The 119,383-nt window shown below is 44.1% G+C and overlaps 1 protein-coding gene across 1 annotated transcript; it reads right to left on the bottom strand.

Annotated features, from left to right (window-relative positions):
• Window positions 1-28,905: 28,905 nt before the first annotated feature.
• On the bottom strand, window positions 28,906-115,636 carry LOC124717190. The gene is made up of 7 exons (XM_047243968.1): window positions 115,466-115,636; window positions 97,534-97,771; window positions 70,998-71,170; window positions 60,516-60,643; window positions 53,476-53,651; window positions 41,310-41,560; window positions 28,906-30,515 (listed from the first exon to the last, which is right to left on the bottom strand). Exons 1-7 carry the CDS (start codon window positions 115,614-115,616, stop codon window positions 29,029-29,031), a joined length of 2,604 nt encoding a protein of 867 aa, XP_047099924.1. The 5' UTR covers window positions 115,617-115,636; the 3' UTR covers window positions 28,906-29,028.
• Window positions 115,637-119,383: the final 3,747 nt, after the last annotated feature.

Below are 119,383 nucleotides of genomic sequence, written 5' to 3'. Positions count from 1 at the left end.
ATTAGTCCCCTAGAACTGGAACTACACTCCTGGAAATGGAAAAAAGAACACATTGACACCGGTGTGTCAGACCCACCATACTTGCTCCGGACACTGCGAGAGGGCTGTACAAGCAATGATCACACGCACGGCACAGCGGACACACCAGGAACCGCGGTGTTGGCCGTCGAATGGCGCTAGCTGCGCAGCATTTGTGCACCGCCGCCGTCAGTGTCAGCCAGTTTGCCGTGGCATACGGAGCTCCATCGCAGTTTTTAACACTGGTAGCATGCCGCGACAGCGTGGACGTGAACCGTATGTGCAGTTGACGGACTTTGAGCGAGGGCGTATAGTGGGCATGCGGGAGGCCGGATGGACGTACCGCCGAATTGCACAACACGTGGGGCGTGAGGTCTCCACAGTACATCGATGTTGTCGCCAGTGGTCGGCGGAAGGTGCACGTGCCCGTCGACCTGGGACCGGACCGCAGCGATGCACGGATGCACGCCAAGACCGTAGGATCCTACGCAGTGCCGTAGGGGACCGCACCGCCACTTCCCAGCAAATTAGGGACACTGTTGCTCCTGGGGTATCAGCGAGGACCATTCGCAACCGTCTCCATGAAGCTGGGCTACGGTCCCGCACACCGTTAGGCCGTCTTCCGCTCACGCCCCAACATCGTGCAGCCCGCCTCCAGTGGTGTCGCGACAGGCGTGAATGGAGGGACGAATGGAGACGTGTCGTCTTCAGCGATGAGAGTCGCTTCTGCCTTGGTGCCAATGATGGTCGTATGCGTGTTTGGCGCCGTGCAGGTGAGCGCCACAATCAGGACTGCATACGACCGAGGCACACAGGGCCAACACCTGGCATCATGGTGTGGGGAGCGATCTCCTACACTGGCCGTACACCACTGGTGATCGTCGAGGGGACGCTGAATAGTGCACGGTACATCCAAACCGTCATCGAACCCATCGTTCTACCATTCCTAGACCGGCAAGGGAACTTGCTGTTCCAACAGGACAATGCACGTCCGCATGTATCCCGTGCCACCCAACGTGCTCTAGAAGTTGTAAGTCAACTACCCTGGCCAGCAAGATCTCCGGATCTGTCCCCCATTGAGCATGTTTGGGACTGGATGAAGCGTCGTCTCACGCGGTCAGCACGTCCAGCACGAACGCTGGTCCAACTGAGGCGCCAGGTGGAAATGGCATGGCAAGCCGTTCCACAGGACTACATCCAGCATATCTACGATCGTCTCCATGGGAGAATAGCAGCCTGCATTGCTGCGAAAGGTGGATATACACTGTACTAGTGGCGACATTGTGCATGCTCTGTTGCCTGTGTCTATGTGCCTGTGGTTCTGTCAGTGTGATCATGTGATGTATCTGACCCCAGGAATGTGTCAATGAAGTTTCCCCTTCCTGGGACAATGAATTCACGGTGTTCTTATTTCAATTTCCAGGCGTGTATTTAAACCTAACTAACCTAAGGACATCACACACATCCATGCACGAGGCAGGATTCGAACCTGCGGCTGTTTAAATTTACTTTTTTTATTTTCTAGCGCTCTCCGTTAAAACTAAGACTATAGAATAGTACTTCACTCTGAACCTTTTATTTGATACTTTTACTTTGTACATTTTCTGAGCTACGAGTATCTTAATCGCGTAGCCCTTAAAAAACTCGAACTTACTTGTTGGTCACAGCTACGAGAATGCAAAAGATATTAACTTAACATACACTTTAGACGACAGAAGATTCACCCCCTAAAGAAAATGCAAGGTTTCCTGCTGTCTGGAATGGCACTGAGCACTATGCGACTTAACTTCTGAGGTCATCAGTTGCCTAGAACTTAGAACTAATTAAACCTAACTAACCTAAGGACATCACACACATCCATGACCGAGGCAGGATTCGAACCTGCGGCCGTAGCGCCTGCTGTCTGAAGTGAAGTGGAGCAGCTCGCATTCTAGGCTAACGTATCTTCAAAGAATTAGAACTTCTAGTGAATGTTGATTCTGTATTTAAACACATGCGGCGCAAGTATTAATGGTTCAAATGGCTGTGAGCACTATGGGACTTAACTTCTGAGGTCATCAGTCGCCTAGAACTTAGCACTAATAAAACCTAACTAACCATGCCCGAGGCAGGACTCGAACCTGCGACCGTAGCGGTCGCGTGGTTCCAGACTGTAGCGTTTAGAACCACTCGGCCACCCCGGACAGAGCAATTGTTAAGTGGAAGGAGGGCCGTTTGTGAGCGGTGCAAGGGTGGAAGATATGTTCACGCAGTACTTGCCTACACCGACACAGCACTTCCCGTCGTAACCTCCAGTAAACTGTTTTCACCAGAACTGTAAAAGGGCGTGGCCAAATGTCGATTTTATGCAAGTTTTTTTGTGAAATATTGACACAACTTACGTGTGATCCACTCTATCGCTGATACAAGTCACGTCTGCTAGCATCCTAGCCCGAAACATAAAATCTACGTAAGTCTTATATCTGTTATTAAAGGCGCTACGGTCGCAGGTTCGAATCCTGCCTCGGGCATGGACGTTTGTGATGTCCTTAGGTTAGTTAGGTTTAACTAGTTCCAAGTTCTAGGGGACTAATGACCTCAGCAGTTGAGTCCCATAGTGCTCAGAGCCATTTGAACCATTTTGTTATTAAAGGAAGTGTAATTTATTCTAGCATAGATTGTCACAGATGAGTGAAGTTTGTTCGTTTGCTTCAGAAATAATTTACGGATTGAACGTAGCAAAAATGTTTAAATTTTATTTATCATTCCACTGTGTCATGTGAGTTTCAGAACCATCCAGATAGTTTTGACAATCTTTAGTGTGAGAAGAAATAAAAACTTTAAGGTTCGCCGATGACGTTGTGATTCTGTCAGAGACAGCAAAGGACTTGGAAGAGCGGTTGAACGGAATGGACGTGTCTTGAAGGGAGGATATCAGATGACCATCAACAAAAGCAAAACGAGGATAATGGAATGTAGTCGAATTAAGTCGAATGATGCTGAGGGAATTAGATCAGGAAATGAGACACTTAAAGTAGTAAAGGAGTTTTGCGATTTGGGGAGCAAAATAACTGATGATGGTCGAAGTAGAGAGGATATAAAACGCAGACTGGCAATGGCAAGTAAAGCGTTTCTGAAGAAGAGAAATTTGTTAACATCGAGTACAGATTTAAGTGTCAGGAAGTCGTTTCTGAAAGTATTTGTATGGGGTGTATGCATGTATGGAAGTGAAACATGGACGATAAATAGTTTGGACAAGAAGAGAATAGAAGCTTTCGAAATGTGGTGCTACAGAAGAATGCTGAAGATTAGATGGTTAGATCTCATAACTAATGAGGAGGTATTGAACAAGGTTGGGGAGAAGAGGAGTTTGTGGCACAACTTGACTAGAAGAAGGGATCGGTTGGTAGGACATGTTCTGAGGCATCAAGGGATCACCAATTTAGTATTGGAGGGCAACGTGGAGGGTAAAAATCGTAGAGGGAGACCAAAAGATGAATACACTAAGCAGATTCAGAAGGTTGTGGGCTGCAGTACGTACTGGGAGATGAAGAAGCTTGCACAGGATAGAGTAGCATGGAGAGCTGCATCAAACCAGTCTCAGGACTGAAGACCACAAGAACAACAACAGTGTAAGGATCTGATTTTCCTGTCAGTTAGTATTCCTTAGCCGGCCCCTGTGGCCAAGCGGTTCTGGGAGCTTCAGTCCGGAACCACGCGGCTGCTACGGTCGCAGGTTCGAATCCTGCCTCGGGCATGGATGTGTGTGATGTCCTTAGGTTAGTTAGGTTTAATTAGTTCTAAGTCTAGGGGACTGATGAACTCAGATGTTAAGTCCCATAGTGCTTAGAGCCATTTGAAGTATTCCATGATAAAGATCAAAGTTAATACTGAAGGTGAAAGTCTTAAACCTTCTAAGTTTTTCGACATCTCTGCTGGGATCATCTCGATTACCTGGTGTCCCCTGTCAGCGTTCACTTATAAAAACGGATTTCCTCGTCGCTCTTGCCGAAGAAGTGGTTTTAGTGGGTAAAATTCTTCCGGTTACAATTATTCGGTTATCGTCATTAGGTAGAGAGCGTAAAAGGTGAACAGAGAGAGTGGAAGTGTTGACCGAAATATTGTCGTGCTGCAGATGTGACTTCCTGCTCGTTCTTTGTGTTCCTCGCGCACCGTAGCTGGGCGTTTACTTCCCTGATGGCGGGAAACCACGAAGCCGGAAGCCAGTATCCGTCTTCTCTATTGAAGTTACATTCCTTTTTGGAAATCTGAATCTCTTCTCGGACTTTCCTTCTGGCAGAAGTAAAGCTGTGAGTAGCGTGCGTGAGTCGTGCTTCGGTAGCTCAGATGGTAGAGCACTTGCCCGCGAAAGGCAAAGGTCCCGAGTTCGAGTCTCGGTCGGGCACACAGTTTTAATCTGCCAGGAAGTTTCATATCAGCGCACACTCCGCTGCAGAATGAAAATCTCAATCTGAAAACATCCCCCAGGCTGTGGCTAAGCCATGTCTCCGCAGTATCCTTTCTTTCAGGAGTGCTAGTTCTGCAAGGATTGCAGGAGAGCTTCTGTAAAGTTTGGTAGAAGACGAGATACTGGCAGAAGTAAAGCTGTGAGTACCGGGCGTGAGTCGTGCTTCGGTAGCTCAGATGGTAGAGCACTTGCCCGCGAAAGGCAAAGGTCCCGAGTTCGAGTCTCGGTCGGGCACACAGTTTTAATCTGCCAGGAAGTTCCATTGTTTGAATTATTCTGCACAACATTTTGCATTCTATTTGTTAAGTATGAATCAAACCAGCTGTGTGTAAGGGCACCATTTCCATTGTAGTGGCAAGGCAAGATTGGAAGCAAAAGTTATGCTTGATATGCAGCAAACTGAAATTAGAGGTAAAGAAATTGGTTGATTAAATGTTTCATGTGGAGTGTTTTTCTGTACGGCTGTTAAAGCTGGGCATTGAAAATGATAAGAAAAGGAGAAAATTGAAGCATTAGAGATGCAATTTTGGAGTAGAATAGAGAAAATAAAATGCGTGGATAAACTGCAGAACACTGAAGGACTGGGAATGGTAAAGGAGTCAAGAACTCTCTTAAATATATTTAGGAAAAGGAAAGCTGAATGGGTAGGACATACTGGGAGGAAACAGCCTGTCAAACGTACAGTGGCAGGACAGAAGAAAATAGGAAGAAGCTTGAAGAAGAATGAAGGATGAGGAAGGATGAAGCGAAAAGAGGAAGATACCATGATACGAAGAAGTTGGCTTGGAACGGGCCACATGGGGAAAGCAGCGGTGTTAGGAACCTTCCAATGGGCAGAACATCTTATGGTGACGATGAAATTAGGTAGGTCATCTTCGCTTCAAACATTTGTGTTGTAATCTACAGAAAAATCTAATTAACTAAAATGCAATCATATTTGTTACAAATAAAGTTTTCACTGAGGGTATTTCGGTAGGTAGGGCGCAGCACGTTATCTCGGACGGGGAGTCATCGGCAGAAGTAACTGCAGGCGTGTGCCAGGGAAGTGTGTTGCTACCTTTTCTGTTAACGCATATGACATACGGAAGTTGTGTCTGGCCCAAAGTAGTGCGCGGGTAGCCTAATGGTAAGGCGAATGCTCGCAATAAGTGGAAAATCCATGTTCGAGTCACCGGTCCGGCACAAATTTTTACTGTCGTCATTCCATTATACAGATGGGAATACGTTTCATGTCCTCCTGTTAATGTTGTTGGCCGTAAAAGCGTAGGGGTGTTTTGTGGTGTCACCGCCAGACACCACACTTGCTAGGTGGTAGTTTAAATCGGCCGCGGTCCATGTAGTACATGTCGGACCCGCGTGTCGCCACTGTGATCGCAGACCTAGCGCCACCACCAAGGCAGGTCTCGTGATACGAGAGTGGACTCGACCCCAGTTGTACGAGAACCAAGCTACCGCCCAGTTGTACGCGAACCTAGCTATCGCCCAGTTGTACGAAGCCTTTCTCTCTCATTAGCCGAGAGACAGAATAGCCATCAGAAGTTAATGGCTACGAATAGCAAGGAGCCATTTGTATCAGTGCCTATAGCTTACGAGTATTCAAGAGAGATGTATTCCAAGGAATAAATAAAAGTTAAGTAAAAGCATCTACATACTTTTCTTCGTATTCATTTATAAGTTCTCATGTTCCAGACTTCACGCCCGTCTGCTGTATGCCGTGCACTATCGGCTACCGCGTAGTCAAGCTTTCTTTTTCAGCAATCCACATCACGGTGTCGGTCCAGCTACCGACACTACAATTATTGGCGACGAGATAAAGAGTTTGTATTAATTCATTTGCACCATTGGCCGATTTCAAGTGTTCTGATTGCTTACATTTAATTGTGTCATGACTTCGCCACAATCTCCAGATGTACTGTCCGAATTTTATCGCTTGCAGAATCAGCAGACGCAGGCGTTACTGGATGCCCTTGGACAGCTCGTCCAGGGTCAACGTGCGCTGCACACCGATGCGGCCGCCGCCGCTTCTTCGCTACCGCTGCCACTGAACGCAGTTGCACCTCCCTTTCGACCATACGTGGCAGCCGATGAGACGTGGCAAGAGTGGTCTCGGCAGTTCGCCTTCCACCTTGCTGCCTACAGAATTCAAGGTAATGAGCGGCAGCCGTTTTTGCTTTCTTGTGTCGGTGTGTCCACATACCGTGTGATAGTGAAATTGTTTCCCCGACGAGAAGTAGCAACTTTGTCATACGAGGAAATTTTGTCTGCATTAGATGTCTATTTCAAAGAAACAGTTAATGTGGTTGCAAAACGGTATACGTTTTTTCGTACAAAACGTACGGCCGGTCAAACTAATAGGGAGTGGGTAGCAACATTGCAAGGACTTACTAGGGACTGTGCCTTTGAATGTGACTGTGGTCTTTCTTATTCAGATACAATGGTGCGTGATGCAATTGCACAGAACGTTTCTGATGTTCGCATACGGGAGCAAATTTTGAAACTAGTTAATCCCTCCCTTCAACAAGTGATAGACATATTGGATAGACAGGACACTCTGGACTGTGCTCAGGAATCTTTTGAAACTTCGCCAACCGTGTGTAACATTAACCGGCCCGCTGGACGCGCTGCGCGGCCCGGTCACCGGGCCTCGCGCACGGGCGCCCAGCTGCCGCCGCGTGCTAAGCCAGGTGTGCCGCGCCAGCACACAAATGCAGTGAAATCATGCCCGCGGTGTGCTACTAGACATTCGCGTGAACATTGCCCGTCACGCCAAGCTATTTGCTTTTTCTGCAATAAGAAAGGACATGTTCAAAGTGTTTGCCAGAAAAAGCTCAGATCAGACAATCACAATCATTCCAGGCCCTTTGCTTCGCGCCGGAATCGAACCAAGGACACTCAGGCTCGTGGACCTTCGCCTATGGACATTCATGTCGTTAATTCCACTTCGTCCAGTGACACTTTCTCTAACAGTGACAGTGATCGTCCCACAAAAACTGTGCGTCGACGTCGCCGGAAATCACGTCAATTAGCAAGTGATTTTGTACCAGTGTCTGTTCCAATTGCACAAAACAGTCGCTCTTGTCGTCAGCAGGACAATAAACTTTTTGTGGACTTAGACTTTGAAGGCAAAGTGATACCATTCCAGCTCGATACCGGAGCTGCAGTTTCATTGCTCAATCACGACACATACAAACAACTGGGCGCACCTCCGTTGCGTGCCGCAAATGTTAAGCTAACTACATATTCCGGACAGAAAATTCCTGTGTTAGGACAGTGCAGCCTTCTTGCAACATACAGGGGACAAACAAAACTTGTGTCGTTTTACGTTCTTCGTTCTTCTTCTGCAGTGAACTTGTTTGGTCTAGATTTATTTAAGTTGTTTAACATGTCTATTGTAAATCAGGTCCTATCTGTGAATCAGACTGTGCCTCCAGACAGTGTTTCCCGGCTGTGTGACGAATTTGCAGACATTTTTGCGCCGGGCTTAGGTTGCGCTAAAAACTGTGCAGCACAATTGGAACTGAAGGTCAACGCGCAACCGAAATTTTTCAGGGCGCGCAATGTTCCCCACGCATTGCGTGATGAGGTCGCAAGAACGTTACACGATCTCGAATCACAGGGTGTCATTGAACGTGTGCAAGCTTCTCTCTGGGCCTCACCCTTAGTAATTTTGCCAAAACCTTCCGGAAAATTGAGACTTTGCGTGGACTTCAAGGCCACAGTGAATCCACAGCTAGTGACTGCTACTTTTCCTTTGCCCCGCCCGGAAGATCTTTTTGCTAAACTGTGCCCGGGAAAATATTTTTCAAAGTTGGACCTAGCCGATGCGTACTTGCAAATACCGGTGGACGACGAATCCCAGCGCGTATTGGTGGTTAACACGCATCTTGGATTGTACCGCTTCAAAAGACTGCCATTCGGGTGTGCATCCGCCCCTGCCTTGTTTCAGCAATATTTACAAACTATTTGTGCGTCGGTCCCTACTGCAGCAAACTATCTGGACGATATAGTGATCTCCGGACAGACAGAAGAAGATCATCTTGCGAATTTACGAACATTATTTCAGGTCTTGCGGCAAAATGGTCTTCGCTTGAGGAAGGACAAATGTGTGTTTTTTGCTCGTGACTTACCATACCTGGGACATGTCATTAATGCCCAAGGCATACATCCGAGTCCAGAGCACCTCCGTGCCATACAAGATTTGCCTTCCCCTCAAAATCTGAAACAGCTACAGAGTGTGTTGGGTAAACTTAACTATTATCATAAATATGTGCGCAATGCCTCTTCCATTTCAGCTCCGCTTCATCGCTTACGCCGTAAAGGTGTTCCGTTCGTCTGGACGACGGAATGTGAACGCGCCTTTCGCCAGTTGAAATCGGCGTTGCTTTCTAATACTTGCCTTACGCCATTCGATCCCCAGAAACCCCTTTTGTTGATGGTAGATGCATCGGATTTCGGGATCGGTGCTGTACTTGCGCACAAAGTTGGCTCCCATGATCGCCCTATTGCCTTTGCGTCCAAATTGCTCTCGTCTGCGCAAAGAAATTATTCACAGATAGAGAAAGAAGCTTTGGCTCTCGTGTTTGGTGTTACTAAGTTCCATGATTTCTTGTATGGTCGTCACTTTACCATCATCACAGACCACAAACCTTTGACGTCGCTTTTTCATCCGAACAAGCCTGTACCTCCACGTACAGCGCAGAAATTCATTCGCTGGTCTATTTTCCTCTCGCAGTACCGCTACGATATCTTGTATCGGTCCACTGCTAAGCACGGAAACGCCGATGCGTTGTCCCGTTTGCCTGTTGCTGAGGATAAAGCATTCGATTCTTCCGAACTTGCTTGCATGTTCATTGATTCGGAAACCGATGAAGTGATCGAATCGTTTCCGATTGATTTTCGTCGTGTCGCTACAGCCACAGCTGCTGACCCTGTCCTTGCTACTGTTTTACGTTTTGTTGCTACGCAATGGCCTTTGTCAAAGTCTCGGATCGAGGATCCGTTGGTTCGCCGATTTTTTGCTCACAAGGAGAGACTTTTTGTTCGACGTGGTGTTTTGTTGTTGCGTTCTGATAATGATCAGTCCAGAGTCGTGGTCCCACGTTCGTTACAGTCCTCTGTTTTACGGCTTCTTCATCAAGGACATTGGGGTATAGTGCGAACGAAACAACTTGCTCGTCAGCACTGTACTTGGTTCGGAATCGATGCTGCGATTACGAATATGTGTTCTTCGTGCCCGGCGTGTGCCGAACAACAGTCCGCACCGCCGCGGAAAGTCTTTGCGTGGCCAAAAGCCACTTCCCCTTGGCAACGCTTGCACATTGATTTTGCTGGTCCATTCTGGAATGCTCGATGGTTGGTTCTGGTCGACGCCTTCAGTAATTTTCCTTTTGTTGTCCGGATGTCTTCCACGACGTCCTCCGCCACCATCCAAGCGTTGTCTGCTATCTTTTGCATTGAAGGTCTTCCGCAGACTATTGTTTCCGACAATGGCCCACAATTCATGTCCGCAGAATTTCAGTCATTCTGCCAGGCCAATGGTATTCAACATCTGACATCCGCGCCGTTTTCGCCTCAGTCCAACGGTGCCGCTGAACGATTGGTCCGGACTTTCAAGTCGCAGATGTTGAAATTGAAAGAGTCGCATTCTCGGGAGGACGCATTGTTGCTCTTTTTGTCTTCGTATCGCTCTCAGCCCCGAGATGGGCGCTCGCCGGCTGAGTTGCTCCACGGTCGTCCTCATCGCACCTTGATGTCTTTGCTGCATCCGCCGCATCAGGTTCCTGTGCAGCGGCAGACTCCTGCTTTTGCTCCAGGCGACGTTGTATTTTATCGCAACTATCGAGGTTCACGGCGTTGGCTCGCAGGGCGCATTCTTCGCTGCCTCGGCCGCGCGATGTATTTGGTTTTGGGGGCCTCTGGTGAGGTGCGTCGGCATCTCAATCAGCTGCGCCTCTGTCGTCGCTCGGGTTCTGCCGCTCCCCGTCTGCTTTCAGCGACGGTGCCGTCCGGTCAGCGCCCTGGGGACCCATCTCCTGGCTCGCCTCATCCCCAGGTGTTACCGACGATGCCTTCCATTTTGCCCCATGGCGACGCGCCGCCGCCGCCGCAGCAGCAGCAGCAGCAGCAGCCGCCGCCGCCGCCGACCGCATTCGACGCTTCGTTGCAGCCGCCAAGCGCCTCCCAGGGTCACGCGCCGCCGATCGCTTCCCGTGACCAGCTGTCCTCCGCCATGGAACTCCAGCCCGCTCCGGACCACATGACGTCATCGCGCGTCGGCTACCCCGACGCCATGGCAATAGACCCTTCGGTCCCTCATGTCTTCTCACGGGCGCCTACACCGCATGTTGACGTGCACCCTGGACTAGTTTTGCAGGCGTTTCCTAGCTCCCCTCGGACCGGATGGCCGGGTGCGGGTGGCACAGCCTCGCCTGTTGTTAGGCTCCCCACCTCATCGCATACGTCAACATGTGGTCCTCCCCACGGCGGGCGGAAGCCTTATTACACGACCGTTCGCCGATTTGCGGGGGAGGAATGTGGTGTCACCGCCAGACACCACACTTGCTAGGTGGTAGTTTAAATCGGCCGCGGTCCATGTAGTACATGTCGGACCCGCGTGTCGCCACTGTGATCGCAGACCTAGCGCCACCACCCAGGCAGGTCTCGTGATACGAGAGTGGACTCGACCCCAGTTGTACGAGAACCAAGCTACCGCCCAGTTGTACGCGAACCTAGCTATCGCCCAGTTGTACGAAGCCTTTCTCTCTCATTAGCCGAGAGACAGAATAGCCATCAGAAGTTAATGGCTACGAATAGCAAGGAGCCATTTGTATCAGTGCCTATAGCTTACGAGTATTCAAGAGAGATGTATTCCAAGGAATAAATAAAAGTTAAGTAAAAGCATCTACATACTTTTCTTCGTATTCATTTATAAGTTCTCATGTTCCAGACTTCACGCCCGTCTGCTGTATGCCGTGCACTATCGGCTACCGCGTAGTCAAGCTTTCTTTTTCAGCAATCCACATCACGGTGTCGGTCCAGCTACCGACACTACATGTTTGAAACTGCCGAAGCTTTTGAGAAACAAAAGAGGAGACAGCGAAGAGGAAATAAATAGCGCAGCCAGTAGGAGGCAGAGCCGGGTCGAGGAAGTAATCCGATCTGCAAACCTTCAAAGCTTATCACTTACTGAGTAATGTCAGGGTCGTCCTTAGTGTGTCAGAGGAAAACGTTCCGAGTGTATCAGCAGCGTTACGCTGTCAGTATCTGGAGCGGTGCTTCCCCACGAGGATAATATCAAACACTGGTGACCTCTGCCAAGGACAGAGAGGGCCTTTTCTTTGTATTTGTCCAAGAGAAATGGAAAATATCAGTGACGACCAATACCAACGCCTCCAGTTCGAGCAGTGCTTGACACATAGCCAACATGGGTCTAGGAAACATCGTTCCTGTGAAACACAACTATCTCTTTATTCACATGAAGCGTTGAGCGCTATTGACAAGGGATTTCAGATAGATTCCGTACTTCTGGGTCTCCGGAAGGCTTTTGACACTGTACCACACAAGCGGCTCTTAGTTAAATTGCGTGCTTACGGAATATCGTCTCAGTTATGTGACTGGATTTGTGATTTCCTGTCAGAGAGGTCACAGTTCGTAGTAATTGACGGAAAGTCATCGAGCAAAACGGAAGTGATTTCTGGCGTTCCACAAGGTAGTGTTATAGGCCCCTTGCTGTTCCTTATCTGTATAAACGATTTTGGAGACAATCTGAGCAGCCGTCTTCGGTTCTTTGCAGATGACGCTGTCGTTTATCGACTAATAAAATCATCAGAAGTTAAAAACAAACTGCAAAACGATTTAGAAGAAATATCGAAATGGTGCGAAAAGTGACAGTTGACCTTAAATAACGAAAAGTGTGAGGTCATCCACATGAGTACTAGAAGAAACTTGTTAAACTTCGGTTACACGATAAATCAGTGTAATCTAAAAGCCGTAAATTCAACTAAGTACCTAGGTATTACAATTACCAACAGCTTAAATTGGATGGATTGGATTAGGGAAGGACGGGGAAGGCAGTCGAGCGTGCCCTTTCAAAGGAACCATCCCGGCATTTGCCTGGAGCGATTTAGGGAAATCACGGTAAGCCTAAATCAGGATGGCCGGAAGCGGGATAAAAACGTAAATTGGAAGGAATACATAGAAAATGTTGTGGGGAAGGCTAACCAAAGACTGTGTTTTATTGGCAGGACACTTAGAAAATGTAACAGATCTACTAAGGAGACTGCATACCCTACGCTTGTCCGTCCTCTTTTAGAATACCGCTGCGCGGTATAGAGTCCTTACCAGATAGGACTGACGGAATACGTCGAAAAAGTTCAAAGAAAGGCAGCATGTTTTGTATTATCGCGAAATATGGGAGAAAGTGTCAGAGAAATGATACAGGATCTGGGTTGGACATCATTAAAAGAAAGGCGTTTTCCGTTGCGACGGAATCTTTTCACGAAATTCCAATCACCAACTTTCACCTAAGAACGCGAAAATATTTTTTTGACACCGACCTACATAGGGAGGAACGATCACCACGATAAAATAAGGGAAATCAGAGCTCGTACGGAAAGATATAGGTGCTCATTCTTTCCGCGTGCTATACGAGATTGGAATAATAGAGAATTGTGAAGGTGGTTCGATGAACCCTCTGCCAGGAGCTTAAATGTGATTAGCAGAGTATCCGTGTAGATGTAGATGTAGACTCACAAGTATGAGCAAAAAGTTTTCTTAAGCACTAAAAATTGTGATATTCATGCGTCCAGTAATTGGTTCTAAACGTTCTTTTCAGTCATATCAGCCCGTGGTAAAAGTTGGTATTGGTGCATTACGTGAATCATTCCTCGCATGCTAGAAAATGTGGCAAGCGTAGTAGAATTACAGCTGAGCAATAAAGCTAAATAATTTGTGGCATTCACGTCGCAAGGTTTTGACTCCGTTAGTGTCGTCTAGGTATCACATATTTATATATTTCTTCGATCAAAGATGTTAAAGTAAATAATCCACGAATTGAATCAAGAGCAATTGCGAAGATGAATACTAGTAATTTAAAAGCAGATCCCCTTCGATTATTTTATACAGGACTGTCTTTTGCTCTAGACTGTACAACAATTAGGTTGCTTTCCGAAATAATATGAGGAAATGTCTCCATTTTTAGCAGTCGTATAAAAACTTCCTCTCAACGAAAGACACATATGTTAAGATCGGAAAGTTATGTAGAAAACTTTAACAAACAAGCAATCCGCAAAATTATAAACCTATCTCATTAAAATCTATTTATTGTAGGATTTTGGAACGTATGGTCATAGATACCTTGAAGAAAAGTCTGTTGACACACATCTGACAAGAATTAAGAAAAGGCGTTCTTCAAATGGTTCAAATGGCTCTGAGCACTATGGAACTTAACTTCTGAGGTCATCAGTCCCCTAGAACTTAGAACTACTTAAACCTAACTAACCTAAGGACATCACACACATGACCGAGGCAGGATTCGAACCTGCGACCATAGCGGTCGCGCGGTTCCAGACTTTAGCGTCTAGAACCTCTCGGCCACTCCGGCCGGCCAAAAGCATTCAGGTGAAACGCAACTGTCTATTCACCCCAACTAGTGAATGTTTCTGACATAGTGCACCGGAATAATTCCTTCAGTAACTTACAGAATCGAGCAACATTTCTATAAAGACATGGCAGTTCGCAAAGAGCGACCGTGTTAATATCCTGTGAAACTGCCTTAATATCACGAGCTGTTGCCACCACTTGTTTGTCGAAAACATAGTATTCAAGGACATTGTGTGATGATTTTAGTAACTTCCAGGAATGATGGAGAAGAGGACATGTTTCAGTCTTTGAGGTAAAAGACCCTGGTCCCAAAACGATTGGGTCAAGGGTTATAAGTGAAAATCGTTCTGGTACCTCTGACAGTGGAATACATATACTTCTACTATTATAAAAAAGATTTTAGGGTAAATATCTTGTTAAGGTACTTATCAGCTCGTAAATAGTTTATAAAATCCATGACACACCAATTCTGGTTTTATTTATATTTTACTCTGACAGGTTTCCGACATAAACCGTATTCACAGCACCGTATGAAACAAAACAAAAATCGTGTCAATTACAAGAAGAAATGGCCAAGAGGTCACAAGATTATTTCGAATGGTCATACTTTGCTACTGATCCTCATGTGATATTCTCTGATTGCCTTAGCTGTAGGTATTTGACTTTTTGTTTAAGTGACAAATACGTTTATTGAAGGTACTTAAATTTTATTGCTCTATGTGTAGGTCTTCTAATTTCTAGATTTTCATGTCAGCATGAAATAATTAATTACACTCTATGTTATCCTAAGCTAGTATTTTTATACTTTACACTTATCCTTGAAAGTTGTCACATATGATTTTGTGAACGTATACTCTCTGTTGATTTGGTATGCTGTTAGTATATCACTTCTGAAGGATTTGATCCTAATTATGCCACGGGATAGCCCACTAATGGGTCTCATCTGTTCTGATCGTTTTTCATGAATTTGCTGTGTCAGTTTCTGATTACCTTTGCCGCAGATGTATCAGATATTGGGTTTAATAACTACTGTGTTCCTAGATGGTACTTTTTTCCATAAAAACATGTAAACTGAAGTAATACCTTTTAGATATATATGTCAGCACGAATTGGATATTTGCAGTATGTTATTTACCCAATTCTGATAAGTTTATATTATATTGTAAAGATGTGATCCTTTAGTCTTTACGAAAAAGAATGTTGTTATCGTGTGTAAAAAAAACACTTATGTAATATAATTTAAATTTTAATTAATTTGTTTTGTTGAAAATGTTTGTCTGGGTACAGTTTTGTTGCGAGATGTATGATTAGTGTTATCTTCATCCTGGCTACAAATGTATTACCTTTGTAGTCCTTAATCTTCGTGTTGTTTACTATAAGTTTTGGCCCTGTACTGTCTCGTTTTGGTTCTCTTCAGTTTGTTGCTCTTCACACTGTCCAAAACATGAAAATAAGTTTGTTAAACAGGGGCTCTGAAATATCTACCTGATGAGCTATGTCGTTCATCTTGAACTGAACAAGTGTTCATAGCTCTTAGGGTATGCATTTTAGAGTCCTTGTTTTTTCAGACGTTTGGATATGCTGTCAATTATTTTGCAGTTCGTTTTGATCTTGTGTAGACTTCAACAAATTTTGAAAGAAGGAGTTTAGTGTAAGAAATCTGAGAGCGTTGCTCAGATGTTTCTAAATTATTTATAAACATCAAAAATTGGAAAGGGTCAGTCATATGTCATTGGGGAATGTCAAATATTAAATTCCGCTTGATGAGATTCCATTTGTTAATACATAGTGTGACCCTTCTGACAAGAAATCACGTTTTCAGTCAGTGCTGCGAAAAAACGTATGGGGTGAATGAAGGTCTTTCCTGCACTACTTTAAAAAATATGTATAACTGGAATGATGAGTCATGTGGCTGTTGTAATGTTTGTTATTGCGTAGCTCAGTGGAGGATTTGCTAATGAGCTTAGGTTCGAAACTAGTCACCAGGTAATGAATTAAATGAATACTGCAACTTCGAAGGCCCTCTCCAATTTATTGCATAATTTGGTACTTTTGTGTTATCGCTACATAGGGAAGAGAGAGTCACGGATATAGTAAGTGTACTGGCATGGTAGTCATAAAAGTGAAGGCGTGTTTCTTTGCCTATAAATCTTTGTACCAAATTTCAGTCAACGACTTTCTTTTCCCAATGTCAAAATATTTTTCCGCCAAACACTTATGCAGCATGGAAGGACGATAATAGCGTAATAAGAGAAATCAGAGTTCGCACGGAATGATTTAGGTATTCACTCCTGCCACACCCTTTTCGACACTGGAATGGTATAGATATAACTCCCACACCTACAAGCAAGTGCGATTTGCAGAGCAGTCATGTAGCTATAATTATATCAGAGGTGAACTTGTGACATAAAAATCATTAGACATTGTGCAAGATGAAATATGGCTGAATTGCATTCATAATGCAACAAGAAAAACTATGTTAACATTACGCATATTCCACTTTATTTCTTTTCTAGGACAACAGTCTCTATAAACCATGAATTTTATTTTCAAATCCATGACTGATGCACACCTCACACAGCAGTTCGCACTGTAACGCCTTGAGGAATGTATAACACGATATTCCATATTGCTGTTCACTTCATAACTCCTTGAGGGATGTATGGCATATTCCAGGAATACAATACATTACCTCACACTTTAGTTTCCGCCACAGCACCTCGACGAATATATGGCACATTATAGAAGTATATCGCAGTAATGTACACTGCAGTTGGCACCACATCGCCTTGTTGAATATAGAGCATAATCCAGCACTATAATGCAGTAACTCACACTGCAGTTCGTGCCACACTGCCTTGTGGAATATAGGGAATATTCCAGCACTATAACGCAATAGCCCAAACTGCGGTTCGCACCACGCCGCCTCATGGAATGTGTGGCATAATCCAGCAGTATAATGCAGTTACCCATAATGCAGTTCGCACCATACCACCTTGTACAATGTTGAAAATTCCAGCAGTATAGCATAATAGACCACACTGCAGTCCACACCACAACGCCTTTTGAATTGCATGGCATATACCAGCATTATAACACAATACCTCGCACTGAGTTCGCGATCCCACCACCTTGTGGAAAGTAAGTGCTCTGAAATGCTTATCTTTTCATCTTACCATCTTATTTATTTATTTCGCCATGTTCCATTATATTGTAATATCAGATCTGTGAATTTTAGATTAACAAAAATAAGACAACTCAGCTCATGCAAATACAAAATAAGATTACATCAAGACTTAACAGTTTACTGAAATGTCAAATTATATTTGCTTGTACAGATCTTCATCTTGACTTATGACTCGCAATCTGTTAGCCATCTAGCATACATTCGGGTGTTCGGTCGATAGAACTGGGAAGTAATCTACCGTCCGGACTTAAGTCCTTGTGACTTTGATTTGATTCCGAAGTAACCACTTCGTGGTATTCGCGTCAGAACTGTTCCAGATATTCAACAGGCTGTAGACCACACCGTTCGCACCGTCAACAGAATAGGCTCTGCTAACCGTGTACTACGCCTTCCACATCGCTGGCAACGGGTTCTACACAACGCTGGTGACTACATTGAAGGACACTAACAGGAGCAAACATGTAACTCTTTTGCATCCGTTGTGAAAAAATAGTTGCCACTGTTTATGTTCCAACCCTCGCATTTTGCTTTAATATGGTGATGTATGGACCAGTTTGTTACAATTTTTCTGGGACATGGTGTTGTATGGGATGATTTGTTTTGGTTTGGCTGTAACATTTCGATGTACAGAGCACTTTTTTAGAATTTTGCTGTGAGATGGTGACGTACATGTAGTCTACACTGCATTATCAGCAGAAGATGAAACATTGTGTACTGAAAGGTAATGTCAGTAATCCAAGATAGGCTCACTATAAATTTTAGGGGACTATGGCATCAGTTATAGGCAACGTAAGACGAGTTTTTGACCAATAATACATACAGTTTAGACCTGAGAATAACATTGTTTATGCAATAGTGCTACATGTATTTCGTAGTGTTATAGGATAAGCCATTACATATTTTGATGAATAATACAAACAACTTTGGATTCTTTAATGTGTGGTACAAAGAACAAACTAGCTCATTGATATGTTCACGTGCTACTTAAGCCCTTATTTAGATCAACAGTGTTACTATGCCTCTATCCTTGCCTTATATACTTTTAGTGCTACAGAACAGTAACTTACAGCTGTAGCGAATGTGTGTCATGTGTGTTCTATATTCGTAATCTTTGCATATTTTGATAAGTAATTTCATTTTGGTGTAAAGATACAAGTTTCATTTATAATAAGAACTCTGTAATTACACCTATCTACTACAATACACAACCTATATGTGTTTTGTACTTGAAATCTTTATGAATTTTGATAAATAGTTCTATTTTGGTGCAAAGATAATATATTCAACATATACAATGTTCCTATCTGTGAGGAAGCTTGTTCCATCATTGTCTTTGGATATGTTCTGTTGTGTCTACAATCATGTTTCATGTATTATGAAGTTATCCTTGCTTATTATGAAAATATGTAGTTTAAGTGACACAATCCATTAAACATTACACCAAAACAGCTTTTTTAATTTGGGTTATCGTTATAAAATGTTTTAAAATGTGACATCGGTGTACAGAGCACATGTTGTATGTAAGCACAATTGTGTTAAAGATCAAAACATAATTAAAGAAGCTATATTATCCAGTTAGTATGTTTTCCTATAGTAGAACGTGATCTATTTTCTTCTTCCCCCATAAAATAGTACTTGGTAAGAGGAAACATTACTGAAAAACTTCTAAGAATATCAGGTGACGATAGTTTGATCAATGTACATGCAGTAAAACATAGTCTCAAGTAAGCCAATGATCGAAATGCCAGCACATTTTACACACTGGGACACATATTTTAGACACTAACTGAAGCCTCTCTACAAAAAAGGGGACACCACAGATGTCAGTAACTACTGGCCTGTATCCTTGCTTACAGAATTTTAAAAATCGTTGAGAAAGTAATGTACTCAAGCGTGGTTAGCCATCTCAACAGAAATAGGATATTTAGTAAATCACAGTTCGGATTTCAAAAATGCTGTTCTACTGAAACAGATACATACAATTTCACTGCCCACATAGCAGAGTTTTTAAATAATTAAATGTCAGCAATAGGAATTTTATGTTAATTATCCAAAGCATTTGGTTATCAGAACCATGAGATTATGTTACAGAAATTACGATTCTATGGTATAAATGGAACAGCAAATGAGTGTTTTAAGTCATATCCACAGAGCAGGAACCAAAAAGTTTCTTTATATGGCTTAAGTGATTTAAGGAAATTTCCCACTTCATCTAATTGGGGTGAAATTACAGTAGCTGTGCCACACAGTTCGATCATGGGTCCCCATCTGTTCTTGATATATGTGAATGGCCTCCCTTCTTATCTGAAACAAGAAGCTAAAAGCTAAACTGTCACTGTCTGCTGATGATTCAAGCATCATTATTAATCGAGTAAAAGAAACTCCACAAGGAAATGATACACATAATATCTTTGGAAAAGTTGTTAATTGGTTTTCTGTGAATGGGCTTGCTCTCAACATCGAAAAACACAGCACATCCAATTTTCTTCTGCGAGGAGTACAGTTTCTTCAGTAAATATAACACATCAACAGAAGTCAGTAGCCAGGGTAGAGCATACTAAGTTTTTTGGTGTGCATATAGATGAGAGCCTTAAATGGCAAATTAATATTTTGGGTCTCCTAATGCGACTATTTTCAGCAACTTTTGCAATCAGAGTAATTGCTAATTTTGAGGGCATAGGAATTAGTAAGCTAAGATATTTTGCATACTTTCACTCTGTGATATGAAATGGAATAATATTTTGGAGCAACTCAACACTTAGGCAAAAAGTATTCACTGCTCAATAGAAAGTGCTTTGAATAATGTTTGGGGCTCATAGTTGCACATCTTGTAGGCATCTGTTTAAAAGATTAGGAATTATTACAATAGACTCACAGAACATTTACTCAGTAATGAAATTTGTTATCAGTAACATGAACCAGTTTAAAAACAACAGTGACATTCATGATTATAATACCAGAAGAAAGAAGATTTACACTGTCCTCTACTTAACCTATCTTTGACACGAAAAAGGTAAAAATATGCTTTACCATAAATTACCAGATGAAATAAAATATCTGATAGACAGCAGTAATGGTTTCAAAAATCTTGTCTCTTTGACAACTCCTCCTATACCATAGATGAATTCTTGAACAGGAATAAATAAATCTATAGGTATAATATACGCATTTTGTGCCTGTCAACAGAATGGAGTAGGTAATAAAAGTTTTAAGCTTAAAAAAAAAGAAACTTGATTCATGTGTGCATTTCTTATGCACTTGACACATTCCGCATCATAACAGTTACTGTGAGATTGCTCACTGAAACTTGACATAAACATTGTGTGCGTTATTAATGTAGTTTCTTATACATATTTTAGGCATGGAAATACTGATAGTTACACTGTTTACATTTTTGATGGACATTTTAAATGTGAAAATAACACTTTGACGCTTGACATAGGCGTTGTGTGTGTTTTTATCTTCTTTACTGCTAAAATTATTTATGAACTTGTTTACTTTTGTGCGTAGTGCCATTTAGGCATAAGATGAAACATCAGCTGTGTGCTTAGTATCTTATTTAAGTAAAACACCTGGGTTTTGTACACTTGTACATACATGCACAGGTGGAAATAATGTAACTTAGACACTACATGTTATCAGAGATATTTTAGACACAAAAGTTACACATTGTGTCCCTGACATAAATATTGTGTTGCTGATGGATTCTTCACATATGTCTTCGACGTGGAATTATTGTACGTTACGCCCTTTATGTATTTTAGATGTGAAAAAAACAGTGTGAGACCTGACTGACGCATACACTGCGTATGTGTGTTGCTGTCATATATTTTGACATACACTTTAGATGTGGAATGAAAATTATGAATATATTTAATCTGAGGGCTCCATTACACCTTACATCAAGTGTGGTACAAAGGATTGAAATAAGCTTGTTGACAGGTGGTGATTAACTTTAAAGTTAGATCACTAGCGCCAAAATGCAGATGTATTGTCAATATCTTTACAATGTTTCTGATAATTAATCGAATGCTTTTGAACATGGGACAAAATGCCACTTGTTTGGATACTTTTAATCATTGCACTAAAAGCTGTTCCAATATTTTTCAGCATGACGCCATTGTACACAATTCAGGTGAAATTTACATATTTTAGATGCATAATTTGGATGAAATATTATTAAGTAACACCCTTTACATATTTTCAGTAAATAATTCAGATCGTTTATATACTTTTGAGCATGTAATCATAATGACTGGCAGACAAGTTGTTGTTTTCACCACCTTAAATTTTTTCAATTTCCCACAAGCACAATTGAGCTAATTCTGCCATATTGCAATTTTTTTGAATTTCCCATCTCACCATCATCTGTTTTTTAATTACCTGCCATGCCGTATTGCAATCTTATTAAATTTCCCATAGTGCCACTTAATATTTTTGAATTTCCTACTACTGCCATCTCATATGTTTTTGGCGATTTCGCTATTGGCTATTGGTGGTTGCTTGAACTGTTGAACAGCTTTGCTACAGCCATTCTACTATCAGTGCTTGGTTAAATGGTTAAACGATATGAAGATTGGTTATGAACTATAATGGGTGATTCATGTTAATGAATATCATGGAAGCAATGTTTTGTCACACAGATTCTTTGAAGTTCTTATGTTTACTCATCATGGTTGAATTCTCCAGGCTGTAGTGTGTAATTACTTGTAAACTGTTTAGAAGTGAGCTCTCTGATACTTTGGTTGCCTTCAGATGGCTGCTGTTGCAGAGTAATTTTCTTGTTATGGTTGTAATTGATGAAGTGGGGCACTTGTCAAAGAAAAGGTTAACCAACACTTAAATTTATTCTGATTAGCAAGGCATTCTTCTTCAACATTACAAGGTTCGTTTCTTTGGTGTTTCGTCCGTATGTGACATTTTAATAACGTAGTAGCGCTATTGCACTCGAAATCACTTTCATGTCAAGTACCTTACGTTAGAGATAATGACCACTGACGACGGTGCTGGCACAAATATGCATAGCATGCGATCTTTTAATGCAGCGATGATGATGTATCCACGTCTGTAACTTAGTTAACTACTGTGTTTGTTTAAGACTACATCTGATGTCGTTGTAGTACATTCATGTAGCTCTCTTACCTTAGTATGGTGTGTTGTTATATTTTTAGATGCAGTTGAGAATTGGCAGTGCGTGAAAATAGTGGTGGAAATAACATCCTTCTTCGAATAGTATGGGATTGTTTGATGTGAGGGAGCACCATGTTACCTGAGGACCTGTTTATATGGATATCACTGAAATGAAGTCATTGACGATGGTTATGAGGACATTGCGATTTCCCAGTTTCTAGAAAAAGAGCACCGAGCCATTAGATGAGGTATTGTGATTTGATGATGGGTGAGAGTGGGCCCACATTTGGTTAATTGGGATCAGTAAAAGGAAAGACACTGATAGCCTAATAATGATAAACAAAATACATTCCCTAACACTGGTCATGATGAGATATTTACATCATGTAATCCAGTATGAGTGGAAACATATTATTTAACTTTCAAAATGTTAGGAGGTGCACTATAAATTGATTGTTTTGAAGTCGAAAGGCACATGAATTAGTTGAGATTAAACGAGCCTAGCGAGAATTTTAGTGATCAGTATTGTGTTTGAAGACAAGCAAAAGGCAGAAGCTGGAGCACTGAGAAAATGTATAAATTATAAAGAGTCCTTCCTCTGTGAGTTAGATAACTGATCACCCACTGTGAGCCACCACTTTAAAGTACCAACATGTGGGTAGAAGACAAGTGAAGGTGTGCAATGTTTTGATGAGTGCAGTATTGTGGTAAATTGCTTGGACTAAGTTTGCTTCTTCGTTGAATATGAGCTAGTTTACTGAAATTTCGAGTGTTTAATTAATGATTTGAAATCAAAGGTGATGATAGATATTTTGCAGATCTTTATTAGTTTGAAATCCAAGGTGATGATAGATATTTTGCAGATCTTCATTAGTTTCCTGATACTTATCTTCACAGTGATGTCAAATTGCGTTCCTCCATTTACCAGCTATATAATAATCGGGTGTACTGAAATGATAATGCTACAATTTTGTAGGTTTATGTGTAAGTAATAATTTTTTTAGCAGTGTAGTTTGTTTTCTATGGCTATCAAAATATAGATGATACATGTGTCACCTATGTATGGTGTTATATAAATTATTTTGTTGCTAAGAACACATTTTGTTGACATACCCAGCGAGTACTAAGGTACTCTGATATCGCTTGACACTCTCTTATTACGACTAAGAGTCATAGATAGATGGTGGCATTTTTTATGTATACTATGTGCTCAATGATTGTTTTCTTCCCGACAGGTCGAGGAATGACTCGTTTAATTTGTTCTACTTTACTATACCAGATACAGATTTTTCTTTACAGGCCCTGATCGTTCTAGTGGCTACAGTGAAGGGTGAACAATGATACTGAAATTGTTTTGTGTAAATAATTATGTAGTTAGCTGTGCTCCACCATTCGTTAGTTTGAATATGTTGAATCACCTCAGATTTCTCTGGGTAACTGCCTCTTGTTAGCTGTGTTGTAAGCATGTTTACAATAAGTGGCACGTAATGCTCGTTCCACGTGTAATATTTAAGCTGTTATTACCTTCCAGTTTTTATTTGGGTACAACAGGAACGAATCATTACAGTGAAACTTGTGAGACAGTTGGCACGTGCACGTTCAGTGATAGTGCCAGGAACAGTCCTACCTTCACTTGTATTTTGCTTTATTTCTATTGAACATTTATTAAAATATACTAGTGTGAAGTATTGGGACAACATTATTATTACTAGAACTGAGTATCTGCTCTTAATACGTTCTGTTTCTTTGTTGCATGATATGTGGAAGAGGAGAACGAAGGGAAATGAAGAAATGAGAACGAACAAACGCACAACCAGAAGGTACGTTGACGACAACAAACTGAGAACAGTAAATAGCTGATGGACAGGTATTCCTTAGCGAAGCTCCATTCCAGGTATAAGAATGATAACAGGTAGATTGCCTGATGGCGAGTCGAGATACAAGTCCACTCCCAGGCGATCATCAGGCTGTGTCACTGGAACTTGACTTCACAGAGTTACATGTCTTCAGTCTATGGCATTATGCACAGCCTAGTCTGGATAACAAGTTGCCTCTCTAGTGACATCCCCAGCCATTTAGGAGTCAGAGATGAACCAGTTACACCCTTGTGATGAACAGCCTGGAACTGTCAAAACAAGACATCAGCTAGGAACAGAGACTCCTATGCCATTGGCACATTTGCATCCATCTAACTTCAAGTAGTTGGCTGACGGACTGTCATACGATTCGATTCATCTCCAAGTTACTCCTTCAACCTACATCCTCCTGAATCTGCTTAGTGTATTCATCTCTTGGTCTCCCTGTTTGCATGCTACTGACATGTCATCTCCTGTAAATCATTCAATGTTCCACCTAACGCCATTCTCCAGATCCATAATTGGTGGTGTGGTGTCACCGCCAGACACCACACTTGCTAGGTGGTAGCTTTTAAATCGGCCGCGGTCCGCTAGTATATGACGGACCCGCGTGTCGCCACTGTCAGTAATTGCAGACCGAGCGCCGCCACACGGCAGGTCTAGAGAGACTTTCTAGCACTCGACCCAGTTGTACAGCCGACTTAGCCAGAGATGGATCACTGACAACTACGCTCTCATTTGCCGAGACATTAGTTGGCATAGCCTTCAGCTACGTCATTTGCTACGACCTAGCAAGGCGCCATAGCATTTGATATTGAGATTATAACATGTACCGTCAAGAGCGATGTACACCAATTCTGGATTAAAGTTAAGTATTACATCAATTACGTACTTTATTTGCTACTATTAATTCCCTTAACTGTTCCAGACCTCACGCCAGTCAGCGTGTAATTAAACGCGTGCATTTCGGCCTCCTCTAGCAACACATTGTTGGCTCTTCTGCCAACACTTCAGGTGGCACCTTCTGTCATCATAATCCCTAAAGTGCCTGTCAGTGCGTATGATGACCCAGTGTGTGTTGAGAGTGCAAGGTAAGAATCCCGCTCGTTCTTAGAAAACCATTTTGATGCTAGGATGCTATATTTTAGATATACCACTTTAAACGGAATTATATAAAACAGTTTTTTCCATCAGGTTATCGTATCTCAAACACTGACTTAAAATTATCAACGTAGCTTCCGTTTTATTTAAAACTCCTGTTTGTCGTTCCTATCTTAAGGTTGTTCCTAGGTTATTTCAAGCACTGACTTGGAAATTAGCAGCAGATTCTTTTGCTTTATTATATCCGACGTACCTTGATCCTTTAAAAGATAAGAATGGCGCTTGCCAAGTTATTGGAATGTCGTACACAACATAAAAAAGTAAAAGGTTTCACACAATTTCTTTTTAAATGAGAGAGGAAGGGACGAAGTGCGTCTGCTTTTCGAATCGAACCATTAACCAGCTCAAGCAGGTCAAGCTTTTACACCTTTCTCAACACACTACTGACTAATTGTCTCCGCTTCCCTGTACCTCTCATTTTGCAATGACATTAATTTCTACCGAGCGAGGTGGCGCAGTGGTTAGACACTGGACTCGCATTCGGAAGGACGACGGTTCAATCCCGCGTCCGGCCATCCTGATTTAGGTTTTCCGTGATTTCCCTAAATCACTCCAGGCAAATGCCGGGATGGTTCCTCTGAAAGGGCACGGCCGACTTCCTTCCCCATCCTTCCCTAATCCGATGAGACCGATGACCACGCTGTCTGGTCTCCTTCCCCAAACCAACCAACCAACCAACCATTAATTTCTCTGGACTCAGCATTTAAAATGAAAAACATCCACAGGTACAACTTCTTCAGACATGTGTAAAATGCACCTGTTTCAGATAGAAAGAAGAAACACTCCCCCTTCAGACCACGGGTGGCCTACCGGGACCATCCGACCGCCGTGTCATCCGCCAAGGAGGATGCGGATAGAGGGGCGTGGGGTCAGCACATCGCTCTCCCGGTCGTTAGGATGGTATTCTTGACCGGAGCCGCTACTATTCGGTCGAGTAGCTCCTCAGCTGGCATCACGAGGCTGAGTGCACCCCGAAAAATGGCAACAGCGCATGGCGGCTGAATGGTCACCCATCCAAGTGCCGTCCACGCCCAACAGCGCTTAACTTCGGAGATCTCACGGGAACCGGTGTATCCACTGCGGTAAGGCCATTGCTCCTTTCGGATAACATCAGTAAATTAAATTAAAAAAATACTTACGTACACTAAGATGACAAACGTCATGCGGTAGAAATATGCACATATACATTTGGCTGTAGTACAGCGTTCACGAGGTATAAAAGGACAGGGTACTGGCGGAGCTATCATGTGTACTAAGGCGATTCGTATCGTTTCCGACGTGATTAGGGCGCGTGACGGTTATTAACAGACTCTGAAAGCCAAATGTCTTCTCTTAACGAGCTAGAGCAGCGGCGATTGCGTAGAGTTGTCACTACTAACACACAACCAGGGCTGCGTGACATAACCTCAGAAATCAATGTGAGATCTGCGACGAATAGACCAGTTACGATAGCGTGGCTAAAAGTGTTAATGGGCTATGGCAGCAGACGGCCAACCCACGTGCCTTTGGTAATAGCACGCTTCTACTGGGCTTTTGGGTATATCGGTTGGATCCTAGCCGACTAGAAAACTGTGGCCTGGTCAGATTAATTCCTAGGCGACTAGAAAACTGTGGCCTGGCCAGATGAGTCCCAATTTCAGTTGGTAAGAGCTGATGGTGGGATTACAATGTGGCGCAATTCTCACGAACCCATGGACACAAGTTGTCAACAAGGCACTAGACAAGGTGGTGGTGCCCCCAAAATGGTGTGAGCTATGTTTGCATGGAATGAACTGGGTCCTCTAGTCTAACTGAACCCATCATTAACTGGAAATGTTCATGTTCGGCTACTTGCAGACGACGTACAACCGTACTTGGACCTCATGTCCCCAAACAATGATGCACAGTGTCACCGGGCCACAAATGTTTGCGATTGGTTTGAAGAACATTTTGGACAATTCGAGCCTATGATTTGGCCATCTAGATCGCCCGACACGAATCCCATTGAACATTTGTTGGACATAATTGAAAGGTCAGTGCGTGCACAAAATCCTGCAGCGGTAATACTCTCGCAAATATGCACTGTTATAGAGACAGTTGTTGTTGTTTTGGTCTTCAGTCCAGAAACTGGTTTGATTCAGCTCTCCATGCTACTCTATTCTGTGCAACCATCTCCCATCATTCTTATGAATCTGCTAAGTGTATTCATCTCTTGGTCTCCCTCCACGCTGCCGTCCAATACTAACTGGTGATCCCTTGATGCCTCAGAGCATGTCCTACCTACCAATCCTTTCATCTAGTCAAGTTGTGCCACAAATTCCTCTCCGCAATTCCGTTCAGTACTTCCTCATTAGTTACGTGATCTATCCCTTTAATCTTCAACATTCTTCTATAGCACCACATTTGGAAAACTTCTATTCTCTTCTTGTCTAAACTATTTATCATCCATGTTTCATTTTCATGGCAGCACTCCATACAAATACTACCAGAAAAGACTTCCTCACACGTAAAACTGTACTCGATGTTAAGAAACTTCTTTTCTTCAGGAACGCTTTCCTAGTCATTGCCAGTCAACATTTTATATTCTCTCAACGTCGACCATCATCAGCGGTTATTTTGCTTCCCAAATAGCAAAACTCATTTATTCCTTTAAGTGTCCCATTTCCTAATGTCATTCCCTCAGCATCGCCTGATTTAATTCAACTACATTCCATTATCCTCGATTTGCTTTTGTTGATGTTCATATTATATCCTCCAATCAAGACACTGTTCAGTTCAACTGCTCTTCCACGTCCTTTGCTCTCTCCAACAGAATTACAATGTCATCGGCAGACTTATGGCGGTATGGCTCAGTATTCCTGCGGGGACTTCAAACGACTTGTTGAGTCCATGTCAGGTCGTTTGGCTGCATTATATCGAGCAAAAGGAGGTCCGATACGGTGTTAGAAGGTATCCCATGATTTTTTTTCACATCAGTGTAAGCAGGCACGCAAAGAATAATTTCGTTTCAAGTTGGATTTTCATGTCACACAACATTTATAAGAAACTGACAGAAAAGGGTAATTTCTAGACAGTCGAAGACAGAATCTCAGGTTTCTCCATATACCGTGAGAGAAATCAGATGAGCCATGACTGGGCAATCAGTTATTTACAAAGCCTCAATGTAATTTTAAACATAAGATAAAAATAGGCTTGCGTTAAAAGCTTCGCAAGAATCTGCAGAAAGGACGAAGTTCTTGTAAGTGTATACTAAGAGTAGATTCTGTTGCCTTCACTTTATAGAACGGCACTTAAAGTAATTCGCGGTTAACATTAAGTTCTTGTACTATCTTCGTCTTTGACATAGTCTAATATCACAAAATTTATCTTGTTTAATTTGTGAAGTGCACGTTAATAAGGTATATATGTGTAAATCTTTAACCTGTTGGGTAGAAGAAATAGAGACTTACATCTTATTTTCATATAGATATAATTTTATTTATTAATTATTTAAAGTCATTGCAGAAATGAAGATCATATTAGAAAATAGGGAAGCAGTTTTACATGAATCACAGTAATTTTGTCAAACCAGCTAGCATCTACATTGATAACTTATGACAGGGTTTAGCACAACGAAGACAATCCTTGGAAAAAAAAACCACTCGTGGAGATTACAATGTGGATTCAGCAGCCGCGGCCTGTACATTGACTCTCTTTGCGAGATTTCTCTCGGCAGATGAACACAATTCTTGTCCTGGACCAATGACATCGGGGTTCCACCATGCTAATAGTCTCTCCCTGAGCAGAGGGAGAGTTGCATTGTTGCAAACGAATAAAACGAAAAGCAGTGGACCCTGTACCATCGTAGCTATATGGACATAGTATACGTACTGCGCTATGCCTTGTGCCTGGTGGAAGCCAATTCTAACAATCGTGCCTATGCCACTTAAAGCGACAGTCTTAGCTGACATGTAAAGAATTAGTGTCTTTGAGCCAAACGCCTCTTTACTATAAATTTTGAGCTGCCGCATGGAATTACGAGTACGTCGGTACATGTATCCCACCAGCCCAAGACAAACTATATTGTAAGTTACTGACAGAGAAATTGCGACGATGAATATTATACGACTGTGCAACAGGTAATATTCGCTCGTTCTTTCCAAAGCAATGGTTGCCACCAGTACTACGCTCCAGGGTATTAGCGAACACAACAGCTGACGGCGGAATACCTTCCTCGCTTCAGCACGATCTAGGTCGCTAGGAAGCCTGAGGTGACGAACGCATGCGTACATTTGGTAGCAGAATGAGTTGAGCCAGATACAGTTCAGAAGAGTTAGTGCGCTATCAATCTGCACCGTCGCTGATAAGTCAGGTACACCTGCCATACGATACAAGACCTCAGAAAACAAGATCTGGACCATACCTGTTATCTGAAAGGACAAGAATATCTTTCCGGGCAAGTTACGTAAATTGGGAAGGTACACGTACACTGCGGCAGTCAAAAATCGGAACAGAATATTCACTGCTACAAATGTTATTTCTAAAGGTTCTAAGCCGTCGATTTTAAAATCCCTGTACTTCAAGGTGCCACTGTTTAGACTGTCTTTGTAGCTCAGTATTCTGTTTGTCGGCTTGTCTTTGTTCTGTATATTATATACACAATATGGTGAGTAAAATCCACGGTGGTCCATGAGGGAGCGACATGCCTCGAGATAACTTGTGGAAGCAAAATCGCGACACTTGAGCAGGAGAATAGCCCTGCAAACAGAGCAGACGGCGTCGGTTGCATTGAGTTGCGAACAGGGTTGGTCGTCAGGACCACCGAAAACGCAGCGAGCATCGCGCACAGACTGTATCATACTAAAGGGGACATCCTGGCAAATGCTGACCGAGTTGACAGTCATCCAGGCGAAGAGGCAGAGGTTGACGTTGGCCCTCTGCGTGTAGGCCAGGTAGCTGGTGACGGGTATGTGGGGCGACCCCTGTGACAGGTCGTGCCACAGCTGCACACGGCACTGCTTGCGCCGCTTAGTGGTTTCCGGAGGCAGGTCTTCCAGTGGGCACGTGGGGTGGTCCAGGGCGTTGGCCAACAGCTGCATGCAGCCAGTGTCCACGGACAGTGTAGCGTTGCTTTTGTCCTCCAGTTGCCACTCCTCGCCTGCAAGATCAATGACAGCAGTTGGGTGGTGGTTGTCGTCGTATGCTGAATGTGCCACAAATGCGGGCAACTTTCCACCATAAACGGTTATCGTATTATGCATGTCGCTACCAAACAATCCCATATATGAGTATCTCAACAAAGCACGTCATTCTTACACTGCCAGCTGGTGTGAATTGAATAAGTGTTCTTCAGTATTCTGAGACACTTACGATGATTATATGAAGCTGGCATCTGTTCCCGAAAGAACATTTACCACTAATGACCGTGCAGCTTCTCTATAATAAATTGATAATTAAATCTAAACCCTTAGCTGTCGATAGGTGTTGTTGATATACATCAATGGGGACACCTGAAGATATGTGCTCCAACCAGGAGTCAAACCCGGGATGTCCTGCTTACATTGCAGATGCTCTATCCGTTTGAGCCACCGAGGGCACAGAGGATAGTGCGAATGCAGGGACGTATTCCTTGCACGCTTCCCGTGAGACCCATATTCCCAACTGTCCACAACCTACATTCGTAGTGTTCCTAATATGAGGGTCACTCCAAAAGAAATGCACACTACTTTTTTTTAAATCCATCTTTTATTCTACATGTCTGAAAGTTCCACAGTCTGTAGATACATTCTTTAGGAACAATATTTTCATTTCTCTACATAATTTACATCCCTCTCAACTGCCTTACGTCATCTTGGAACCAGCGCCTATGTACCTGCACGGTAAAATTCTGGACCAACCTGTTGGAGCCACTGTTTGACAGCGTGCACAAGGGAGTCATCATCTTCAAACCTTGTTCTACGAAGAGAGTCTTTCAGTTTCCCAAAGAGATGATAGTCACATGGAGCCAGGTCAGGACTGTAGGGCGGGTGTTTCAGTGTTGTCCACCCGAGGTTTGTGATCGCTTCCATGGTGTTTTGACTGATATGTGGCCGTGCTTTGTCGTGTAACAGCTTTAGCAGATGTGGTCGAACACGACTCAGTCGAGCTTGAAGTTTCTGCTGTGTCGTCACATGCATCAGAATTTATGGTGCTTCCTCTTTGCATCATGTCCACAAGCAAGAGTCCTTCGGAATCGAAAAGCACCGTAGCCAAAATTTTCTAGAAGAAGGTGTCGTTTTAAATTTATTTTTCATGGGTGAATTTACATCATGCCACTCCAATGATTGCCTCTTGGTCTCTGGTGAAAAATGAGGGAGCCATTTTTCATCACCTGTCACAATTCTTCCAAGAAATTCATCTCCACCACTCTCGTACTGTTCCAAAAGTTCGCTGCATAGCGTTTTTCTTGTTTCCTTGTGAGCCACTGTCAACATCCTGGGAACCCACGTGGCACAAATCTTTTTTAACGGCAACACTTTCAGTATTGTGCAAACACTTCCTTCCCTTATCCCAACGTAGCGTGACAATTCGTTCACTGTGATGGGTCTGTCAGCAGTCACCAATTCGTTAACTCTCTGCACATTGTCTGGAGCGTGTGCAGTACGAGGCCTGCCGCTGCGAGGACAATCCTCAATGTTGCCGCGCCGGCTTTCATCACCTAACCTGCTTGCCCACTGACTAACTGTACTGCGATCGACAGCAGCATCTCCGTACACCTTTTTCAACCGCTTGTGGATGTTTCCCACTGTCTCGTTTTCACAGCACAGGAATTCTGTGGCAGTACGTCGCTTCTGACGAACGTCAAGTGTAGCAGCCATCTTGAAGACATGCTGTGACGGCGCCACTCACGGGAACAGGTTGAACCAAGTTTGAAAACAAGCGGGAAGGATGTATCTACACACTGTAAAACTTTCACACATGCAGAATGAAAACTGTATTTTTACAAAAATAGTGTGCATTTCTTTTGGAGTGACCCTCGTAGATATTTGCCCATCCAGTGGTATCTGTTCTTTCGGGAACAGATACCATCTTCATACAGTTAAAGGCTACCTGGCCATTTACCTCCTTCTGTGCGAATGCGCACACTTTGCCCGAACTCTTACTTGACTCGTCAGCTTAGGCTGGCGCGAGTAATGAGTGAATGGGCAAATACCTATTAGGAACACTACGAATGTAGGTTGTGAACTATTGGGACTGTGGGTCTCACAGGAAGCGTGCAAGGGATAAGTCCCTGCAGTCGCACTATCCCCTGTGCCCTCGGTGGCTCAGATGGACAGAGCGTCTTCCATGTAAGCCGGAGATCACGGGTTCGAATGCTGGTCGGGCCACACATTTTCAGCTCTCCTCATTGATGTATATCAACAACACCCGGCGGCAGCTAAGGGTTTCGATTTATTTGTCATTTCACTTAGGTTGAAGTTGTTGTTTGTCGTATTATGTTACTATCCTGAAACTTTCTATGCTGACAGTGAAAAGGTGACCAGTATTAAATTAATTTTAATTACGGTATGGGTGTATAAATGTAGACTAAAGAATCAACTTGCTTAAAATAATGAAGGGTAATCATTCAATCACTAGAAAGAAGGAAACTCATCGTCCACATACTATGAGCTATAATTTTGTACCGCCATTTTTGCTCTATTCTTCACAGCTGCAACTGCTAGTTTCAACAATCAATTCTAATTACGCTGCAGTCCTCTTCTAAACTTTACAGGACTTATTAATTCGTACTCTTTCAATATTAATATTTGTTAACATGTCATTTAATGTTTGGAATAAATCATAATTAATTATTCATGTTTTGTAGTAATAAGCAACATCTGTTGTTACGTAAATCGCCTCAAAAACTGTACTTGATAAGAAAATTACAAGCACAATTGGTGCACGTTCATATTCAAATACTATCACAGAAAAGCTTGCAGAAACTCTTGAACTGATAAGGGCTGTCGAAATCACGTGTTGTTGTTGTTGTGCTCTTCAGTCCAGAGACTGGTTTGATGCAGCTCTCCATGCTACTCTATCCTGTGCAAGCTTCTTCATCTCCCAGTACCTACTGCAACTTACATCCTTCTGAATCTGTTTAGTGTATTCATCTCTTGGTCTCCCTCTACGATTTTTACCCTCCACGCTTCCCTCCAATACTAAATTGGTCATCCCTTGATGTCTCAGAATATGTCCTACCAACCGATCCCTTCTTCTAGTCATGTTGTGCCACAATCTCCTCTTCTCTCCAATTCTATTCAGTACCTCCTCATTGGTTATGTGATCTACCCATCGAACTTTCAGCATTCTTCTGTAGCACCACATTTTGAAAGCTTCTATTCTCTTATTGTGTAAACTATTTATCGTCCACGTTTCACTTCCATACATGGCTACACTAAATACAAATATTTTCAGAAAATGCCTGCTGACACTTAAATCTATACTCGATGTTAACAAATTTCTCTTCTTCAGGAACGCTTTCCTTGCCATTGCCAGTCTACATTTTATATTCTCCCTATTTCGACCATCATCAGTTATTTTGCTCCCCAAATAGCAAAACTCATTTACTCCTTTAAGTGTCTCATTTCCTAATGTAATTCCCTCAGCATCACCCGATTTAATTTGACTACATTCCATTATCCTCGTTTTCCTTTTGTTGATGTTCATCTTATATCCTCCTTTCAAGACACTGTTCAGTTCAACTGCTCTTCCAGGTCCTTTGCTTTCTCTGACAGAATTACAACGTCATCGGCCAACCTCAATGTTTTTATTTCTTCTCCATGGATTTTAATTCCTACTCCGAACTTTTCTTTTGTTTCCTTTACTGCTTGCTCAATATACAGATTGAATAAAGTCGGGGACAGGCTACAACCGTCTCCCCCCATTTCTAACCACTGATTCCCTTTCATGCCCCTCGACCCTTTTAACTGCCATCTGATTTCTGTACAAATTGTAAATAGCCTTTCGCTCAATGTATTTGACCCCTGACATATTCAGATTTGGAAGAGAGTATTCCAGTTAACATTGTCAAAAGCTTTCTCTTAGTCTACAAATGCTAGAAACGTAGGTTTGCCTTTTCCTAATCTATTTTCTACGATAAGTCGTATGGTCAGTATTGCCTCACGTGTTCCAACATTTCTACGGAATCCAAACTGATCTTCCTCGAGGTCGACTTCTACCGGTTTTTCCATTCATCTGTAAAGAATTCGTGTTAGTATATTGCAGCTGTGGCTTATTAAACTGATAGTTCGGTAATTTTCACATCTGTCAATACCTGCTTTCTTTGGGATTGGAATTATTATATTCTTCGTGAAGTCTGAGGGTATTTCGCCTGTCTCATACATCTTCTTCAATAAATGGTAGAGTTCTGTTACTCCAGAATCCCATAGGGAATTGTAAATGCACAGAGTGGTCTAATAGGGCACAGGTTAAATTATAAATTATTCGTAAAAGCGCTGCACACGAAAAAGTATGGTCGCCCTACAGTGTCCTCAGTACAAGATGAGCTTGCGTTTTTACACCACACTGAAGCTGTCAGCCATTTCGCATTTCCTATCGATATATGATTTGAGGTCCATTCTTAAGAACTACGAGGGTTGGAACTTTAATAGAGGCAAATATTTATTTACAACTTACACAAAGCAGACACATGTTTCCAAGTTTTCCTGTCCTTGTGTATAACCGCTTGCCAGCAATGTGGAAGTCGTAGGGCACATGCAGCAGCGCCAGATGTGTTGATACACCGAGTGGAGCGGTCTACTTCCTGACGAATCTCTGTGACAGTTCTGAAACGAATGCCATAAAGAGGTTCCTTCATCTCAGGAATCAAGCCCCATCGATCGACCAAATCAGTCGCAAGCTGTGCCACACGAGACCGGACATCCTCCTGCAAAATGATGGGCGGATCTGTGCAGAAAGTGTAGCCACTTCTTTGTCTAAGCTGTTCATTTTTGAGACACAGCCTGCAAGCCACCACAGTCCCAGGACTTAAGCCCTTGTGATTTCAACTTGATTCCTAACATGAAGGAAGCACTACTTGGCAATCGTTTCAGACCTGTTACAGAGATTCGGGAAATAGACCGCTCCTCTCGATCTATCAACACAACTGGCGCTGCTAAAACTATCCTACAAGTTCCACATCACTGACAACTGGTTACACACAATTCTGGTGACTACTCTGAAGGACCGTAAAGCTTTGAAGTATTTAACAAGTTTGTTTGTGTGTACACCCTGCGTAGAAAGCATATAAATACTTATTTTGTAAATAAAACTGCCTTTTCCTGCTGCTAGTTACTTAATTTATCCCATGCGCGTTTCGCCTTCTCCTGTTCTAAGGCGTCTTCAGTGGTATCTATGACGACACAGTTTTGTAAGTTTTAGATTATTAAACAGATCACTTCGTGATTTATTGTAAAAAAAAGTAATTACTTGCGATTTGCTGATCTGCGTTTCCTCACATCTGGTCTGAAGGTCGCACTACCACTTTTATCACTGCCATATAATCACATCTTTGTGTTCTCGCCTTCCACATACTGTTCAAAGTGTTTCTCACTCTATTTTGTGGTGGAATATTATTCTTTTGCCACTCTATACAACTACTTCGTCGTCCACTGTTTTTCACAACGTAAATATTGCGACTCCATTACGTGTTTCATCTTCTTTGGTATGTTTACCTATTTGTTGCCAACCTAACGAAGTATATGTTCGAGACTAACTTCTATTTACGATGTTTATACCGTGTGTGTGTGTGTATGAGTGAGAGAGACTTTAGTCACATACAGTCGCTGAGTGCATCCACTTTCCGAATGGAAGGTAACCTGAGAATTGAGGTAATTACTTCTACGGCAAGGGATCGTGACAGAAAGACAAAACTCTCAATTAAAGCCGGAAAATTTCGACAGAGAAAATAAATGACCATCAAGAGAGACGGCAGAAACAGAAGTAACAAATGAAACTGGCAGAAGAGATCAGAGCGATTCTAGGCGCTTCGGTCTGGAACCGCGCTACCGCTACGGTGGCAGGTTCGAATCTTGCCTCGGGCATGGATTGTGTGGTGTCCTTAGGTTAGTTAGGTTTTAGTAGTTCTAAATTCTAGGGGACTGATGACCTCAGATGTTAAGTCCCATAGTGCTCGGAGCCATTTGAACCATTTGAAAAGAGGTCAGAGGAATTAACAACCAAGAAGTGACATCACATAGCGATGTCGATTTTAAAATAGTACTAGGTGACGAAACCAAAGTCAGTATTGTGTCATCAGGGACTGGAAGTCGTTCAGGCTGGCACAGAAACCAAAGTGCATGATCTAAACAAATGTTAATAGGGGTGATTATTTGTCAACTACGATGAATTATACCTTAGCGATGCCGGTTTAAAAATGGTACTCGATGACGAAACCAGAGTCACTATTGTGTCGTCAGCAACTCGCTATCGACCAGGTTGGCTAAAGAAACAAAGGTGTGTGATCTATAAATTGTTAATAGGGATGATTATTTATCAACTAGTCTTAATGATAGCTTCCGCTCTCGCAGGCATACGTTCAGTCAGGTGCTGCAAGGTTTCTTGGGGAATGACAACCATTCTTCACGGAATGCTACACTGAGGAGAGGTATCGATGCCCGTCGGTGAGGCCTGGCACGAAGTCGGCGCCGGCCGGTGCGGCCGAGCTGTTCCAGGCGATTCAGTCTGGAACCGCGCGACCGCTACGGTCGCAGGTTCGAATCCTGCCTCGGGCATAGATATGTGTGATGTCCTTAGGTTAGTTAGGTTTAAGTAGCTCTAAGTTCTAGGGGACTGATGACCTCAGATGTTCAGTCCCATAGTGCTCAGAGCCATTTGAACCATTTTGAACCAAGTCGGCGTTCCAAAACATTCCAAAGGTGTTCTATAGCAATCAGGTCAGGACTCTGTGCAGGCCAGTCCATTACAGGGATGTTATTGCCTTGTAACTACTCCGTCACAGTTCATGCATTATGAACAGGTATTCGATCGTGTTGAAAGATGTAATCGCCATCCTCGAATTGCTCTTCAACAATGGGAACGAAGAAGATGCTCGAAACATAAGTGTAGACCTTTGCTGTAATAGTGCCACGCAAAACAAAAAGGGGTGCAAGTCCTTTCATCAAAAACTCGACCACACCATAACACCACCGCTTCCGACTTTTTACTGTTGGCACTACACATGCTGCCAGATGACGTTCACCGGGCGTTCGCCATACCCACACCCTGCCATCGGATCGCCGCATTGTGTACCGTGATTCGTCACTCCACACGCTTTTCCACTGTTCAATCGTCAATGTTTACGCTCCTTACACCAAGCGAGGCGTCGTTTGGCATTTACCAACGTGATGTGTGGCTTATGAGCAGCCGCCCGACCATGAAATCCAAGTTTTCTCACCTCCCACTCGCTTCCCACGCCCGGGTCCCCGGGTTCGATTCCCGGCGGGGTCAGGGATTTTCTCTACCTCGTGATGATTGGGTGTTGTGTGATGTCCTTAGGTTAGTTAGGTTTAAGTAGTTATAAGTTCTAGGGGGCTGATGTCCTCAGATGTTAAGTCCCATAGTGCTCAGAGCCATTTGAACCAATTCACCTCCCACCTAACGGTCATAGTACTTGCAGTGGGCCCTGATGCAGTTTGGAATTTGTATGTGATGGTCTGGATAGATGTCTGCCTATTACACGTTACGACCCTCTTCAACTGTCGGCAGTCTCTGTCAGTCAATAGACGAGGTCGGCCTATACGCTTTCCACTTCACTATCATATCGGGAACAGCGGACCTAGGGATGTTTAGGAGTGTGGAAATCTCGCGTACAGACGTATGACACAAGTGACACCCAATCACCTGACCAAGTTCAAAGTCCGTGAGTTCTGCGGAGCGCCCCGTTCTGCTCTCTCACGATGTCTGATGATTACTGAAGTCGCTGATATGGAGTACCTGACAGTAGGTGGCAGCACAATGCACCTAATATGATAAACTTATGTTTTTGGGGATGTCCGGATTCTTTTGATCACACAGTGTACTTCATGTCAAAGTTTTATGAAAAGTTAATTTTATTTACTTTCCTTTTTTTTAAAAGTTGTGTTAAGGTCTTATGGGACCAAACTGCTAAGGTCATCGGTCCCTAAGCTTACACACTACTTAATCGAACTTAAAATAACTTATGCTGAGGACGACACACACACCCATGCCCGAGGGAGGACTCGAACCTCCGACGGGGGGAGCCTCGCGGATCATGACAAGACGCCCTAGACCACGCGGCTACCGGTGCCACCAAAAGTTAATTAAAATATTTTTAAAATCCTTCCTGCCTACCGTCCATAATGAAACCTGGAACACTTGGTCGTGGGCAGTGGAGATCGGGTTGACAACCACTGAAGCACTAATGATGTTCACAGATGGTGTTCATACTGCTGTGTGATGAAAATAGTTTTATAGATGCTGCCGAACTCCTATGGATTTGTTTTGTTAGGGGTAGATAAAGCATTTGGAATACAAGACTGGAATAGGCATTCCAGAAGAGATGGTTACTAGTTTGGCTGAGGCTACAACCATTATGCATGGTGCATGTGGTTGTTCTGAGTATGTTAGACAGTCGTTAGTAAAACCTTCATGGACCCCTAGCCGTCAAACGGTGCAACTGCGACATTTTTGTCACATAGAAAAAGTGTTTCTTTGCTAATATAAAAACACTAAAATTTTGTGAGTTGTGAATATGCTCATATTAATACCTCTGCTTGCAGAACGCCTTTGGGTTTCCTTATGCAGTAGGTACTAGGAGATGAAGAAACTTACGCAGGATAGAGTAGCATGGAGAGCTGCATCAAACCGGTCTCTGGACTGTAGACCACAACAACAACAACAACAACAACGACACAAAGCTACAATTTTTTTTTCCTGTCCTGTCGGTAGGTGGCACGCTCAGTTTTCCACGACCGGGGATTTATCTGCGTGTGCATCTGACGCATGTGTTTTTCTGGGGGTTGTCTGTCTGGGACGCAGAGTCTCTGGATCTGAGCCCGAGCTCGCTATGGTGGAGTCGGCATGAATCGATCCCTGACAGCATCAGTGGGCTGTGTGCGACAACTTTGCTGGCTGGCGTCAGCCAATAACGTAATGCAATTTTGTAAACGTCTCTATGGGAACGCCTCACTGTTGACACAGCTGTGTAGACGTCTTCTGTTTTCTCAAGCAGCCAATGGCGCTTCGCGGCTGAAATCTGGCAACGGGCGCTAGAGCTGCCAGCTACTCCCTTACACTGTCTCAGCTACAGCTGTGGAGGTCTGCTCGCCACATATGGATGGCGGATGTTTACTTTGGAAAGCATGTCTGCAGTTACTGGAGAGTCGCCACTTCCCAAACACTATGGAGTTTGGCTAGGCCTGTTTCCTGCTACCTCGGTTGGTGGTCGTGGCAAAAATAAACGGGGCGTTATTTCTTAAGAGCGTTACCAAAGTGTCCACCACGGTTCGTGAAAACCCCTGTGTTTTGCTATTGAGCATTGTGACCGAGCGGCTCTAGGCGCTTCAGTCTGGAACCGCGCTGCTGCTACGGTCGCAGGTTCGAATCCCGCCTCGGGCATGATGTGTAAGATGTCCTTAGGTTAGTTAGGTTTACGTAGTTTTAAGTCCAGGGGACTGTCGACCTCAGATGTTAAGTCCCATAGTGCTTAAAGCCGTTTGAACCATTTCAGTTTTGCTATTGAGTTCCCTTAGCGCACTTTCCATAAGATAGCCTAGTTTATACTGCTGCTTGCTATTTGTTGAAACCCTTTAAGTTGATCAGCATCGCAGTAATACGAAGTTAGCCACGCAGTATAGTGGTTGGCACATTGTACTATATATATGGATCCGAGCACTATGGGACTTAACATCTGAGGTCATCAGTCCCCTAGAACTTGGAACTACTTAAACTTAACTAACCTAAGGACATCACACACATCCATGTCCGAGGCAGGATTCGATCCTGCGACCGTAGCGGTCGCGCGGTTCCAGACTGAAGCGCCTAGAACCACTCGGCCTCACCGGTCGGCGCAAATTGTACTCTCATTCAAATCCACAACGAACATCCCGGCTTAGGTTCTCCGAATCACTCCAGGCAACTGCCGGGTTGGTTCCTTTGAAAGGACACGGCCGATTTGTCTCCACATCTTGACACAGCTCAACCTCGTACTCTGGTTCTAATGATCTCGATGTCGACGAGGCATTAAAACCAAATCTTCTTTTTTCCAGTAATAAGAACATTGCTGAGTTAGAAATAAACTCAGTAATAATTGGGACAGAATTTTGTGTATTTCCGTTTGTGAGAGATTTGCGTAAATGGTGTGTGTATTTTCTAGGTTTGCGCATCTTTAATATTTGTCATTATCAGTTAACACTGAGTGCTGAGGATATGCTTTACACTTAGTTAACAAACAGTCTCGAGCAAGTGATATGCAGACATACAGATTTAGTGAATTCAGTGTTCCTGGATACACAGTACCATAAGTGTGCCGAGAATACCCGATTTCAGACATTGCCCTTCACCACAGACGACGCAGTGGTCGACTACCTTCACTTAACGACCGAGAGCAGCGGCGTTTGCATAGAGTTGTCAGTGCTAACAGACAAGCAACACACAGAAATCATTGTGGGACTTACGACGAACGGTCCGTTAGAGCAGTGCGGCGAAATATGGCGGTAATGGCCTATGGCTGCAGACGACCGACGCGAGTACTTTTTCTAAGGGCACGACATCGCTTTCAGCTCCTCTCCTGGTCTTTTGACCATATAGGTTCGATCCTAGTCGCAATTATCTTACGTGGTGTAGAAAATCACGGAAGATCTAAAAGTGAATATCTACAGGAGCTTTTTGTACCTGATTCCTCGAATGACAGTAGAGTCAACAGCCTTCAGTGCATAAACGTGAAGCACGTGTATCCCAGAATCAAACTTACCTTTGATGTCGATAGGAGGTTTATTTGATGGTCCTCCATAGCTGGTCGTAACGTAATGAATTTCGTAAAGCGGCAGGAAAATAGCAGCTTCGTTGAACCAGACGCTGTAGTAGAAGCCGTAGAGCACGTCGGCGAGAGCGAACATTGACGACGCCTCTGGCTGTTGCTTCTCACACTGCGCGCTGAAGTCGTCGCGAAAGGCGGGGTACTGCTCGTGATACGACAGCAGGCGATCATTCAACAGCGGCAGCCTGTTGACGCACGAGCGGCGAGGTTGAACGTTAAAAGCAAATAAAACAAACACGCCAAATCATGTACAGTGCAAGCAAGAACGTAAAAATGAGCATGATGGAATTTTCGTTCTGCAGCGGAACGTGTGCGCTTATTTGAAACTCCCTGGCAGATTAAAACTGCTTACTGGACTGCGACTAGAGTCGTCGTGTATTTTTTTTTTTTTTTTAAGTAAAGGTCTTTCCTTGTGATGAGCTACAGTGATAAACATGATCGTCCATTCATCGTGACCGGACCAAATATCTCACGAAATAAGCGTCAAACGAAAAAAACTACAAAGAACGAAATTTGTCTAGATTGAAGGGGGAAACTAGATGGCGCTATGGTTGACCCGCTAGATCGCGCTGCCATAGGTCAAACGGATATCAGCTGCGTTTTTTAAAGTAGCAATCCCCACTTTTTATTACATATTCGCTTAGTACGTAAAGAAATATGAATGTTTTAGATGGATCACTCTTTTCGGTTTGTGATAGATGGCGCTGTAATAGTCACAAGCATATGGCTCACAATCGTAGACGAACAGTTGGTAACAGTTCGGTTTTTTAAATTAAAATACAGAACTTGAACATTTTATTTCGGTTGTTCCAATGTGATACATGTACCTTTGTGAACTTATCATTTCTGAGAACGCATGCTGTTACAACGTGATTACCTGTAAATACCCCATTAATGCAATCAATGCTCAAAATTATGTCCGTCAACCTCAATGCATTTGGCAATACGTGTAACGACATTCCTCTCAACAACGAGTAGTTCGCCTTCCGTAATGTTCGCACATGCATTGTCAATGCGCTGAGGCATGTTGTCAGGCGTTGTCGGTGGATCACGGTAGCAAATATCCTTCAACTTTCCCCAAAGCAAGAAATCCGGGGACGTCAGATCCGGTGAACGTGCGGGCCATGGTATGGTGCTTCGACGACTAATCCACCTGTTATGAAATATGCTATTCAATACCGCTTCAACCGCACGCGAGCTATGTGCCGGACATCCATCATGTTGGAAGTACACTCCTGGAAATGGAAAAAAGAACACATTGATACCGGTGTGTCAGACCCACCATACTTGCTCCGGACACTGCGAGAGGGCTGTACAAGCAATGATCACACGCACGGCACAGCGGACACACCAGGAACCGCGGTGTTGGCCGTCGAATGGCGCTAGCTGCGCAGCATTTGTGCACCGCCGCCGTCAGTGTCAGCCAGTTTGCCGTGGCATACGGAGCTCCATCGCAGTCTTTAACACTGGTAGCATGCCGCGACAGCGTGGACGTGAACCGTATGTGCAGTTGACGGACTTTGAGCGAGGGCGTATAGTGGGCATGCGGGAGGCCGGGTGGACGTACCGCCGAATTGCTCAACACGTGGGGCGTGAGGTCTCCACAGTACATCGATGTTGTCGCCAGCGGTCGGCGGAAGGTGCACGTGCCCGTCGACCTGGGACCGGACCGCAGCGACGCACGGATGCACGCCAAGACCGTAGGATCCTTCGCAGTGCCGTAGGGGACCGCACCACCACTTCCCAGCAAATTAGGGACACTGTTGCTCCTGGGGTATCGGCGAGGACCATTCGCAACCGTCTCCATGAAGCTGGGCTACGGTCCCGCACACCGTTAGGCCGTCTTCCGCTCACGCCCCAACATCGTGCAGCCCGCCTCCAGTGGTGTCGCGACAGGCGTGAATGGAGGGACGAATGGAGACGTGTCGTCTTCAGCGATGAGAGTCGCTTCTGCCTTGGTGCCAATGATGGTCGTATGCGTGTTTGGCGCCGTGCAGGTGAGCGCCACAATCAGGACTGCATACGACCGAGGCACACAGGGCCAACACCCGGCATCATGGTGTGGGGAGCGATCTCCTACACTGGCCGTACACCACTGGTGATCGTCGAGGGGACACTGAATAGTGCACGGTACATCCAAACCGTCATCGAACCCATCGTTCTACCATTCCTAGACCGGCAAGGGAACTTGCTGTTCCAACAGGACAATGCACGTCCGCATGTATCCCGTGCCACCCACCGTGCTCTAGAAGGTGTAAGTCAACTACCCTGGCCAGCAAGATCTCCGGATCTGTCCCCCATTGAGCATGTTTGGGACTGGATGAAGCGTCGTCTCACGCGGTCTGCACGTCCAGCACGAACGCTGGTCCAACTGAGGCGCCAGGTGGAAATGGCATGGCAAGCCGTTCCACAGGACTACATCCAGCATCTCTACGATCGTATCCATGGGAGAATAGCAGCCTGCATTGCTGCGTAAGGTGGATATACACTGTACTAGTGCCGACATTGTGCATGCTCTGTTGCCTGTGTCTATGTGCCTGTGGTTCTGTCAGTGTGATCATGTGATGTATCTGACCCCAGGAATGTGTCAATAAAGTTTCCCCTTCCTGGGACAATGAATTCACGGTGTTCTTATTTCAATTTCCAGGAGTGTACATCGGGATTCTGTCATGCAGTGAAACATCGTGTAGCAACATTGGTAGAACATTACGTAGGAAATCAGCATACATTGTACCATTTAGATTGCCATCGATAAAATGGGGGCCAATTATCCTTGCTCCCATAATGCCGCACCATACATTAACCCACCAAGGTCCCTGATATTTCACTTGTCGAAGCCATCGTGGATTTTCCGGTTGCCCAATAGTGCATATTATGCCTGTTTACGTTACCGCTGTTGGTGAATGATGCTTCGTCGCTAAATAGAACGCGTGCAAAAAATCTGTAATGGTCCCGTCATTTCTCTTGTTCCCAGTGGTAGAATTGTACACGACGTTCAAAGTCGTCGCCATACAAATCCTGGTGCATAGAAATATGGTACGGGTGCAATTGATGTGGATGTTGCATTCTCAACACCGACGTTTTGATTCCCCATTCTCGCGCAATTTGACTGCTACTGATGTGCGGATTAGCCGCGACTGCAGCTTTAACACCTACTTGGGCATTATCATTTGTTACACGTCATGGTTGACGTATCACATGTGACTGAATGCTTCCTGTTTCCTTAAATAACGTAACTATCCGGACACTTAGATGATGTCGTGCAGGGTACCGAGCCGCATACATAGCACACGCCCGTTGGGCATTTTGATTACAATAGCCATACATCAACACGGTATCGACCTTTTCTGCAGTTTGTAAACGTTCCATTTTAACACGGGTAATGTATCACGAAGCAAATGCCTTCCGCACTGGCGGAATGTTACGTGATACCACGTACTTATACGTTTGTGACTATTACAGCGCCATCTATCACAAAGCGAAAAAAGTGGTCCAACTAAAACATTCATATTTCTTTACGTACTACACGAATATGTAATAATAAATGGGGGTTCCTGTTTTAAGAAATGCAGTTGATATCCGATGGACCTATGGCAGAGCCATCTAGCGGGCCAACCATAGCGCCACCTGTTTCCCACTTCAAGCGACAAGTTTCGTTCTTTGTAGTTTTTTCGTTTGACGCTTATTTTGTGAGATATTTGGCCCAGTCATTATCAATGGAGCACCCTGTATAACATTAAACAAATGTTGATGTAATTTTTTATTATTGCCAACAGGTTCCGCTATTTATCTACATAAAGCATTGAACTTTAACGTACGACAATAGCAGTGTACATTTTTATCCGCAGAAGACGTACACGAATGTCTATGTTCTGTGTTGTTCCCCCCATCTCCAGACAATCCAAGCCAAGGCACGCTCCCGACTCCGGCTCCTCAAGCTCCTTTCCGGCCGTACGTGGGTCTGGACCCCTTCACCATACTCCACACCTATAAATCCCTCATCAGCCCTATCCTCTGTTACACCCATCCGGCCTGGATCTCCGCCCCCCCCCCTACCTTCACATCCTTGAACGCCATGCCCTCCGCCTCGGCTATCACATCCGTCTCCCCTCCTCCACATGGATCCTGTACGACCTAATTCCGTTCCCCCACCTCCTACTTTTCCTCGAGCAGATACAGATCCTCTACACCTCCCGTAAACTCGATCCTGCTCACCCGCTTGTCTTACCTATCCTCTCCCACCCCTGTCCGCTGCCGCACCTATATTCCCACGTCCCACCTGCTCTCCATCTCTCCACCCTCCTTACCCTCTCCCAAGGTGGCTTCCGCCAGCTCCCCTCCTACCACATTTGATCCTCCCTCCCTCTTACTGTGTTTCTTCGTTTGGGCACCCTCCTTCCCTTCTCTCCTCCTTCCCTCCCTCCTCCCTTTCTCCCCACTCCTCCCCCGGGCTTCCCCTACCCCCGTCCCTTTACTCCTCGTCCCATCTCCTCTGCCATTGGCATCTTTGCTCTCCCATCTCCCTCCCCCTCACCCTTCTCACCATCTTGGCAGGTCCCTGGACTCACACACGTTACGTGAACATTCGCGCGCCGGAGATCATCGCCATCCGTTTCTCGTGTGTGCCGTCGTGTTTTGTGTTCAGTGTTCACCGTCACACTCCATCGTTCACATCTGCCATCGACATCAACAGTGTTAGTGCCTCGTGTCAACAGTTTGTAGTGTGGATTATCGTCGAGTGTGAACGGCTCCGTGGTTTTGTATTTATGTGTCTACTGTTTTATTACCCGCCATTATGTAAATTATGTGTATTCCTTCTGTTTTTTCCCCATTGTCTTTTCTACGGCTGAAGAGCAGCGTAGAATGCTGCTGCCAGGCAATCGCAATAAAGGAAAAAAAATTCTGTGTTATTACACAGGGTGGTCAGAAATAGTCTGAAAAGTTTGTGATGGTGTTGCAACGTATATTGTCATGAGAAATAATTCTTTAAAAAAATTCGATACCTAGCGCCGTTTCCGAGATAATAGCACTGAATTTAACCAATCAGACAGTTACGTGATGAAATTTCAAGCTCGCCGCCAGATATAATTATCGTCAGTTGGTGTCAGCGTCGATGGACGCACACGAAACTGCTCAACCTTTGAGTCGGTTCGATGCTTACCACTATCACATGTCCCATTTTTATATCTTTTTTTGGTTTCCGGGAAAGCAAACCAAGAACACGTTCGGCAACCCCGTTTCTTGAAGCTGCACACTCAGTAACTTGACTGGATAACTTCAGTGCTAATTAACTCAGAAACAGCGCAATGTGTCTAATTTTCTTTGTGACATATATTTCTGAGTGCAACCTGCCCTGTAACACCCTTAGACGCTTTTCAGACTTTTCCTGGCCACACTGTGTACAGGGTGAGTCACTAAGTGCTGCCAGCTAGAATAAATCCGAAAGTATGATAGTAGTTGAAAAGTTTGTGGGACATATGTTGCATGGAACAACAGGGGTCATAATATGACGTTGGTTTTCTGTTGCTCGGTGGGGTCGCTTCAGAGATATGAAGCGCACCTTCGTTTTTTAAATGGGATGCTATAGTTTGGTTCTTGTTTTCTGACGGCGGCTATCGAGACGAGTCCAATGATGTGTAACAGTAAGGTCTTTGAAGGTCAACGAAGGTCAAAAATGTGGTTGTTGTTGTTGTCGTCTTCAGTCCTGAGACTGGTTTGATGCAGCTCTCAATGCTACTCTATCCTGCTCAAGCCCCTTCATCTCCCAGTACCTACTGCAGCCTACATCCTTCTGAATCTGCTTAGTCTATTTATCTCTTGGTCTCGCTCTAAGATTTTTACCCTCCCCGCTGCCCTCCAGTACTAAATTGGTGATCCCTTGATGCCTCAGAACATGTCCTACCAACCGGTCCCTTCTTCTTGTCAAGTTGTGCCACAAACTCTTCTCCCCAATTCTATTCAATACCTCCTCATTAGTTATGTGACCTACGCATCTAATCTTCAGCATTCTTCTGTAGCTCCACATTTCGAAAGCTTCTATTCTCTGCTTGTCTAAACTATTTATCGTCCATGTTTCACTTCCATACATGGCTACACTCCATACAAATACTTTCAGAAACGACTTCCTGACACTTAAATTAATACTCGATGTTAACAAATTTCTCTTATTCAGAAACGCTTTCCTTGCCATTGCCAGTCTACATTTTATATCCTCTCTACTTCGACTATCGTCAATTATTTTACTCCCCAAATAGCAAAACTCCTTTACTACTTTAAGAGTCTCATTTCCTAATCTAATTACCTCAGCATCACCCGATTTAATTCGACTACATTCCAGGATCCTCGTTTTGCTTTTGTTGATGTTCATCTTATATCCTCCTTTCAAAACACTGTCCATTCCGTTTAACTGCTCTTCCAAGTCCTTTGCTGTCTCTGACAGAATTACAATGTCATCGGCGAACCTCAAAGTTTTTATTTCTTCTCCATGGATTTTAATACCTACTCCGAACTTTTCTTTTGTTTCCTTTACTGCTTGCTCAGTATACAGATTGAATAACATCGGGGATAGGCTACAACCCTGTCTCACTCCCTTCCCAACCATTGTTTCCCTTTCATGTCCCTCGACTCTTATAACTGCCATCTGGTTTCTGTACAAAATAGCCTTTCGCTCCCTGTATTTTACCCCTGCCACGTTCACAATTTGAAAGAGAGCATTCCAGTCAACATTGTCAAAAGCTTTCTGTAAGTCTTTTTTTTTTTTTTTTTTTTTTTTTTTTTTTTTTTGTCATCAGTTTACTGACTGATTGATGCGGCCCGCCACGAATTCCTTTCCTGTGCTAACCTCTTCATCTCAGAGTAGCACTCGCAACCTACGTCCTCAATTATTTGCTTGACGTATTCCAATCTCTGTCTTCCTCTACAGTTTGTGCCCTCTACAGCTCCTTCTAGTACCATGGAAGTCATTCCCTCATGTCTTAGCGGATGTCCTATCATCCTGTCCCTTCTCCTTATCAGTGTTTTCCACATATTCCTTTCCTCTCCGATTCTGCGTAGCACCTCCTCATTCCTAACCTTATCAGTCCACCTAATTTTCAACATTCGTTTATAGCACCACATCTCAAATGCTTCGATTCTCTTCTGTTCCGGTTTTCCCACAGTCCATGTTTCACTGTACTCCAGACGTACATCCTGAGAAATTTCTTCCTCAAATTAAGGCCGGTATTTGATATTAGTAGACTTCTCTTGGCCAGAAATGCCTTTTTTGCCATAGCGAGTCTACTTTTGATGTCCTTCTTGCTCCGTCCGTCCGTCATTGGTCATTTTACTGCCTAGGTAGCAGAATTCCTTAACTTCATTGACTTCGTGACCATCAATCCTGATGTTAAGTTTCTCACTCTTCTCATTTCTACTACTTCTCATTACCTTCGCCTTTCTCCGATTTACTCTCAAACCATACTGTGTACTCATTAGACTGTTCATTCCGTTCAGCAGAGCATTCAAATCCTCTTCACTTTCACTCAGGATAGCAATGTCATCAGCGAATCGTATCATTGATATCCTTTCACCTTGTATTTTAATTCCACTCATGAACCTTTCTTTTATTTCCATCATTGCTTCCTCGATGTACAGATTGAAGAGTAGGGGCGAAAGGCTTACACCCTTCATAATACGTTCAAATGGTTCAAATGGCTCTGAGCACTATGGGACTTAACATCTTTGGTCATCAGTCCCCTAGAAAGAACTAATTAAACCTAACTAACCTAAGGACAGCACACAACACCCAGTCATCACGAGGCAGAGAAAATCCCTGACCCCGCCGGGAATCGAACCCGGGAACCCGGGTGTGGGAAGCGAGAACGCTACCGCACGACCACGAGCTGCGGACTCATAATACGAGCACCTCCTTCTTGATCGACCACTCTTATTATTCCCTCTTGGTTGTTGTACGGGTTGTATATGACTCGTCTGTCCCATAGCTTACCCCTACTTTTTTCAGAATCTCGAACAGCTTGAACCATTTGATATTGTCGAACACTTTTTCCAGGTCGACAAATCCTATGAAAGTGTCTTGATTTTTCTTTAGCCTTGCTTCCTTCATTAGCCGTAACGTCAGAATTGCCTCTCTCGTCCCTTTACTTTTCCTAAAGCCAAACTGATCGTCACCTAGCGAATTCTCAGTTTTCTTTTCCATTCTTCTGTATATTATTCTTGTAAGCAGCTTCGATGCATGAGCTGTTAAGCTGATTGTGCGATAATTCTCGCACTTGTCAGCTCTTGCCGTCTTCGGAATTGTGTGGATGATGCTTTTCCGAAAGTCAGATGGTATGTCGCCAGACTCATATATTCTACACACCAACGTGAATAGTCGTTTTGTTGCCACTTCCCCCAATGATTTAAGAAATTATGATGGAATGTTATCTATCCCTTCTGCCTTACCGTAAGTCCTCCAAAGCTCTTTTAAATTCCGATTCTAATACTTGATCCCCTATCTCTTCTACATCGACTCCTGTTTCTTCTTCTATCACATCAGACAAATCTTCACCCTCATAGAGGCTTTCAACGTATTCTTTCCACCTATCTGCTCTCTTCTCTGCATTTAACAGTGGAATTCCCGTTGCACTCTTAATGTTACCACCGTTGCTTTTAATGTCACCAAAGGTTGTTTTTACTTTCCTGTATGCTGAGTCTGTGCTTCCGATAATCATATCTTTTTCGATGTCTTCACATTTTTCCTGCAGCCATTTCGTCTTAGCTTCCCTGCACTTCCCATTTATTTCATTCCTCAGCGACTTGTATTTCTGTATTCCTGATTTTCCCGGAACATGTTTGTACTTCCTCCTTTCATCAATCAACTGAAGTATTTCTTCTGTTACCCATGGTTTCTTCGCAGCTACCTTCTTTGTACCTATATTTTCCTTCCCAACTTCTGTTATGGCCCTTTTTAGAGATGTCCATTCCTCTTCAACTGTACTGCCTACTGCGCTATTCCTTATTGCTGTATCTCTAAGTCTACAAATGCTAGAAACGTAGGTTTGCCTTTCCTTAATCTTTCTTCTAAGATAAGTCGTAGGGTCAGTATTGCATCACGTGTATGTGGTATGAGCGACCATTTACAGAAGATGTTCGAAGTGATGACCATTGGTAACTATGCAGTGCTGCAATCTTCTTATCATGTATGATTGATATTCCTTATCACTTCGGCACTTATCGAAACGCATGCTCTGAGCATTCCCTCTCGTATATCGTGCAAATAGTAAATATTCGCCGAATATGGCGTATCCATCTAACGTGCCATCGATATGTAAACACCATTCGACGGTTTCACAATACATCGCTAATGGGAACGACATGAATAGTATCGTCGAATAAAGCGAATGTGAAAGACGTATTCCTTCGAAGAATTCGTCGATATGCTTCTCATTTACAGAGACTGCCAACTAAATTCAGTGAGATCTAGAGAGTTATTCGCTGAATTATATGCCCAACGTACTCACCCTACACGTGTGTATGATAAATTGAGAATAACTGGATCAAAAATGGATCTGAGCACTATGGGACGTAACATCTGAGGACGTCAGTCCCCTAGAACTTACAACTACTTAAACCTAACTAACCTAAGGACATCAGACACATCCATGCCCGAGTCAGGATTCGAACCTGCGACCGTAGTGGTGCCGCGGTTCCAGACTGAAGCGCCTAGAACCGCTCGGTCACATGTAACTGGTTCTTCAACGCATCAGGAACATATCCGGCAAAGGGTAGTTACTAACGAGGGAACGGAAATTGGTACTCTTGCAACTGTGGTTTCCAGGTCCTTGTGTTAGTTCGCGTCAAATCGCAAGGGAATATGGCATGAGCCAGAGTAGTGTTGTTCATGTTCTGCATCGCCATAAATATCAACCTTACCATATCAGTCTCCACCAAGAATTAACTGGTACAGATTGTATGCGTCACATTGAATTCTGCCGATGGACTCAACTTCACATTTAGAGGGATGACACATTTATTAAACTGCTTTTATTTACTCGCGAGGCTACATTCACGAACCTTAGAAATGATAATTTGCATAACATGCCTTATTGGGAAACTGAAAATCCATGTTGGCTGCGACAAGCTGCACACCAAAAACCATGGTCGGTGAATGCATGGCGTGGGATTCTGGACGACAGACTTATTTCAACGAAGGTAATCTTAATGGTAGGAAGTACACCACATTCCTGCTAGAAGTGTTACGTCTGTTATTGGAAGAAATACCTTTAGGAACAGAAAGTTGTATCAACACGATGGGTGTCCGGCACATTTTCGCTGATGGCTAGAAATGATTTGCAGAGAGAATTCCGAAACGTTTGGATAGCACGCGGAGGAGATGTGTCGTGGCCGACTCGTTCGCCATACTTGACGCCTCTGGATTTCTTCTTGTGGGGAATCGTAAAAGACATTGTTTATAAATACGTTCCAACTACAGATGAAGATATGCGAGAGAGAATTGTCAGAGCATGTGCTTCGGTAAGTCCCAATGTGATAAGGAATACCACTCAATCCATGAAAAGAAGATTGCAGCACTGCACTGATACCAATGGTCATCACTTCGAACACCTCCTGTAAATGGAGGATCATGCCCTCTTTGTGACCTTCGTTGACTTTCAAGAACCTTACTGTTACACATCACTGGATTCGTCCCGATAGCCGCTGTCAGAAAATAAGTACCAGACTATGGCATCCAATAAAAAAAAAAAAAAACAGTGGATTTTCATACCTCCATAGCAGCCGCACCTAGCTACAAAAAACTAATGTCACAGTATGGCCCCCAGTTGTCCCATGCAACATTTGTCCCACAAAGTTTCCAGCTCGTATCATACTTTCGGAGTTATTCTTGGTGGCAACAGTTAGCGACACACTGTATAGTCTGAACTGATTTTAAATGTATACAGAGGGGTCCAGAAAAATGTAGACACTCGTCGATAGTATTAACAGAACAAAATGACATTCCGTTACAATTCTTGCACGAGTGGAGGGTTATTTTACGTGTTTAAAATGACCCCCATTAGCAGCCAAGCAACATCGATGCCGCTGAACTGTTGACCTAACTACGACTGCCAGTGTAGCCAGAGGTTTGCCCAAGACATCATTGTTTAGATGAATTATAAAAACATAGGTAGTACACGAAAGCAACAGTACTCCCTCTGGTAAAAGTAGTAGCACCGTTCATTATAATAGTTTGCTCTGCTCATCTGTTGCATATCATGTGACCCATTTGAAGACAAAATACAATATAAAAAATTTAAGACCAAGCTGAATCCCGTAATGACCAGTTGCTGTAACCATCTCCTTCAATATCGTCCATTACTAACGTTTGTTTGCTCTATCCTGAATTAAATAACCTCAGCAGTTTGTGTAACAGTTAAGCAAAAATTGATTCAAGAGTCATAATGAGTATGATAAAATAGTTTAGAAAGTTTGATAAAATAGTTTGGATAAGTAGTTTAGACATGAAGAGAATAGAAGCATTCGAAATATGGCGCTAAGGAAGAATGCTGAAGATCAGATGGGTAGATCACGTAATTAATGAGGAGGTACTGAATAGAATTGTGGCACAACTTGACTGGAAGGGATTGGTTGGTAGGACACGTTCTGAGTCATCAAGGGATCTCCAATTTAGTACTGCAGGGAAGCGCGGAGGGTAAAATTCATAGAGGGAGACGAAGAGATGAATACACTAAGCAGATTCAAAGGGATATAGGTTGCATTAGTTATTCGGAGATGAAGAAGCTTGCACAGGATTGAGTTACTTGGAGAGCTGCATCAAACCAGTCTCTGGACTGAACACCACACTACAAAAAAAAAAAAAAAAAAAAAAAAGAAGTGGCTCTGTGCACTTTGAGACTTAACTTCTGAGGTAATCAGTACCCTAGAACTTAGAACTACTTAAACCTAACTAACCTAAGGACATCACACACAACCATGCCCGAGGCAGGATTCCAACCTGCGACCGTAGCGGTCGCGCGGTTCCAGACTGTAGCGCCTAGAACCTCTCGGCCACGCCGGCCGGCACAACACAACATTGAGTCTAACATAGGTTTCAATGTACACTGGTTTATACCTTATTATATACTTCCCAGGCGACATCTTGTCTTCTTCCACCTTGTAATTCGCTGTCTGCTCGCTGACGTATTGCATATCCTGTACCCAACCCCTTAATTTCGTGTGTAGCATGTCCCTCATATGCTCCACGTGATTAATCCAGGTACTGAGTAGCTCATCATTCGGGTGCGTATCCTGAGAAACACAGAGAATAATTCAAATTACTGGCATAATATTCGCAACCAGCAGCCAGTCTTAACTTAGACTTATAGATAGCGCTACTACGTAACATTGAAATTGTGGCCGGCACATGGACTAACACTCAGTTTTCTACAGCCATTGCAACTTGAATCCAAAATAAGTGTCTAGTGATGTCTTATTAAGTACTGACAATTTTCAGCCTATAACAACAGATAAGAGAGTTCCAATTATTTCTAGGTAGCAACAGTATGTGAAGATAACACGATCTAGATTTTCTTTTTTCCTTTTTGCTGTGCTTTCTTTTTCCTTGTTTTCCACTTTACTTTCTTTATAAATCGAAAAAGTTATTTCAGGATGAGTACTGTACATTTATTTTTTCCTACAGCTATGTTCCTGCTTGCATCATGTCATCACCATCACAAATCGGTGTGCTGATTGCTGAGCGTCGTGACCCGACTACCCATATGTCTCCACCATGGCCAGTAACCAGCTTCTCTCAGAACCTTCTGGGGAGGCAGACCAGAGATGTCCTTTATTTGATCTCTGCACCTGGTCGTTGCTCCTCCCTCCGGTCTTTTGCCCTAGACCTTTCATGGTTATTTTCTCGAGACTTTCTCCATCTCTTCTCACATTTGGCCATAGAACTGGAGAATTTTTTGGTTGACAAAAGAAAAAGGCGCCTGGAGATACTGAGTTGGTCTATGATGTACTCATCTGTTCTTCTTTCGGTCTGTTTTATGTGCAGCATCGTGCGCCGACACCAAAGCTCAAACGCTTCGATGCGCTCTTAGTCTCTCGCTTTAAGAGAGCGTGTCTCGCAACTAGGAGTGTTGATATTTTCAAAAATATCGGAAAACCGATATATTGATATTAAAAAAATATCGTTACAGGCCACCGACTTATCGAAAAATGTGTCGATATATCGACGGAAAACGTGGATACGTACGAGCCTATAAATATATCGGGTGCATATTGTAAAAATACTGCCGGTTTTAGATCTATATATTTAAGTATTGATTTGTAATTTGATACTCTGTACATCAACAAGCTAGCTACCAGCTTTTCACCCTTATAGCGAGAATTGAAAAGAAAACGATGCACGTTCACGCTTGGTGATAACCACTTTGCTAACTGAATGTAAGAGGCACAATAAAAGGTGCTACGCAGTTGAGCGCCCCACAAACCAAACATCATCATCACAATAAAAGGTGACCGATGGCTCCGTCGTTGGGTTTCGTCGCATATCGGATTTGCCCAGAACACTCCTTGTCGACTTCCCTGTTTTTTCCCATTTCTGCAAACGCCAGCGCCCTGGCAGCTGTAGTGTCAAATTTGCGTGATGAAGTTAAACGTTGCAGTTTCTGTTGGTAGCGCCGATTACGTCAGCATACCCATCCCTCCCCCCCCCCCCCCCACACACACACACACACACACGTCTCCGCCGAATCGCGTCAATTACATTGTGATCATCTGTTTCAAACTGTTTTTAAGAATGCCGATATGAATAAATAGCACACAGCTGGTGTGCTATCTCTCAACATCGGAAATCTTGTTGTTTAATTGACCCAACCATCAGCTAGTGCATTCGGACTTCTTCTTTGTGCCACCTATACTTCGGTGAAGGGAGTCAAAGAGAAATACTGCAGGTGATGGGAGCTCGAAAAGTAGTAAGACCCCTTCACACAGTGAAAGTAAAATTATGTTTTACTACAATTTGGAAACAACAGCTTCATACACTACTGGCCATTAAAATTGCTACACCACGAAGATGACGTGCTACGCACGCGAAATTTAACTGACAGGAAGAAGATGCTGTGATATGCAAATTATTAGCTTTTCAGACCATTCGCACAAGGTTGGCAGCGGTGGTGACACCTACAACGTGCTGCCATGAGAAAACCGATTTCTCATACACAAACAGCAGATGACCGGCGTTGCCTGGTGAAACGTTGTTGTGATGCCTCGTGTAAGGAGGAAAAATGCGTACCATCACGTTTCCGACTGTGATAAAGGTCGGGTTGTAGACTATCGCGATTGCGGTTTATCGTACCGCGACATTGCTGCTCGCGTTGGTCGAGATCCAATATGGAATTGGTAGGTTCAGGAGGGTAATACGGAACGCCGTGCTGCATCCCAACGGCCTAGTATCACTAACAGTCGAGATGACAGGCATCTTATCCGCATGGCTGTAACGGATCGTGCAGCCACGTCTCGATCCCTCAGCCAACAGATGGGGACGTTTGCAAGACAACAACCATCTGCACGAACAGTTCGACGACGTTTTCAGCAGCATAGACTATCAGCTTGGAGACCATGGCTGCGGTTACCCTTGACGCTGTATCACAGACAGGAGCGCCTGTGATGGTGTACTCAGCGACGAACCTGGGTACACGAATGGTAAAACGTCATTTTTTCGGATGAATCCAGATTCCGTTTACAGCATCACGATGGTCGCATCCGTGTTTGGCGACATTGCGGTGAACGCACATTGGAAGCGTGTATTCGTCATCGCCATACTGGCGTACCACACGGCGTGATGGTATGGAGTTCCATTGGTTACACGTCTCGGTGACCTCTTGTTCGTATTGACGGCACTTTGAACAGTGGGCGTTACGTTTCAGATAATGTTACGACCCGTGCATCTACCCTTCATTCGATCCCTGCGAAACCCTACATTTCAGCAGGATAATGCACGACCGCAAGTTGCAGGTCCTGCAAAATGTTCGACTGCTGCCCTGGCCAGCACATTCTCCTGATGTCTCACCAATTGAAAGCGTCTGGTCAATGTTGGCCGTGCTACTGTGTCGTCATAATACGCCAGTCACTACTCTTGATGAACTGTGGTATCGGGTTGAAGCTGCATGAGCAGCTGTAAATATACACGCCATTCAAGCTCTGACTCAATGCCCAAGCGTATCACGGCCGTTATTACGGCCAGAGGTGATTGGTGATTGTTCTGGGTACTGATTTCTCAGGATCTATGCTCCCAAACTGCGTGAAAATGTAATCACATGTCGTTTTTAGTATCATATATTTGTCCAATGAATATCCGTTTATCATCTGCATTTCTTCTTGGTGTAGCCATTTTAATGGCCAGTAGTGTATAGATAAAAATATCACCACTCCATATTGTCATAGCGATATCGAAACAGCTGGGAAAGATATGTCACCGATATATATCGAAACATTTTGGGAGGTATATCGATATTTGGGCTTATCAATATTCGGCCAACAACGCTACTTGCAACCATAAAACTAAAGGGAAAACACGAGTCTTCCAACAAGTCGCAAGTTTGAGATATTCGTTATTGTTCTGTTCTGCGAAATCACGGTTATTTCCTTCATAGTCACTCGCTCTAGCGTGATCCGTCTGCTTATCTCATCTTCACACCTTGCCGTGTCACAGATGTTTGACACAAGATAGATGAAAGACTTCCAGTTCCTTTAATCGACCTGTGAGCTGTACCTATACTCCTCGTTCACTTATTATGAATTTCGTCTTCTTGAGATTGAGGTCCAACCCATATGATAGACTAATGTCCTTTGCTGTTGTTAACAGCTCAGAAACTTCATTTTCGCTGCTGTGTACAGGTAGGGTGTCCACAGAAAATTGGAGCTTGTTAAAAATTCTACCAGCAATTGAGATGGCTTTAGTCCAGCCATCACCACCATTCCTTATAAAATTTTCTGTATAAATATTGTACAGTTGGGGGCATAGAACTCAAGCCTCTCTGACTCTTTTTGATACGCTGAAGAAATCAGATGTACCAGCACTTGTCTTCGAATCTGCGAGGTGATTATTGTGTGAACCTCTGATCAGTACTGTCAAGTACGGTGAGACACCAAACTCTGAAGTACCTGTCACAACTTTTCCCAGACAATGCAGTCAAAGACTTTCCTATAGTCACGGAAGCAGACAAGACAAGAACACAAAGGTTTCGCAATTCCTTGTCGTACGTTGAGAAACTGTTCACGAGCTCCTTTTCCTTGAATATAACCTGTTTGTTATGCGGATAAGCGAGGCTGGATACATGGTTTCAAACATTGGCTCGAGATGTCGTCGTCGTGAGTGTAATTTCTATTTTCATTTTTTCTGGTGCTGTGTACTTGCACGTTTATTAACACGTTATTTAAAAATTTTCAATTGAACAGAATAATGTGAGGTTGCAATTTTGTGTTACAATATAAATCGATGTATTCGTCAAGTTTTGAAAGTGTAATTTTAAGCGAGATACGTTGAGCTGTAGAAACATACCGATAGATCGACAGAGAAAAAACATCAACAAAGAGTCTGGACTGAGAACGAGAGTGTGTTTGTCGTGCCACGGGAATGAGGGTGTACTGCGTGCCGTGGTCGGTGTGAAACAGTTGTTTCCCTCAGTATTACGTGCACCGCGGAAGAGCAACTAATTAACATATGGTTCGCGTTGCTTCTTACATGGGAAACTCCCCATCGCATCCGCCTCAGAACTAGTGGTAAGGGGGCCCAGTGTACAGACTGTCAAAAGCTGAACATAGATCAAGCACGAAAACAGGAAGAAGGTGTACTGTACAGTGAAATAAAAAGCAAAATAGAAACTGTGAACGGTCCAAGCTCGAGAAGTAGTGAGGTAACGGGCGAGTTGTGGCGACCTCGAGTGCCAAAGATGGCGGACTTTGTGAAACCTTAATGGCAGACATTTCACAGTTCGTACAGAAATTAATAGTAGCCACATGAACTATGATTTCTCAAAAAGAAACATGTAGATTACCATTATTTGCGCTAAGATTCGGATGTTGTAATCAGTTTTTCAATATCTTTGTTAGTTTAAAGTTTAGTATCTGACGCTCAATTATACAAGTAACACCCAGCAACGAATTTCCAAAGTATAAAAGCTTCATCCGATTTTCTCGATCGCCATGTTTTTAGAAAGCTATTAGTGTAAACCTAAATTGGTACGAATTACAGGCATGTAACGTAAATAGTACATGAGTTATTGGAGGTCAAAGTGGCTGATTGCTATCGATGGCATCAGACCATAAGTACTCCACAGTTACACGAAAAAACGGTTGCAGCGCGCTTATAAATATATTTATTCATCTATGTCTTTGTTAATATCCGACATTTGCTGTTCATAAAGAAACTGGTGAATTATTTACTGTGTTTTAGAAAGAACAGAGACATTAGGCTTCGGGCATACCTTTTGCTTCTTCTTTTTTATATATGTGTGTGTGGTCTTCAGTCCAGAGCCTGGTTTAATGCAGCTCTCCATGCTACTCTATCCTGTCCAAGTTTCTTCATCTCCCAGTTCCTACTGCACCCTACATCCTTCTGAATCTGTTTAGTGTATTCATCTCTTGGTCTCCCTCTACGATTTTTACCCTCCCCACACTGCCCCCCAATACTAAATTGGTGATCCCTTGATGCCTCAGAATATGCCCTACCAACCGATCCCTTCTTCTAGTCAAGTTGTGCCACAAATTTCTCTTTTCTCCAATTCTATTCAATACCTCGTCGTCAGTTATGGGATCTACCCATCTAATCTTCAGCATTCTTCTGTAGCACCACATTTCGAAAGCTTCTATTCTCTTATTGTCTAAACTATTTATCGTCCACGTTTCACTTCCATGCATGGCTACACTAAATACAAATATTTTCAGAAAAGACTTGCTGACAAATCTATACTCGATGTTGACAAATTTCTCTTCTTCAGAAGCGCTTTCCTTGCCATTGCCAGTCTACATTTTATATTCTCTCTATTTCGACCATCATCAGTTATTTTGCTCCCCAAATAGCAAAACTCATTTACTGCTTTAAGTGTCTCATTTCCTAATCTAATTCCCTCAGCATCACCCAATTTAATTTGATTACATTCCATTATCCTCGTTTTCCTTTTGTTGATGTTCATCTTATATCCTCCTTTCAAGACACTGTTCAGATCAACTGCTCTTCCAGGTCCTTTGCTGCCTCTGACAGAATTACAATGTCATCGGCCAACCTCAAAGTTTTTATTTCTTTTCCATGGATTTTAATTCCTACTTTGAATTTTTCTTTTGTTTCCTTTTCTGCTTGCTCAATAAACAGATTGAATAACATCGGGGATAGGCTACAACCCTGTTTCACTCCCTTCCCAACCCCTGCTTCCCTTTCATGCCCCTCGACTCTTATAACTGTCATCTGCTTTCTGTACAAATTGTAAATAGCCTTTCGCTCCCTGTATTTTACCCCTGCCACGTTCACAATTTGAAAGAGAGTATTCCAGTCAATATTCTCAAAAGCCTTCTCTAAGTCTACAAATGCTAGAAACGTAGGTTTGCCTTTGCTTAATCTATTATCTAAGATAAGTCGTAGGGTCAGTATAGCCTCACGTGTTCCAACATTTCTACGGAATCCAAACTGATCTTCCCCGAGGTCGGCTTCTACCAGTTTTTCCGTTCGCCTGTAATAAATTCGTGTTATGATTTTGCAGCCGTGGCTTATTAAACTGATAGTTCGGTAATTTTCACGTCTGTCAACACCTGCTTTCTTTGGGATTGGATTTATTATATTCTTCGTGAAGTCTGCACTAGTAATTCAATTTCTGACTCAGCAGACTGCTAACACATTACGAAGAAGACGAAAGGGTCGAATTTTTTCACCGTCCTTATCCGTTTTCAGCTTGCATTCTCTCTCTCTAACAACGCTACAAGTATCGTAGACGTACGGGAGAGTCAGAACTTTTGCAGATGATTAACGTCACAATCGGACACGCAAAGATAACGACAGTGTGAATCAGACATAGGAAGCAGACTCTCAGAACTGACCACTTACGCGGCTGTGTGTGTCATTTTCTCACCCATCCTACGTGTAACAAACTGAGTAAGGGGAACGTCACTTACCAGGTTGTCGAATGCTAACGGAACCAAAGCTGCTGATATATGCCTCACGCCATGTGAGAGCAACTGGGCAACATTCCGTGAGTAGTTGGAGACGTGTTCCAGGTAGACGGGCACCTCGGCCTCCAGTTCTGGACAAGACAGAAGACATTCTAATGAACTACACAACTGACCAGATTTCTGTCAGAAACACAGCTTTTACTTCCTGGCTTCACCTGTTAATATGCTACATGTAGGCAAAGCTGCAGTGGTACTTGTCAGCAAAGCAAAATCCAGGAAATATACACCAAATTTTTTTTAAAAAAAACTTAGAATACAATAGCTCCATATTTAGCAATTATATACAACCACTCGCTCACAGAAAGATCCGTACCTAAAGACTGAAAAATTTCTCAAGTCACACCAATACCCAAAAAGGTATTTAGGAGTAATCGGCTGAATTACAGGCCCATATGGCTAATGTCGATTTGCACTATGGTTTTCGAACATTATGAAGTACCTCGAAGAAAACGATTTATTGACACATAGAACGATTGGCTTCAAATGGCTCTGAGCACTATGGGACTTAACAGCTATGGTCATCAGTCCCCTAGAACTTAGAACTATTTAAACCTAACTAACCTAAGGACAGCACACAACCCCCAGCCATCACGAGGCAGAGAAAATCCCTGACACATAGAACGGATTCAGAAACTATCGTTCTTGTGAAACACAACTAGCTCTTTATACCCATGAAGTAATGAGTGCTATCGACAGGGGATGTCAGACTGATACCATATTTTTAGATTTCCAGAAGGCTTTCGATACCGTTCCTCACAAGCGTCTTCTAACCAAACTGCGTGCCTACGGAGTATCGCCTTAGTTGTGCGACTGGATTCGTGATTTCCTGTCAGAAAGGTCACGGTTCGTAGTTCTAGAAGAAAAACAGAAGTAATATCCGGCGTTCCAAAAGGAAGTGTTATAGGCCCTCTATTGTCCCTGATCTAGATCAACGATATAGGAGACAATCTGAGTAGCCGTCTTAGATTGTTTGCAGGTGATGCTGTCATTTACCGTCTTGTAAAGTCATCAGAAGACCAAAACGAATTGCAAAATTATTTAGATAAGAAATCTACATGGTGCGAAAAGTGGCAATTGAACCTGAAGTTATTCACATGAGTGCTAAAAGAAATCAGCTAAATTTCGATTACGCGATGTCACACAAATGAGGGCTGTAAATTCGACTAAATACTTAGGGGTTACAATTACAAATAAAATAAATTGGAACGATCACATAGATAATGTTGTGGATAGAAAAAACCAAAGTCTGCGATTCTTTGGCAGAACACTTGGAAGGTGCTACGGGTGTACTAAAGAGACTGCTTACACCACGCTTGTCCGCCCTATTCTGGAGTATTGCTGTGCAGTGTGGGATCCGCATCAGGTGGGACTGACGGATGACATCGAAAAAGTACAAAGAAGGGCAGTATTATCGCGAAATTGGGTAGATAGTGCAACAGACATGATTGGAGTGGCAATAATTAAAACAAAGGTGTGTTTCGTTCCGATCGGGATCTTCTCATAAAATTTCAATCACCAGTTTTCTCCTCCGGTTGCGAAAACGTTCTGTTGCCACCCACCTACATAGAGAGAAATGATTAACATGATAAAATAAGAGAAATCAGGGCTCGCACAGAAAAACTGAAGCGCTCGTTTTTCCCGCGCGCCGTTGGAGAGTGGAACGGTAGAGAGACAGCTTGAAGGTGGTTCACTCAACCCTCTTCCAGGCACTTTATTGTGAATAGCAGAGTAATCATGTAGATGTAAATGTAGGTGTCCACATTGTAACGTTCCTTAAAAAGTTGAATGAATGTCTGATCCGTGGAATGACTACTGAACTCGAATTGTCGTGTGGCGTGTTGTAAGTGCAAGTAGTGTTCTTAGTCTGTGTAATTGTTAGCAAAACTTAACACGAATCGATTGGGTAATGCAACTCTCAATACCAATAAAGCAACAGTCACTGCAAAATACATTCACCCCCTTTACCACTCAATGCTAAAGCCCTGTTAAAAAACCAATAAGTTTGGTCCCTGTACACGTAACAATTAAATTAAATTGTCTTATCTCTAAAGCAGCAACGGTGGAACACGTATGTTCTGGTTTCTCATAAAGAAAAATAAATATACTAACTACAGGCTCAGCAGAGTGCAATGCTGGCCATAATACTTGAAATGCACATGAAATTCATTTGGCTGATAAACTAGAACATTTAAGAAATTCCAAATTCTTTGAAAAATATATGACCTGGACCGGGAGGCGTTGCTGATTATGATGGATTACTAGCACTCACTGTATCAGCAGAATTATGTTGCAAATTAAGTTTGCCTCTTCAAACAGATCTGGAAATTGAAGTTACATTACTCACAATTGATTCACAAACAATGAGATTTAAACAGCAAGTATTATCTAACTTCACTAATCCAACGTAAATGCAAATCATCAAATTACACATAGCTCTGTTAACAAATCTTAAAATCATTACAAAAATGAAATACCTAACTAGACTTTCTGTGAAAACCGTTTACGTACATCGTGGGGTTACTCAACAATAACAAATTGTCAGCCAACTCACCTATACTAACGCTCTGGCAAAAACAGAAATCGTAATTATTGAGAATTTTTACCTCGCATACATGAAGACTTCTGCTTCCATGTTCAACAATATCGACATACCTGCATTGATCTGACTCTTGGTGACTTCACACAGCACACCACAGAAGCCGCCCACCCCACCGTCTTTCCCTCACACGCAGCTGCCTACAAGTGTGCGCCCAGCTCTCTCCAACACTGCATTCTCAGACCAGAAACAGTGTCTCTGGCTCTACGGTCGCGCACAGTCAGCAATCCACATTATCGAGCCTATCAGAGACATTTGTCGTTTATAATATACTAGTTTCATTTTAATTTATTGATATTCTTATCTTATTCTGGTGCCACATACAAGTGCGACCCATTGTACTCCTTTCAGCATTGTTGGCCGTATTAGCAGTTAAAATTGTTGGAAGTGAGGTCCTTCAGTTATGCAAAACACCATTTTCTCTCAGTACCCAAACATGTTACGGGACCCCTGTGCCACCATCAGTGGGTTTTCGTTTTTTTAATTCTTCAATGTGAACATTTCTGTTAAATGATTATAAAATTATGTGCATTTTTAGTTCAAACAACAGATCGTTTCTTTTTGTAAATACTCACACGCGCACATACGCACACACACACACACAGCCACACATCTACACACACAAGAAGAGAGGCGCGTTTCGTTACAGGGTTATTTGGTAACCGTGATAGCGTTACGGAGATGTTTAACAAACTCAAGTGGCGGACTCTGCAAGAGAGGCGCTCTGCATCGCAGGGCAGCTTGCTCGCCAGGTTTCGAGAGGGTGCGTTTCTGGATGAGGTATCGAATATATTGCTTCCCCCTACTTATACCTCCCGAGGAGATCACGAATGTAAAATTAGAGAGATTAGAGCGCGCACAGAGGCTTTCGGACAGTCGTTCTTCCCGCGAACCATACGCGACTGGAACAGGAAAGGGAGGTAATGACAGTGGCACGTAAAGTGCCCTCCGCCACACACCGTTGGGTGGCTTGCGGAGTATAAATGTAGATGTAGATGTAGACACACACACGCGCGCGCGCGCGCTAAAAAATGAGACACTAAAATCTGCAAAGACGCACCATTTACACACAAAATCAATACCATATAAAAGAGAACACACACAGCTAAGAAGCGCACAGAAAACACATACACACACAGACGCACACGTACACATACAAAGATAAAATGGAAACAAAATTCAAATTTGACGCCGAACTCTCTGGTGAACAAATGAACAGTGACTGCGCTGGGACACACAACAAACCACAATCACACTGTGTTTTGCTGAAGTGAAGAGTGTTTTACTACGTTATTTGTGGAAAATACTTGTTATAGTTGCGTGTGCATCACAACACCTCAGCATCATGCGGAGAATGCAAGTGCTTCGCACACGAAAAGGTAAGTAAAAACGAATATAGGGGCGGAAACGGTGCGACAAACTAAATTACGTTCTAGAAGATAGGTTAACTTCCAGCAGAAAACTTTCTCATTAACATCGTTTGGTTGCAGATTGCAAGCTACCTCTAGTAATTAACACACAATTGATCCAGAAAATTCATGCACACCAAACGTAAAGGTATTTACAAAAAGGAACTATATGTTGTTTGAACTAAAGATGCACATAATTTTATAATCATTTAACAAAAATGCTCACATTCCAGAATAAATAAAAACGAAAATCCAACGATGATGGCACAGTGGTGCAGCAACGTGTTTGGATACTGAGAAAAAACGGTGTTTTGCATAACTGACGGACCTCACATCCAAGAATTAAAGACGAGATTCAATCTTTAGAAAAAAGTGGAATGTATACTGCTTCATGTTACTTTTTTTGTGACAATGTATATGAAGACCAATCAGAAAAGGATAGAACTGCTACACTGACTTAACACGAAAACATGTGGAGACTGAAAAAGAGAGATTCCATTTTTGGTGAACATGCTCTGAATGAATATCGTTCTGGTGATATTGAAAGTTGTAGTATCATTGCCACAGATACTACTGCAACGCCGCGCCAACGCAAGGTCGGCAGCCCCTCGTCTGCCGAGCACAGCGCACTCCAGCGGGCTGTGCAGATCGGCGGAACTGGAGTGTGCCTCGTGCACTTCTTAGCTAGACTTCAACCCACGCAGACGCACTTTCATAATCGGCCCTCAGCCAGTTCTGCAACGTTTGCACTGATTCTCTGAGGAGGGCGTATCAGGCTTAGTCCCTGGGAATATGTTGTATTAGTTCACGGTATTCCATGTTATAAGACAGTCAGTTCATAGCCGCAGCTGCAGTCCTACAAACTACTGAAGATAAGTAATTTCATTGTACTACGTGTTTCCTGAATAGTAATCCTTCTCTCTAACAGTGTGCCGAACCGCATATTATTGCAACCTGGACTCCTTCAGCTCCTATCGACTCGGCCTCCTACTTATTTGCATTTAGTAAAGAGCTGAAAACACCCACGCGTTTTGTGCCTCTAAACAGTGAGACACAATAAAAGTGATCTCCTCTATAGAGCGAGTAAACGTATAAAACTACCGTTACTTGAAATCTGTCTGTCAAAAACACCACTCACATAATCCTTACGATAAATTACAGTTCCTCTACTCAAACTTGCTAACGTAGCAGTGACCAGTTATTATTGTCCTCCCCATCAGATATAAGGGTGGGGGGGGGACAGTCAGACGGCCGCCGTACTGTCCAGAATCGGTATGCCAGTCAGAAAAAATCGCCGTGAGCAATGAGGCTGTCATTCCACCGACGGCACTTGAGCTGGCATAACTTCTGCGCTACGACATTCGCGATATGGGGACGTGCGCTGTCATGAAGCAGTAAGATTGTCTGTCGAAGTTTCCCCGGCGGTTTCGCCTTAACCGCACACATTCCTCATTCTCCAATGGATGCCTCCCGGTATTCGTCCTTCGGCATCCAAGAGAAGAATAACAGCACGTTGGTACTGCTCTGACACAGTTGGTAATAACGTCTCCATAGTACACGCACGGAGGGAAGACGCGAATGCCATACTAATCCCTTGCCTACATGTCGGTGCTTATATACCTGCATAGGAGCCTCGCTACGTTGCGTACACGCTGCGGCAACGCAGTCGCCCATATCGGAATCCGTGCGGGAAGCATGCGCTACCTGATATATTAAAAAACGTCGCACATGAAAACGGGATTCTTCCGGGGCTTATACCTCGGGTTCTATTGCTGTCAGAAATGTAGGGTCAAGTGTTTTGGATAGTCCTTGGGCTGGGGACCATTTGTATACCCCACAGAACGCCCTTCTTAGTGTCACTATCCAACAGTATGGGGCCAAAGTATCAATGTTACAAATTTCCTCCTGCTTAGGCAATCGGAGCGACTCAGTTGAGTCTTTTTGCATTTGATGCCTACGGTGAGTCTTAAGTGCCTTTTGGAAACACAATTACTTCATGGGCGTTCCCTTAGGAACCACCCCCCATCCCCCGAAATAAACCTTTTCCTATCCCATTCCTTCGTACCAAAACCGAGCCGCGGATTCCAAGTAAATGGCTGAAATTCTTGCGATGTATTCCTAAGATCCCGATCTCCGAAAATTTTACTGATTTCTTTATCCTTTTACGAGATACTGAGGTTCATAGTTACCTCTCATGTACGTGTCAAATATGTACTTAAAATCCGGTTAGAGGTGAAAATGTAGATTATAAAGTGACGAACCACAGAGAAATAAGCTGTAAAGTATCCATAGAACCGAAAAAAGACGTAAAATATCTTGGACTAACATTTGATTCCACCGTGATGACAAGCTATTACAGAACCAATAATGAAAGAAAGAAAACGATCAGGACTTTTAAAATTGATAAAAAAAATGTTCTGGACCAACAGCCCCACATCTACTTTATGTCTACCGCAGTTTTATTATACCAACCCTGGAACATGCTGCACCGATATGGATGATATGAAACGTTCAAGCCGTCCGTTGTGACCGAGCGGTTCTAGGCGCTTCAGTCTGGAACCGCGCTGCTGCTGCTGTCGCAGGTTCGAATGCTGCCTCGGGCATGGATCTGTGTGATGTCCTTAGGTTAGTTAGGTTTAAGTAGTTCTAAGTTCTAGGGGACTGATGACCTCAGATGTTAAGTCCCATAGTGCTTGGAGCCCTTTTTTTTTCAAACGTTCACACACCAAAAATATTTAACATAATGATACGAACAGCGATAAATACTAGTCCAAGAGCCAATAGGAGATATCTATACCATGTAGCATATGTACAGATACTAGAGCAGAGACTGATATGACAACAAAATACGGAGAATCTAGATTAACACTACTGAACAACTATGACAGAACCCAGCAAGTACAAGTTATGCCGCAGGAATTACAGGATCAAAATTTGCAAGAAGATTAATATAGATTAGTTTAACATACAAATAACCCTACTGAAGGTTTTAGGGAGGTTTTTTCCTCAGTATGGACACAAATTCCACCTCACAGCCAAAAGAACGGGAACTAAAATTAATATAAGGTAAAAAGCTCAAACCCTAACAAAAATAAAGAACGCAACCACAGTATAAGAAAGGAATTACCCTTGGTACAAACGAATCCATCGCCTGATCGAAAATGGGTCCGCCATTCCCTTCAAGAATATACACTACTGACCATTAAAATTGCTACACCACGAAGATGACGTGCTACAGACGCGAAATTTAACCGACGGGAAGAAGATGCTGTGATATGCAAATGATTAGCTACTCAGAGTTTTCACACAACTTTGGCGCCAGTGGCAACACTTACAACGTACTGACATGAGGAAAGTTTCCAACCGATTTCTCATACACAAACAGCAGTTGACCGGCAGTGGCCGAGCAACTGGTTCGTCACAATACGCCAGTCACTACTCTTCATGAACTGTGGTATCGTGTTGAAGCTGCATGGGCAGCTGTACCTGTCTGTACACGCCATCCAAGCTCTGTTTGACTCAATGCCCAGGCGTATCAAGGCCGTTATTACGGCCAGAGGTGGTTGTTCTGGGTACTGACTTCTCAGGATCTATACACCCAAATTGCGTGAAAATGTAATCACATGTCAGTTCTTGTATAATATATTTGTCCAATGAATACCCGTTTATCATCTGCATTTTTTCTTGGTATAGCAATTTTAATGGCCAGTAGTGTATCAGTGACACCTGACGAGGAATGACTGCTAGTTAGACACATGCTTGGTGCCTGTACTTACTATCAGTGAGCCTGTGTCTGTGTGTTCAATGGGGAAGGTGCCCGATCTATTTCAGTTTGACAGAGGCCACATGGTGATGTGCAGGAGTCTCTGTAGGAGCATTTCGGAAATTGCACGACTTGTATGCTTTTCGAGCAGTTCTGTAGGGAGTGTCTTCAATACGTGTGGAAACCAAGATGAAACCACGTCCAGACGTCGTCGGGTTAGGCTACCATACCTCACTACAGATGTCGGCTGTCGTGGGATGGGCGGACTGGTAAAACAGAACAGTCGGCAAACTGTGACGGAACTAACATCAGACTTTCATGCTGGGCAGAGTACAGTGCAGCGACCACTTCCATCGTTGGCCGTCCGCAGACGGCGACCCATGCACGTGCCAATGTTAACAACACGACGTAGACAACTACGGCTGAAGTGGGCTCGTGACCATCGGCACTGTTCGTTAGCACAGTGGCAGAGCTTTGCATGGGCTGATGAACACCGATACCTCCTTCAAATGGTTCAAGGAGCACTATGCGCCTTAACTTCTGAGGTCATCAGTCACCTAGAACTTAGAACTACTTAAACCTAACTAACCTAAGGACATCACACACATCCATGCCCGAGGCAGGATTCGAACCTGCGACCGTAGCGGTCGCTTGGTAGCAGACTGTAGCGCCTAGAACCGCACGGCCACTCCGGCCGGCATACCTCCTTCATCATGCCGACAGGAGGGCGCGAATCCGTCGTCTACCAGGGCAACAGCTTCCTGACACCTGTACTGCTGGGCAGAGACAAGTTGGTGGCCATTCCATTACGCTCTCGGGAACATTGACATGGGCATCCATGATTCCAGTGGTGCTCGTGCAAGGCACCATGGTGTCCAAGAAGTATCGTAGGCTGGTTCAATACTGTACCGTCTGCCATCGGGTTCCCCTACATGGCAGGCAGCACCGCATAGCAACCACGCTATGAGGGAAACAAACCAACAGCCAAACAGGCGAAGACATCAGGAAACACGCCGAAGATTCCAGTCGATTAATAGGAACCTTTCCTTGCAGAGGTCGCCGCGACATATCCGGCCACGGATTTCTAAACCGGGTTTCTATTGGCTCCAGCTCACTATATAGGCCCGGCCGGTCGAAGGCAGACCAGTCTCCGTCCGCTGCTAATGGAGTCTCCGCTACAGCGGAGTCTCCGAGAAGATATCACCGAAGCCGCAGTACTGCACCGCCGATCGAAGTACCAGCCGACCGAGAGGAACCACATCTCCGGCTAGATCGACGGACGCCTACATCTATTGTACAGCCAGCTATTGTATTGTAGAAGAAGTTACGTTCAATAAACTGTTGGAGAATACAACAAATACCATGTACACCCCTTCATGACGCCAGTGACATTTTTCAGCAAGACAATGCGCCATGTCACAAGACGAGGAGTGTGATGGAGTGGTTTGAGGAATACAGTGGCGAGTTATAATTGATGTGCTGTCCCCCAGCTCACCAGATCTCAACCCAATGGAACACATCTGGCATATGACTGAATGTGGCGTCAGATTTCATCGCCCCCTCATTTTCCCGAAAATTGCGGGAATTAGGTGACTTGTGTGTGCAGATGTGTGTCAACTCCCTCCAGAGACGTACCAAGGCCTCATTGCTTCCATGTCACGACACGTTGCGGCTTTTATCCGTGCCAATGTGGACACACTGGCTATTACGTATATGGTCATAATGTTCTGCCTGATCAGTGTACATGTGTACAGTTGCACATAGTTTTTTATAATATGTATGGATACCATTGTATGCATTGTATTGTATGTTAACCGGGGACCTAGAAATGACGGAGAGGCTCCGTCCCCGCCGCAATCGCATTGGTCCACAACCCCACGACGACTACCGCAGTCCACTTCCCCCCTCCGTCACCCCACACCGAACCCAGAATTATTCTGCGATTCGGCCACCGGTGTATCCCCCAGGGAACGTCTCACACCAGACGAGTGTAACCCCTATGTTTCCGTGGTAGAGTAATGGTGGTGTAAGCGTACGCGGAGAACTTGTTTGCGCAGCAATCGCGGAATGAGGGGAACCAGCCCGCATTCACCGAGGCAGATGGAAAACCGCCTAAAAACTATCCACAGACTGGCCGGTTCACCGGACTTCGACACAAATCCTCCGGGCGGATTCGTGCCGGGACCAGGCGCTCCTTCCCGCCCAGAAATCGTGCGTTATACCGCACGGCCAACCGGGCGGGCCATAGATACCATATTAGATGAAATTTTCGCACATTGCGAATTTCTAACTCGTCATCTTCCAGCGAGGGCGCCGCGATTCGGTTGATACCTCGAAAAGTTTCGCCACTGAAATTCACCGAGAAAACTTGCATTCCCAAAGAACTTACTTACAAATAAAGATTCACCTGTTTTGCTGATGAATTCTCGTCGTGTTTTCAGCCGAGTGATGGCGTCGTCTTGTGGCAACTTTCAATGAGTTTCGTACCCATCATCTTCTGGCGAAGTGTGTCAACTCCCTCCCATCTTCGCCAGAAGATAATGGGTACGAAACTCATTGAAACGTTGCGACAAGACGACGCCACCACTCGGCTGATAACCCGAGAATAATTCATCAGTGGAATACGCCGAGAAAGACTGCAATCGCATGTATCTCACCTGTTTTGTTCAAGTGCCGCTGGAGAAAATTCCATTTTTGGCGGCCCGCGCATATTCTGCCCAGGCGTATGGCTTTTGTGATGTGCCGAAGGGTGCGCAGTAATTTGGAGAGGACAGGACCCCTCTGATCGTCCGAGGTCAGCGTTTCCACGTTCCACTCCGTGATGTTAGACCTTTAAAAACAAAACGCAGTCAGCTGGTGTAACAACTGAAATCCTGAAATTTGATTGTAAGAGGGGATGTGATACGTGGGGAGGCGCCAGTGCCAGTTGCTTTCTCCGTTCGATTCACCCGGATCGATCGTTTCCCCCTGACGTTTCTTATCTCTGCCTCGTTGGCCGGTGGTGGTGCTGGTGGGGTGGCGGGCAGACTGGGTTTTGCCTTCGGAACGGCCGGTACGTGTCGCTGCTCAGAGGGTGAAACTAGTGTTTGCGTGGAGTTAGCTGGATTCGACCGGTGTATGTGGCTCGGAGTGCGGAAGTGCACCTGTTATTGCGAGTTCTTGAGGCGTGACTGGGTCATGGTCTTCTGCACAGGACGCTGAGCAATGTGTTATTCATTTTGGCTATTGGGGTTGAATTATGTACCACGCAGCTGTCTATTGAAGAAGTAGACATTCAAGCTTTCTAGTTTTACAATCACTAGCTTATTCACTAGCTTATTTCTTATGAGTGTCAATATTGTATTGGAACTGCGACGTACTGGTGTAATAATATTATGCTTTGTCTCATCGTTGCCCTTTTAAAACTAGCCTGTTTGTGCTGGGGCAGTTTTACGTATTTTGAAATTTGAAGTCTACAGATAATGCTCTTAACCATTTTTAATTTGCCTTTGTCTTGATGTGATCTCTCATTGCAGAATTTTATCTTAATATATTCTAGGGGCTGTTAACATTGTTTCTTTTCACTGTGGCTGTGTGTTTGTGCTATTCTGTTTCAGCACTGCAGCGGCCACCTAGTCCATGTCTGAATCGATGTCCGGAGTACGACGCCTTGGCCGACTAATACCAGAGGGAACGGGAGGTTCTTTTGGCCGCGGGGAAAATGGCAACCAATACGGCGGCCACTGAGTTCTTCGGTTTGCAGTGAGTGGGGATCTTGCATTCAGTTAAGTTTCCTCTGCATTGGGACGCCAAGGCGTTTGTTCCATTTGCTATACTCCTTATATATTTACCTTCAAAAGCATAAAGGAAGGAGACTAGTGTTCTGAATTATACCTTACGTGCAGCGGGAGTTGAACTTATGTACATGCTAAAGAGAAATACTTGATGGGAAGCGGAAATTGGAAATTACGTGAATTGTCCTATTGCGATTGCCCAGGTGACCTATTTAAAAGAAACTTATTTCACGTTTATTATTAAAATGCCCTTTGTCAAATGAAACTGATTTCACCTTTTATTTTATAAGTTGTTACAGTTAGTATAGAAGTTATAAGAAGTTCTTCTTTGCAAGTAATTCAATCAGAAAGGTTTTGTGTAATGTATTTTTTTGACTTGAGTATCCTGTTCAAAAGAAACTTATTTTACCTTTATTATTCAAGTGCCCTTCTTAAATGAAATTGATTTTACCTTTTATTATTGAAGCGCTTACAGTTAGTAGAGAAGTTATAAGAAGTTCTTGTTTGCACCTAATTCAATTAGAGAGGTATTGTGTAATATATTTTCTGACTTGTGAATAAGATACACTTGTACAAAATTTTTGTGTAAATACTGTGCCCTTTGGGTTAAACTGTTGATCAGTAATATCTTGCAAACCCTCTGTACTTATTATTTCACTTGTCACTGATTTTCACGTAAACACGACGTTGCAGCTTGCTTAACAGTGAAGCCTCCGTGTTGTTAGTGTGAAACTCTCGACGCTTTGAAAATAAAACATTCTTCATCTTTGTGCTTCACGTTCACATATTTGCAGCCCTCTGACGCTAGAGGGCTCACAACTGTAGGGTGTAAGACGGCGGTGTGTGACGTAACTTTATCAGTGCGTGAGAAACAGAGTGCTGTAATCGTGTTTCGAATTCTAAGAGATCGTCCAGACACAGGGCACCCTCTCCCGACAGACCACACATGAACGCTGAAGCGATCCAGCGCCTCGAGTTCGCTCTCGTCCATCATCCTCCATACAGTCCGGACTTTGCGCCGTCCTACGAGGCGTGTTTTGTAAGTAAGTACCGTTTTGAAATTTAAAAAAGACGTGTTAAGATATCTCAATAATTTTATTTCTACATGAAAGCCTGTACCTTAATCTACTTTTCTACATAAGTTCCGTTAATATTGAGGGACTTCTCATAACGTTGTACCAGTTTTTGAATACCCTCCTCATAGAAGTCTCCGCCCGACTTGTTAAGCACTGCATCACCACTGTTTTGACTTCGTCATCGTCTTGAAGACGCTGACCGCCCAGGTGTTTCTTCAAGTGCGGGAACAGATGGTAGTCACTGGGCGCAAGATCGGGGCTGTACGGAGGATGATCTAGAGTTTCCCATCGAAAAGATGTGATCTTTGGTCTGATTCGCCAGGTGCGGACGGGCATTGTCTTGCAGCAAACCGATGCCCTTGCTCAACTTCCATGGACTGTTGCTTTGATGCTGGTGTGACGTAGGCCACCCACGTTCCATCGCCCGTAACAATTTGGCTTAAGAAATCATCACCGTCGTTGTGGTACCGCTCAAGGAAAGTCAATGCTCTGTCTAAACGTTTGGTTTTGTGCACATCCGTCAACATTTTCGGTACGTAACGTGCGTACAATTTTCGGCAATTCAAGTGCTCGGTCACAGTGCTATACGAAACACTACGAGAAACATTAGGAAAGTTATCCCGCAACGACGAAATCGTAGGCCTAAAGCGCCTGTTTTCTCTCACCTTATAGTCCACTTCCTGCACTAAACTTCTTTCATTAATGACCGAAGGACGCCCACTCCGCTCTTCATCATGCACATTTGTGCCGCCATCTTTAAATGCTATCACCCACTTCCTTACCATTCCATCACTCATATTGTTTTCTCCGTAAATTGCGCAGATCTCACGATGAATATAGATCGCTTTTAGGCCTTTAGCACGAAGAAATCTTATAACAGCCAGTACTTCACAGTCGGCGGGACTCACGATTATCGGAGGCATCTTAATCACTCAGTGCACAACGTAAACAAGGAAGAATCAGACTGTAATGGCGTCAGTGCGTAGATTAAGGTACAGGCTTTGACGTAAAAATAAAATTATTGAGATATCTTAGAACGTCTTTTTTTTAATTTCAAAACGGTACTTACTTAAAAAACACGCCTCGTATATTCATCAGTTTCAAAAAGTTGAAGAACACTTTCGCGGACTTCACTTTGTGGTGATTAAGGCGCGACGGTAACACCAAACTGGTCTCTCGTGGAGAGAAATGTGGTCGTTCCCAAGGCGAGTACGTAATAAAAGAAGCACTCCGTCTTCAGGCCACGAGTGGCCTACCGGGACCATCCGACCGCCATGTCATCCTCAGTGAAACATGCGGATAGGACGGACGTGGGGTCAGCACACTGCTCTCCCGGCCATTACGGTGGTATTCTTGACCGAAGCCGCTACTATTCGGTCGAGTAGCTCCTCAGTTGGCAGCACGAGGCTGAGTGCACCCCGAAAAATGGCAACAGCGCATGGCGGCCTGGATGGTCACCCATCCAAGAGCCGACCACGCACGACAGCGCTTAACTTCGGGGATCTCACGGGAACCGGTGTATCCACGTAGAGAAAGAAATATACAGACATGAAGAATAAAGATGTAGAATGTTACTAAATTTTCTTTTATTCAAAAAGCTATAAGAATTTTCACATAAAAAATTCGGAGACACTGTTTTTCAGCACATCCCAGTATTTTGTGGAACAGAATTGTTAAAGCTAAACCCAACTTGTCCTTTCACAAATTTTAATGTTTTCCTTTTACAGGTGCCCAGGTCATAAGAGATGACTGAGAGTGAGCTCCTCCAGCGTAGCCTGCCAGATTGGCCGAGCGGTTCTAGGCGCTACAGTCTGGAACCGCGCGACCGCTACGGTCGCAGGTTCGAATCCGGCCTCGGGCATGGCTGTGTGTGATGTCCTTAGGTTAGTTATATTTAAGTAGTCCTAAGTTCTAGGGGACTTATGACAAGAGCAATTAAGTCCCATAGTGCTCAGAGCCATCTGAACCATCATCCTCCAGCCTAAATTAAGGGTGGTATGCGGGACTGCTGACACATTTCCGAAAACTGACTGGTCTCTGTTGAAATACAGGGTGTCCGAAAAGTCTTTCCCTGATTACATAAATTCAGGCTAGAAGTAAGAAACAGATATGAAACTTGTGTCGAATTGTTTACAACTATCAAAGTTTTTTTCTGTTTTAGGATCGCAGAACGTAGGTACTGGATGAGGGGAAGTGCCCAAGAAGCCATGTTAACCAATCAGAAGAAGGCACAGTGCACAAAGCACGGGTCCGTAACAGGCCCGTCACAGGAGAAGCGGGTGCAGTTGGTGTGTTAGCTGCTGTTGCCATGAACCCACACATGAGTACACGGGACATTGCGAGAGCCGGTGGACTGAGTCAAAGTAGTGTCATGCGCATACTGCATCGTCACCGCTTTCACCGGTTTCATGTGTCGCTACATCAGCAATTACATGGTGATGACTTTAATCATCGAGTGCAATTCTGTCAATGGGCATTAACAGAGAATGCGTTGCAGTTCTACCTGTTTAACGATGAAGCGGGTTTCACAAACCACGGGGCAGTGAATCTACGGAACATGCATTACTGGTCCGGGGACAATCCTCGCTGGCTCAGACAGGTAGAGCGACAGCGACCGTGGACTGTAAATGTATGGTGCGGAATCATTGGCGACCACCTCATTGGTCCTCACTTCATTGCAGGGGCCCAAACAGCTGCAACATACATCGCGTTTCTACAGAATGATCTGCCAACGTCGCTCGAAAATGTCCCACTGGAAACGCGTCGACGTATGTGGTATCAGCATGATGGTGCACCTGCACATTCCGCAATTAACACTAGGCTGACCCTTGACAATATGTTCGACGGGCGTTTCATAGGACGTGGAGGACGCATAAATTGGCCAGCCCGTTCTCCTGATCTTACACCTCTGGACTTCTTTCTGTGGGGTACGTTAAAGGAGAATGTGTACCGTGATGTGCCTACAACCCCAGAGTATATGAAACAATGCATTGTGGCAGCCTGCGGCGACATTACACCGGATGTACTGCGGCGTGTACGACATTCATTACGCCAGAGATTGCAATTGTGTGCAGCAAATGATGGCCACCACATTGAACATCTATTGGCCTGACATGTGGGGACACACTCTATTCCACTCCGTAATTGAAAACGGAAACCACGTGTGTACGTGTAGCTCACCCCTCATGGCAATGTACATGTGCGTCAGTGAAAAAGACCAATAAAAAGGTGTTAGCATGTGGACGTAATGTGCTGTTCCAGTCTCTTCTGTACCTAAGGTCCATCACCGTTCCCTTTGGATCCCTACATAATCCGGTGCTCTCCGATACACACGATCGAACAGCGGAGGAGTGGTACTCAAGCGTCAACTTTAGGTTACAATATCTCCGGATGTAATTAACATTTTACAATGCAACAAACGGCACTGATTACGTATTTGTTTATATGTTCAGATGTGCTAACAAAACTAACGGGGTTCCATTTAAAAAAACGTAGGTTTGTGTTAAAAAACACACTTCCGTGCATTTTTTTATGGTTTGTATTAACCAATTACACTAGCCCCTCTCCTCACGTTCGGTCTGTGGAATCGATTCGTCAGTATTTGATGTGGTTTACGAAATATATCCAGCGGTAATGTTAGGTGACTGATCCTGTATATATATATATATATATATATATATATACCTCGTTCAAACTCAGTGAGGTGTTGATAACGGTGCCTTTGTCACCCTAAAGGCAGGATTCACTAACGTCAACTCACCATATATATATATATATATATATATATATATATATATATGACACAACTGTGACGCTGCAGGCGGTAGAGTTAGTTAAGATCTTAGAAATTAAATACCAATACTTGTATGAATTAGCTGCCCATTGTAATTAGAGTATAGCTGTAGCTCACAATCAACTAAACTGTAATTAGCTGCAACTAATATCTAACAAACTTACAAATTAGGACCCACTAATCATATAAGGAAGTGAGTAATGCTGTGAAGCTATCTTTGACGATTAACAGTCGTTAACGGGCGACCTCAAGGGAACCTGCCGCGTTTCATTTGTATAAGACTTGCCCTGGAAAGTGGGGCTCTGTCTGAGTTGACACCACTTAAGCCGCAAATGACGGTATTTTTGGGGTCAGTGGAATATACGCTACAGAGCGCGTGGCCTTGAAGTAACTAATCTATAAGTGTTCCTTGTGTCACTATGATGACAAAGGCTGCTGAGATTGTCGCCCCAGATGCAGTACGATGCCCCAGAGCCATACAACCAACACGATGGTCTCCCTCTCGGCAGCGCCACGTCACCTTCTCGAGTCCGGTAATCTTGCAACCGTACATTCTCGTAATCACAGCTGCCAGCAGCCATGTACAGTGGCTACGTTCCTGCCGAGTCTTTCTGCAAAATCCTGAAGGAACATCCAGTTTCTCATATCCCTATTAAACAACCTCGTTCAAACTCAGTGAGATGTTGATAACGGTGCCTTTGTCGCCCTAAAGGCGGGATTCACTAACGTCAACTCACCATGCCGTGTCTCAGAGGTAGCTAACGCTTCTAGTATGATAAAAGAAAAAAACTAAATTAAATATATTTCAATTTTTTCAATTTTCGTCTCATAATTATATATACATTGTCTTTCATACTAGAATGTCGTGTTCCCAGTTTGGCACAGCTTTGCCACAGGAAACACGAAAGCTGTCGAAGACGTCCGTCATGTAGTCGGCTAGTGATCGTTGTCAGAAGGAGGCTAGTTTTCGATTACGCAAAGGCTTCTATTATTCGGAAAAGGACAACCCGGATTTACTTACGTAATCAGCGTGGTGTCACCGCCAGACACCACACTTGCTAGGTGGTAGCCTTTAAATCGGCCGCGGTCCGTTAGTATACGTCGGACACGCCTGTCGCCACTATCAGTGATTGCAGACCGAGCGCCGCCACACGGCAGGTCTAGTGTAGAAAGACTCCCTAGCACTCGCCCCAGTTGTACAGCCGACTTTGCTAGCGATGGTTCACTGTTTACATCCGCTCTCATTTACAGAGACGACAGTATAGCAAAGCCTTCAGTTACGTCATTTGCTACGACCTAGCAAGGCGCCATATTCAGTTACTATAATCTGAACAGATAATATTGTGACTCATGTACCCTCAAGAGCGACGTTCATCATTAATGGAGTAAAGTTAAGTATGAAACTAATTACGTCCGCTTTCTGAATTCTCATTCCTTGTCATGTTCCAGACGTCACGTCAGTATAGTTCTTCCCTCCTCACGCCCGCCTGCGTGAGTTAAATCGGCGTGCATTTCGGCCTCCTCTAGTAACACGGTGTTGGCTCTCCTGCTAACCCAACAATCAGTATGAATTTTATAATTACCTAAGGGACCTTTAACAATGAACAATAAAAAATTTGCATTTGCAAATGAAATCATTAATAAATGGGGCAGCTATGAGTTGTATAGGAGACAAGGAGCGTCCTTCTGTCTACGACGAGGATGCCGAAGTATTCTCTGCTGTAGTAAAGGCTGTTTGACATTTATAAAAATAACATGGTGTGGAGGTAGAAAAAAATAAATGAAAAGAATAGAATAAGAAATCTGGTAAACACTAAATATATTCAAATAATCCTCACAAGCAATTAGGGCTTACTTATAAACTGTATGGTGCGATCAGATTTCAGCCTGTCCTGCGTTAGCTTCTTGGTTCACGTTTTTTGTCACAAATTACAGTCATTACTTTTCTCCTTCCTTCGAGACAATTCTTGCACCAGTCAACACCTTCATAACAATAACTTGCCGGTTTACAGTATCGAACATAAATTACTTGAATTTTATTAATTAATAATGTTGTCTGCACGCTGGCAAGACCGCTTACTTTTATGGCTTAAAGACGACCTTCTTTACGCTTTCACATTACAAGCAGAAATACGATAAAATCTGAAGATTTACAAAGGTTTTTACTGTCATCTTTTATTTAGATCAAAGAGGAACGTTCAGTTCAGCTTCTGTTAAAATGTTTCTTTGACTGCGCAAACGATTTATTAGCGTCCGCGCTAGATGCGCATCTTTACAGTTACGTAAATTATATAAAACGTCTTTCAAAGAATAGGTATCGTCTCATAAGTTGATCATTTAATATACAGATAGGTGAATGCCTTTCCAAGGGTACTCACAGCTTTCACACGACGGAAATCCCAATAATATTACACGCTGACGACAGTGTGTATCTAAAGTAAACTGATGTGCATCCTCCAAATGGCGCTAGTGGGACCACTCTTATGCGACTGGTGCGGAATTTGGATAGACGTGGTTTTTCAGATGTACAAACACGTCTACCATCTTTCGTGTACAACGCACCGCTCTTCTGGCTTTTGCGTTTTTTCCGTCAGTGTGCTTGCATGACATCTACATAATACAGATGTATATAAAAATGTGGTATGACCATAGCACGGAAGTACATTCAGCAGGCTAGATTACACTCTGCTGACCGCGCGGAGTGGCCGCGCGGTTTAGGGCGCCATGTCACGGACTGCGCGACCCCTCCCGCCGGCGGTTCGAGTCCTCCCTCGGGCATGGGTGAGTGTGTTGTTCTTAGCATAAGTTAGTTTAAGTAGTGTGTTAGTCTAGTGACCGATGACGTCAGCAGTTTGGTCCCTTAGGAATTCACATACATTTGAACACTCTGCTGAATGTACAAGTTCTGTATTATGATTGTACGCCTTTTTCATATGCAACCTTATTGCGTTGATGTCAAATAAGTATATCATTGGAATTATGCTTTAAAGAACACCTGAAATGTAGTGGTTTGAGAATGAACGTTTAAATTGGAAATTACTCACTACCAAGAAATAGCACGCAACGCTAACAAAAACCTGAATAAATAATAATCTATCATAAAGAAGTATTTTGTTTGTTTTGTATTTTTAAAGAAACTAATGTCCACTAAGGTACTAAAACTAATTTTGAAAAATGCATAACGCCCTGCTGTCTGTAATAATGTTAATTTATTTTTCTACCGGTTTCGGTTTTGAGCCATCATCAAAGGCAAGGCAGCTGTACAACGTACAAAAGTGTACACTGTGAAAATGCCAAACGAAAGACGAAAAACAGAAAAAACCTGAAATTGATCAAAATACTCACGAAAATTGTCGCAGATGTACCATATTCCATACATGCTTTAACAGAAGTTTCCACAGGAAACCATAATTGCCAAGATAATATAAAATCAAAAATTGTAACATGATAAAAATATGATGGCACATTGACACAAGTACAGCAAAATAAATCAAAGAAATTCTAGGTCAAAGATGACAGTCTTGGTAAAACCTAACAAGTTTCCATTAAATAATTATGTGACAATAGGCTAATAAAACTGGATTGAGATTACATAAAAACGCCAATAAAATAAAATGTAAATTAACAGATGAATGTAAAATTATAAAATGTTTTACAATCCATTCAGAAAACGTAAGCATGTAAAATGCATACTACAAATTAATACAAGAAGCAAGATTAACAAAAACTAGCGACAAACAGGCAGGACACAACGCATCACAATAGCATGCAATACAATCAGACATATTATCAAAGATTGCAGTACGTTTAAGATCCATTAGTAACAGGGTATAACATTTTTTTTAATATCATAAGAAATATCATTAGAGAAGTTTAGAGTATCAACTATGGGAATACGACATATAAATCTCAGAGCAACATCAAAACACGTTGGAATATAATGGGGACAGCCTCAGGGAAGCAGGCAGTTCACTCATATTATAGGACGAAGAAGTTGTTAATATTAACGAGACATGAAAAAGTTTGAATAATAAATTACTGCACCGGCCGCGGTTCTAGGCGCTCAGTCCGGAACCGCAAGACCGCTCCGATCGCAGGTTCGAATCCTGCCTCGGGCATGGATGTGTGTGATGTCCTTAGGTTGGTTAGGTTTAAGTAGTTCTAATTTCTACGGGACTGATGGCCACAGATGTTAAGTCCCATAGTGCTCAGAGCCATTTGAACCATTTAAATTACTGCTCGAGGTAGACAAATTCAATCTCTTGCACAACGTCAACTATTCAGATTTCTCATAATACTAGGTGCGTCTGTAAATTTCTGTGAGTGGTCTCAAAAAACAAAGGAAACAAGAGTTACAAATAAAATACGTTTACGGGTCTTCATAGGAAGCAGTACTGGCTACAATACACTTCTGGAAACGGCTGAAGAGCTCTTGAAAACTGTCAGAAAAACACTTCTTGTGGAATCGATCCAAGCACCGTGCTCGCGTCTTGTTGGATATCCGCAGGCTCAACTTTCTCGCTCAATGCAAGCAGTTCTTGAACACCTTCTTATTCTCCAGATTTGACGCCATGTTACTTCTTCCTAGCAGTAGTGGACACCGGAAGATCCTGAGGAAGATCCCAGCAGAGGGGCCAAAACGTCAACCATTTTAGAGGAAGTATGACGCGGCCTAGTAAACCAGAAGATTTTAACTTCATTGACAACGGCCACGAAAGCCTGCAAACTTACATATGACTTCTTTTTGTTTCCTCGCTTTAACTTAGCGCTGAAAGGCATTTCGGGTATACAAGGCGTGACCACGCTACTTCGGGAGACTCCATAAGAAGCGTTTACTGACACTTCTCAACAGCTTCACAACCGATGTCAGAGGTGTGTTGCACCTAATGATGACTTCTCTGGAGGTATTCTGTTCGTAACTCACGTTTCCTTAATTTTCGGAGGCCATGCACCGACCTTTCCAGACGCATCTTGTACTATTACTTGAAGGGAGTAACAGAACATAAAGATGATGGGTGCAAATACTGGAGAAACTGAAGTAACAATTTCGTTGCGCGAGAATAACGGTGCATATCTTTGAGGCCACTTATGAAACTTTTGATAACATATAAATCTACTTGTTCGTCCATGCTCTGCAAACCACTGATAAGTAAATGGCAGAGGGTACTTGTTCCACTACCACGTACTGGGCTGTTCTCATGTTTCATTCGCGTCTATGCGAGCTGTCACTAGTCTAGCCTTGCCTCTGCTATTGTTACGAGAGCCTTATCTAGGGGTCCTATTATACTGTTAATCTTCCTCGCCAATAGTTTAAGTTCAATGAGCGATACGACACTTTCCAGGACTTATTCCCATCCAAGCACAGTCCTCAAAATGTTCAGTCCTCATATCGCGCACATGCAATCTTTCACCAGTGACGCACCGATTGTCGTCCATTGCACAAGCGAGAATCTATCTTACTTCTGTCACGCGTAAAATAAGACCGAGCAGTTCGTAGTTTGCTCAGTATTAATCACAGCCTTTCTGCAGTTCACACGATACGAAGACCATAGTAACCGAACTGTTTTATTTGTTTGTTTACCCACAGAAAGTAACACACCATCCACGGCGTCACAGCAATCAGCGTTCTTCTCTCTTCGTCACTCCCTACCACTCGACACTTGAATTTGGTGTGGTCGAAACAGACTCTGTTACGGTGTATCAAAGGTATGTACACTGAAACTTTTTTGTTCTTAATGCTTATACAGGGTGGTCCATTGATAGTGACCGGGCACAATATCTCACGAAATAAGCATTAAACGAAAAAACTACAAAGAACGAAACTCATCTAGCTTGAAGCGGGAAACTGGATGGCGCTATGGCTGGCCCGATAGATGGCGCTGCCATAGCTCAAACGGATATCAACTGCGTTCTTTTAAAATAGGAACCTCCAGATTTTATTACATATTCGTGCAGTACGTAAAAAAACATGAGTGTTTTAGTTGGGCCACTTTTTTCGCTTTGTCATAGATGGCGCTGTAATAGTCACAAACGTGTAAGTACATGGTATCACGTAACATTCCACCAGTGCGGACGCTATTTGCTTCGTGATACAGTACCCCTGTTAAAACGGACCGTTTTCCAATTGCGGAAAAGGTCGATATCGTGTTGATGTATGCCTATTGTGATCAAAATGCCCAACGGGCGTGTGCTATGTATGCTGCTCGGTATCCTGGACGACATCATCCAAGTGTCCGGAACGTTCGCTGGATAGTTAGGTTATTTAAGGAAACAGGAAGTGTTCAGCCACATGTGAAACGTGAACCACGACCTGCAACAAATTATGATACCCAAGTACGTGTTTTTGCTGCTCTCGCGGCTAATTCGCACATCAGTAGCAGACAAATTGCGAGAGAAGCGGGAATCACAAAAACGTCGGTGTTGAGAACGCTACATCAACATCGATTGTACGGGTACCATATTTCTATGCACCAGGAATTGCACGGCGACGACTTTTAGTGTCGTGTACAGTTCTGCCACTGGGAACAAGAGAAATGGCGGGACGATGACAGAATTTTTGCACGCGTTCTATTTAGCGACGAAGCGTCATTCAGCAACAGCGGTAACGTAAACCGGCATAATATGCACTATTGGGCAACGGAAAATTCACGATGGCTGCGATAAGTGGAACATCACCGACCTTGGCGGGTTAATGTATGTTGCGGAAATATGGGAGGAAGGACAATTGGCCCCCATTTTATCAATGGCAATCCAAATGGTGCAATGCATGAAGATTTCCCACGTAATGTTCTACCCATGTTACCACAAGATGATTCACTGCTTGACAGAATGACGATGTACTTCCAACATGATGGATGTCTGGCACATAGCTCGCGTGCGGTTGAACCGGTACTGAATAGCATATTTCAGGACAGGTGATTTGGTCGTCGAAGCACCGTACCATGACCTGCACGTTCAACGGATCTGACGTCCCCGGATTTCTTTCCGTGGGAAAAGTTGAAGGATAATTGCTATCGTGATCCACCGACAACGCCTGACAACATGCGTCAATGCATTGTCAATACATGTGCGAACATTACGAAAGGCTAACTACTTGCTGTTGAGAGGAATGTCGTTACACGTATTGCCAAATGCATTGAGGTTGACGGACATCATTTTGAGCATTTATTGCATTAATGTGGTATTTACAGGTACTCATGCTGTAACCGCAAGCATTCTCAGAAATGATAAGTTCACAAAGGTAGATGAATCACATTGGAATAACCGAAATAAAATGTTCAAACGTACCTACGTTCTGTATTTTACTTTAAAAACCTGCCTGTTAGCAGCTGTTCGTCTAAAATTGTAAGCGATATATTTGTGTTTATTACAACGCCATCTGTCACAATGCGACAAAAGTGGTCCAACTGAAACATTCATGTTTCTTTACGTATTACACAAATATATAATAAAAATAGGTGTTCCGTTTGACCTATGGCAGCACCATCTAGCGGGCCAACCATAACGCCATCTGGTTTCCTCCTTCCAGCTAGACAAGTTTCGTTCTTCGTAGCTTTTTCGTTTGACGCTTATTTCGTGAGATATTTGGCCCGGTTATGATCGATGGACCACCCTGTATACTGATGCAGTCTGGAGTGACCAATGGAAACTTGTACTAAGTCTGGGATTCAAACCGGGGTCTCCTGCTGACTAGGCAGATACGCTGACCACTGCGCCACCCTGGCATAATGACTTTGGAAAACTGCTCAGACTTACCTTAGCGCACCTTCCTCCTCAGCCAAAATTCCCATTCTCGCCTCAGTCCACTTGGTAATCATTCTAAACTCGAAGAGCATTGCAGGTGCTCCGCAACTCTATTGGAAGAGCACCTCCGCATCTAGCGGAACGGGGGACCCTGCCCGAATCACGGGCATAGATGCTTTAATCAAATGAAAACGTATGGTTCCGAACATCTTTTCAGTTCCCAAGGATCTATGATGTATACTAACAGCCATTAAAATTGCTACACCAAGAAGAAATGAAGATGATAAACGGGTATTCATTGGACAAATATATTATACTAGAACTGACACGAGATTACATTTTCACGCAATTTGGGTGCATGGATCCTGAGAAATAAGTACCCAGAACAACCACCTCTGGCCGTAATAACGGCCTTGATACGCCTGGGCATTGAGTCAAACAGAGCTTCGATGGCATGTACAGGTACAGCTGCTCATGCAGCTTCAACACGATACCACAGTTCATCAAGAGTAGTGACTGGCGTATTGTGACGAGCCAGTTGCTCGGCCACCATTGACCAGACGTTTTCAATTGGTGAGAGATCTGGAGAATGTGCTTGCCAGAGCAGCAGTCGAACATTTTCTGTATCCAGAAAGGCCCGTACAGGACCTGCAACATGCGGGCGTGCATTATCCTGCTGAAATGTAGGGTTTCGCTGGGATCGAATGAAGGGTAGAGCCACGGGTCGTAACACATCTGAAATGTAACGTCCACTGTTCAAGAGGTGACCGAGACGTGTAACCAATGGCACCCCATACCATCACGCCGGGTGATATGCCAGTATGGCGATCACGAATACACGCTTCCAATTTGCGTTCACCGCGATGTCGAGAAAGACGGATGCGACCATCATGATGCTTTAAACAGAACCTGGATTCATCCTAAAAAAATGACGTTTTTCCATTCTTGCACCCAGGTTCGTCGTTGTGTACACCATCGCAGGCGCTCCTGTCTGTGTTGGAGTCAAGGGTAAACGCAGCCATGGTCTCCGAGCTGATAGTCCATGCGTCGTCGTCGAACTATTCGTGCAGATGGTTGTTGTCTCGCAAACGTCCCCATCTGTTGACTCGGGGTTCGAGACGAGGCTGCGCGATCCGTTAGAGCCATGCGGATAAGATTCCTGTCATCTCGACTGCTAGTGATACGAGGCCATTGGGATCCAGCACGGCGTTCCGTATTACCCGCCTGAACCCACCGGTTCCATATTCTGCTAACAGTCATTGGATCTCGACCAACGCGGGCAGCAATGTCGCGATACGATAAACCGCAATCGCGATAGGCTACAATCCGACCTTTATCAAAGTCGGAAACGTGATGGTACGCATTTCTCCTCCTTACACGAGGCATCACAACAACGTTTCACCAGGCAACGTCCGGCAACTGCTGTTTGTGTATGAGATATCGTTTGGAAACTTTCCTCATGTCAGCACGTTGTAGGTGTCGCCACGGGCGCCAACCTTGTGTGAATGGTCTGAAAAGCTAATCTTTTGCATATCACAGCATCTTCTTCCTGTCGGTTAAATTTAGCGTCTGTAGCACGTCATCTTCGTGGTGTATCAATTTTAAAGGCCAGTAGTGGATATTTGCAGACTGAAGCGAGAATGAAAATTTATTCCGAGGCCGGGATTCGAACCCCAGATCTCCTGCAACCACTGCCCCACTATGACACTATGGATTTGGAAAACTACGCAGACTATCCCAGTACGCTGCCTTCGTTATTCAAAATTCCCAGTTACGCCGCAGCGCACTTGGTATTCCCGCTCCAAACTCAAACAGCATTGCAGAGGCTCTCGAACTCTATTAGAATGACACCTCCACATCAAACGAACCGGGAATTCGGAGTGAGGAGGAATGCATGTGAAACGGTCCTGTGGTCCCCTTTCATTATCATTTTATTTGCTATCCAATGATACATAACTCTCTGGCATGCGCACGAGTGAATGGATGTGGGTGTGTTTCATTTTACTATACGGTAGTTCAGTCTGCTGCAGAGAATCAGTGGTAGTGGTACAGAATTGCCAACACCTGTAGTGTTCAGGTGGTCAAAGAGGTTTGCCCCCCACCCTTGTGTAAAAGGTACGGGTGTTAGGTTGGTGGCGGAAGCCTCATCTCTGGGTTTTCCTGGCCACGGGGTCGCGTGGGAGACGTTGGAGTGTGTGAGACGGTCAGTCTGGTTCCAGCTTGCCGAGGGTCTGCAGCTGAAGTCTCTTCGAAAAAGGGTGAGTTGACTTAACCGCGTGGCGCTTTGTCTCATAGCGAGAGGAGAGCTTTTAGATATTGGTCTCGCGTTTCACCTTATGAAAAATGATTTGCAGGGTCGCAGCAAGGAATCCAAGGCTTTTGCAGACTTTCAGTTTGATTCCTAATGCGGACTTGACTTTGATCCGTAAGAAGAACGTAGCACAAAGGTGTTGCATACGTTGAAGCGCCCTCGGTTCAGTGTGAATGTTTGTGTGCCTCCAACTGCGTGTGTACGCATTCTAATCTTTTCCGAAACTTGGTAATTTTTGCTTCTTTGTAAATTTTCTTTGTCTCATTACTTTATGCGCAGTGGAAACCATCTACATGGGTTACTATTAGAGTTTGTTGGCCCTCTGCCATTATGCTTTGTCTATTCAAATGTGTCGTCTGTAAGATATTAATTGTTCGCGACTTCATCGTTTGATGTTACTAAAATTTGGCCATGGTACGTAGAAACTGTGTCTCCACGAACCACAGGCCGGCCGCTGTGGTCGAGTGGTTCTAGGCGATTCAGTCCGGATGCGCGCTGCTGCTACGGTCGCAGGTTCGAATCCTGCCTCGGGCATGGATGTGTGTGATGTCCTTAGGTTAGTTAGGTTTACGTAGTTCTAAGTCTAGAGAACTGATGATCTCAGATGTTAAGTTCCATAGTGCTTAGAGCCATCCACGGACCACGTGGGTACACAAGTCTGTTGTGAAGCGTATAGTGTTTCACAAGCAATTGTACTTAGTTACCAGACAACAGCAGTCTATATATGCATTACATCATTGTTAAGGAATAAATAATTTTACCTCCAATCTTATCCGGTGTACCGATGCTACGTCTCAGTTAACTACGCCATTTACGATGTTGTTTTCCTTGTTAGCCCATCCATAGCGTTTCTATGTGCACAGGTCCAATAATTAGTGTCCTTTTTTTATTCAAAACAAATGCTCTGGAATAGATCTTGTTTTCAGGAATGTTGCTGTAAGCTGCACTTATGCACAGTGTTCACGCACTCTTTACTTTATTCAATATTTGATTCACGGGAACAATGCCTCGGTCATATTAATAATTACATTCCATTCTTTATCAGTGACTTTACAATGAGTGTTCTTTTGTGAGTTTTCTTATGGATAAATTAAGTAATTTTCCAACTCAGCGCAACCTCTTATTTGTTGTGTGGCTAGAGTTGGTGGCGACCCAATCTTTTACGTTGTTCTCAGTGTCTGATAGCATTTTCTTATTCAAAGTGCGCGTGGCTCTTTCGGCCGGCGGGATACATTCAAAGTGCGCTTCACGCTACTTACACATGCTACGGAAGGTGCTCTACCTTCTACATGTTAACGACGAATATGCTGCCATGTACCCCACGTTCGCCTACAGAGATCGACAACCCCTTAGACACTGAAGCATTACGGGGTTGCATACGTGCAAGGCGTAGCCTCCCCGGCCAGCGTCGAACAAGGACGACAGGCGGCAAGAGAAGCGTCGTCATAGGTCCTCCGTGCCAGGGACCTATTTCCTCGGCCACGTCGCGTGTGCGGAACTGGATCGGCATGGATTCTTCCGCGTCCCCGTGCAAGTTCGCTGCACCGGAGCTCTGGGCCAATTCCTGCGCCGGTTCTTGGCAGCCCGTCAGTCAGAGCCTGATCGAAAGCCATCACAGTGGGACCTACGACATCGCATCGACATCCCGAGACGTACCTGTCATTCAGCAATGCCGAACGCTCAGCTCCGTCTTTAGCGATTATGAGTGACACAGTCTTCAAGTCTCTCTATGTTTATGCAATGTTCCAAGGCCTGTAGGAGAAGTTCTAATAATTTTTTGTTGAGAAGAATTTTTCCTTTGTTATTAAATTTCTCTGCTGTGGCCCGAATAAACCCCTGTTCTTGATTACCTCTGTTCTATCCTTGGGGCAACGTCGTTCTTTTCCCGGATCGTGTGAGTGGGCCAGTTCGGTTGGGGACTCGGGAGCAGCCAGGTCTGCGCAGTGCCAGAACACGCCGGGACCGCTGGCGGCACGCATGACTGCCGTATGGAAGGGTTGTGGTCATGAGAGTGCACGACTTCGTCGTAAACCGGATCCAGCAAGTTTTAAGATGATTGCATTCCAATCCGAGGAGAGAAACCCTCACCGTTGTGATATCTCGCGATTCTCCAGTGACTTGGGTTCGTGTTGCTGCTCGAAGTGTCGCTGAGGCGAAGAGCAGAGAGTGGAGTGCTTGGGGAAGGCGGATCTGATTAGATTTTCTCCACTTCTTATTACTATTTACTGCGTTCAACTTATCATAATTTGTTAAGTTCAACCAGCGGTAATTTTTCTTGCCTGGTGCCCGCTGACGTCCCAGTTACCTGCCCTGGGGGTAAGTGTATGTAACGGCAGCGTACATTTCCTCGCCTTGCCGCTGCTGTCCGGTAAGGCGTGTAGTTTAGACAGCTTTCTTTATTGTAGGCCGGTTGGTGATTCTTCTACTCTGGTGGTAGTGATTCATTCTTCGAAAAAAAAAGGCTCTGATCACTATGGGACTTAACATCTGAGGTCATCGGCCCCCTAAACTTAGAACTACTTAAACCTAACTAACCTAAGGACATCACACACATCCATGCCCGAGGCAGGATGATTCCTTTCTCGTTCCGGGCGCTCTAAACACACTATTCTCGTCGTAGTGCACACCGCCGGTTCCGGCTTTTGCGTATTGTTCCATCGTTGCATTTGATTTATCGGCCGTCAGGTAGCTTCAGCAAGATTATCATTAGTCATTCGTTAGACTGCCACTAGTCTGAGTTACCATCTTGTAAAGCGCATGCAACTCTTGGCTGCCTATTTCTTCGCTCGCGAAAGTGTTTGTTGGCGGACCTCCTCAGAGGTTGATTCCTGGAGCACCGTCTGGATCAGCTGCTTGTTTTTTTAATTAACTTTTGCTATTTGCTGTTCTACAACAGGTTTCAATTTTTTTGTATTATTGCCGTTCCTAGCGTGTAAGGCAATCAGCCGTGATTGTGGTGATTCGCTTTAAAATTCTAATTTGGTATTTGTATTTTAGCGGTAAGTCTTAAAACCTTAATTACTGCCATTCCTGGCGTCTGATGCCTTTTGCTGTGTTCGTGGCGACTTACCTTAATATTTAAACACCTGTAAGTTGTAAATTGCAGCGAGTTCTTAAACAATTCTTAATTTATTGTCATTCTTGGCGTGTAAGACCTTCAGCCGTGATTAAGGTCGGTTGCCTTAAAATTCTAATTGTGTATTTGTATTTACGCAGTAAGCCTTTAAAAACTTATTTACTGCCATTCTTGGCGTCTGATGCCGGCTGCTGTTTTTGTGGCGGCTTGCCTTTAATATTTCAATACCTGTAATTTGCAAGTTGCAGCGAGTTTTAAACAATTATTAATTTATTGCCATTCCTGGCGAGTAAGGCCTTCTGTGCAGATCACAGGGGCTTCCTTTTAAATCATTATCTGTTGTATCTGTATTTAATGGTGATTTGATAAATTGTAACTCACTGGAAACACTAATATTTACACTGTTGTTTATTCTTTCATTAATAACGTGTGGTATTTTTTAATTTATTGTTGACTCGGGAATTGCTGATTTAAAACAGATTTTGTGTTACTGTAAAGGGCAACCAATAATGACTGATTATGGCCCCGTCCACAGTCGTAACCGAATCCTGCCTTCCCTTGACTACCAGGTCACTATTGTTGCTTCTCAAGCACTTTTCCGTGGGAGATATGGCGTCCCATTTTGCAAGATGAGAAAAGCGGACTACGTTGCTGGTTTGACAAACACTCAAGTACACTATCTCAGCTCGACTGACATACAGTATCACCTGATCTAATGCCATCGACGATCTCTGGGACTAATTGGAAAAGCGGCTGAAACATACCACCCAGCGCCCCTGCAGTTCGGAGCCTCTAAGGGTTCAAAACATCAGGGAACGGCCTCAGCTGGCTGTAGCGTATCTGAAACCTGTTGGATGCTCTTCCTCGCGCGAATTGATGACATCAGCACGGCTAGAGTCAGTTCTGATTATGTAGGCTTTCCCGGCGTAATAAGTCTTGACAGTCTCTTCGGGTTTGCTGCCGGATCCTAAAACCAACTTGACTCGATATTTCGGCCATCTAACGGATCGCCATCTTCAGGAGAATGCTGCTTCTGCTGATGAGTCCCGCTGAGAACTGACGCCAGGCTGCAAATCGACGTCCTATATAGGCCACCGTTCAGCAGACGGCGCATGCGCCGCCCATCACGGTTGTTACCCTCCAATACAGGGAGGTGGCGCCTCCCTTAGTGGAACACTGCTGGCAGCGATATATCGTACTCAGGGCTGCACCGAAGAAGGTTCAATTTAGATGCGACGCAATACAGGATTCCACGACTTGCTAAGAGGGAACCCATTGTCACTGTTGATTAAATTATCCGCCAACCTTATTTTTAATCGCCTCTTTATAGACACTGTTCCATAAACTGAAAATTATGATAACTACCACAGTTTCATCAAATTTCATACTGTGTCCCTCATTTAAGTACACACATTAGAGTGTGTCCAGCTTCTAAGATTAGGGCACTACTCGGCTCTGTGTGTAAGTAGGCTGTTTAGGTGTCAGTAGGCTGTTTAGGTTTTTATATTGGTAACGCCACGTAGCGCTCTGTATGAAAATCACTGGCTGTGCTGTGTGCAGTCTGTGGCTGGTATGTTGAGAGCAGACGATCTGGACATGTGTCCATCAGAGACAGTAAATTTGTAAGACTAGATGTCATGAACTGATATATATATATATATATATATATGGATTGGGGCTAAGAAATGAAAGAGGAAGCCGCCTGGTAGAATTTTGCACAGAGCACAACATAATAATAGCTAACACTTGGTTTAAGAATCACGAAAGAAGGTTGTATACATGGAAGAACCCTGGAGATACTAATAGGTATCAGATAGATTATATAATGCTAAGACAGAGATTTAGGAACCAGGTTTCAAATTGTAGGACATTTCCAGGGGCAGATGTGGACTCTGACCACAATCTGTTGGTTATGACCTGTAGATTAAAACTGAAGAAACTGCAAAAAAGGTGGGAATTTAAGGAGATGGGACCTGGATAAACTGAAAGAACCAGAGGTTGTACAGAGTTTCAGGGAGAGCATTAGGGAACAATTGACGGGAATGGGGGAAAGAAATACAGTAGAAGAAGAATGGGTAGCTTTGAGAGATGCAGTAGTGAAGGCAGCAGAGGGTCAAGTAGGTAAAAAGACGAGGGCTAGTAGAAATCCGTAGGTAACACAAAAATTATTGAATATAATTGATGAAAGGAGAAAATATAAAAATGCAGTAAATGAAGCAGGCAAAAAGTAATACTAACGTCTCAAAAATGAGATCGACAGGAAGCGCAAAATGGCTAAGTAGGTATGACTAGAGGACAAATGTAAGGATGTAGAGGCTTATCTCACTAGGGGTAAGGTAGATACTGCCTACAGGAAAATTAAAGAGACCTTTGGAGATAAGAGAACCACTTGTATGAACATCAAGAGCTCAGATGGAAACCCAGTTCTAAGCAAAGAAGGGAAGCAGAAAGGTGGAAGGTGTATATAGAGGGTCTATACAAGGGCGATGTACTTGAGGACAATATTATGGAAATGGAAAAGGATGTAGATGAAGATGAAATGGGAGATGCGATACTGAGTGAAGAGTTTGACAGAGCACTGAAAGACCTGAGTCGACAAGGCCCCCGGAGTAAGCAACATTCCATTGTAACTACTGACGGCCTTGGGAGAGCCAGTCCTGACAAAACTCTACCATCTGGTGAGCAAGATGTATGAAACAGGCGGAATACCCTCAGACCTCAAGAAGAATATAATAATACTAATCCCAAAGAAAGCAGGTGTTGACAGATGTGAAAATTACCGAACTATCAGTTTAATAAGTCACAGCTGCAAAATACTAACACGAATTCTTTACAGACGAATGGAAAAACTAGTAGAAGCCGACCTCAGGGAAGATCAGTTTGGATTCCGTAGAAGCACTGGAACACGTGAGGCAATACTGACCTTACGACTTATCTTAGAAGAAAGATTAAGGAAAGGCAAACCTACGTTTCTAGCATTTGTAGACTTAGAGAAAGCTTTTGACAATGTTGACTGGAATACTCTCTTCCAAATTCTAAAGGTGACAGGGGTAAAATACAGGGAGCGAAAGGCTATTTACAATTTGTACAGAAACCAGATGGCAGTTATAAGAGTCGAGGGACATGAAAGGGAAGCAGTGGTTGAGAAGGGAATAAGACAGGGTTGTGGTCTCTCCCCGATGTTATTCAATCTGTATATTGAGCAAGCAGTAAAGGAAACAAAAGAAAAATTCGGAGTAGGTATTAAAATCCATGGAGAAGAAATAAAAAATTTGAGGTTCGCCGATGACATTGTAATTCTGTCTGAGACAGCAAAGGACTTGGAAGAGCAGTTGAATGGAATGGACAGTGTCTTGAAAGGAGGATATAAGATGAACATCAACAAAAGGAAAACGAGGATTATGGAATGTAGTAGAATTAAGTCGGGTGATGCTGAGGGAATTAGGTTAGGAAATGAGACACTTAAAGTAGTAAAGGAGTTTTGCTATTTGGGGAGCAAAATAACTGATGATGGTCGAAGTAGAGAGGATATAAAATGTAGACTCGCAATGGCAAGGAAAGCGTTTCTGAAGAAGAGAAATTTGTTAACATCGAGTACAGATTTAAGTGTCAGGAAGTCATTTCTGAAAGTATTTGTATGGAGTGTAGCCATGTATGGAAGTGAAACATGGACGATAAATAGTTTGGACAAGAAGAGAATAGAAACTTTCGAAATGTGGTGCTACAGAAGAATGCTGAAGATTAGATGAGTAGATCACATAACTAATGAGGAGGTATTGAATAGGATTGGGGAGAAGAGAAGTTTGTGGCACAACTTGACTAGAAGAAGGGATCGGTTGGTAGGACATGTTCTGAGGCATCAGGGGATCATCAATTTAGTATTGTAGGGCAGCGTAGAGGGTAAAAATCGTAGAGAGAGACCAAGAGATGAATACACTAAACAGATACAGAAGGATGTAGGTTGCAGTAGGTACTGGGAGATGAAGAAGCTTGCACAGGATAGAGTAGCATGGAGAGCTGCATAAAACCAGTCTCAGGACTGAAGAACGACAAGAACAACAACATTGTTTGTTCTCTATCAAAATCCTTCATTCGCCAACTATGCCTATCAGTAGTTAGTGACTTCAGTGGTTAGAATCTTTTATTTAGCTGGCAGTATTGGCGCTTGCTGTATTGCAGTAGTTCGAGTAACCAAGATTTTTGTGAGGTAAGTGATTCATGAAAGGTATAGGTTATTGTTAGTAAAGGCAATTCTTTTGTAGGTATTATTGAAAGTCAGATTGCGTTGCGCTAAAAATATTGTGTGTCATTTTAGTGTTGATCAGAATAAGTAAAGAGTGAAATGTCTGAGTACGTTTACTTCTGCTCAGCTGTTTGAAAATCAAATAACGTAAGGGGGTTTATCAGCACAATCATTCATAAATTTTTCTAAGGGGAGGTTTCATGTGAAAGATGATTTGGGGCTTAGGAAACCTGGTGTGTATAAAATTCCGTGTCAGTGTGGGAAGGCTTACATTGGCCGTTCGACTCACACAGTGCATGACAGGTGTGTGGAACATCGCCGTCATACGAGGCAGTAAAATCGGTTGTAGCAGAACACTGCCTAAATGAGGGACACAGTGTGAAATTTGATGAAACTGTCGTAGTTCCCAACATTTCCGGTTTTTGGAACAGTGTCTATAAAGAGGCGATTGAAATTAGGTTGGCGGATGATTTAAGGGGCGTAGGACGTCAAACGGGCCGACTTGGAGCAGGAGAGGCACCACAGGACATTTTATTTTCTACTGTCTATACTTTTACAAATAAATTCATAAAACTTTGTTAGCATGACCAAGAAGGATTCAGGTTTCACACTCACAGCGGAGCAAGTTCCAAAACATAACAAAACAAATTTTTTTTTTTTTACATGTGAAATTTCATCATTTTTTCACTTGGTATTGGCTGCATTTGTTGCTGTAGGTACACTTTCCTTTGTAAGTAAGAGAGATTCTTCGATGAATTTTGCACATAATACAAACCATACTTACAGGTGTATGAAACTCTAGAATTTCCCAAATATGTTAAAAACTGTGGTAAAAATTGAGATAATTAAGTATAAAATCCGAGTTTTCTCTAAACTCAAAGTTTAAAATGTATCAGCCCATTCATTTTTCCATAAATTCAAGAGTTTCATACATCTGTCAGTACGCTTTGCAAGCTGTGCAAAATTTATCGAAGAATCTCCCTTACTTATGAAGAAAAGTGTACCTATATCAACAAATGAAGCCAACAGTAAGTGAATAAAAGTACGAAATTTCACATTTTAAAAAAAATTATTTTTTCGTGTTTTTGAACTTTAACTGCTATGAGTATGAATTCTGAATCCTTCCTGGTCAAGCTGACATAGTTTTATGAATTTATTTGTAAAAGTATAGACAGTGCAAATTAAAATGTCCTGTGTTGCCTCTCCTTCTCGAAGTCGGTCCGTTTGTCGTCCTCCCCCCTTAATCAAAAGAGACAATGGGTTCCCTCTTAGCGAGACGTGGAATCCTATTGTCTCGCATCGAAATTGAACGTTCTTCGGTGCAGCCCTGAGTGCGATATATCGCTGCCAGCAGTGTTCCACCAAGGGCGGCGCCACCTCCCTGTCTTGGAGGGCAGCAACCGTGATGGGCGGCGCATGCGCCGTGTACTGAACGGCGGCCTATATAGGACGTCGATTTGCAGCCTGGCGTCAGTTCTCAGCGGGACTCATCAGCAGAAGCAGCATTCTCCTGAAGATGTCGACCAGTTGAACCGCCGAAATATCGAGTCAAGTTGATTTTGGGATCCGGCAGCAAACACGAAGAGACTTTCAGACAGTTCTACAAGATGTTGGCATGCTCTCGCCGAGGGTCTCTGTTTGATGTCAGAGGTATGTTGTCTCGAGGTATGTTATTGTTGTTGTGGTCTTCAGTCCTGAGACTGGTTTGATGCAGCTCTCCATTCTACTCTATTCTGTGCAACCTTCTTCATCTCCCAGTACCTACTGCAACCTACATCCTTCTGAATCTGCTTAATGTACTCATCTCTTGGTTTCCCTATACGATTTTTACCCTCCACACTGCCCTCCAGTGCTAAATTTGTGATCTCTTGATGCCTGAGAAAATGTCCTACCAACCGGTCCCTTCTTCTTGTCAAGTTGTGCCACAAACTCCTCTTCTCCCCTATTGTATTCAATACCTCCTCATTAGTAACGTGATCTACCCATCTAATCTTCAGCATTCTTCTGTGGCACCACGTTTCGAAAGCTTCTATTCTCTTCCTGTCCAAACTATTTATCCTCCATGTTTCACTTCCTGACACTTAAATCTATACTCGATGTTAACAAATTTCTCTTCTCCAGAAACGCTTTCCTTGCCATTGCGAGTCTACATTTTATATCCTCTCTACTTCGACCATCATCAGTTATTTTACTCCCCAAATAGCAAAACTCCTTTACTACTTTAAGTGTCTCATTTCCTAATCTCATTCCCTCAGCATCATCCGACTTAATTCGACTACATTCCATTATCCTCGTTTTGCTTTTGTTGATGTTCATCTTATATCCTCCTTTCAAGACACTGTCCATTCCGTTCAACTGCTCTTCCAAGTCCTTTGCCGTCCCTGATAAAATTACAATGTCATCGGCGAACCTCAAAGTTTTTATTTCTTCTCCGTGGATTTTAATGCCTACTCCTAACTTTTCTTTTGTTTCCTTTACTGCTTGTTCGATATACAGATTGAATAACATCGGTGAGAAGCTAAAACCCTGTCTCACTCCCTTTCCAACCACTGTTTCCCTTTCGTGTCTCTCGACTCTTACAACTGCCATCTGGTTTCTGTACAAATTGTAAATAGCCTTTCGCTCCCTGTATTTTACCCCTGCCACCTTTAGAATTTGAATGATAGTATTCCAGTCAACATTGTCAAAAGCTTTCTCTAAGTCTACAAATGCTAGAAACGTAGGTTTGCCTTTCCTTAATCTTTCTTCTAAGATAAGTCGTGAGGTCAGTATTGCCTCACGTGTTCCGACATTTCTACGGAATCCAAACTGATCTTCCCCGAGGTCGACTTCTACCAGTTTTTCCATTCGCCTATAAAGAATTCGCGTTAGTATTTTGCAGCTGTGACTTATTAAACTGATAGTTCGGTAATTTTCACATCTGTCAACACCTGCTTTCTTTGGGATTGGAATTATTATATTCTTTTTGAAGTCTTAGGGAATTTGCCTGTCTCATACATCTTGCTCACCAGATGGTAGAGTTTTGTCAAGAATGGCTCTCCGAAGGGCGTCAGTAGTTCTAATGGAATGTTGTCTTGACGTATAGGAAAAGTGAATGGCAGTGTAAGAACAAATGTAAGAAGAGTACAAGAGTAGTAGATGTAAGATTGGTGGTTGGGGCTTTCAGTGGCGTACGTACCCCGACGCAGAGCAGGAGTCGATGCAGTCGGCAGCGACGAAGCACGCGAGGTCCATGGCGAGCTGGTCGCTGTCCGTGGCGTCAGTGAGGCGGGCGAGAGCAGCCAGGCCGGCGTCGCAGCCCTCGTAGCCGAGGCTCCAGCGTCCCAGCGTCCAGCTTGTTATCAGACGAACCATGACACGCACCGCGTGGGACCGATTCTGGAGAGTCTTGTAGGCTATCAACACCTCGGTGTGTTCTGCAAAACGTTGTAACGTATTACTATCTTTACGACGTTTCTCGTCGAGTCATATGCGTTACTCGCATTTCTAGCTGCTTTTCTTACACAAATAATGATAAAAATTCAGAAATTCAGGGTCGCCACCAGCCCAAGCCCTTCCTAACCATTTACAAAATAAAACGGACCTGGAAAATATTAGTTTAATTACTTAAATAATTTAATTACAAGTACGCAAATTTCTTCAAGCAGCCAGATAAATAGCACTCCGTGTCGTGCATGAAGCAACTTCCAGAATGAGATTTTCACTCTGCAGCGGATTGTGCGCTGATATGAAACTTCCTGGCAGCTTAAAACTGTGTGCCCGAACGAGACTCGAACTCACGGTTTTAACCTGCCATGAAATTTCATATCGGCGCACACTCCGCTGCAGAGTGAAAATCTCAATCTGGAAACATCCCCCAGGCTGTGGCTAAGCCACGTCTCCGCATTATCCTTTCTTTCAGGAGTGCTGGTTCTGCAAGATTCACAGGAGAGCTGCTGTAAAGTTTGGAAGGTAGGAGACGAGGTACTGGCAGAAGTAAAGCTGTGAGTACCGGGCGTGAGTCGTGCTTCGGTAGCTCACGTGGATAGTCTGCCGCCGGAAGTGCTGCGAGGCGGTCAGGCGCCAGAGCGCTGCGGGCGAGGCGCGCACGGTGTGTTTGTGTTTACTTCGGCCGCTGTCAGTGCCGTTCTCCCTTCTAGACCACCATGGCGCACAACTATCGGAAGAAGACACTACGTTTCAACTTTTGTTCCGACTTCGCCCGACCCGAGGCCCCGGATGTAGAACGATTTATTCGCGATCAAGTTAAAATACCACCAACGGATCTAATTGGTATTCACTTGTCCATAGTTAGCAGTACCGTCTACGTCAAAATGATCAACGATGCGGCGTGCAACAAGGTGCTTCGAGAGGCAAAACGTGGACTGCGCTTCTGTCATTCCGACGGCAACGTCGGACCCGTTACCGTCGATCACGCAGGTCTCGGCACACGGACGATAAGGATCTTCGAACTGCCGTTCGAACTACCTGCAGACGTCGTCATCGAGGTGCTCCGTCCCTATGGCAACGTTCTGGAACATGTTGCCGAACGATGGGTACAATTTCAAACCCAACCAGTTTTAAACGGTGTTAGACAGGTCCGCATCGAGTTGCAGAAACTCGTGCCTTCCTATCTACGTATCGGAGGCTGCCGTGCCATTATAATGTACGACGGCCAACCTCGGACCTGTTCCGGTTGCGGGAAAGAAGGTCACCTACGGTCTGAATGCATTCCACGACGTGTCGCGCAGCTCCTGCTGTCGGAAGCGTCCGTCACACCCACGATGACCGCCCTGCCGGTCACTTACGCACCGGCTTTCGCCACGTCTACAGTTTCGTCCAGTCCGTCGCCCGGTCCTTCCGATCGGCACGTCCCACCGTCCCTGTGCGGACGTCCCACCTGACAACAATGCCGCCGAACAGGCTCCCGCACCGGACGCTGAGGAGAACAGTACTTTTTCACCTGTTTGACCATTTCATTGTACCCACCGACGCCTTCGAACCAGGGCGACGCTCCTCCTTGCCGTCGTCCGACACTGAGAAACACGTGCGCAAACAACACTCGCCACGTAGGCGCAAACGCCGTCGCAGTTCGCCCACGGGCTCTCAAAGCGTCGCCACCCGCGACGACGAAGACGACACCCAACCAGCCGACATTTCCACACAGAGGTCGACGGACAACTTTCACGATGAACAAGACGTTTCGCAGGACGGGACCACCATGGAGGTCGCCACGCACAATGTAACGATCGGTGCGCCGGTTGAGACGCCTGTCTCCCCGCCGACAACTCCAGATCTCTCTCACTACGACGCAATTCCCATGGACATTGGACAGACCCACGGCACAGGAGCATGGGCCGATGACATTGACGAAGATACGCCCCCTCCTCCGGATGAGTTGCCTCCGCCGGACAAGGCTGCCTGTTAACATCAAAAGCGAGGCACTGCAGCTGATGGGACGGGACTTCCTGTCGGTGCCCTCCTCTTACTTCCCTTGGTGATGGTAGATGCGCGTCCACCACCACTGAAACAAACATACCGGTTTGCCACACTGAACATCAACATGATCGGCACTGCACCCAAGCTGCAACTCCTATGTGACATGCTTCGGGCCTCTGACGTCGACGTCGCCCTTCTTCAGGAAGTACGCGTCGCCACACTACCACCAGTCTACGGCTACGACTCATACACGTCCACATGTGATCAGTCAGGGTGTGGAGTGGCTTTCTACATACGCGAAGGAATCCCACTCAAGGACACGACAATCCTTCCCTGTGGAAGAGGCATGGCTGTTACCATCTTCAACACGCGCGTCATCAATATCTACGCTCCGTCTGGCTCCACGAACCTTCGGCAGCGGTCCACTTTCTTCGGACATGACGTGGCGCCCCTGTTTTCTGGACGCTATGATCGCCGTATCATGGGAGGCGATTTCAACCGTGTCCTCCATCCGCAGGACCAAATAATGCCTGGTTATTCGCCATGCCCGGCGCTGCTCACCTTAATCGAAGATTTTCATCTAGTGGACGTTTGGGAGAAAATTCATGACAATACCCCCGGTTTTACCCATTATACAGCACATTCTGCGAGCAGACTGGACCGGTTTTATGTCTCTGCCCACCTTGGCAATGAAGTCGCCCAAGCTGAACGATGGCCCCTTCATTTTCGGATCACTGCGCCGTCATTTGTTCCCTGGCTCTGCCACCTCAGTCAGTCACCACAAATTTTCACTACGCCGTCCTCCGTGAGCTCGATGCACTCCATCACCTGACACCCATAGGGAACGTCAACGTACTAAAGCTCGTCTCCTCTCTCTTCAACGTGGTGCGTTCCCGACGACAAGACCTCCTCCACGACGAAACCCCATCCACAATCCATGCCGCATCCGACCATAGTCGTCGACGTCGACTGTTCGTCCCCAACATCACGACCTCTGATGGTGTTCACCACACAACACAGGCGGCAGTGGTGTTGCCTTTGCTGAACATTATCGCCAATTTTATGATGATGAACCGATGGCGACGCCCATTTCTGATGATCTCCGTCCTTCCCCTGATCGGACCCTCACCGTAGCGGAGTCAACGTCCATGATGTCTGCAGTCACCGCAGAAGAGGTGGTAGATGCGATCAGCAAGGGGGCCAAGAACAAATCACCCGGACCAGGTGGTCTCCCGGTGGAGTTTTACCGGGCGTTCACCACGTTAATGCTTCCTCGCTGGACGGAAATGATTCAGGGACTCTTTACTCCGTCCTTCCCAATTCCACCTGAATTCGTCACTGGCATTCTTCTACCTGTGCCTAAACCGAAGGGAGGGTCTCATGTCTCTCATATCGCCCCCTTTACACAACTGAATGCAGACTATAAAATCTATGCACGCCTCTTAGCAGCGCGCATACGCACCGTCTTACCTACGGTTCTTTCACCTGAGCAGACTGCACGTGGTTGTGGGGCCACCTTACAAACAGCGCTAGGAGAATGCCGTGACCTCATTGCACTGGCGTCGGTTTGTCGCCTTCGTGCAGCACTGGTATCCGTCGATTTCACGAGTGCCTTTGATCGCGTTCGACACCCATTCCTCCTCATGGTGGCGACACGTATGGGGTTCCCATTGCTTTTTGTCGATGCCATTCGCCGGTTACTCCTTCCCGCGGTCTCGATGGTACAAGTCAATGGGAGGCTTGTAGGACCGATTCCTATACGCCGCTCTGTGCGTCAAGGATGCCCTATGTCTACTTTACTATATGCCATTGCACTTGAGCCCCTCATCACTGGACTTACCTCTAGACTGCAGGGCCTCACTTTGCGTGACTACACCTTTCACTGTAGGGCTTATGCGGACGATCTCCTCTTTCTCACCTGCTCCTCCACGGAACTCAATGACGCCATCCAATGGATCCACCAGTATGGACGTCTTTCTGGTAGCATTCTTAATGTCCGTAAATCGACTATGATGCACATTGGGCGCGGCCTCCCGGCTATGGTGCCGACCCCACTCCCAGTCAGTGCCACCCTTCGTTACTTGGGTATCGAATTTACGAGCGCCACACGCCGCACAGTGGCCCTGGCTTACCGGCGGCTTTTGCAGTCGATTCGGCACCATGTCCGCGGTCAAGTTCACCGTAACTTAAACCAACTCAGACGTGTGTCCTATGTCAACATGTACGTCGCCCCTAAACTGGTACACGTCGCCCAGATCCTCCCAATGCCGTTACTCCTTGGCCGCCGCATCCAATCAGCCTTTGGATATTTCGTGTCAGCAGGGGCACTTTTCAAAGTCCGCTACAACACTCTAACACTGCCTCCTGCAAAAGGTGGTCTCGGACTCGTCAACGTGCGGGCACGATCTTCTGCACTCTTTGTCCACACTCTGTTGCGACACTGGCAGGGGCCGGTCCCGTCCTTAACACGCAGTCTCTTAGATATCCTCCGAACAGCTTCTCTTGACCCACCGATCAATGTGGTACCTATTTCTCCATTATTGTACCACGTCGCCAATTGTTTCATAGAGCTCAGCTACGTTCGGGCCGATCTTCCAGTCACCCGTCCTCCCCGTACAAAAGATTATTATCGTTTGTTTATGCTGTCCAACCCTTGCGACCCCATGGTGCTACAGCATCCTGACATTCACTGGCGCACGGTTTGGGGGTGTGTGCATGAAGCCTTTTTACCGTCGTCTGTGTCTGCACTCTGGTATATTTTAGTCTATGGAAAATTCCCGACTAATAGTCGACTTTATCGCATAGGACTGGCCACCTCCCAACTCTGCCCTGACTGTCAGCTCGAAGACACCGACGAGCACCGTCTTACGTGCCCCCTGAAACAAAACGTATGGCTCCTCATCCAACGAATCGTGGGCTTTTACCTCCGTGCCCCGCCAACGACGGTAACCCCGGATTTCTTGTTGTTGCCCCAGACATTTCACTACCCTCTTGCTAAGCACCATGCCCTCATCTGGTTTCGAGGACAGGCTTTAGAATACCTCTTTTAGAGTGGTCCACATACAGTCCTTGACTTCTGATACAAAGTTGTGACCGTGCATAGCACCCTCACCCGAAAACCATCTTACCGACAAACTTTTGCCGGTTATCTCCGCAGCGTCTTCCTTGACCCCCTCAAAGTTGGGGTGTACCATGCCTACCTGTCACATGATACAACACCCTTATCCACGTTCTCATGCATCGACCAAAAAAAAAAAAAAAAAAAAAGGAAGGAGAGAGAATATGTTATATTTTGTTGTATTTAATGTTTTTCTTTTTAATATTTTTTTTGTTTAACTGACAGTCATTTGTATTTTTTAAATGGTACCTTGAAGAACTCTTGCATAGTGAATATACATGTACTCTTAGTTTGTTCAATACAAATTATTAAAAATAACAAAGAAAACAGGATGTGTTATATTTTGTTGTATTTAATGTTATTCTAATAATTTGTTTACCTAACACTCATTTGTATATGTTTAACTGGTACCTTGAAGAACTGTTGCTTTGTGTGTGTATATATATATATCTATATATATATATATATATATATATATATATATATATATATATATATATATATATTTCAGCGTAATCTCAGTGCAATGCGACGACCATATGCCACTGTAGTGGGAAGGCCTGTATGATCGCTTGGTACCACTCTAATGGTCGTAACCAAAGTCTTGCTGCATCAGCAACCTCCCAATTATAAACGTACTGTATGCCGCGAAGTGCATCCTTCATTCAACCAAACAGATGGAAGTTGGAATGTTTAGACGCGCCGAGGAACCCAGCGAGTGCACACCTTTTGAGAAACGCAACTGGCCAGCACTACCAGAGAGACATCGAGTTCAGCGGTGGCATGATACCACCTTACTGGGTGCACCCCTAAGTCCATACGGTACCAATCTACTGGTCGACGTTGGAGCCAACGTCTTGTCGCATCAGTATCCTGCCCATCATCCGTGTACTGCTTCCTGCTCACTGCATCCTTCATTGGGCCAAGCAGATGGTAGTAGCAAGATCCGGGCTGCGGGGTGGATAAGGGAGAAGAGTCCAGTGAGTTTTTGTAAGCTCCTCTCGTGTGTGCAGCCTTGTGTGAGACCTTGCACTGTTGTGGAGGTAGAGAAGTTTGTTTGCATTTCAATTTACGGAGGGTAGCGCATCACACTTCAGAGTTGATCGTTACATTATGCGAGGTAACGGGCAAGATGTGGCGCCATGAAAATGTTCTAAGTTCCGAGTTGGCGTGGCTGCACGGGCCGCTAGGCAAGCCGGGGCTGCTCAGCGACCACGTGGTGCCGGACGTCAGCCGGAGCGAGAGGGGCAGCCCCAGTGCGAGAGCCAGGCCAACCGTGTGGCTGGGGATTCCGTGTTGACGCTGTGTCGATGAAGGAGATTTGTAGGCCGGGAATGCCAAACATGGCGGACTTCGTGAAACCATAATGGCAGACATTTCACAGTTCATGTAGAAATGAATAATAGCTGGAGGAATCATTATACGGTCGCAGGTTCGAATCCTGCCTCGGGCATGGATGTGTGTGATGTCCTTAGGTTAGTTAGGTTTAAGTAGTTATAAGTTCTAGGGGACTGATGACCACAGATGTCAAGTCCCATAGCCATTTGAGCCATTTGAATCATGATACCTCAAAAAGATACATATGCATTACCATTATGTGCGCGACGATTCTGGTGGTTTAATTAGATTTTCAATATCTTTATTAGGTTAAAGTTTAGTATCTCATTGTAAATTATATAAGTAACACCCAGCAGCGAATTTTCAAAACCTGGACGGTTCATCCGATTTTGACGATCGACGTGTCTTTAGAAAGCTATTAGTGTAAACCTAAATTGGTATGAATTGCAGGCATGTATCTTTAATAGTAGATGAGTTATTGGAGGTCATTATTGATGGTATCAGGCGATAAGTACTCCACAGTTACACGAAAAAAGCAGTAGCACCATGCTTATAAATGTAGTTATTCGTCTACGTCTTGGTCTATATCCGGTATGTGCTATTCATGAAGAAATTGGTCAAATATTTACTGTGTTTTAGGAAGCTCTGAGTCATTAGGCTACTGGCCTACTTCTGTTTCTATTCCTATGATATATGTTTATTTAATTTGTTTATGTATTAAATATGTGTGTTAGAGCGCATTTATGATCCAGCCGTAGGAATATTTATTTAATTTCAAGTCATTTAAATGTAAATCCAGTATTTCGTATGTGTTTCAATATGTTTGTGAGTGAGCGTTGGCTTGGAGACATGGCGAGAGCGCTCTAGCCAATCACAGCCCTCGTTACTACAGGTAGGCTCGATGTGGCTCCCACTTCCGCGCAAGGACTTATACCGCCCCAAACAGGTAGTGACGCAGCTGGTAGTGACCTATCACGGAAATGTGACCCTGAGACTGAGGTCACAGCTGCAACAACTGCATCAAGTGCAGAGCCCATACAGTGCGAACAGTACGAGGAAGTACCAAGTAAACAACCTGCTGACTCCGAAGCGCACGGCCGTTGCGCCAGACGGCCACCGCCGGCGGCTGCGACCGACACCGGGTCTTGCGGTCACGCTTCATCAGGCGAAAGCCACACCAGAGAAGAAAGACATCAAGATAAAGAACATTAAATGTGAAGTCATCAGGGCCTACACTGAAGAGGAGAAAAAGAAGGGCCACAGTGACTTATAGCAATGCATTGTCAGGATTTCAGGATACTTTTCTTCGCAAGCTCTTTGTTTAAAAGCAGTGCAAATTTTTCTAGGAAGTTAGTACATGTAATGGGCACACAGCTTGTCCATACAAGCACTATGCACTATGCGACTTAACTTCTGAGGTCATGAGTCGCCTAGAACTTAGAACTAATTAAACCTAACTAACCTAAGGACATCACACACATCCATGCCCGAGGCAGGATTCGAACCTGCGACCGTAGCGGCCGCGCGGTTCCAGACTGTAGCGCCTTTAACCGCTTGGCCACCACGGCCGGCCACAGCTTGTAAAGATCGTGCCTTGTAGGGAAGCACGTTGCCGCTATAATCATACCGATCCTCATCCCAAATAGCTTCTTCTGGTATGTCTGTGATGCAAGCTTATAGCATTACTACTATTAACATTAATAAAATACAGTCACCCTTGAAATTGGCAGCACTAAAAGAATTCTTGTACCAGTCCGGGACAGATATCGCGTTGCTACAAGAAGTTGTGATAACGGAATTTCGGGTCCCAACCTTTTTTGAAATTGTTAATGTTTCTACGGAAGCCAATATCGGTACAGCCATTCTTATAAGGGAAGGCATTCCGGTGACTGAAATCGAACGACTAGAATCAGGAAGAGCCATAGGCATAAAAATTTTCGATGTGACAGTGCTTAACCTTTACGCCCCATCAGGAAATTCCCACAAATTGGATCGTGCGTAGTTTTTTCAAGATGAACTGATTTATTTATTGAGGAAAAATTCGTGTTCTCTTATACTAGGTGGAGATTTTAACTGTGTTTTAAACCAGAAACATCAACAACCCAACTTTAACTACTCGCCACAGTTAAAAAAGTTAGTAAGTGATCTACACCTTAACGATGTGTGCGAACTTCAGCACCCGACGTCAGTCGGGTTCACGTATATAACCAGCCACTCCCGCAGCAGACTAAATAGAATTTACGTGTCACCAAATTTGCAAAATTATTTATTAAACGTTGAAACTATTTCCGTGTATTTTAGCGATCACAGTACACTTTTAACTTGCTTTAATTTAAGTGTACAGCCAACCCGTCGATTCAGAGGCCAATGGAATTTAAATATCTCTGTTTTAGCTGACGAAGAACTGGAACAGGAAATAAGAATAGCGTGGACTATGTGCCTCCGCACAGTAGACAAGCACCCAACAGTCATTGACTGGTGGACTAGGAGGGCTAAACCAAGGCTGCGGAAAGTTGTCATGCAGTATAGTGCAGCGAGGCACAGGGAGTTGAGGAATACAAAATGGAGTTTTTATTATAAAGTTTTAAGAGACTTATATCAACAGGCCCATGATGACGTAATTCGTCTGAATGATATCAAAAAAACAAAAGCCAAGTTATTAAGCATTAAACGGCAACAGATGGAGGGACTCAAAATTAAATCGAAAGCCACATCAGTCGTACCAGATGAAACAGCTTCTCTGTATCACTTGGTGCGGCATGCTAAAAACAGACGTCTAACTTTAATTGATGAAGTCCAGACGCATACTGGTACGAGGCTCACATGCCAGAAAGAAATACTGGACCAAGTTCACAGGTACTATGAAACCCTATATGCCCCCTACCACAGTGGAAGATGCAGCTCTCGAGGACTTTCTCACTAATTTAGGTCCACAATTGTCGGTAACAGACAACGCTGACATTCTGTCACCTATTACTAAAGATGAAGTGCATGAGGCAGTGCGTAACTCACTTCTCAAAAAATCTCCGGCACTTGATGGCCTCCCTGTGGAGTTTTATGCTCGCTACTGGTCTATAATTTGGGACAAGATCACTTCCATGGGAAATGAGGTCCTAAACGGAAAACCGGTCCCTGCAGAGTTTAAGGAAAGTAAAATAGTACTGATTCCTAAGAGTAAAGGCAAAACCAACTTAAACAATTTTCGGCCTCTTTCGCTACTAAATTCTGATTACAAAATAATTTCGCGTATTATCAACAAAAGACTCTCTGCCTTTTCCAACAAAATATTGAGTCATCATCAATCTTGTTCTCCGACCAGAACGATATTCGAAAGTCTATCTGCATACAGAGACGTCATTGCAATTACCTCAGTGACAAGTATAAAATGTGCTTTAATCTTTATAGATTTCAAGAAAGCTTTTGACCGCGTTAGTCATAGATACCTCTTTGCGACGCTGTCAAGAATGGCTTTCCACCCCCAGATTGTGAACATGCTAAGGAATATTGCAACAGGTATAAATGCGAAAATAGCAATCAATGGCCAAACATCTAAACCCATACAGATAAGACGAGGGGTTCCACAGGGCAGCCCCTTATCTATGTTTTTATTTTCCGTATCTTTCGAGCCCTTCCTCCGCACTGTCCACGCAGGTTTAACAGGTATAACATTGAGTGGTGAGAAAACTGTCATACGAGCTTATGCTGATGACTTGGGCGTTGTAATAGGGAATAAGGAGGAGACAGTTAGACTGGAAAGGGAAATCCAAAGATATTGTCTAGCGTCGGGAGCGACAGCAAATGAAAACAAAAGTCAAATATTGAATCTACGGGGCCTAGATCACCTTCGACTGGCATGGGCAAAACAAGACAACAAACATAAAACTTTGGGAATAATCTTAATGGCATGTCCGATGAGGATGGCTGCTTTTAACTGGACGGAAACTAGGAGGAAAGTTCATGGTGCTGTAATGGAGAACATCCATCAAACTATGGACCTGGTGCAAAAAGTCAGATTCATCAACTCCTGCGTTTTGTCTAAAGCGTATTTCACTGCGCAGGTATTTCCAATCCCTAAACTAGTAGCGAAAGGGATCATGTCCACTGTTACCAATTATTTATGGCGAGGAGACATATTCAGGGTTGGTGCGACTACCGTTATACTGGGTGTCAGAAACGGGGGCCTCGGTTTGGTGGATATTCGCAATAAAGCGTCTGCTCTGTTCCTCAAACGGACTTTCCATATACTCAGAGAACTTCCACAATGTATAACCACAAAGCTCTTTCAGGCTGTGACACCCCATAGCCTGCAAGCACCGATTGATGTGCTAAGGATTAATGCCCGTCTGCAGTATGTGAGGAACTTTTTCCTCGAAGCAAGTTATCTTAGTGACGAAATCAGAAGCAACACACGTATCACAGCGCGCGACATCATACTTGAAAGGAAGTTAAATGATGGTAGAAACAAAATTGAAACGAAATTCCCAAATTGTGACTGGAAAGCTGTATGGCGGAACATCAACTATGCCGGGCTATCTACAGACGCTATTTCCGCATGGTACAAAACAGTTAATAATGTCATCAGCACCAACGAGAGACTATATGGGATCGGTTTAAACCAGACACACCTTTGTGGAAAATGCAATCTGGTGGATACACTCAGCCACAGATTCACCTGTGGTGGCAATGTGCATAACTGGAATTGGATCAGACAACAAAACGCCTTTCTCACCAGATCCTCTACGGAATATATAACGCCATCGCTCCTCCTGAGACCAGGCATGACATACTTTCCGAAATAAAAAACCAACGCCATTAGCTGGTTACTGGGAAAATATGTTAGTTATGTCATCCACAAACTTGGGTCGGACAAAGAGATAGAATTCCTCGTTTACATGAAGTGTGAATATGCAAAAATCAGCACGTATCGCAACCACAAGAAGCACTACGGCAACATGCTGAAGATCGTTTTTGAAAGAATGGGTGTTGGTTAAATATGTGGAACCACTACAACACCTTAAACGAGAACGAACAGAAGAAAACTGAAAGTCACTTGGTTTCTTATTATTATTTACTATTACCTTGCTTCCAGAACATTTTTTTTCTTTTTTCAAAACATTTTATCAAAATTACTCGTGTTCGACTTCCAACGTATTTGTGTGATTCGAGAGGAATTGTTAAGTTTTTATCAGTGTTCAGTTTCTACTCAGAGAAGAGGTTTCTTCGTCTTTCTTACATCGGAGAATAAAATATTTGTATGGTGCGAAAAGTGGCAATTGACCCTGAATAAAGAAAAGTGTGAAGTTATTCATATGATTACTAGAACAAATCAGCTAAATTTCGATTACGGGATAAGTCACAAATCTGAACGCTGTAAATTCAGCTAAATACTTTGGGATTACAATTACAAATACCTAAATTGGAACGATCACATAGATAATATTATGGGTAGAGCAAACCAAAGACTGCGATTCATTGGCAGAACACTTAGAAGGTGCAAGAAGTCTACTAAAGAGCCTGCTTACACCACGCTTGTCAGCCCTATTCTGGAGTACTGCTATACGGTGTGGGATCGGCATCAGGTGGGACTGACTGATGACTTCGAAAAAGTACAAAGAAGGGCAGCTCGTTTTATATTATCGTGAAATAGGGGAGATAGTGCCATAGACATGATACGTGATTTGGAGTGGCAATCATTAAAACTAAGGTGTTTTTCGCTGCGACGGGATCATCTCATGAAATTTGAATCACCAGTTTTCTCCTCCGATTGCGAAAACATTCTGTTGCCACCCACCTGCGTAGGGAGAAATGATCAACACGATAAAATACGAGAAATAAGGGCTCGCGTGCCGTTCGAAAGTGGAACAGTAGAGAGACAGCTTGAAGGTGGTTCACTGAACCCTCTGGCAGGCACTTTATTGTCAATAGCGCAGTAATCACGTAGAAATAGATGTATATGTAGAAATTTGTGAGGTAACAAGGCACTAAGTAGATAGAATCACGATGAGCGTTAACTGTAAACCTATACCTTATTAACTGATACGAAATTTACTTAGATGTTACGTTCAGCTTGTTAGATTAAAAACCACATATGATCACCGCTATGTTGGTATGGTTCCGCACGATCTCATGCGGGGGATGAACAAGGTTATATGTCAGTACCGCGAGAACTTCTCAGGGTTAGGAGAAGGTGCAAATAAAATAATTTCCATTATACATGGAGTAATACGTCACTTTGTAAACGCGAAACTTGACTAAGGTAGTTATCTTATGGCACTACATTACTACGCATTTATGGCTGACTGGGTGTGTAAAGCTTAGGGCATCATTTATGGCTTTATACACAGGTGGTCAACGCTGTGTTTAGGAAATCTGTAATAACTTAACCAAACATACACTAACTGTAAATATAATATGTACGAGCGTCCACTGTATGTAGTCACAAGGGTGACGTGGAACAAAACTCTTAAGGGAAAGATTGATTATTAGTTAGCAGTGGGTTCAAGACCCTATGTATTCAAATACACTCCTGTAATTGAAATAAGAACACCGTGAATTCAGTGTCCCAGGAAGGGGAAATTTTATTGACACATTCCTGGGGTCAGATACATCACATGATCACGCTGACAGAACCACAGGCACATAGACACAGGCAACAGAGCATGCACAATGTCGGCACTAGTACAGTGTATATCCACCTTTCGCAGCAATGCAGGCTGCTATTCTCCCATGGAGACGATCGTAGAAATGCTGGATGTAGTCCTGTGGAACGGCTTGCCATGCCATTTCCACCTGGCGCCTCAGTTGGACCAGCGTTCGTGCTGGACGTGCAGACCGCGTGAGACGACGCTTCATCCAGTCCCAAACATGCTCATTGGGGGACAGATCCGGAGATCTTGCTGGCCAGGGTAGTTGACTTACACCTTCTAGAGCACGTTGGGTGGCACGGGATACATGCGGACGTGCATTGTCCTGTTGGAACAGCAAGTTCCCTTGCCGGTCTAGGAATGGTAGAACGATGGGTTCGATGACGGTTTGGATGTACCGTGCACTATTCAGTGTCCCCTCGACGATCACCAGTGGTGTACGGCCAGTGTAGGAGATCGCTCCCCACACCATGATGCCGGGTGTTGGCCCTGTGTGCCTCGGTCGTATGCAGTCCTGATTGTGGCGCTCACCTGCACGGCGCCAAACACGCATACGACCATCATTGGCACCAAGGCAGAAGCGACTCTCATCGCTGAAGACGACACGTCTCCATTCGTCCCTCCATTCACGCCTGTCGCGACACCACTGGAGGCGGGCTGCACGATGTTGGGGCGTGAGCGGAAGACGGCCTAACGGTGTGCGGGACCGTAGCCCAGCTTCATGGAGACGGTTGCGAATGGTCCTCGCCGATACCCCAGGAGCAACAGTGTCCCTAATTTGCTGGGAAGTGGCGGTGCGGTCCCCTACGGCACTGCGTAGGATCCTACGGTCTTGGCGTGCATCCGTGCGTCGCTGCGGTCCGGTCCCAGGTCGACGGGCACGTGCACCTTCCGCCGACCACTGGCGACAACATCGATGTACTGTGGAGACCTCACGCCCCACGTGTTGAGCAATTCGGCGGTACGTCCACCCGGCCTCCCGCATGCCCACTATACGCCCTCGCTCAAAGTCCGTCAACTGCACGCTGTCGCGGCATGCTACCATTGTTAAAGACTGCGATGGAGCTCCGTATGCCACGGCAAACTGGCTGACACTGACGGCGGCGGTGCACAAATGCTGCGCAGCTAGCGCCATTCGACGGCCAACACCGCGTTTCCTGGTGTGTCCGCTGTGCCGTGCGTGTGACCATTGCTTGTACAGCCCTCTCGCAGTGTCCGGAGCAAGTATGGTGGGTCTGACACACCGGTGTCAATGTGTTCTTTTTTCCATTTCCAGGAGTGTAGGTTATGCCACGCTAATTGTCAAAATACACACTCTAGTGTATCAGATATTACCTATTTAGGATGTTGCCTACAAGGCTATTAACTATTTAGGATGAGGATTATTGTGAGCGTCCTGGAATTCTCGCATAGACTACCAAGAAATCAGGACCTAATATTTAAAGTAGGGTGTGTCAGAATGAGCTTCTCACTCTGCAGCGCAGTGTGCGCTGATATGAAACTTCCTGGCAGATTAAAACTGTGTGACGGGCAGAGACCCGAACTCGGGACCTCTGCCTTTCGCGGACAAGTGTTCTACCTACTGAGCTAACCAAGCTCGCCTCACGCACCCTCTTCACAGCTTCACTTCTGCCAGTACCTCGTCTCCTACCTTCCAAACTTTACAGAAGCTCTCCTTTGCAGGAGAGCACTTGTTCGCGAAAGGCAAAGATACCGAGTTCGAGTCTCGGTCCGGCACACAGTTTTAATCTGCCAGGAAGTTTCATAGGGTGTGTCAGGACGTACAACGCAACTGCCAACACACTTATGTACTATTGACCGATAAAGGTCAAGCTAATACTATGAACATAAGCTGCATTCTTCCCTATTGAACGGGAACATAAATTACGGATATGGTCTAACAGCGAGCAAAGTGTAAATGTCTCACGTATGTTAATAGCATAAATCAGAACCTAGTATTTAAAGTAGGGTGTGACAGGGCCCACAACGGCCCCATCATCACGCTTACGTGCTGTTGACCGACATAGGTGAAGCATTTACAGAATATTATCTGCAAACTAACCTTTGATAGGAATAATATCTCAAAGGTTACACTGTACACTGCGTGACTAAGCGGGCAACGCTATAGTTCTCATAAAAAAGATTCTTTAGAGCAACAAGGTCAAAGTTATCTGCCTAGGGAAGAATACTTTAAACTGTATTCCGTAAATATTAAAGTTAGCTTAAATTGGCGTCAAGATCTCATGAAATAGCATCGGCCAGCTTGAATTAAAGGAGGGCATAAGTTTTAATGCCTATTGGTAGAAAGAAAAGGCAATGTGTGACAGCACCGTCGGTATGTTTGACTACCATATTGTCAGTTATGTTGGAACGAGAACTATATATACCGCAAGGAATATTAATTAAACCATAGTATTGAACGTCACTAAATGTTGTGGTGAGTTTCTAAGTCTTAAGCGTCGAAGTATCAGGAATGGATATGCAGCGACAAGGCACGAAAGATAGTGTGATACTTTAGCTACGTGCCTTTCTTAACTGTTACTCGTAAACTAATCATTCACTGAATGGGATAACGTTGACCATCTGTATTGCAAAAGTCATCTATATTCAAGTTGCATATAGTGATTTCGACACATAACTTGTATGTAACAGGACTAAGTATGACAGTACACTACTGGCCATTAAAATTGCTACACCAAGAAGAAATGCAGTTGATAAACGGGTATTCATTGGGCAAATATATTATACTAGAACTGACATGTAATTACATTTTCTCGCAATTTGGGTGCATATATCCTGAGAAATCAGTACCCAGAACAACCACCTCTGGCCGTAATAACGGCCTTGATACGCCTAGGCATTGAGTCTTGCAGAGATTGGATGGCGTGCACAGGTACAGCTGCCCATGCAGCTTCAACAGGATACCACAGTTCATCAAGAGTACTGGCTGGCGTATTGTGACGAGCCAGTTGCACGGCCACCATTGACCAGATGTTCTCAATTGGTGACAGATCTGGAGAATGTGCTGGCCAGGGCAGCAGTCGAACATTTTCTGTATCCAGAAAGGCCCGTACAGGACCTGAAACATGCGCTCGTGCATTGTCCTGCTGAAATGTAGTGTTTCGCAGGGATCGAATGAAGGGTAGAGCCACGGGTCGTAACACATCTGAAATGTAACGTCCACAGTCCAAAGTGTCGTCAATGCACACAAGAGGTGACCGAGACGTGTAACCAATGGCACCCCATACCATCACGCCGGATGATACGCCAGTATGGCGATGACGAATACACGCTTCCAATGTGCGTTCACCGCGATGTCGCCAAACACGGGTGCGAACCTGGATTCATCCGAAAAAATGACGTTTTGTCATTCGTGCACCCAGGTTCGTCGTTGAGTACACCATCACAGGCGCTCCTGCCTGTGATGCAGCGTCAAGAGTAACCGCAGCCATGGTCTCCGAGCTGATAGTCCATGCTGCTTCAAACATCGTCGAACTGTTAGTGCAGATGCTTGTTGTCCTGCTAACGTCCCCGTCTGTTGACTCAGGGATTGAGACGTGACTGCACGATCCGTTACAGCCATGCGGATAAGATGCCTGTCATCTCGACTGTTAGTGATACTAGGCCGTTGGGATCCAGCACGGCGTTCCATATTAGCGTCCTGAACTCACCGATTCCATTTTCTGTTAACAGTCATTAGATCTCGACCAAAGCGAGCAGCAATGTCGCGATATAATAAACCGCAATCACGATAGGCTACAATCCGACCTTTATCAAAGTCGGTAACGCGATGGTACACATTTCTCCTCCTTACACGAGGCATCACTACAACGTTTCACCAGGCAACGCCGATCAACTGCTGATTGTGTATGAGAAATCGGTTGGAAACTTTCCTGATGTCAGCACGTTGTAGGTGTAGCCACCGGCGCCAACCTTGTGTGAATGCTCTGTAAAGCTAATCATTTGCATATCACAGCATCTTCTTCCTGTCGGTTAAATTACGCGTCTGTAACACGTCAGCTTCGTGGTGTAGCAATTTTAATGTCCAGTAGTGTAGCATCACAAGCTAGTATATTATGTGTAGGACTATGAGGTCAAAGATATGGTACCCAAAGGTCTTTAACAAAATCAAAGTAATAGCTTATACATACTGGGCAAATAAGAGTGCATTCATAGGATGTAAGTACGCGGTGACCAAAAGAGAATAAGGTGGTCGATGTTAACATAAAATGAATTACGTTGGACGAAACAATGGTTGGAAACCATCGAAAAAGTCTTATGCATGCTACTCCTCACATTCCACAACCTCTAACACGCACTCTCACACATTTCGAAAACGTCTTGGGCTCAATAAAGAGATGTAGATTGATTATTTTCAGCCTTCCAAACCGCACTTCGTACCATATGGTCACACGCGAAAGGCTGGACAAAGTCGATTGATGTGTAGTGAGTGTCACAGTCATTTGCTGTCAGAGTGTGAATGTTTTATTTTGTTTGATAACGATATATGCAAGCAAATCCTACTCTCAGTACTTCAAAACAGGACGGTGATTAAAGTAGTATGAATCAGTGCTATACGAGAAAGTACTCACTGAACTCTCCACAGTAGGCGCTATATATCCAGTCTGCACCGTAGCCCTCGAAGTTGTGTGTGGAGATCTTCTTGCAGACACAGTCGAGCACCGTAGTGCCGTTCGCCGCCAGCAGAGCCAGCAGCGGGGCAGCTACCCCCAGTGGATGCATTGTCAGCTGTTGTTGAGACCGAGAGGGAATCACACGCAGTGAGCCTCGCAGGCACCGCGGGCCCACTATAAGGATTCTCGTAGCGGAAGTCTTTCCACAGGATGGGAAAACCACAGGAAGGACGACGACTTCCGTGCTTATTCTTTTTTCCTGTCACAGCACCAACCTGCAAGCACACAGTCGTTACAAAAAGATATTCCTTCTTTTTACGCGTACATCTGCCACACGTTTTTAGGACGACAGAGAAAGCCACTAAGAGATAAACGGGTGATACCCAGAAGTGAAGGTTTAGATTCCGACATAAGAATTGCGAGGCTTGATCTTCTTTAACACTGATTCACCAACTGAGAGAGGTTGTAGGTAACTCCGCTCATTGTAACAATAAATTTGTTCATCCCTGTGATTGACGCTATGCCTGTTATCTTATACAGGGAGACAATATCATTGAAATACGTGCAATAAAATCGTCATTACGGTTTGTGTTAGGATGTTCAAACTGCTGGCCACGCGGCACTCTGGGAAATAGTATGCTCTGGCGTAGTTTGGTTTAGCGACGAAGCCCACCTTCATTTGGAGGGTTCGTCGACAAGCAAAATTGGCGCATTTGGGGGACTGAGAATCCGCATTTCGCGACCGAGAAGTCTCTTCACGCTCAACGGGTGATTGTCTGATGTGCAATATCCAATCACGGAATAATCGGTGCGATATTTACCTTGATGGCACGGTAACTACCGAACGGTACATGAAGGTTGTGGAAAATGGTTTCATCCCCATTTTCCACAATCATCCTGATTTCGACAATATGTGCTTCATGACAGGCGGAACTCGACCGCCACAGAAGCAGGAGAGTGTCTGATGTCCTGGGGGAGCAGTTTGAGGGCCGCATTCGTGTTCTGGGGCACCCAGAGGCCACTGCCATGGGTCTCGATTGGCCGCCATATCTGGATCTGAAGACATGCGACTAATCTTTGTGAGGCTACATTAAAGACAATGTGTACAGCAATAACCCCAAAACCAATGCTGAGCTGAAAGCAGGCATTCAGGAGGTCATCGACAGCGTCGATGTTCCGACACTTCACCGGCTAGTGTAGAATTTCGCTATTCGTCTGCGTCAAATAATCGCCAATGATCGCACCCATATCGAGCATGTCACAACCTACATCCGAAAAGGGGTAGTGACGTTTACATGTTGAATAAAGTGTATGTACGCCGTAGTTAGTAACTAATTTAGGTTTTTTTCCACATAGTTCAAAAATTGTCACTCTATATCTTACATATATTATAAAAATGAAAGTTTTTGTGCGTTGTAGTGTGTCTGTTACCCCTTCACGCGGAAACGGCTGCAAGTGTATAGATAAAATTTGCAATGAGGGTTGCTTGTACCTTGAATTAAAACAGGCTAGCTTATATATTTCTAAAAACCAAAGGGTTTCGGGTGCGGGAGAAAAGAAGTGTACCTCATGAAGCGGAAGTAGCCATACTTCATTCATCCAGCATCTGTGAATGAGAGCACTAGGGACTTTACGCGTGATTTCAAACCTTTACGAAACTTTTCATCGCTGAGATCCCCCACAAAAAGATGAAAGATGTTCGTCGCTTACTTAATTTTCGTTGTTCATTCAGGAAAACTGGCGCCTAAACCATAACACTTTATTTTATTACTTCTTCACTACTATCTGTGTTCGCAGCACATTTTGAATGCAATATTCACATATATCACTGTTTTTTTTTTTTTTTTTTTTTTTTTTTTGTCATCAGTCTTCTCACTGATTTGATGCGACCCACCACGATCTCATCTCTTGTGCCAACTTCTTCATCGCACAAGGGGAGGCCACGACGTTTGGAACGCGGACTTACTTCAAACTTCTCACACTCGTAGTACTCCATTAGGACAACAAAATTTGTAAGCAGTAGCGCATACTTCTCAAGCGTTATTGAGAAAATCGCAAGATAATTTCGGTCGTCAAGTACATACCTGTGCGTGGCCGTTTTTACCATGAAGCGGCGGCAGCCGAGTGGGTAGCGTTCAAGCCCCTGATCGCTGGATCGAGTCCCGTTCGTCAGTTTTTTTTTATTTCTAACACAGTCGTTTCCTTTACTATTTACATTACAATTGATATAACGGGAAAAATACGTGTAATCGGATGAACATTTATTAAATTTACAATGTTATTTGGCAGTCTCCAAATGTTTATTATCACAAGTAATATTATATTCATAACTATCGACTAGTAAACGACCAAACGCATAAAGTGATACTGAAAATGTCTGCTTATCCGTGATTTGAGAAATCACTTATACCTGGAAGGAGCCCGAAACTACTTGTTATCTCCAAGATTTGACCAGCACAGACGGCTTTCGAAAGATGTACAATTAATCGTCGCTTTCGACATTACGAGTACAATGGCAGAATGGTATTTTTCGTAAAAACATGGAAAACATAAAGTTAAACGGCACCAGCTGCATTGAATAAATGCTGTTTCCCCATACGCAAGGTCTTTTGAGATTTTACGTGGAAAAACAAACCTCGTTAAAATTTTCAAAAACCTCTCTTTCAGCCAAGAATTGGGAAGAAAACCATGCATGACGCAGCATTTCCTCAAATATCGGCGCTGTTAATTGATCATGCAGTATCGAGTGTATTTTAATAGCGTCTTCAAGTGGCAATTTTCGATTAAATACGAACAGTTTTGAAGACACGGACAACCACACATTTTCAGTATCATTTTATGCGTTTGGTCGTTTACTAGTCGATAGTTACGAATATTATATTATTTGTGATAATAAAAATTTGTATACTGCCAAATAACACTGTAAATTTAATAAAAGTTCATCCGATTACATGTATTTTTCCCATTATATCAATTGTAACTAGTAAAGAAAATTGTGTTAGAAATAAAAAGAGTGACGAACGGGACTCGATCCAGCGATCCAATGATTACGGGGCTTGAACGCTACCCACTCGGCTGCCGCCGCTTCATGGTAAAAGCGGCCACACACAGGTATATACTTGACGACCGAAATTATCTTGCGATTTTCTCATTAACACTTGAGAAGTACTCGTTACTGGTTACACATTTTGTTGTCGTAATGGAGTACTCCGAGTGTGCGAAGTTTGAAGTAAATCCGCGTTCCAAACGTCGTGGACTGCCCTTGTCAGAGCTGCACTTGGAAACTACGTCCGCAACTATTTTCAGGATTTACTGCAATCTCTGTCTACGGTTTTTGTCCTCTATAGCTCCCTCTACTACAGTGCAAGTCATTCCTGATGTCTTGACAGATGTCCTATTGCCCTGTCCCTTCTTCTTGTCAGTGTTTCCATAAATTCCTTCTCGTCAGTGTTTCCGTAAATTCCATTCCCATTTTGCGCAGAACCTCCTCGTTCCTTACGTTATCAGTCCACCTAATTTTCAACATTCGTCTGTAGCACCACATCTCAAATGCTTCGAATCTCTTCTGTTCCGGTTTTCCCACAGTCCATGTTTCACTACTGCACAACGCTGTGCTCCAAACGCACAGTCTCAGAAATTTCTTTCTCAAATTAAGGCCTATGTTTGATACTAGTGAACTTCTTTTGGCCGGGAATGCCCTATTTGTCAGAGCTAGTCTGCTTTCGATGTTCTTTCTCCGTCCGTCATTGGTTATTTCGCTGACTAGCTAGCGCAGTTCCTTAACTCCATCTACCTCGTGGCCATCAGTCCTGATGTCATGTTTCCCACTTTTCTCATTTCTGCCACTTCTGCTTCGATTTACTCTCAATCCATATT

The sequence above is a fragment of the Schistocerca piceifrons genome, chromosome 9, assembly GCF_021461385.2.
Source record: "Schistocerca piceifrons isolate TAMUIC-IGC-003096 chromosome 9, iqSchPice1.1, whole genome shotgun sequence".
Classification (NCBI taxonomy): domain Eukaryota; kingdom Metazoa; phylum Arthropoda; class Insecta; order Orthoptera; family Acrididae; genus Schistocerca; species Schistocerca piceifrons.
This window is presented reverse-complemented; position numbering and strand designations above follow the sequence as displayed.

Coding starts and splice junctions, on each gene's coding strand:
- LOC124717190 (XM_047243968.1), bottom strand. CDS start 115,616: ATGCATCCACTGGGGGTAGCTGCCCCGCTGCTGGCTCTGCTGGCGGCG. Junction 53,652..60,515: donor CGTTAGCATTCGACAACCTG/GTAAGTGACGTT, acceptor TGTGTTTCTCAG/GATACGCACCCGAATGATGA. Junction 30,516..41,309: donor ACCTCCTATCGACATCAAAG/GTAAGTTTGATT, acceptor TTGATCTTGCAG/GCGAGGAGTGGCAACTGGAG.